At 40.5% G+C, this 119,515-nt stretch overlaps 3 protein-coding genes across 4 annotated transcripts; 2 read left to right on the top strand and 1 right to left on the bottom strand.

Annotated features, from left to right (window-relative positions):
- Window positions 1–7,432: 7,432 nt before the first annotated feature.
- Window positions 7,433–78,852, top strand: clybl (citrate lyase beta like). Of its 2 annotated transcripts, none has more exons than XM_085384568.1 (8): window positions 7,433–7,592; window positions 50,179–50,392; window positions 65,052–65,240; window positions 69,787–69,888; window positions 71,246–71,339; window positions 71,981–72,148; window positions 75,979–76,103; window positions 77,281–78,852. In XM_085384568.1, the coding sequence occupies exons 1-8, from the start codon at window positions 7,549–7,551 to the stop codon at window positions 77,374–77,376; spliced, it is 1,032 nt and encodes a 343-aa protein (XP_085240694.1). In that variant the 5' UTR covers window positions 7,433–7,548; the 3' UTR covers window positions 77,377–78,852. The 2 variants fall into 2 exon arrangements, with proteins under 2 accessions (XP_085240694.1, XP_085240693.1); XM_085384567.1 differs by lacking the exon at window positions 7,433–7,592 and adding an exon at window positions 42,780–42,931.
- Window positions 78,853–91,890: 13,038 nt separating this feature from the next.
- Window positions 91,891–96,275, bottom strand: zic5 (Zic family zinc finger 5). Its single transcript, XM_085384646.1, has 2 exons — window positions 95,022–96,275; window positions 91,891–93,710 (listed from the first exon to the last, which is right to left on the bottom strand). The coding sequence occupies exons 1-2, from the start codon at window positions 96,061–96,063 to the stop codon at window positions 93,271–93,273; spliced, it is 1,482 nt and encodes a 493-aa protein (XP_085240772.1). The 5' UTR covers window positions 96,064–96,275; the 3' UTR covers window positions 91,891–93,270.
- Window positions 96,276–100,461: 4,186 nt separating this feature from the next.
- On the top strand, window positions 100,462–104,520 carry zic2a (zic family member 2 (odd-paired homolog, Drosophila), a). Its single transcript, XM_085384906.1, has 3 exons — window positions 100,462–101,980; window positions 103,158–103,321; window positions 103,514–104,520. Exons 1-3 carry the CDS (start codon window positions 101,008–101,010, stop codon window positions 103,706–103,708), a joined length of 1,332 nt encoding a protein of 443 aa, XP_085241032.1. The 5' UTR covers window positions 100,462–101,007; the 3' UTR covers window positions 103,709–104,520.
- The last annotated feature ends 14,995 nt before the right edge of the window (window positions 104,521–119,515 follow it).

Raw genomic sequence — 119,515 nt, 5'->3', positions numbered from 1 at the left:
TGCAAGATGGCTTTGGAACATTATTTAAATCATTATTTACCCATCTTACAATTGTGACATGCAAGAAAGTCATGAGATTAGGTTTGATTAGGTGTGTATATAAAATAGAAAACTGCTAGCATGAGCTAAAATGATTTTTTGATTATTAAAAAAAATATGTTTCAATTAAAACAAACTGTTTTTGTTTAGTCATTGAAACTTTTTATTGCCTCTGTAAGAAGTAACCGTTCTGGTTATACTTTCTCACTCTTCCTGGAAGACAAGGAATGATTAAAATATGTGTGTTTTGTTATTTTATATCAGCTATCAGATTATTTGGTAAAAGCAAAAGTTGGTTAGTTTGTGAGGATTTTTTATTTTATTTATTTTTGTAATCTGGCAACCAGTGAAGTAACAGTGTCTCAAGTTCCAGCATCTAGCAGTGACTCCAGCAGGTTTTGAGTCTGCCAGATTCTACAAGTGAATGAAAGGCAGATGTGTGGTGACAGCACTATGCTCATTAGGCCGAATCAGCCTCACACTGTGACAAGTGGCCAACTTGAGGCTTCGCTCGTCACTCACTGCTTACTCCGTTCAACCAAGACCAGCTCGGACTGTCCTACACCTAATTTAAAACCTTTAACTGTTCTGGCCTTTTCTCTTTTGCCTAAAACAGAACTCTAGGTCTGACAAACTAATTCAATTTTTACCAATAATCTCCTGCTCAGGCATTTCTTTAACTCCTCAACTCATTACCCAGACCTAACCGTGATCCAAACGGCATCTCTGACTCTGACCACTGGTCAACCCCTTCTTCGCAATCCCAGCTGTGTGGTCAGTGCTGGCCCTCAGGACCTCTATCCCAGGGCTGAAGCTGTGCTATCTATTTCAGTCCACTACAGACCAGACAGCCGCCACTGTGGCTTCAGAGAATTCTCTGGCCGGCGATTGCTGATGGTCACCCTATCCTCATATGCTTTAGTATCCCCTTTGTCCAAACTGCTTAGCATCTGATGGGTCGCTCTAAGCCATTACGGCCAATCTGCAATTATAGATGTGTGGCTGCTGGACACAGAAACAGATGTGCTTTGATCTATTTATGGTGTGGGTGGATGGGCTTGGTGTGGGGTGTGTGTGTATGTGTGTGTGTGTGTGTGGGGGGGGGGGGGGGGGGGGGGGGGGTTATAACAGCTTACGTCCATGCGTGGGTCAAGTCGTGAGGGTTTTGACGTCTCTTGTCTTTACGTTCACTTGACATGCACTCGTGTTTTTCAATAAACAAGAAGTCCAATGATGAACGATCACTAAGAGAGAGCAGCAATCGCAGCTGTTGTGGTCGTGTGTGCATTTCAGCACATATTCACTAAAGTGTGAATGCTCTGCATGTGTGTATGTGTGTGTGTAGCACTAATCTCAGTATGCCAGCTGTAACCAAGCATGTGCAGAGGTGAGAACTTGTTGCATGGAAATTCAGACAAGCCTGCTACACTAAGTAAAAAGGAACCAGTTTGAGCCCCATCTGTTTAAGCACCGAAATTTACCAAAGGGCAAAATAGTTAGTGTTGCAGTGCATTTTTAACGCCTTGTCTGCTTTTTTTTTTCTCCTCAGATTGAAGTGCTTTGGGTGGTGAAAAATGGAAAACAAATGTACTGTTGACAGCTTTCCTATGCCCAGGGTGTGTGAGTATTTATATCATAAAGGTGCCAACACATCCTAGTTTTACAGGCTGACCATTGCTGCGAGGGGGGTGGGGGGCAAATGGGGAGCAGGGGGGCTATCCTGTAGCTCATTCTGGTAATTACTAGATCAGTGATGAATAGGCCTTGATAAGCCTGTGACAAATTAGCTTACAACAAAGTCTGCTGTTGCATGAAATTTTTATTCATTTTAAAAGAAGTTTGCTTTATAAAAGTGGGACATCTACAAATGGAACCTGCTGATACCACATTCACTCCCGGCGTGACTACAGTACAGTCTGGACTACATTAAGATTGGTGTAATTGCTGAAAGTGCCGTGGCTGTTTTGGTGTTTCGAGCCAGAGTTTTAAGCCTCACTAACTTCCACAGTCATTTTTCTTTCTTGTCACTTATCTTACTGTCGCCGCTATGCTTGTATTAAAAATTCACGGGTCACTTGTATGGCATTTAGTGCTTGTCTCCAGTGTTCTGCATGCCCATGCTAAGTAGTCAGTTGTGACCACTTTACACAGCAGCAGCAACGCCTTGGGCGAACTGTGATTTCATAATAATATGGTGTCAGTGGCAAGCCTGATGGGAAAATGGTAATAACTCCACTACCAATATGAATAATGAATGGACTCATATCATTTCATAAATCGGATGGGATGTACAACATATGGAAATAAGCATGCATATTTTTTTTGCCAGTGGGTTTTACTGTTAAATAAAAGCAATGCAGTTTAAAGTGCTTTTGCAGGCCAAAATACTACATCATACATAAAACAGTGGGCAGCATGCTATGGGAGCCTACTGTCTACTGTACATTTGACAGAGCGCATTTGACAGAGTGCACAGGGTGAGTCCAGCACTGACTTTGCTTTGTAAGGTGGTCTGTCCTGAGGTGAACCATGTGTACACAGCTTTAGGTCCTCTCTGATGTATGTGTTTCTCAGTCAACTGGTGTCGTGTTTCGAGGCCACTATCCCACTGTGTTTGCTCAGTGTCAGTGTACTGAGGCAAGTACCGCTGGAACACTCTTTCATAAACCTACAAGCAGTTCTTAAATTTCAAGAATTAAGAGTGCTGTGATGTTCATTTTTTGTTCGCCATCCAAATAATTTGTATCTATTTAACTTTTTTCCCCACTTGAAAGCATACTAGGAGCCTTGAAGCTCTTTTCTGAACTGAGCGGTTTCTATCATATTTAAGGCCTGAGGTGTCAAAACCAGTCATTAAGTGGGAATGTGGGAAAGTGTAACTGAAGCAGGCCCAAACATGTTTACTTATTGTGAAATTATTCGCATAATTGCTCAATCCCTCAACAAAATACCCAAGAAGTTAATATTCTGAAGTCTGGCTGAACCTGCTCATTAATTCAGTTAAATGAAGTGAAAGAGGCAGAATCAGAGTCAACCGAATGGGAAAAAAAGCCCTTAAGACCATTTCCTATGATTTGGCTAGCATGTGGTAAAGTCCGGGGGTCAGTATATGTCTTTCCCTTTCTTGTTCCTGAGTTTTTTCAGTGTATTAATCTCACATTGGTTTATGCTTAAATCGTTTCCTTTACTGTTCCTTCCCTCTCTCCTTATTCCTCTCATGATTGCTGGGTCAGTAACTTGGTGGTGGATTGGGTCAGGGGGCACACTCTGGTTTTGTCCACCAGCTCTGGGCTGTGAAGACTAATGCCTCCTGACACTCTCAGCTCCATCAGTCCTGGCAGCATCATTTTTGTAATGCAGAAGTCATCAGGGCCTAGGATTGCGTGAGGGCTCTCATCTGGAAACCCAAACAACCTTAACCTCATTGAATTCCTGTTGATGCATACAAAAATTAATGACTGGTTTAAGTTGCTACTTTGTCTCCTGGGATTACACCATATTCCAAGGGATTGCTTTTCAGGAAATCTCTCTAAGGTTAAATAACCGATCTGGTTTTGAGGATTAAATAGGAAAGATTTTAAAACCCCTGATCATGTGTATGAGTTGAGGGTTTTTTTTGTTTTTTTTTAATGATTTCAGTTAAAAGGCCAAAGTTTAATCTGAATTGCATGGCCTCTTTAACTGGTGTGCTGGTCGTTTCCAACCACACTCCACTTCCTTTATGGGCACTCAAATGAATTGTTGCTTAACCTGCGCAGTGACCCTGCCACATGCTATCTGCACCCCTCTACGCAAGATCCACCACTACACTATTTCCCTTCTGGGCAAGGGTTTTGCTCAGTGTCAACCAGAGCCACACACTTGTGAAGGGAAATCCATAAACCTTGTGTTAGTGCGGAGAAAAAAAAGCCAGCACCAGTGCTTACTCATCTGTTAAAAACGGAGTGATCTGCAAAGTTTGTATGAGAGGGTTTTTGACGGTGCCCTGCTGCTTTGTCAGTGCAGCACATGCTGCAGGCACTGGCATCCCCTATTGCCTTCCAGGTCATTGGCCAGGCTCAGCGGGAGGTGGGCTTCTAGCCCCATGACACGTCCCTGATTCACAGCTGGATCCGTAACAAGGTATCATAGCAAATGAGTCGGTAAAACATCACTGGTTTGAAGAGCATGGAAAATTGTCATGATATCATTTGTAATTCCTGATCTGGACTGCCGTTGGTAGAAGAGAGAGAAAGAGAGTGTAAGAGAGATCTGATAATAAAGGGATTTTATTCCCCCGTATCATCACCACCACCACCAACACCACCAGTATCGCCCTCTTCTTCCACACACCACTCCAGAACCTGACCTCCAAACTGATGCCTCAGGGGGGAGATTCAAGCTAATGTAAGGAGGCAACAATTAAACATCTCATGATTCTCAGCCAAGTGGCTTATAGGTGTTTCCCTTGTAACATGAGAGCTTCATGACACATTGTCCACATCCTGAATATGGTTTTTGCTCCTCATTACAAACGACTCATGAGTGGTCGTGATGTGTCAGACCAGGCCAACCCTGGTGTGTTGTAATGCTAGAAGTGATTTTAGGAGATTTTATCTAGGTTAAATCAGTAGCAAATATGGCTAAATATTAGAAGAATTTCAACAAATTGACCGATATTCAGATTTTTTTTACTCAATAAATATTATAGTTTCAAAATTTTGTGCAGCGAAAAAAATATATATAATTGAAGTATATGTTTTACAGATCACTGGTAATGCTGCAAACAAAATGAATCATTTCAAAAGAAAAATAATATATATCTTATTTATATTTTATTTTATATAATTACAATAAATTGTCTCTTAGCCAAATCGTGACATTAATAATAATGAAAATCTTGGCACAGACTACCTTGATCATTTCTTCCCTACATCATCAAAACAAAACAAAAACTTGCTGTATTAAAAACAGTTTGCCGTAACACTGGATATGTAAACCTTTATGATCTTTAACCTTTCTATGCTTAGAGTACAGTTGGCTGTGAGGCTGTGTGCGGGTTTGATGGATGCAAAGAATGGACAAACATCAGCTCCCTCTAAAACCACAATGGAGACCTTGGATCTAAATGTCATGGTTTCATAACGGATACACTGACATTTGTGTGATGGGATTTAGCCATGGGTTAATATAGCCATTGCTGGCACACCGCATTGATGTCCATCTCACTTGGGCTGTGAAGTCTATCTCACCATTTTCTCTTTCTGGTGCACTCGCAGAGGTTTCTTTCAAAGGGATGAATTGGATTCTATGCTGGTTTAAACCAATTATTTTATCAGAAAAAAACTGTTTGATATGTAGGTTTGTTTTATATGATGTTAATGTGCCTCAGGAGCTGTTCAGATCATTTTTTTTTTTGGGTGAGTGTTGGGCTTGGGGAGGGGAGGGTGCTACTGGGGGAAGGCAGGCGATCAGCATTAAAATCAGAGCCATGTAAATCTAATCAATTATACAGTTTTTCAGATAAAATGTTGGTAAATCAAAACACATTTTCCAAAAGTCACAGTATAATGAGAAATTTAAATTGGAAACAGAAACCATTTGTTTATTATAAATGCCAGGGTGAGGTGGTGACTTGCCATCCATAAATTTTGTTATCCTTTCATATTCCTTTTATCTATGACTACAGCTTTGGCACTCGTTCAAGATTTTAATGAACCCAGACTTCTGAGGCATCAAGGCCTAGTGATGCATTGTCCATTTGGATGGGGGGGAGGGGGGTACAGAGCGGGACAAAGGCAAAAAGCTTTCTCCTTTGACATAATATTTTATATTCTGTTGCCTTACAGGGGGGTCATTAGGTGATTGCAACATTCAACAACATAACAGATTGACAAGAATAAACACATATTCTGCATATATCTGGAATTAATACCAGACTGATGAGCTTGTGCATGTGTGTGTGTGTGTGTGTGTGTGTGTGTGTGTGTGTGTGTGTGTGTGTGTGTGTGTGTGGAAAAGGGTGACTTGAATCAAAAAATAATTTTCTGTGCTTCATGAGGACACGGAGAACCCTCCTGCTCTGGCGCGACCTGTTGTCGGCTGCTTTCTTGGGCTCAGAGGTTCCTAGGGGAGACCAGAATGGAAGTTGAGCATCTTGCTGTGATCCAAAGAAAGTGTGCCAAATGCTATCAAAACTGGATTAGTAGACAACAATTGTGTTCGATGAACAGAAGGGGGAGGGAAAGAAGTAGTTTCCAAGTAACCCATGGATGGAATTTTCCAACTCCATCGCAGTTTTATCACATGTAGAAATGACCTTTCTTTGTTTAGTTGCATGTTTTTAAAAATGTACGTTAGCCTATCTAAAAAAGATTTCAGATTTTTCAAGTGACAAAGAGGAACCAAACTTATTTTTTTGTCACGTTTTCCATGTATTATTAGTCTATGACAAAGATAAAGTAAATAATGGCAATCCATTCCTTCAGTTGTCCCTGGCGTTTTTGGCTTTTTAGTCTTGAAGGTGATGCAGTGTCTATACTTTAACCCCGTGTCAAGGGTGTAGTGTACTGTATATTTAATAATAAAAAAAAGAAATTCAAAATGTAAAAAAAAATGAAGAAATAATGCAGAATAAAAAATACATTAAGTAAAAAGTACTTTAACTTGGACTTTCTACTTTATGTAAAACTGGGGCAATTATCTTATCTTATTATGAGGAGAAAATAAAATATTTTGTTTGGTATGATCTGTAGTGGATAGATTTCTTTCTTTCATTTCTTACATTTCAAAAAGCAAGATAAAAAAAAGAAACAAATCATGAACTTGAGACGTTTTCTCGACTTTTTCTCAAGTTAAGCTAACAGATACATTTGGCTCTATAGCCCTCATGAAGTAAGCTCTACAATAAATCCAGCAGCACATTCACATTTAAATTCAAACACAGCCCAAAGGCTGTCCTCTGAATGCTGACATTTGGAGCAAATCTCCTGCTGACTTAATCATGGCAAATACTATGTGTCATTTGTGCACCACACTTGGACCTGGCTGATGGTAGCTGTAGTAATTCACCACTGCTGCGAGAGACAACTCCTGGGGTGACGTGCCTCGTGCTCAAATCTCACTTTCACTTTGTTTCCCCCATTTCCTTCCATTTGAAGCTCCGGGCAGTCTGTGCCTTCAAAGAGCAGACAGTTCATGTGAGGACCAGTTCAGAGAGACAGTACTCTGAGATGATGTGTAATCCACAGAAACTTTGACTTTAGTTTTTATGCAGCTGCTCTTATTTTGTTGAATTACTCTTTATTTCTGCTACTTTATCACAACTGTTGGACTGGAAACATATTTCATCCGCTGCACTTTATCCTCGACAGCAGTCTCAGCCAGTTACTCTCTGTTTACCACTCCATGTGCTAACAGCACTCCAGATACGCCCCTTCCCAGGCTGTGGCCAATCACATGATTCAAGCTGCACACACGCGCCGCTAGTGAAGCCAATCGCCGCTTGCTCTTGTAGCGTCATCGGAAAACATGGCGGCGCACATTACTAGAGCTGTGAAACAACTTGTCCCACAGTAAGTCAATTTATTTTCAGTTTATCTCGATTGAAAATGATGATTTGACCTGTCGGCTGAGGAGGAAAAAAACAAAACACACTGTAAATATTTAGGCGCTAATTTTTATGAATAGGTTTTCCTGCTCATAGCGTGCAGCTAGCAGCTGCTGGTCAAATGTCACTTGTTTTGTAGGCGGTGGAGAAGCAGCTGTGTTTGTAGCAACATGTTTTTACAGCCTTGCGTTTTCCAAAATAACGGAATACACAGTTTTTGTTTATTTTTATTGTAGCAACGTGGTTGTTGAACGACTTTAGTAATGTAGTGTAAGAATGTGTGACTCATTCTGCCCAGGGTCGCAGTTTTACAGCACATCTAATGTGAGGTGGGAAACGAAGTAAAAATGTTACTGGGGCCAAGAGGTAGTGTGTAATTTGATAACTAAGTAAAACATTAAACACAGACCGTGTGCTATGCAGGTTTGGCTTTTGTGAGGGACATTTGCTTTTTTTTTAATGCAACTTTTCCGACGACTTAGCAAAGAAAATATAATAACATAAAAGTTTGACAGTTATTTTCTTGCATTGCGGTAGTCGTCCTCCACTCCACTATTGCCCCTTTTCTTTCCCGTAACTTTTAAAGAAAAAGTTATTTTACTGCTGTTCTCTCTAGTGATCATCTTTGGATGAATTCCCATCAAAATCCAAATATATCACCACACCTCTTTTTTATGTTTTTGTTTTTCTAAGACACATATTTCTTATGTTTGTGTCACATTTACAAGATTAGATCACAGGGTTGCATTCTGCTCCTTGAAAATAACCTGGGGAAAAGTTGCCTTCCTTTGGCAACTTTATAAGTTTCTACCTTGGCTTTGCTGTAGCTGCATTTCATTTTCTTTGCTGTACTTTCGGTCATAAATTGTGACTTCACGGTGAATCGCAATTTTCTCCATAGGCAGCAGAAGATGGTGACAGGTCAACCTTTGCTCTAAATGTGCACTGTTTGATAGACATTTAACACAGTCCCATAATGACAACGTTCCCCCCTTTCTCCTTAGACAGTGGATAAAAGCCCGGTCTAGAAACGCATTCGTCCTGCAGTGCTCACTTTAGAAATGCTGGAGCCAGTTGAAATGCTGGATATCAAATGCTGTACACTTACGCATAACATGGGATACTCTATCACTTTACACTGTTGCAGACTTCTTTGATATGCTGTGGTTGAGTGATGAATAAAAGATGCATATTCATATGAAAATCAAACCAAAACCACATCATAATTGGAGGAAAAGTAAATGATCCTCACTGTTAAAGGAGCTCTGTGCAACCTCGGAGAGCCATTCTTATTAATGATACTCAAATGAGGCTAGTGTACTAATCTTCACCTGCTCACTGACACAAGCAAAATTCTAGGTGAACTCACATCAGTGACATACTCTAAGTGCTCAGAAGCCTTACTTTGATTATAGGAATATAACCAGAATACAAGCAGTTGGCAACCAGTTGAATTGAGTCTCCTCTTCCAAAGAGGTGTCCTGCAGGTGAGTTGTGCTCAGCTTGTGTGCTGATGCTGTTTCACGTTCAGTTAATGGGCAGTTTGTGAGTAAATGTTACAAAAAATTCAGTGCAGTCATCGTGCAACCACTGATTTTTTTCTCCCTTCCTAGTTGCAAGGAAGTTGCCAGTTTCCAGTTATGCTGCTGTGATAAATGCAAATGCTAATGACTTTTGCGACATATAATCAAATCAGTGGAACAATATACCAGCCCTGCAATAAACTGGACTTTCTTCAAGGGTAGGGATGGGTATCGAAAACCGGTTCTTGTTGAGAACCGGTTCCCACTGTTTCAATTCCTTGGAATTGTTTGCCATTTTTGCAAACGATTCCCTTATCGATTCCAGTTGCCCCGAATGACGTCATCACGTTGCGGAGCGTCATTTACCTGGCACTACGAGTATGCAAAAGCATTTGCTCACAAAACACGCGATGACCTTAAATGAATGTCGTGTTTTTAATTCCGCTCCGGACTCGTGAAGCTCAACCCAGCAGCAGCGGTAACGTTTGCACGTCCTCTCCCGTTAATGCGGCAGGTAAATAACAGTGCATATTATGTTAGCGCGATCTGCCTTATTACAAAACCTGCCATTACTGTGCATTTAGGTGACCATGATGAGAGAGACAGACAGAGTCTGGCTCAGATGCTGGCAGCTCTCGCTGCAGTCTACCGGTAGCGTCTCCTTTCAGGCCAGGATAGATGAATGACACCAAGCAGTGACTAAGTTTGTGGTAAAAGGCTTGAACCCATTTGCCACAGCAGATGCCCCCGATTTCACTTTGGTAAGTGAATGTGTTTAATTGTAGGCAGGGACATTACTGGATATTCTTGTGTAATTGCCACAGAACAATTTATGTTATACTTTGTTATTGCTACTGAAGAATATTTATTTTATTATTTTACATTTACAATTTTTTTTCCTGGGGACCCTGTGACACCCCATTGAAGAGCCGTAGGCTGGATCTCTTTAAGATCTCACTGCTGGGTTTGTAAGGCCATGTTACTCCTAAATTTCTATCTTGTTCAAAGAGAAGATATAAAACAAAGTTCTAAGCCAGGGGTGTCAAACTCAAACACACAGTGGGCCAAAATTCAAAACTGGAACAAAGTTGCGGGCTAACGTTAATATTTATTGAAATATATTTATTGCTCCAGATATAAGAATGAATCTTTTCTTATGGACTCAAACACGTTTTGCTGAAAAACTGAATATGGAACAAGCAAAGCTTAATACTAAACAATATATATATATTAGCTGTATAATACCAGTAGGCCAGCTCTGATAGTAATTTGGTATGGCTTCGCGGGCCAAATGTGATTAGGCTGCGGGCCAGAGTTTGACACCTATGTTCTAAGCTAATCGACCTTAGTGTTCTCCTTTTTTAAAGAGAATCGATAAGAGAATCGATAAAGAATCGAATCGTTAAACAGAATCGAAAATGGAATCGGAATCGTGAAAATCTTATCAATACCCATCCCTATTCAAGGGTTAACTCAGGTTTTTAGGTGTGGTACTTTGTGGTGATGCTGAGTGGAGGTGTTTCTTTTAATTTAACCTCTAAATGTGGAAAATGTGTGCTGAATTGATATTAGTATCTGGAATACTGGTAGACCAATACAGTGCACATAAACTGGTCATTACAGTCATAAAACTACATTTATGGAATTGCGCCTGATTGAATAAAGTGCCTGTTACATTTTACAGTTAGTCTTTTGTTATTATCTTTAGACACTTTTTTGCCATCAGAACTACCTTCATTCTTTGTGACGCATATTCAACTAGGTATTGGAAACAGTCTTCAGAGATTTTGGTCCATATTGACATCACAGCATCACGCAGTTGCTGCAGATTTGTCACCTGTGCATCTGTGATGCATGTCTCCCATTCCACTACATCCCAAAAGTGCTAAATTGTGATCTAGCGACTGTGAAGACCATCTGAGTACAGTGAACTCATTGTCATGTTCAAGAAACAAGTTTGAGATGCTTTGTCACAATGTGTGATATCTTGTTGGAAGCACCCTTCAGAAGATGGGTACACTGTGGCCATAAAAGGATGGACATAGCCAGCAACAATACCGGGGTAGGCTGTGGTGTTTTAATGATGTTCATTTGGTACCAAAGTGTACCAAGAAAATATCCCCAGACTATTAGACCATCAGTATTCTGAATAGAGCAGGGCGATATGGCCAAAAATATTTATCACGATATATATTTGAAAATTTGCGATAACGATATAACCGACGATATAATTGATGCGAGACAAAATACAACTCCACAACATTACTAGCGCAAAAAGACAACCTTCCATTTATTTTCACTTAAACAAGAAGCTGGTTTTTATGTACATTAAAGCTTTATAAAAATGTAACAGTGCAAATGCAAATTCCTTGCTGAAAGTTTAACCAAAAGGCATTTCCAGTAGAAATGGGCTGACATATCCTGAGCATAACCATGTATAATATCCACTGAAGTTAAAAAAAGGTGCTTTGCAACATTAAACTGCAGTGTGCAGTACGCATTTTTCGGACCATAAGGTGCACGGGATTATAAGGCACATTAAGCGAAACAAAGCAGTCAGATAAATCAAACTTTATTAAACTCATTCTTCTTGCTTCCTCCACTTCTGTACCATTGATTCATTAATGTTGAATTCTCTGGCAGCTGCTCTATTCCCATGTTGTTGCAGTATAGTAATGACTAACCTCGTATTGTGGATGGATTATCTCAGTTGTTCTCCTGACTGAAGTTTGGTCCGTTTACAGCATCCTGCCATGCGATTGCATTTGTTTCTAACCATGAAGAACCTTCACGTTAACTTTTATAAGTGGAAAAGTGTTAGTGTTCGTCCTCCAGCTTCACTGTTTATGTTATGCTAACATAGCTGTGTCGCTAGCGATCACGTAGCACATCATTATATACCAGCTAGCCCAACTTCAGTAACCCTACAAACGTCACTGCTGTTTAGTTTCCTGTCTTCATTTATGTTGGAAGTGATAGCAGAGCTGTACGTTTGATTTTTTTCAGAAATCTCTCAGTCAGAACATGCAATATCATGCTTAGGTAACTAGCGAAACTAGCGAGCTAACTTCCGCTAGCTTCCTGCTAACTTCTAACTCCGTTAAATGTAATAACTTTTGTTTTCATGGATGCCTGGAAGTTAAACTTTATAGTTACACCTGGTAAAGCAGCAATGCTGATCGTTTTATTAAAGATGAAAGAATTTAGACAGTTTTTAACTCTAAGTGATGCTGCAGTGTTGTTTGACCTGAAGTATACGGAGTTTAGGACCCAGATTACTCCCAGATTTAAGAGCATCTTAGTCCGACAAATACGACAATAACAACGGCCGCTTGCATGTTCTGCAAAAAAATGTGCTTTGTTGTGTATCTGACGGACAAACACCAAACCAGTTCCACATCACGGAAGTTGCACCATTTTTACAAACCAATTCTGGTTCATCTGTTTCACTCAACAATCGGCCATGTGCGTATGAAAACAAAGGCACTGCGCATGCGCGTTTTACTCCCATTCTATCGCGATATTTCATTTTCCTATCGTTGCCTAACATTATACCGGTATTACCGTGAACGGTATAATATGGCCCAGCCCTAATTCTGAACCGTTGATACAATTCAAGATGGATCCATGCTTTCATGTTGTTTACACCAAAATCTCCCCCTACCATCTGAATGTCACAGCAGAAATGGAGACTCGCCAGATCAACTAATATTTTTTACAATCTTTGCTATGTTTTTAGTGTGAAAGTTCACTAAAGTAAACTGCAGGGGGAAACTGAAAATGTTCCTTACAACAAACCTAATGAGACTCTTATATATGGTCATTTTAAAGGAGCTAACACAGGAAAAGTGGCTAAAGACAAAGCTAACCAGAGACCAGAGTATGTTAGAAGGCAGCAGGCTCAATAAGAGCAAATGATCAAAGGAGTTATGGGAAAATTATGGAGATGAGTGAAAAAGAGAAATGGTTGACGTCCGTTTATCTGCTGAAGCTATAAACATACTAGAAAATGATGGAAGTACCTGAAATTTGTTTTGTTATATAATTCTGGGGAACTTGCTGTTGCTTGCTAAGTAAAACCTGTCATGTAAACGTGGGTGTACAGCAGCTCATTTTATCAGTATGTCTTTTCAGTAGAAGAGCACTTTATTATCAGTTGTTTACTTGATATACATTTGGAGAGATCGTGAAGTTTAATAATCTCTTTAAGTTGACTATATATGCAACGGTATTGCCAGGTCACACTTACCGAAAAATCAGAAATTGGAATTAGTCAAATAAATTGAAATCAGTGCATCTCTACACTGGTATCAACAAGGAATTTTCACCCAGAGAACTGCCACTCTCTGGATAGTTTCTCTTTTTGGATCGTTCTCTGGAAACCCATGGATTGGTGTGAAAATTGCAGTACATCAGCTTTTTTTTTTTTTTTTTTTAATATCTAGGCAAGCCAATGTGGCACCAACAACCATAAATCACCTTTCGTCTTCACTCTGGTACTTGATTTGCTCTTCAGCACATCATCTTGACCATGTTTAAGTGCCTAAAATGTTTTTGTTTGCTGCCATGTGATTGACTGACTAACAAGTAGTTGAACAGCTGTACCTAATGAAGTGGCAGGTGTGTGTACCTGAACAACAGGCACAGCACAGAGTAGGAAATGACAACAACCAACTTTACCCAAATGTTTGAGAAGAGGAAATGTCCAGACTACAAATAGTAGAATAAAAGCAGGTAATTTCTTTTTGGTGACCAGTGATCTGTTGAAAATTACTTTAATAATGACTTTGTGTTTAAGAATGACAATTTTCAGTCTGTAATTTAGCAACTTAAATACTTTTAAAGTGTTTCATCATATAAAAGCATATAAAATTCTAAATCAAGATTGGAATTTGTCTAGAAGTTTGACAACACATTAGTGTACTTACATTCTTACAGAGACAGTACTCTTGTTAGGCAGGTATGTTTTTCTTTTTCGCTTCTTAATATTGTCTACTAGCATGATATTATTGCCAAATTAACAGGAGGCGAAAACCAGTTAAGCTAATGGGTATGCCTTTATGGGTTTGTAATTGGTATTCATTAAATTAGGAAATAATACAAGATTCACTCATATAGCTTTTTCAGCTCAGTTGTTTGTTACCAAATAATAATAACAATGGAGTCTCTTCTTCCTGTGTGGCACCTGTCAGGCTTGTGGTACTACAGAGAAGATGATGTCCCAAGTCACTAGGCTTCATCCTCTGCAACAATAAATGTCTTTTTTTTTTTCGATCTTTTCATTTTCTTTTTGCTCTTTTTTGCTTTTTGTTTTTGTTATTTCCCATTTTGTTCTCTTTTTTAACATTAAACCAGTGGAAAACTGGAACAACTAATAAACACTGGCCACTGACATAGTTGTATGCCAGTATCGGCCAGTATCAGCTGATACTGATATTTGGCCAATGCAAATGGACTAGGAATAGTCGTAATTTTCATAAATAACAATTATTAAGTTATTTAAAACAAAATAAACAAACAGTATATGTGACTATTTTGTGTTAAATATTTTGCATCTTATTACATGTAAAGTGTGTGTGACACTGAGATTAGATGTGACTATATAAACAGGAGAACTCCTGTGTGGAATTCCTGCCAAAATAAATGAAAATGAAGTCGATGTGTAAACTGCCAGGTATGTGTAGTCATTTGAGAGCAGTTTGGTGAAGAATAGTTGACTGAAAATCTCTCTCCTGCGAGCTAGCACAGCAAAACATGCCAATATTGCTGTAAACCATGGCACACAAGGGCAATGTTATAAGATAGTCATGGGATAGTTAAGAGGGGTATAATGATTCCAAAATCAAGACAGAAATGTAAGCAATATTTCCATCTCCACGTATCATGATACCCATGTGTAGATGTTAATACTCAGTCAGATTTTTCAGCTAACAAATGAACTGCGGATCTGTCATAGTAATGGATTTAAATGTTTGTTTATGATGTGTTAAAAATGTAGCTAATTCAATTTTGCTGTCATTTATCCCCACTAAAGAAAAAGGGGAGCAATAGTTTTTGTTAATTTCTGTAGGAAAACATAAGGATGAACAAATTTAAATGTAAACTGTCATAAAACAAACAAACAAAAAAAGACCGGTGCTGCCTTCCAATCTGCTCTTTTGATTTTAATCCTTTTTCTTGCTTATGACTTATAAGTTCATAGAATTCAAATATTATATTGCTGGGATACTGCTGCTACACTTGAGTGTGTTTTTGTTAGATGGTTCACGAGATCCATTGACAGGTGGTTAACAGTCAGAGCTGCTTATTGCTTTCCTACATTTGTAAATTGTCATGCATGTCTCTTAAGAGGTATAATGAGACACTTCAAACAGTTTGCATGTTTGTCACAAAGAACTTTTAGTGAGTTTAATATTCTATTAATGTGTCTGTTCAGGTCAACAACATCGTGACATGTGGCTCTAATTCAAGGCATATGAATTTCCAGAGGCACAAAGCTGATGATCCTGCCACATTAGAGTGTGAAGTGACTGTCACGCCAGTCTGGTGTGTGTGTCTGTCTTCTTTCGCTTGTGGGGATAGCATGAAAAAGTTTGAAAGAAAATAGTTTCTTTCCTAATCTTACCTAATATTTGCTTAGCATGTCATGTTTTTAATACCACTTTGATAAGAGAAACTGTTTTAGTGGATCATTTAGAAATTGTTTTTCTCATCTGTGCTGATATGAACTGCAGAGGCGTATTAAAAAGTCCACATTCTTAATAGGTTTCATAGTGAATTTGCACTGGTGTCTCTGGGAAGCAGTACCTGAATGGTTAAATGGAGCCCTCTCAGATGGCTGGAGCTAGGAGAGGAATGTGTGTGCTTGTTTTATGGACAGCCTAGAGCCCTCGCCCTGGCATTGGCGGCAGACTGCTCTTTGTCACAAACACCCTCGTGTCAAAGATGCAACAGCATCCTGGAGGAAACATTGATTGCTGCTATGAAGTCGACAAGTGATGAAAGTAGCCTAGAGGTTGTCAATTAAGAGAGCCAAGGCCTGGACCTTATAAGTTAATGGGCAGTTTCCCCTCTCAGGGCCTGCTAGGGCTTTATAGCACAGCTTATAAAATCCTTAAGTGTAATGCACCCCTATAATGTTTTCAATTAAGAGAAAGGGTATAAAGCAGCGCAGACACTTGGCAGTCGTGCTAGAATGTTTATAAAGTGGAATTTGGCATAAATTGTGAGGGGAATTTTCAATTGCCCCAGTTGTTTTAAGCAGCAGCTACTGTGCAGAATTTTATTTTGATGGCACTTCATGCTGACTGGAAGCATTACAGACTTCCTGTTGTCTTCCCATTACCAGTTCTTTTAGCTTGGTCATATGGATGCACAGCCAGGAGTTTAAAAGCTTCGTATTCCAAGTTATAAAAGAGATTAGAAACATGCAGAATTTGAATATACATGTCTAATATTATAATGTCTTAATTGTAGCGCAAAGTGCTATTCAGTCTGAATACATTAGTAATTTCACACTAAATTCGGCTAATTTAATTTCAAAACTATATAATGCCACAGGAATTTTCATGCAAAGCAATTAAGGAAAATAAAATAAAAACCAACATTTTATTAACTGAAAAAGCAATTAGCAGTTGCACGCCACAGAAAGCCGTGTTTGTAATGCTCTTAGAAGTATACAGTTATATGCAATAATTCTAAATGGCTAACGAAAATCCCTCTGCTCATCTGGTGTCCTCTGTGGCTGAGCTTTCTTTGGCTTCCGGTAGGAAAATAAATGAGTGTTAAATAAACACCAGAGTGTTGACACTTCATTTCCTCATTGATTGGTGGTGGAAGCTGAGCTTAAGGTGTGTGGCCGTAATCCAATCAAGCAAGAAAACAACCGTGGGGACCTTGAGTGAGCAGGTTGGTCAAGTAACATCAAACCCTTCCTTTCTTTATCTGTTTTTTTTTTCTAAATCTAACCTTTTTTTTTTCTTTACTGTTCATGTTATATGTCAGCTGAGCTGGTGTTTTATCAAGCTGAATTATGCAACACCCCCAAAATACAGGATATGATTTAAATATACCAACTATACTGATACAGCATTAGTGTCTATATTTAAAAGTGACTATCAAGTAGGGGCTTTTCACTTTAGCCTCAGAATCAATAAATTGCTCTATTACCTGTTGTTGACCCAGCTAAGCTCGCCTTTGAAATCTGTTACAGAGCATTAACACATGTTGCTGTGTGAAAACAAAGCTCTGACGACTGGCGTGGGGACCAGCTGAGTAAACAGGGATGAGAGAGAAGAGCTGGCAGAGTAGAGAGGCCTACACTTGTCCCTTAACTGACCAAGGTGGATCCATACGGCCAACAGATGGATATGTTAACCTGTATCTACAGAGGGGGAGGGAAAAAAAATCCAATCAAAACAAGTATCTCTGCTCTAGCGCTTAAGCCTTTGATCAATAGCACATCTTCGGCTCCAGAGTAGGACTTCTTACGACCTCGGTGCGCACATGGAATTGCATCTGTATAAACACGACCAGGGAGGAATGTGTGAACAATGCAACAAAAGAATTTTGTTCTAGAGACATGCGGTGGACTTGGCTAGCGGGTGGTTTATGTGGTTAAGAATTTGAGCGTGGTGGTCGAATTGAATGAGAAGCTGGGGAAATATTCTGTTATTAATGAAAACAAAAGTGGGGAAACTTGTGTTTTTGCTTTTTAGAGATGTGAGCCAATCCAAGTGCTGTGATGAAAGTATAACGTACAGGTATTTTAGTTCTAACCGCTGAAAATGGATGTAATGCATACATTATATAGGTTTCAAGTGGCATAGTGGAAGCTGTTAAAAACTAAATGTATCAGTAAATCATGATCAGCATGTTTTTGATTGATTAAAAGCCAAATTATAGGTCATTTCAATCTCTTTTGATTGCCATGACTCGTTTTAACCTACTTACAACTGATTTAACTCTACCGAAGCATATATTGTACAGATGACTGACAGTTTCTCACACAGACTCTGTTTGGTTCTTGCTGTTTAGCCCATGTACCATTAATTGGGTAGCAGTCAAAGTTGTGTGTGGGCAGGATATTACTTCCAGGTTTGGAGTTAGCTCCTCTGTCAAAAGGCCAGAGTTTTTTGGAGGCCTGTTAAATTCATAGAGATTTGGATTCAGTTAACAACTCAGAAACCTGTAGGAGTAGATTTGTGTCACTGGGACTGAGCGGTTATTAACAGGGAATGATATATCTTGTCTCATCACGTCTTCCTCTGCCACGATCACGTTTAGGTCTTCTCACGGCACCAAGGTTGGCTCATTGCCATGGTGATGGTCGGCTAGTTCCAGCGCGATGAGGTGTAATTTACCCAGCATTTCCTGTCTGATACACAGCAAACTAATGAGTAAGAGGCCTGCTTTTATAGCAAAGTGTTGCTAACTGGGCACAGCAGGGGGGGATTGAGTGTGTGTGGTGTATGTGTTAGCGCTGTTCCCTGTATCATTTTGCGCTAGGAAGCTTATGTGTATGTATGCCTATATGTGAAAGTATCTGTAAGGGTCAGTGTTGTGGCCACATGGCTGCAGTTCTTTGATTAACCCCTCGGTGTCAGTGTTGACAGTGGGTCTTCTTATGAGAAAGTCTTTTAGAGAAGCTTCTGAGTTTTAGTCTATTAGAAGGTGAAGCTTTATCTCATGAATTTCCCTCATTAAATAGTCACACACTGTCACTAAGTGACTGCCCAGAAAACCTGATTTTCTGCATTGTGGCATCAAATACCTTTAGATGTCTGATATTTTGCTCTACGTCACAAACTAATTATTGAGTTTTGGTATAAAAATGTTTAGTAGCATCACGGTGAGCTTTGACCACACGTTTTTAATCTGATCATAAGTTTGTCGAGTTTGAACCTTTTTTTCTATCATATGTAATGAAGTTTACTCTGGTATTCCTGAGTGTATTCTCAAGAAGGTGTGCCACTCTATATGATTCATAGAAAATTTAAAATTTAACGACACTTAAAGCTAAGCCTTCGGGTGAAAGGAGTAGATAACTTATTCTTCTTTCACCCGAATTTTAAAAAATAAGGAAAGAAAAATATGATTTATTTGGGTGGGAAGCAAAGAGTTTTTGGTATTTTGCAGAATTTCAAACTTGGAAATTTTGGTTTTATAACTTCTCATCAAATCCCTGGCACCAGCACTGGTTGCAGACAGGCAGCCTCCTGTTAGCACTACACTTCATTAGAACCAGGTTTCAGTGGTACCACACACGTTCAAACAGCAGGACCATCTCCCCAGCATCAAAGGATATTTTATACAAAGGCTTGTCTCTGTGTCTGTCTTCCTATCACTGTCTGCTAATGATGCATGCTGCACACATTTAAACATTGATACCTTCCCTTTTTACACTCTCAAACTCTTAAAGCCAGATTTCACTTCTCTTTCTCTCTCTTTTTGGCTCGCTTTTTCTCTCTTGGTGTCTTTCTCTCTCTCGCTCTCTGCCGTTCGTGGTGTTTGTTTGGCTGCTGGGTTTTGTTTGTTTATTGTTTCCAGATGGCAGACGCAGACTTCATTTGTGTGGCTTTCAAGTTCCCAGAGAGCTTTTTACTGCCTTGGCTCAAGCGCTTATCCTGTTTCCTCTAGCCAGGCTTTATGATGGGCCCTTTTATATGTAGCAACTGGAAACAACTGTCACTACCAGTCTACGTCGTTGGAGATGGGGAGAAAGCCTGGAGAAACTTTCTTGCTTATCATGGGAACATCTTCATTACCCGGAGAACAATGGAACGTCAGATGAGGACAATGTTTTGGCTTTTTTCTGAGAGGGCTAAATTTTCTAGTGTCATAAAATTAGAAAGAGTACACTTGATGTTGTTAAGATACAGTGCACAAAATGAGAGTAGGGCAGCATGCTTATAATAGTGATGAAGCTGGTAGTGTTTTTTTTTTTCTTTTTTCCTTTTTCCAGGACCTCGCTGAGTCTAGTCTGGGCATCATTAAGCGCTGTGACATCACTTATTTACAGGAACCCAGGAGGGCAACTTGCCCAGTAAATGTGGGGGAGGACCAGTGCATGTCTTTACTCATCGGATGCGGTTTTAAGACGGGGCAGTAATCAAAGCTCTCGGCTATATAAAACCCACCCCTTCTCCTTAAGGAGGCCTTTTCTTCTGGCTGCTGCTGAATGGGTGATTACCTTGGCATACCAACCTGCCTAATCCCATTTCTAGTAGTGATTTAACAGAGTATAAATGGACAAAGCATTGTGTTTACTCACCTACCCCACAAAAGCTTGTCTCTGCGAGGAAATATAAAAATCTTTGGCCTGTTATTGATTTGGGCTATTGTCAAGAAAGTCGGGCAAGCAGTCATGTTTCCTGAAATAAACACCATTATTTGGCAGATTCTGGGAAGCCAGCTGTTTTGCTGTTCCATTCTTCACCCACTAAAAGTGGTAGCACGTGTCTCTGATGATGTAATCGCTAATCGCAGGATAAGTCTTCCGTTTGTTTACGATCAGCAAAGTCCACGGTGGCTGCCAAGGTAGAAGTCGCGTTGACATATACTGTAGGTTGCAAATGGCAGCACAGTCATTTTACTGACCCACTTGTGACCCTGCACAAGGGGATCTGAGCTAAAGTGTGAGGGGATCAGACTTTAATGTTCACATAATCAGTGGTGTTTGTGTTTTACCACCACTGAGCGCCTGGCTGGCCAGCTAATCTCATCAGGGTTTGGGCTGTGGTGCTGGGGTTAGGGAGAGGACAGTCTAGCACGACCCATATCTCTGTGCCAGGAAGGCTACAACACTCCGGCTCTACTGTGCTGTACCATCAGAATTTACTATGAGGCCCTTTGCCAGAGGGTTTACTACTGAACTGTCTGGCTCAACAAGATAATGCCTCTACTAATGCCCTCTAAAGACACAGACACTCTCACATAGGGTTTGCTTTACAGCACACCAGAACCCTTACTATTAGCACATGCTCATGTTGTGGAGCAAAAACAAACATTGCGGGCAAAACAATTATACAAATAAACAATGTTTAAAAAGTCAGAAGAGACACTTTTACCTTTTGATTTGACAAGGTTGGAACAGTCTTATCACACTGGCAGTGGCAGTGTTTTCCATTTAAGATGTCCTAATTGAGTGAATAATATCCATCCATCCCTTTTCTTCCACTTATCCATTTAAAGGGCGCGGGGCAGCTATTCAAACCTATGATCAAACTATCTCGGCTGCTGTAAATGGAAGCTACTAAGAAGAAAACAAACTGTTGGATCAAATAAATAAAGTGATGGCTTTTTGCATCAGAATAATGCACCAACATGTAAAGAGTGCTGATTTTTTGTTTTCTTTTGTTAGCAGGATTTTTAAAAATTCCTGTTATGGAGGGATTTTTATGAAAATTTTACCAGAATCATCAACTGGCTTTTATTTATTTATTTTTTAAATTTTCTGGTTTATTCTGAAAACCATGTGCTTTGTTATTTAAAGTTCAGCAGCTCCTTAGAAAGCCTTATTGCATGTTCTCATCTGTTTAGCCTTCGGCTGTCTATAAAAATACTTTCTCTCGAAATCTCCGACCTACTTGCACGCAGCTTTTTACCATTTTAGTTTTCCATATGCTGACATTTGATTACATAACAGGTGAGACTAAGTTAACAGTGACATCATTTGAGTACGCTTTATATAAAACAACCCAGGATAATGGCATCTCTGACTATTGCTATAAAAAGTCATCGTGACTAAACACGTACCAGGTGACCTGCCCTCAGGCTGGGCATAAGGGTAGGGTTTGGTTGAAGTCCACTCTTTTTTTTTTTAAAGAATTTTTGGAAAGCGCAAATAGAAAATCTATGTTGCTTCTTGCTAAAACAGTAATCGGCCACAACCTGAGACGAGGCACAACTAATCTGATGGATGACAGGAAAAAAAGTAGGTCATTTCACCTAAGTTCACCTAATAAACAAGTATCTTGTGGTATAACACACTTGTCACAGATTAAATGTGGAGTATCAACAATGCCCCTCTCATTTAAGAGAAAATAAGCATTTCTTCTTGATGTTCTTGATTATAAAAGATGAGTGGGAGGACCCTGCCTTGTGGAATTGTCCTTAAAAATGACTTGTAATAGTTTACTGTTTAGACATAAAAATTCCAGTTTTAGACCCTTCTTAATATTGTCGCATAAGACTAAAAGGTCTTACAGTATGTATTAAAGTTTGCTTGAAATGGCCTATTGCACACATTGTTGTTTTAGTCAACTGACTCCGTTGCAATCACTTTTCTGCACCCGTGAGAGGTCAGAAACCTGCTCGGTCCTCTCCCTCAGTGCACCATCCAACCACAACATACACACATCCACACTCCAACATGTGCACGCGCACACACAGGAAACAAATCAGCAGCTGGCTGTTTGATGGTCTAATTTAAACCAGTAGTTATTTTTGAGTCAGCTTCAATCCTCTGACATCTCTGCAATTGTGTGGATTGACACAAGGGCATAATAAAGGTAGTTCCTTTATGCGAGGCATGGATAGGTTTCCTGTTTTGATGTTAAGACATATTTCTAAATATTTAGTTTTCCATTTTATTGCAGGGCTAGTTATTGATGTAGCGGCCAGAAATAGCAGCACCACCCCTTTGCGAGCACCTCTCCATCCACACTTCACGTTTACGAACGTTTCATCTGCCTCGCTCAGCTCCAAGTAAAGTTCACAGCTAGTATCAATTCACACCAAAGCTAAACCTACCACAGTGATTAAAAACATAAGAGAAAATCTGCACACCCACCTATGCTTACTTACAAAACTATCTTACAGTAAGACATGTGGGTTCAAAAGAAATATTTGTTTTTCACCCCGTAGTGAGGAGAACTGCATACTGAGGCATCAGCATCATCCATCTTTGAACAGGCTGGATAATACTTCAATTTACAATAATTAATGCAGGATACTCAGACATCCATCTGAGAACACGTGTTCAGATCAAACAAACCATTTAGGCGAGTTAAAATTCTCGCCCAGCCTAATTATCACCTAATAGTTGATGTGACAACAAACAAGTAATTATCTCTTCTTCTGTTAGTCTAACCCAGAAAAGGAGGTACCTCTGTGTATGGCAATAAAGGGTTAATGTGTATGAAATTTAATCCTGGGTGCTAAATGCTTTAAATAGATTTTAGCATAACTCTGCCCTCAAACTCACAATTTTAGTTGACAGACAGCCTCGTTTCTGATCAGTCGATCAGTTATTCAATCAGTCGATCAGTCAGTCGAGTTTTTTTTTTTTTAAACAAAAGACAAAGCAAAAAAAAAAAAAAAAAAAAAACGCTCCTTGATGTGAAATGGTAAAGACTTGAATGCAGACTTGCACACACAGACACACAAACACAAGCAGCATGGTATATTAGCTTAGCTTTGAAGTGCATGGATTGACAAAGAGACTCCCTCCAATCAAAGGATTACAAACTCCAGTGGAAAAAAAAACAAAAAAAACGTGATGCACAAAAGGTGGCCTATGTTCTGTCTGTTTGTGTTTGTCTAAAAGAAAGTCTGTTATGAATTTGTAGTTTGTGTATCTACTTTTGATCTAAATGTACCACATGATGCCTGTTCTTTAAATAACAGAGTTTGTTAAAGATGTCCTACCAGCTTAAGCTCTGGTGTACAAAAGAAGTGTTTGCTGTTGGGCTATATTTTGCATGAATGGTGGATGATGCACCGAATTAAATGGCAGTATAGGCCAGACCACGAGCAAATTGCCATGCCTTTTAGTCCCATCTTCGCTGATGCGGTACTTCCTCAGGCTTTTGTCTTCAGTTTGGGGCACAGCTGTCAGGCTAGGTGCTATCCACGCTCCCCTCCCAAAAACCTCAGTCCACGCGCCACTGCACCCCAAACGCTAAATAGGAGCATTAGACACACCATGTTAAGGGCTGCTGGTGTTTGAGCTGTGGCTTTGGGTGCTTGTCTTGTCCCACGGCCAGAGACATGTGCATTATCACACAGGCACACTCACAGCTGCACACCACACTGCAAAAGTTATCCTTTGCTCCAGATCCCACCATAAAATAATAGATTTATTCAGTTGTGTTAAATGTCCATTGTCCTGTTGCTGACTTCTGTTGTGTCTGTGTGTTGGCCATTGACTGCACTCTGTCCTTTACTTTTTCCCACCCAGCTACAGATCTGCACAGTGAAAACACCCACAAGGCCTATCTACCAATGTGTAGTGTTGCAGATTTTGATTATGCACCACTGGCATCACACCTCAGCAGGATATATCCAAACATGAAAATTAATTCACAGCTAAATGCTACTATATGCAGTCCGAGAGGGAGGGGAAAAGGAGAAATCAAACACAGGTTTACACAAGTGAACAGCCCAGCATTAAAGAGCCAGCATTAAGGAGCCTAAAGGCAGGCAGAGAATGCAGTGTTCATTAATGTGCAAAGCAAACGAAACCTTACTCCCCCACCCGTCACCACACAAAACAACACATGCATGCAAACATGGATACACGCACATGCGATGGTTGTTTCGGAAGAGGGAAGAGCTGTTTAATTTGGGGGAATTTCAACTTGTGTGAAACACTGACCTAAATAAAACAAATGTAAAATACTTCTCCAGCTGCTTAAAAATCAGGTTAATGAAGAAGAAGAATAAAATCAGCATAATGAGCTGAAATTGTAAACAGAGTCTCACTCACAGGAGAGCTCCATTGATCAGTGTAAAATGAGAAAGTTTGGAGAAGCTGCGTGCTGTGTTTATATTGCAAACTTTTGGGGATTTCAAATACCAAGCAAATGTTTTAACTTATAACATTTATTTAAAAGTCACACCGCTCTCACATTCATGCATTTTACTTGGCTGAAGGTATTCTATCGGGATGACTTTAAGCTGCACCTATAACTTCCATTCAGGCTGTCTGTTATGAACTTAAGCATGAAAGTACTTGTGCATGACTTTGTCTCAGAGCAATGCAAATGGAATTGCCCCCTGATGGTTTGGAATGCACCCAGCTGGCCTTTAAAAGGTGATAATTGGAAAATACAGGATGAAGCCACAGTCAAAGTAGGGACCTTGTGTTGGACTGGGTTAGCCACTGCAAAGATGGAGAAGAAAGGAACAAAAGAGATGTACAAGGAAATATAAATGGGAAGAAATATATTAATTTGGTTTTATTCTTTGGATTGTGAAGCCAGAATGCACTTTAAAGTGGAGGAATACTTGCTGTTCCTTCTTTAGGAGGCCTTGTTAAATACTATATTTGCTGTAGTATTTAACACACAGTATTTGAAGTGAATTCTCTGTTCCACAACTAGGAGGTGTGAACTAAAGATGTCACTGATATTTGTTACTATGCTAATGACTAAAATGCTACATTTTGAAAAGGAAGAATATAACCTCTGACTTGGCTTTGTTTTTGGATGAGGACGATAGGCATTTGTCATTTGCACATTTTCTTACTGAATCTGCCATAGTGAAGATTTGGCATAGAATATGATTTTAATATGGAATTCCACCAACAGGGCCCTGTTTCAGGAAGCCGGTTTAGAAAACTCAGAGTGAAAAACGATACGCAGGGTTGAGTAACCCCGAACTGTCCAACTCGGAATATTCGGTTTCAGAAAGGCTGATAACAAGTAGTTCAGTCAACGCGGAGTTGCTTTAACCCCAAGTGAAGCGCGCGGACGAGGATACATAAAGCCCTGATCAGTGGAGCACAGATTAAGTGAGTCACCATGGAGACGGAGGGAAAGAAGGCGCGGTCAATGTATTTTACAGCGCTTGAGGCCGAAATTCTGATGGCAGCATATGCCGATAACATGCAGGAAAAAAGTAACACAGCGACAGCTGCAAAAGAAAGTGAGCATGCATGGCAAAACATAGCCGACAGAGTCAATGCGTGAGTGTTAATTTAAACATTGATCTAGGGATTTCCACCCATTTAACACGTTATTTTATCATATGTTATTTTATTTGTTATTTTATACATTTTATTTTGTGACGTGATGTGAGCGCAGGTGCAACCCAACAGGCCCCAAACGTTCCTGGCAGCAAGTAAAAATGAAATATAAAAATATAGTCCAAACAGGTAAGGTGTAATTGTATTATGAGCCATAGTGCTTGGTCTGTTTGTCCCATGTAAATCAATTGCAGTTAGAGGCTACATTAATTTTCTGTCTGTAAGCACTTATTGAAATTATCTGAGCACATTACAAGTACATATTTGCTTACTCTGTATGCTCAAATGTGGCCCGTTATAGCCAACAGAAAAAAAGCGGAGGCCCGAAAAACAGGTGGGGGTCCTCCACCACCACCACCACTCACAGAGGCTGAGCAGTTGGCCCTCAGCCAAAACAGTGGGCGCCCTGTGGCCGAAGGCATCTCTGCGGGGACATCCTCTGAGTCAATAACCCCGCAAGACACAAGTGCCTACATAGGGGGTAAATTCAAAATAATACATGATGTGCATACATCCTTTCTTCACAGTCACCTTTGCAGTGCTACTCATTCATTTGATAAACTCTTTACCATAATGGATTATTTTGTAGTGAAGTTATTTTCCTACTGATTTTGCCTTCCCTCAGTCTTGGTTGTCTTTGAGAGCATAATGACAATGAAGTGTAAGGTGATTGGTATGTTTGTTAATTGCCATTTGGTCCCTTGTAAGTTATAAGTGACCTGTATAAACCTCATATTCTATCAGTTGATGGTGATGGTGTACTGCATCTGGTGCAGCCTCCTGTTGAGCCAGACCAACATGCAGTTGTGAGTAATACTCCACAGATTATATGAGTTTACAGTAGAACAGCAATGTTGTTTATTTCTTTACTACAGGAAAATAATGAAGAAACATTGACAGCTGTTACAGAGGAGGAAGCAACAGAGACACTTTATGAGGTTTACATCTTTTAATACTTTGTGTACAGGAAACACAGGTGACCAATAAAGCCAGTTGAACAAAAAATCTGTTTATTCTTCTTTCAACATGTTGAGGTGATGGGTCAAAAGAAATGATTGTGACATATGGTGTCTCTGACTGCTCTTCCATCTTGTATGTCCGTGGGAGGGTCAGGATGTTCATGGTTTGGATCACTGCTGTTTGGTTCAGAAGGACAGTGTTCTCCTCTAATTGTGGCAATGTTGTGAAGAATCACACATGCCACAATAATGTCACATGCCCTTTCTGGGGTGACCCTGAGTCTTTGCAGGCACTGGAACCGGGCCTTAAGCATTCCGATAGTCATTTCAACTCTGGCTCTTGTCCTGCAATTAGCCAGATTATATCGCTGCTGTGGGCCCGGTTCAGGGTCAGAGTAAGGGGTAAGCAAATAGGGTAAACATGGATACCCCCTATCACCAAGCAAGTAGCCAGTGAACTCTCCTAAGACAGAAGGATACACTTCAGTTCAAATGTCCCTGAAGCAATTGGTCTTTATATATTTTAAAGTATTTTCAACTCACCATGTCCAAATTTTGTGCTCAGTGTACATTCACGGAATATTTGTGAGTCATGGACAGAGCCTGGCCACTTGGCTTCCACATTTGTGATAATGTTGGCAGCATCACATATGATCTTCACAGTGCAGAGAACACAAATTAGCATCCATTACTATGATGAAATAATTTGTTAGTTTGAAATGCTACAGGGAACTATGTACCTGTACATTAATGCTGTGGAAAGACTTCCTGTTCACATAGTCTCCTTCATTTACTGAAGGAGCAATGATTGGAATGTGAGTACCATCTATACAGCCAATCACGCCTGGGAACCCTGAAAATAAATGTAAAATTTAAGTAGTAGTTCAAGTATCACCACATCATAAATTAAGTTTTGGTCATCCTGATACCTGCAATTTTGTGGCATCCCTCTTTGATGAATCTTGTGGGTCTATGACCGGGGAACACCACAAACGTGTACAGGAGACGTTTCAGTGCAACTGTAACATTCCTGACTGCCCGACAGACGGTAGCCTTGGAAACGTGCTCAGCGTCACCAATATTATACAGAAAGCTCCCGTTTGCAAAAAACCGAAGTGCAATACAAATAATATGTACAGAACTGAGAGCATGTCCGCGATGTGTCACATGCGTAATATATGGCCTGAGGATGTTATCCAAATAAATTATAGATTGTGCTGAGAAACGGTAACGTTCGCACAGACAATCATCAGGAAATGATAAAATGTCCAAACGCGCTCTGATCACTCTCTCCCGGCGGAGAGCTCTGCGGAGAATTTGGGCTTCACGATCTACTGGCTCTTCAAGGAAGGGACACGCCATGTCTGACACTTCCTACTGTCAGGTTTCCGACAAAGGGGCGGAGACAGTCAGGGTTAGTTGTAGTAAACCTGCTAGGGGGCAGGTTAGCTTCACGGCGTGTGTCGTCATAGTGACTCACTCAGGCTTCAGCTGAACTCGCTTTGTGAAACCGAAAACCCAGAGTTTTCGTTAACTCAGGGTATACTTACTCAGTTTTTCCACTAAACCGGCTTCCTGAAACAGGGCCCAGGATTTAGAAAGATTGATCACAAACCTGCTGAATGATATTGTTCTAGTTCCTGGGGAAGACAGAAACTATTGAAACCCAGGCCACCAAGTTTCTCAGGTGGAAGCGGCAGTACCACAAGTGGTGGTGACGTGTCATTTTGCAGTGTTACTTAAAAGGAAAAAAATCAATTGCCCTAAACATTTTAAATTCACGGAGGTTTATCTTGCTGTAATACATTAAATCTCTGAGATCATCAGGATGGCAGTAACAAAATTTGTTACACAGGTACATCATAAGCTGCAAACACACTGGAGAGGTTTAGTCATTGCACTTGGTTTTGAAGCTGATGGCTGATCAATTTAATATATTCCAGCTGCCTGGAATATCTAAAATTTAAGACAAGAATAATGAATGAGTCAAGCTGTGTGTCATCATGCTGAAATGAGTCATCATTTCTGCCAGAAGCTCTGGTTGGGTGAAATATGGCTACCTGGTTATATGTCAGTCAACGGTATTTCTGACTCTCATTGGTAGTTACTTCAGTCTTTTGCCTCGAAGTTGAGAAAAGCGTTTCTTATCCACGTCCATCGCCAGCAGTTATTGTGCACATAGTTGCTTGAATTCATGGACCTTCTGTTTTGTCTTTTCACCAGTTGCTGCAAATCACCTCCAAGTTTATGGTGTAGCTTTAGCCCCCCTGAAGGTTGTCTGTATCACTGTTAGATGGTATAATGTTACCTAGCAACCAATGACCAACATAGTGTTTTTGCAACTACAACAACTTCTAAAAGTATTGTATTATTTTAATTTGGCAACAATGGCATCACATTTTTATCCACAAATCATGACTTATGAATGATGCTTTATGATCATCATGTTGCCTAGCAACCATCTAATGCACTAAAATGACAGACTAAACAATACTGTAGCATGGCTATGTAGTAGTAAAAGTAAAACTGTTAATGCACATAGGACCCACCTGTTTGTGATTTAAATAGGCCACACCATGAAAACCATGAAAATGGAGGAGAAATGGGAGAAATTTGTCTTTCTGGCAGAAAACCTTTCACAAGTGCTAAAAGTTGTGAAACCCAAACCATGAAATTTTACTAAACCTAGTAAATTTAACCATACCAAAGAAACAAAACCATGTGTTTACCACCTCTGCCACCAACCAAAACCCCACTGCACTTGCAAAAAGACACCACATATCACTAACCACTTTGTTTTACGCTTTCATTTTCTAAATACCATGATGTCTTTCTGTTGATGTATTTTGTTATTTATTTATGACAAAGTATTGCATAGGACAGAAGTTTTTATCCACTTTGACAAAATGACCGTAGAGCATTTTTGAAAAGTCACTTTTATTGTTTGGCTTCTTTTTAATCTTCATTTATTGATCTGTTTTAATATTTTCAGTTATTTATTTGTTGGCAATTTAAATACACAGTACCGGTTTATGAGCACTGTTTTTGTGATTTTTTTCATGTAGTAAAATCAACTCATGGAACACGCTCAGGTTTCACACTTTTCTGTAGATGCTCAAAGTGTATGTGAAGAAAAGCTTTATTTCTCAGCAGTGCACAAAGTCTTACATGGTGTGGGATCTTAGTCTGATTTAAAACTGCTGTAGTATAGAACCCATCGCCCAATGCAAGCAAACATTCAAAAATGTTGCCTATAATAGTTGTCTAAAGAAGGCTTCAGTTAACTCATTAAATTTAATATGCCATTTTTCCATTACATTTTTGTTATTTGTAATCAATTCACAGGAACATGCGGGAATTAATTGTGGAATCTGCTATGGGGAAGTTAAAATACACGTCTTTACTAATTCATAAAACCTGACACAGCATTCTTTTACTTCTCAGGAAGGAAGTGGAGTGGGAAGGTCAGGGGGGCGATACAGGAGCTCTTCCTTTTTCAAAGCATCATTCAAAGCATTTCTTCACTCCTCGTTATGTTAGCCTAACCTAGTGTAAGCTTGTACATCCGGTCTCCATTACTGTGTTCTTTTCTAAGAGAATGACGGTGATAAGGCTCTTTTGAAATCCTGTTTTACTGGGACCCAAAGGAAGGAAAAAGCCTGAAACCAATACCGAAGTGAATACTTGGCCAGGTTTTTTTTTTTTTTTTTTTTTTCAGATTTCTGAGCTTAAAGTAGAATTTTTCATAAGTCAGAATTTCCATTAAAATATTTTTGTATCTTTGAAATACATTTCTGAATCTTAACTTCACCAGGAATTGGATAAATAATAAGAGTTAACTCGGCCTTGTGAAATGACCATATATCTGTGGATTTATAAAGATTTCCATATCATAACATTTGTGGAACACTTTGATCTTTAGGCAGCAGTCCAGTCAAAACAGCACGTCAGTCCTCATGCCCTGTGTCAATCAACAGACATTTCCAGTAACAACATGCCAACACCCATTCTGCACTGATCAGGAAACTTTTGCTAACTCCAAATGGAATCTTCTTAATGGCTTCCTGTACCTGACGCCTGCTATTGCTCGATTTCAGCATTGGATCAGTTTTACTATGCTCACAACTTTCAAGCTTGGCATTACATTTCTTTTGTGTTCAGAAATCACCAATAATAATACTGTCACTGAAGCACTGGGTCCCAGATTTGCTTTCATAGTCAGAACGTCATTCTTAGACTGGATTTAACCAGGATAGTCATTGATATCCTAAGATTATATCATGATGCATTGCAGCTATTATGTACTAGTTATGAGAAAAGTCCTAATTATGTGATTTTTTTTCTTTCGGCATCTTATATTAATATGTTTGGCATTACTTCTTCTAATTGCAAAAGTAAATTAAATCCCTAATATATATCCCTTTTAGGCACATTCATATGTTACAGCTGGGTAAAAGCAGAAGCGACTTTTGGGTGTTGAGCATTCATCAAAGTTACTGGGATACCACCACTACTTCTGTCCTAAACATTGCATGTATTTCGGCAGTTTGTTTTCTCAATAATTCAGTGACTAAAATACATTTTGATTTGTAAAACAAACTCTAAAAACCCAACAGTAATTGTAAGTGTAGAATTTATAAAATGAAGCAGCTAAAGAATATTAGTTTTTTCATTAGGTTGCCCTGGGTAAGGTCTATTGAATTTCCTAAAAATAACTGGAAGACGTGAGCTTTTTTTGAAACCTTTCAATTAAATATGTTGTTATGGTCACACCAAATAAATTGGAATGAGATGTTGATTGGTCCTGGGACTTGTTACTGTGCTAATAGACATTAGCATCATGTGGTTAAAGTACAGCTTTTTGGCCACATGCAGTTTTGATTATTGCAGTAGCAGTATTAGTCAAATTGTACATTTTTGTGTTGTTGAAATAGGATCTCATTTCCTTGTTGGATTTCTCTCATTTCAGTTGTTTGAGAGTGATTCAAGTCAAAAATCCATCTGATGGCCTTTGTGAGCCACACTCAGAGATAAACTTCGAAATATGAGGGAAAAAATTATGGCCTTTAGCAGAAAATGAAAAAACATTTTTTTCAATGACATGAAGTTTGGCAGAAACCTTTATTTTCTTGTGATTATCATTAGCAAGATACGTAACATGATTTTGACCTCATGTGATGTGATCACACGATATTTGTATTTGTTAAATTATGATAGGATATTTGCATGGAAGTTTTCTCTTTTTTTCTTTCTGCAATCCACACATGGCAGATTAGCACGCAATCACTTCAGCATCAATTACAAACGTGGATGTTTTTGTCACTGCTTTTGACACATTGGCTTATATGAAACTGGGCAGCAGTGACTGGTGACTCGTCCAACTTGTCCAGCTTCAAAAGTGTCACTGGTCATGGTCCTTGCTGCAAATAAAGGCTGTTTTAAAACTAAAACTTACTGTACAGTGTGAATTAACACACAGCCATGTTTTTAGAAGCTAGCCTTTCTAGTATGATAAATCTGATCAACCAACTTAACACCAAGAACAATAAATGCATGTACTATTAGTAACAATATAGTTTAAACCTGAAGTCCTCAACTCAGTTAAAAGGGGATACCCACGTGCTACCAGCTCTGTTATATACTGTTCTAATATACTTTTTTCCCTGAGTAAAAAAATGATCACTTTTATATTAAAATGCCTAAAAGACCTGATTTAATATTTTAAGTGAGTTTATAACCTGTATAATATTTAATGTGGTCCTGACACAAGTTGATGATAAACAAAGTGAAAATGTAACTCAGAGTTTAGTTTCCATGATCCTCCCAGTAAGGGAAGGAAGGGGCACTGGTTATTTCCCACCCTCCCTCACACCACACCCTTAATGGAGAAATAGTCCAAGGCTGGGTCTTGATGTTTCCCTGTGACCTTTAACATTGAAACTGGGCTTATGTTAATGTTTTTTTTTTTTTCAAAGCATTGCATCTACTAACACATTATTACTGCTTCAGTTATTGCAAGTATAACAATAGTCTTAGTCCACATTTAGACATATGTCTTTATTCTCTTAAAGAACATTCACAGTATGCTACACTAGGTCTGGGCGATATGGCCTAAAATTCATATTGCGATATAATTTGAAGCATGTGCGGTAACGATATATATCGCGATATATTCTTTTCTTCTGTATAATGTATTTTCCACACTATAAGGCACACCTAAAATCCTTTAATTTTCTCAAAAATCGAGAGTGTGCCTTATGTGTGAATTCTGGTTGTGCTTACTGACCTCGAACCGATTTTGGCGTGCAGAAATCTGTTAAAAAATGTTTTAGTACAACTTTGGCAAGCCGCACTGCTTGATGGATTGTCAGAGCATTACGGCTGCTGTAGTGAGGACCTTCGCGGAGTAATCTGGGTCCAAAACTCCGTCCGCTTCAGGTCCCAAAGTCAAACGAACACTGAGAGTTAAAAACAGTCTAAATTCTTTCATCTTTAATAAAATCATCAGCGTTGCTGCTTTACCAGGTGTAACAATTAAGTTTAACACCCAGGCATCCATGAAAACAGAATTTATTAAATTTAACGGAGTTAGAAGTTAACGGGAAGTTGGCTCACTAGTTTCCACCTAAACATGACATACCATGTTCTGACTGAGAGATTTTTGAAACTAATTAAAACGTACAGCTCTGCTACCACTTCCAAAATAATGAAGACAGAAAACTAAACAGCAGTGGGGTTTGCAGGGTTACTGAAGTTGGACTACCTGGTATATAATGTTGTGCTACGTGATTGCTAGCAACACAGCTATGTTAGCCAGAGATGGGCAGTAAGGCGTTACTGTAATCTGATTACTTTTTTCAAGTAACGAGTAAAGTAAAGGATTACTATTGCAAAAACGGTAATTAGATTACCGTTACTTTCCCGTAGTAACGCTGCGTTACTGCGTTACTAAAACCGTGATTTTTTGCGAGAATGTCTCACGACAGTGACGTAAGCGAGTGCGCCGTTAGTGACAACAGCTGTGTGCAGATCAACAATGGATCACATATCGATTGTGGGAGAGAGTATGAGCGTGCAGCGTTTAAAGCGTGGAAGTACTGACCTTACTTTGAGTTTGATTCCATAAAAAGTGACAAAAACATTAGCGTCCATCGTGCGTGGGAAGAAAACTTCTTTTTACAGCGAAAAAACCCCCTAAACTTCCAAGCAAGCACCGAGTGCGCAACGACGTAATGGGAAACTCACAGAGAAACTCGCGGATTCTTCAACTGACCGCGGCACACCTGCACCAGGGTAAACCTCCGCCTACCGCAGTCCTGCTTTACAGGTGAAAATAGAGCAACAGGACCGCTGAGTCTTTGACTTTATTTATTTTCTGCTGTGTTTTACTTGCATCTATTTGAAAGAGTGAGTGAAAACACACACAAAAAAATATTTTATGTGCTGGAATGTCCAGAAAATAGGTTTCAATGTTAAACTAATTTATTCAAGTCAGAGAATGTTGCATATAATTAAATTTTTGCTTGATGCATAAAGTTAAAAGATTAAAACTGATAAAACAAGTTTAAAAAAAGAGACTTTTCCATTTGATTACATTTTGTATGATGGATTATGTAGAAAAAGTAGAATTGCGCTGAAAGATCTATCGCTTTATCACCTCTTCAGGTTGTAAATCGTGTTTTTAAAAAGTAACTAAGTAATTAATTACTTTTGAAAATAAGTAATCAGTAAAGTAACGAGATTACTTTTTGGGGGAAGTAATCAGTAAACAGTAGTTACTGATTACTTTTTTCAAGTAACTTGACCAACACTGATGTTAGCATAACATTAGCACAGTGAAGCTGGAGGATGAACGCCAACTTTTTTCCACTCGATAAAAGTTAACGCGAGGGATTCTGGTGGTTGGGGACAAATGCAATCGTATAGCAGGATACTATACACGGGCCAAACTTCAGTCAGGAGAACAACTGAGATCATTCATCCACAATACAAGGTTAGTTATTAATATACTGCAACATAGAGCAGCTGCGAGAGAATTCAACATTAATGAATCAATGTTACGGAAGTGGAGGAAGCGCAGTTTTCGGCTTTCCCCATATTTCAAAAGTGCTTCATCTCTTTGCTATGACTCTCAGCATAATTTGCAGATGATAATTGTTGTAGCCACTGCGATGCTTTCGACCAAAACAGGCGCAGCTTGATGACATCATCAACATGCGCTATCGCGATAGAGCGGTATAGTCAAAATCTCTATTGTTGGCCAAATTTATATTTTTTCCATCATAATTCGTTTATATCGCCCACCCCTATGCTATACTGTGACAATTCTATTCATGCTGTGTGTCTACAGTGTGATTTCTTAAATAAGATTACACTGTCTAATACAAATCTTAATTGTAACTTATACACATATCAAAAAGTATGCATCTTGGCAGTAACCATTAGCAAAATAAATGTAAAATATTTACATCAATATGCAAAACAGTTACAGACATTAAAGGTTCAGCAGGTAGAATAAGGAGTAATATATACAAACAGGCCTCAAGCTAGCAGGCTAACCAGCACTCAACGTGCTGGTAATGTATAATAACAGATTTGGTGAGTTTCAGAACTCCTATGGTTTCTTTATCTTACAAACTGCTGTTTGACATGTAGAGAGTGAAGTGAGTAAAAAGTAATGTCTTTGTTATTAGGTACTGATAGACAATATATATTGCCAATTATAGTGTATCAGTTTTCTTAGGTTTTTTTAATTTTTTAATTTTTTATTTTGTGGAACCAGTTGATGTGATTGCTAACAAAGTTAGATCTTTCACTAGGTTATTCCCCCAAATGAGTTGAAGATTTTAGAATATCACTCCACCATGAAACGTACATTAAAACACCAAACCAACACTATAATTTAGGGAACCAAGCATGGTACAAAGCAGGAGCACACACAGTGAATGCCGCAGTATAAACGGTGCATTACAAACACAATGCAAAAATCGAAATCAAAGACTTTGTCGGGAAAATCCAAAAAATATGATAAAATAATAATGAAGTATAAGCTGCATCGGTTCTGGGTATGTGGAAAAGAAGTGTGTATATGACTCCTAGTGTTTGCCATAGTTCCCAGGTGATTTAAGGTCTGCACAGCGTGGAATAAATGACTCCCCATATTTTCCACAAGATCGAGACTACCTGCAGAGCCAGCGATAGGTGCTAAGCTAACGGGTGCACTGAGAGCAAAGGGAGACCTACTCTGCCACTTCTTTATAAGGAAGCTGCCATTTTGGCTTTTAGCAGTGCCACATTTAGAAAGAGTAGGGAATCCCCATGGTAAATAGGAAGATTAGATGTAGGTGTGAGCTGAACACTCATTTAAAGATTAAAAAAGGAGAAGAAAAACAAAAACGCAGTTTGGCGTCAGATCACCACAATATGTAAATAGCGAACAAACCCAATTGTGGTACACAGGGAAATGTGTGTTAATCGCTACCTACTGTGTTTTATGAAAGCAAAACACAGACTTAAATAGACATGCGGAAGGTCCTCAGGTGGAGAGTGTCCTTGATTCATCAGTCCCATCCTCACATCTATGTTGTAGGAATTTTCATGAGGCTCTGTCAGACAGTAGAAGGTTAAAGGAGTTCATCTGGACTACATTCAGCAAAGAAAAAAATTGGATATAAGATGTAATTGGTTTTTTTTTATAACCTTATTTACATTTTCATCCTTTTGTCAACTAGACATTTTAGTATTGTGCTTTATTTATTTTTGTTTTTTAATCTGCATATAATCTACTTTATTTGTAAAATTTACATTATCAAACAGTTCTGGTGTGGGGGAATATGGGAACACCATGAAATGAAGGCAGCGTTTGTAGAGCTCTTGCACTTTCATGGGGTTTACTGACTCATCAGTGGCTGTGTTGCGGTGAAAGCCGGTACAAGAATTCTCTCCATGTGGTGCGCAACACCTGCCGAACACAGAGCTCTGACAATCTTACTACCCAGCTTCCTATTTGCATCACAGCTTTTGCTACAGGAAATGTGTTGTTGATTTAATGATGTGGTGGTGTTTTTAGGTCTGTTGTTCAGGAGAAACTGCTGGAATTCACAAGGTTATAAATGAATGTGTGTATTAAATTCGGATACAACTTGCTTTATATTAGCAAATAATTTCATAATAGTTTTGTAGCTAATTTGCAATCTCAAGTTTGATATCCAGTGAAAACAATACTTAAGAAAAATGATTGAAAGAAGTGTATTTCTGGCCCCTGTTTACTTTGTTTCTTGTTTTTATACTTGCCAAAAACTCTAATCACTTACTTAGACAAGCGAGAATCCAGATGTTGTCGTTCAGGGCTGATGCAAAATGTACAGGCATACCTTATTAATGCAGGGTCCCACTGGACCAACTAGAAGGGCTTTCAGCTTACAGTCCTTTTTATGTGGCATGTAGGGAGGGGCTCTGGGATGCTTTGGGGGGTTGTGGCCTATATAATACTTCCATGGTTTTGGCAGTAAGATTTTCAAGAAACTTCCTGGTGTGTCAGGATCAATCAGGCCTAAGCCAGTCTTAATTAAAGGCTCGGGGCTGGGCAGAAGTCGAGGGCAAAAGGCATCCCCGTTGGTTAAAAGAATGAATTGTCTGTCATTACAACACTATGGGGAGTATCAGCTTTATTACTTAAAATTCCTCTTTAAAGAGACTGACCATTCAGGCTTTGACGTGGACAAATTATAATATAGTAGTGCCTCATAAATAGCACAGTCAGATATCATTCTGCCATCTTGTGACTTGATGAAATTGACAGGTTGAACCAATTTCATGTATACAAGAGGGATGTCCTGTATGCATATCGTGTGATTTTGGCTTTGGACATTTGACTATGAGAGAATACCAATGTTCACTCTGTTATGAGAAATCTTCATTCAACTCTGGTTACTGCTTACCGTTTCTGTCACAGTGAGAAGTACTTTATAGTGCACCATCTAAAAGCCCTTCATGTGTAGTCCTTTTTCTCAGTGCTTTTTGAAGTATACATATGTTAGGATCTTGAATCTAAAGGTCAAATTTATAGTAAAAGATGTCTTGTTTGCTGAAGCAGATTTATTTATAATAATAATAATAAAAAGATGCAGTTATTATATTAGACCACTTGGGGGCACAGGCAACTTACAGGGATGGAGCTTGAAGATGGGGTGTGAATGTTGTACATGGGGGGGTTCATTAATTAAATGGAATATGATCCAAAAGACTCAATGCTCTCTCATAACACATCATATCCCACAAGAGAGAAAATAAGGCAAATACCACAGATGTCCCCTTTTTTCCCTTTCCTGTTTTTCTGTGGTTATAGTTTCCTCCAAATCCAAACGTCAGACAGACAACGCCTTAGTATGTTTTGGTCTCCTGAGTGGATCTTTCCAGTACACCCATCTGTCAGACTTTTTTTTTTTTTTTTTTGAGGTCTGAGGAGGGGTATGGGGGTGTAGTTGTGTCTGGGCTCGAGCGGGTAAATGGGTGGGGGCAAGGAACCAGACGCACATATCACATCACAGGCCAAATATCCTAATGCTCTGATCTACCTTCTGATCTACTGTCCCAGTCATATCCATATCCAGGTTCATATCCACCCAGACACACCCCAGCCTAAGAGCTTGTATAGTAGGTCTGTTGCTACCATGCTTTCTTTTTAAAGCTAACCCATATAAGTGCTTTCCTGCGTTATTCACTCTGTTCTGCAGCAAAATTAACCAATGCTTTTCCACCTGTAAAGTCGACCAGGTATCATGTCATCAACTTCATCTTCAAATTGTGCGGTTTTATTTTGAAGTTAATTTGAGGTGCTAGTGTTGCTGAGCAGGGACAAGTGTTCTCACCTGCAGAATTGATACCCTTAATGCATTCATATAATGGACGATTATGTAACACTGTTAGCTAAGATGGAAAGTATAGCCACCTTGCCCGCATTAATGCATTCAGGCTCCACGGTGTCACGTGGCTCCAGTGATCCACAGGGCTCAAGATGGCAATGCTGTTTAGCAGTCAGGATATGTGTGTCTGTGTGCTGGTTAGAATATGTGTCTGTGTGCTGCAGTGTTTGTTAGATTAGCTCAGATATGTGTGTCCATATGGTTTGGCGGTGACACATTTGAATCCTTCTGGCCAGGTGCCAAATATGATGCCAAAGATGATGCTGTGCAGTGTGTGGATGTGTTTGTGTGTATATGTGCCACTGTCTTTACGCTGAACCTTTTACCTCACCTTGCCTTGTGGCGTTTGCTTCCAGATAGGCCTATTTAGGTCTTGTGAGATCATATAGCCACAGCATCTATCATGCAGCCAAACGAGGTGGGAGGTGGATTAATTTGGCCCATGAGATGCTGTCATGGGAAGATGATGTCGTGCATGCTAGCTTCCTTGGTTTCCCATTGGTTGAGAGGCAGCGAAAAAGTAAATGCCAATCAGTGCTACCTTTCCCCATATCTCTCTTTTCTTCCTGTGCTACTGTGACACAAACCTAGTGACATGAGTTGCGGAGAAGGCTCCCCACCTCTCCTCCGCCTCTTTTCTTCCGAGCACTGTAATCCTGACACTAAAAAAACGCCCCTCAGAGAACAAGTGTCAGCCTCAGAATAGAGTGTGCTGTCAGCTCCCCCTTTTCCCCCTTCTGGTTCGCATGTTAGAAAGTGTTAATGTTGATCGAGGTGACAATTAACTATGGAGTGATCACAAGTAATGCCGCTCACTCTTAGTGCTGATCACTAAAACGTTAAGTAATTGATCTCGATATGACTGTGACTGGGAAGATGACATAATGAGGCAGTCACTTTGGTGAGTGTCGTGTAAGCTTGTCCACCAGATGTACTTCAAGCCTTTGCATATGCATATTTGAATTACTAATATCAGCAGAGCATCTATAGTTTTGCCTTTGCTTTGAACCTTAATATATACACATATCTATCATATATCTACATGGAATGATTTTCTTGAAAGGAACTAAATTTCCTTTTGAAGCAAACCGTTATACTGGGAAGCACACCTATCTACTGTTGCTTCTACTGAGATGGACCTCTGATGGCTGATTCTGAAGAAAAGAAGAAATATTTTGGGGACACGGCACGAGATACCGATTGCATTTTAGCCCTCGCTGTCAAGTTGTGAAACAGCCTTTAGATATTTGCATTAAATAAATGAGAATGTCTCTCATATCCAGCCCTGTGTGGCCAAAGGTTTACTGTCGCAGATGCATGCTCCATCTGGCCCTCTCCTTATCTTCATTCTTTAACTGTTCAGGTACACAACCATGGTTGGTGATTATTTTGCATAACATTTGTTAGATGCTTAAAATGGAATATTTCTACTTTAGTATTAGAGTGAAAAAAGATACATTAAAGAAGTCCTGTTAGATGGAGCTGTCACAACATTTCCAAATTGAGTCATACCTCTTTGTTTGTCTAGCTTGGGATTTTGGGTAATACAGGGTTGAAAGGGGTCAAGTGTTCCCCCTATCCCAAGCAAACATGGACATGGTGACAGCCGATGCGACAACAAATCTCCACGAGAACTATGCTGTCCTGCCAACATTGTCCCCGCCTCTCCGCTACCAGCACAAACCCCTCACCCCTCAGCCTAGGGCTGTGATCCTGCATAGCCAGTATAATGAAGCCATATAAGCCTGTTATTTGCTGCTTTACGGCTTGTTTTATGAAGGTGAGCTGACAAGCAGCTCCCAGAATGGTTCCTGCCACTTTAACAGACAGCATTACCAAGAGAAAAGGAGCTGTGAGGAGGGAGGGCAGGGCTCACCGGAGAATGTGCTGGGGACCTTTATGTTAGCCCTGCCAGGGCTTTTGATGGGTAGAGGTCTGGCTGCAGGCTATCACTGGTAAATTTTACGTCTTCCATCTTTTGTCAGGGGGACATTATTGACGTTTGACCTATGTTACTATTCCCACCTCCTCTTCACTAATCAATTACCACATCGATCCATTAATCAGACAGGGTGATGGCCAGTGAAAGGGCCCATGGGTATGTGTGAAGAATTGTGGGATAGGCCTCAGGCTATCGTGGAGGAGGGCCTTCATTTGTGGAGTACAGTGTTTAGAGTTTGGCTTAACAAGTAGTGCCAACCGTTGATTTAAAAGAATAAATGTGACTTAATACAGAAGATTTCTTATTCAAATGATGAAATGTCAATGTTTATACATTTGAAAGCTATTTAATAATTTATGCAAACTTGAGCAGATTATGAAAATTGCATTCATTTTGCACTAATCATGGTTTTTATTTTAAATTGAGCTAACCCATTGTCTCACACAAATACATGCACACATGGCTTTTTTGTGTTTCATCATATTGATGGAAGAAAAGTATTTCATGTACTGGGAAAAACACAGCTTTTTTTCAGCTTAGATGTATTCAGGCTCAAAAGCATCATCTAGCTTTGTTATTAACGAAGCATTATTTAGTATGACTTGTGAAATGCTGGGCCAAATATCAGCCATTACACTGTTGCTCTAAAAACAAGGATCCTTTTGAGCGCAAGCAAACATTTGTGTCCGTCTGACTGTTTCCATGGAGGTTGGGCAGTAGCATAATTGTGTTTAGGACACAAACAGAAACAGATCAGACACACAGACAGCCAACAGATCAAAACGGAAGCTGTGGGAGAGGAATCCACCACGCTTTGATTTGGTTTGGTTTCGGTTTGGTGTGTACAGACTAAAGCCGTCACCCCAGTCTGTCTCTGCCCTTGCCAAGTTGTTTGCCAAAACAGGAAAAGATTTGGGAAAGAAAGTTAGAGAAAAGCCATGGGCTGTTTCACCCCCCCCCCCCCCCCCCCCCCCCCCTCCTCAGCACACACACACACACACACACACACACACTCAGTCTGACCAAGGTCCAGCCAACTCACCCAGCTCTTGTGGGTTTAGTGAATTGAGAAGACACTTCTTGTGTGGATTTTTCAATTCTTCAACATGTCATTTGGCTGGGAGTGCTATTGTCCCCTGCCCCTTTTCTCCCTGCTCCTTCTGCTGAGACGAGTCGTGTCATCCCCTCGTGATCAGCACTTTTGTTGCTTTTGTTTTTGGCCCTACCTCAGAAGTCCATCTTGTCTTTTATGTCACTGCCTTTCATGCATAAGGGAACAGTTGTGGCCTGTTGTGGGGCTGTTCCACTGCATTTCCACCAGTGGGGTTTCCTTTCATTCTCTTCAAAGTACTACAATGGGGCTCTGAAGGCCTGAATGGCCAATGCAGAGTGCACAATCCTACAGAGCCCGCTCATTTTGTTTTGTCAGAGTCAATAAAAATGCTAAGTTAAAAGCTAACCCCCTTATGCCCTCCTCCAATAGACCGACTTGTTTGACCTTTAAGTCCCCCTCTCAATTAACTTTTAATAATAAATTCATTGATTTAGTTTTTTGTCTTAACACTCATTTCAAGTGGATTATTCTGCATGTGTTTAATGTTGTGTTTTCTTTTACATTCTGTATAACTAATTAATCAAACTCATAGTGTGCATACAGCATGACATTGTTGAATACTGTCTTGAGATTTGAGTCTTTGACAGACAAAGACAATGCGGGGAAGCTGGAGTGATATCTGCCAATCATCACGTAACATTGCAAGCGACTGCAAAATATAAGACCTGTGTCCTTTGCATCGTGGCTTTTTGCTGTCCTGAGATCTAGATTAAGATGTATCTATTCAACCAGTTTTATGTGGAAGGATAAAAAAAAAGAAGAAGAAAAAAGGCTGCTGTCGTCTGTGAGCATTACGATGGAGGCCTTGCATAAAAGCATTGTGGGCCAATTTGTGAGCTGGAAGAAAGCCGGGGACTTTGAGAAGGATTACAGGTAGGCAGACATTGGCTGCTGAAGATAACTGCCATGACTTTGTCCTCATTCTGTAGATTAAGGCATAAAACCCAAACTAATGAGATTGGAAAGGGGAGAAGATGTGAACGGGAGGATGTGTAAGGTGAGGGACATTGTTACTGGAAATAGCTTTTAAAAGAAAAGCAAGAAAGATGTAGCATGAGCAATGTTATAATCTGACATTTTCAATTTCTGCTGCAAACACATGAAGGTTTCTTTAGTTGAATGAGTGAAGACTTGGGTTAAAGAAGTTTTTTTTTTTTTAGATGTAAAATTAAATAATCTTTATGATGGCAGTGGAACAGCACATGATTCTATTGAGGGGATGTGGATTATTCAGAGCAAAATGAATAAAACAAATCCTATCCCTTGCAAAGTACAGTCAATACAGACGTCAGCAACAAAATGCTAGCGTGGCCAGTAAGCCATTGTCTCTCCTGCTTCTCTTGGTAAAAGAGAGACTAGCCCCCAGTAAATTCTGAAACCCCCAGCTGATCTATACTGGAGGGGAACGGATTGCTCATCCTGAGCTCCAACTTGCTAGAGGGCAAGCAAAGAAAGCAGGGGGCACAAAAGTAGTAGAAAAGTGTTTGATTCTTTCCTCTCCCTGTCTTGGGTGTCTCTGGTTAATTTTTCAACATTTCTCTGCCATCCAGTTGTGTCCTCAGTCCTGAGGCAGTGTGAAAAACAGAAAACAAAAAACCATGCACATACAGCATCATGCTGAGAGGAGGACCATGTGCGGGGAATGCTTCAGCTCTTTCATTCTGAAAAAACAAAAAGTGTCAGACAGGCAGGTGGACATGAAGGTAGGTAAATATTGATGACTTTTTGACCATTTTATTTCCCACCCGCAGACAGCTTTCTGCAGACAGAGGGCTTGTTGATGCTTCAGTAACATTGATTTCCTCCCTACTCTTTATTCATCTTTAGTTTCACCAAATTTAATCTTGAATCTTAAACGCCACAGACCTCGGAATGTAGTTTGCATATTAAAAAGTAGCTGATTATTGTGGGGTAGAAACACAGATCTTTAATTTTGTGCATTTTAGACACAGCTTCTGCCTGCACCACCATGCTGGAGATAATTGTAGAAATCTACATATTGAGAGGGAGGCTGTCACTGGCGTCTGTTTTGGAGTGGGCCTCTTGTTATCTCCTGTAATTCATGCAGTTGGATGAATATGACCACCTGAATTAGGCTATTATGCTGCCATGTGGAGGGCAGTAGAGTTACAAGAAACTGTGATCATCATGTCATGATAATGAAGCAATTACTACAGAGTATCCGGAATACAATATTGAATGCCAGAGTACAATAAACAGTGCTTTGAAACTGTTATGTCACACACATATCTTATGACAAATTGATTATTAATCATGGTCTACAGTAGTATGCAGTTAAACCAGCAAGAACATAAAGTAAAAAATTGTAATGATAAAGTTAAAGAACACTGTTGTGTCCCAAGTTTGACCAACCCCCACAAACACACACACTCAGATACAAAAAGGTTAAAGAAAAATTAGATTAAATGAAATTAAAATACTGGATTTTTAGTATTGTTAAAAACAAATGTATTCATTGTAAATACCATAAAGACTAACATAAGGTGTCTAAGCGTTGAGATTTTTGATCTCAATGACTCGAAAACCTGTGTATTTGTGTATATTTTTTTCATACATGTACAAGTTTCATTGCAATAGTGCATCCCCATACCACTACAGATACACTGATAAAAGTCCATCTCGTCTTTAGCCCACCTTTCAAAAAGCAATTCCACATTTTGTTTTATTCAATAAGCCTATATTATCCAAGAAACAACATTTCTCCCAGAAACACTTCATTTGTTGTCTGTCAGACTTACAAATGTTTGCTCATCGGTGGACTTTTGTCCATTCTAAAGAACAAGCAGGGAGGATATTTGTGGAAAGCTGTTCTTACAATGTTTGTGGTTTATTGTATTCATATTTTACACAATTCTTTCCAACTTTTTTGGGGGAAAATGTTTTATAGAATTGAAAGATAATTTTTTTTAAATTTAAAATATAAATTATGTAGCAATAAGCTCGTCTATAACAAACAAGGCCTTTCCTGCTCAGTGAAACTATTAGTAACTACTACTAGTAGTATAGCTTGAGATTGCCATCTTTGACAGTAGGGTCTACACTTTCCCAACCTCAGCAGATGTTTGTATCCATATCTTGACTGCTTCTCTCTCCTCTGAGTAACTGTGATCATTCCCACAGCAGCAGGCTTTGTCACTTAAACATGCAATACCACCCAAAGCTGTGGTGAACTTTCATGTGTTCACAGGACCCCCAAATGCCAGAAGCAGAATCTGAAACAGAACACAAACTCCTCAACGGTCTAAACAAGTTGGCGGAAGTGTGAAATCGTTACAAAGTTTGACATTTCTTAGTGACATGCCTGTTACCTTGAGAGATTGAGAGACACATTGATGCACCTGCCTGGATTAAATAACAGGGGATTTCAGAGATAAGGACATGAATATGGTGAACGTGTACAGTAGTCAGAGTGGGGTAGATAAGATGTGTAGTTCAAGGATTTGTGGTTCAAGGTGGATTTATTGTAGTTGGAGTCTACAAAGATTCTGACAGTGAGTGTCACATCATCAGAGGCTAGTCTGTTTGAGTTGAAGATCAGTTGGTTGTTCTGTACTTGTGAACAGCTTTGTCCAAGACACTGTCTGGTGTTGACGAAAGACACAAATCTGCATGTAAAATACTAATTGACAAGTTACTGTTAGATTGCTGGTCCAAACATAGTATACCATAGTCGGGGTTTGTACCCATGTACAGTCTGACACTGAGCTTACCACCCTTTTTACTGCATTCTACCCACCACCCCCACCTCTTTTAGTGCCGCCAGGCCTGCGTCTGTTGCTGCCTCTCTAATAAGAAACATTCGCACCCAGCACCATATAACCCACTAACATATCGCTACCTCTGATCTAAGACCAGTAAACACAGTCAATGAGGCAAGCCTCAACCACTTTACAGCTGCTATATGGTCACATAGCCCTGAGTTGTCATAACCCCTCATGTAAAAAGCCAGAAAGTAAAAAAGGAGTACAGGGGAAAACAGCACTCTAGGGACTCTTTAAATATGTAGAATGCAAATATATCATGCATTGATCTAATAATGTGGAAATATCAAACAGATGTTGTATGATGTAAACAGAAATCTAGAAGTTATGTGTGTATTTGGTTAGGATGTTCAGATTCCCATTTGTCGGAGCTCTCCTTCATTCGCTGTTGTGGTTGCTTGACTATATAAGCAGTGTCTTTAGGTTTTCATGAAAACTTTAATGCAAGTTAAATGCATGTTTAATGCAAACAACCACACTCACCATCTTTAATCCCAATGCCAAAACAGCAAATTAAATTAAGTTCACCATTTTCCGTCAATGACCAGTTACAATGTGAAAAATTAACTTTTTGGTTGTAACTGAGCAGAAAGTTAATCTTTATATGTTACTGAATTTACCTGCTGCTTCTGTCTTCTCCTACATCATCTATAAACACTGGTGACCTGATGCCACTGGAAGCTATTGACGCTCATGCCATTGCACTGGCTCCACTATGTTTTACAGATGATGTTATATTCTTCAATGATGAGCTTTTACAGATCTTCTGTATGCGTTTTCTTCTTCCCATCATTCTGGTACATTTTGAATTTAGGGTAAAGATGGAGAATGTTTTTCACCTGGCTGGAAGTCAGTCCTGCCAGTTACTGACCAAAAAGCTCCCAGGAGTGGTCGATACTAGCAGCTAGTATCGACCACTCCTGGGAGCTTTTTGGTCAATTTTATCAAGAACATCTTATAATAGGATCACTATAAGTGCAACGTTTGTGAACATTCAGACTACACCCATTATGAAAATATTATTTTTAAACTCCATATGTATCATATCAAATCATACGGAGAGTTATGAGCACATTAAAATTTAACAGAAGCGTAAATACCCTGTCTAATCAATGAGTCAGGGCAGAGCTATGGATGTAGCTGCACTAGTCACTGTCTTCCACATGTAGATTTTCCTTTGCACCTGGGCGTCCTTCTTATTCTTAATCATATAAACTACAACACCTGTAGGTGTATGCTGCCCACTTCAGCACTGGAGGAATTGCAGACCGGGTACATATGTGGCCTAAGGTATCCACTGTAATGAAAAAGTACAGTAGCGAATTCAGAAAGAGTATTTTTCTCTATGTCAGACTGCACCTAACTTTAATCTTGACTTTCAGTTTGATTAAAACTAAATGAATTTAAAGTTTCTAGACTGTAATTATCATGACTGTGTCATTAATGTGTTGGTAAAATGCAGTGCTTAACAAATTTGTCATGAATAACAAGAAAACACAAATAATTTATAAATCTGTCAAAAACCTGTTTACAGATTTAAAAAAATACAGTTATTTATTGGTCAAATAAACTAAATTCACAGTTTTGTATCCAAATTTGAGCTGTTACAGTGAGAAGTCAGAAATTAATCAAGCATGACATCCAGCCAAAGTATTTTTTCTGATCAGGAAATGAACTGTAGTTTGGCCACTTAATCAAAAAATAATAATTTATCATTTTTTTGTCTTTTTTTTGTCTTTTTTCAGTAAATTGATTGGATATCTACTGTAATTATACCTTAGCATTTAAAATATTTTGATTAAAGGGTTACACACATTATAAAAACAAACACAAACATTTGTTAGTTACCAATATTGTTAATTTAGGGCGGCTGTGTCATAAACCTTACTCTGGGTGGTGGTCTAATAAATTAGTTATGCACTGTGTATCCTGTGAGAATCAGCTTTGTGGCAGTTCCCACTTTGGTATGTGTCTCCAGAGCCACATTTTGGCATTACAAAGCCAGCCACTCAAGTGTTGCAATGCAAAATGACCTCAAATTTGATTTTATTGTGCAAGGTGCTATTTCTGCTTGCTGAGTGTCAGTACATGCCACATATAAATATAAGAACTTTTCACATTCATGGCATTTCACACAGTCTTTTTCAGCGTGTATATTGCTCATGTTCCCATCATGATGCCGATGAAAAAGTGATTTATCGATTGGTACTTAGTATAGCGTTGTAACAGTTCCCCTGGTGCAGTGTGCATAGAATAGAATAGACTCATTTCATTTTGAGACTCGCCTGGATTCTTGGACCCGCTGTCTTTCTTTCTAGTTTCAGTGCTGCTGTTTTTCATCTCTTTCTCACCAGTTTTTGGTCCTTTAGATTTAAGTTCCTAAACGTATTGTGAGCTGTACCCATTTTAACGGGTCTACAATTTGCATGGGGTTGGCCGTAGTTCTCCCTTCAAACTTTGTCCCCAAGCCTTTTGTAAACACACTCAATGCCTGGAAGCACTAAAATGCTGGAAGCATTTTAAATTGGTTTTAACTGCCTGCTACAACTGCAACATCTCAGTGTAGATTAGGCCTTATTGGGACTGGAGGGCATGTGGAAGCGTAGTTGACAGGATTAAGTGGCTATTGAAGTCACTTTAGCTCCTTTAGAGAGCGAGAAACATGAAAAGAGAATAACTCAGCCCCTCTTTACAGAAGGGATATCCCCTCACTTGCTTTCTTTCTTTCTTTTGCCCTCCTCAGGCAAAGAAAGACACCAATCTACCAATAGGATCCTCAGACTTCTGATACCCAGAAAGAGTACAGCAATGTTAAAAGGTGTTTTCAGGAACCTTTCCATAGTTGCAGGAGCTGATGAATGTAGTACCCTATTATTTCTGTGTCTGCGCAGCAGATTCTAGGTCCTATTGTAGTTTTTAGAACTCTGTTTTTGGAGCTCCTGCTGTCAGTGTCTCATAAGAGCTATAAGAGGAACTTTTAGTGACATAGGCTTTCGTGATGGGTACAGATATAAATACAGCATTGGCAACTACAATTAAAAACAGTGTAAACAACTTCTTTCTCAACAGAGAAATGAACTGACAGTGACTCCCAGGCTTTGAGCCTGTGTGCACACAATTACTTTTGGGTTTTCATTCACACAGAATCGATTTATTTGAATATCACATTATCTCCACAAGAGGGCAAACCATATTAATGAGAGACATAAATATTTATTTATACAGAATGGACATCCGGTGCCCTGAGAGAACTCTGCTGTAAGAAAACATGAAACAACAATTGTTTTCATTAATGCAAAATGAGCAATACTCAGGAAGTGCTCAAATCCTCATGGATCTGTGCTTCATGAAGTTTCCCCCCAAGCTTCTCATAAGGTTTAATAAATATCTATTCAGTCAGCACATATCAGGTTCCAGAGTTGCGACCATATACCGTCAGTCTTTCTGGAGCTCAGCTGGGTTTTGAACTCTCTGCTGTCATTACAACACGATTGTTGTTAAAATGTTCCAGACCTGAAGTGACCCCACCTTCTTTGAGCAAAGGATCAGCAGGTATCGGGGAATTTCCTTCTCTGTTTTTTTTTTAAATATTTTTTTGGCTCGATACCAAATGTTAGCTGACTATAATATCTATAATTTACTTACTACTACCACTGACAATGCAATTTGTGACTTCGTAACATGGCATACTTGCAATTTAATTTTAAATTGCATTATCTTTATGTATACTTAGTCATTTGGGAATTATGTGACTAAAAGAAAACATTATTATGTAAAATTGATTTTTACCTTCAGAGCTCATGGTAGGAATAAAGATCCGCACTTTTAAGACAAGTTTTTCTGTGACTCAGCACTAAACAACAGTGACTCTGATACTCATTCACTTTCTGCCGTGCCTAGATATTCAGCAGCGTGGCAATAATTAGCATATGAGTGGCTCGGTGTTTGGGTGAGTTTGTTCTCACAAAGACTGCCAAAGCACAGGTCAGCGTCTCTCATTCACTTCAATGAAAAGCTGAAGGGCAAACAGAACTCCCAAAATGAAATGCATCCAGACTTTCACTCAAGTCTGAGTGAGTCCTCCTCACTGGATCTCCATGAGTGTTATAAACACTACATATATTATGAATGCAGCAACAGCCTTTAATTATTCATGGCCCTTAGCTACTTATTGATACTGTGTGTGCTCATGAGTAATATATGCACCAGAGACATGAATTAGTGCATTCATAGTACACCTGCCTGCCATTTCTATGTATGTACTCTGTGCACCAAAGCATGTATGTTTATGTCCTTACATCATCATGTCCTTATGTATGTGTATGTTGTTGTTGACAGAAAGGGCGGGTGGCTCCGGGCCGCAGTCTGGCAGTTGTATGCTGAAGCATGGCGTCATCACTATCACTCTGCAGGCTCCTCTCTGCACTACATACCCCGCAGGGCAGTTCTCTACTGCCCTGGCAACGATGAGCGAAAATTGAAGAAACTAGCCTCACTGGATGTCGACTGTGCTGTGCTGGACTGTGAAGATGGAGTAGCCCTCAGCAAAAAGGTACATAAGTACTAAGATGCATGCTTGTAAATGAAATTCAGCTTGGTATTAATAGGATAGCGGGGAAGCCACAAACACTCCCATAGCTGTCTGATCTTGGATATATTTTAATTCCCATATCTCTCTATCAGACAGGTGCTTGGTCTTAATCACTCAAAGGAAAACTACCTAAGTGAGATGTTTATAACAAGCACATTTCACCCCATTATGATAGTATAAAGACAGCGCTCCCCCCCTCAACCGCATTAGAGTCATTTAAAACAAGGTGACCATGTCCCACTGGGATAGCAGTGGGAAAGCACCAGATGCAGCAGGTTAAAAGCATTCTCCTCCTGCCCACGCTACCTCCTCATTGGCCCTGCTGGACTTCCCATGAAATTGTGATTGGAGAGTGGGATAAAGAAGGGGCCCGGGCAAAAAGTTAACTAACAAAGGTTTTTAAGTCATGATAATAAAGATGATTGATATGGCTGGAGGCTGTTCCTGTAGTAGACAAAGACAATAAGATGATGGCCTGTGTGACTGACAGCTAAAACTGTGACCCTGCGATGGTGTTGGTGGGATGTAAGAGCTTCTGTCTTTATTGTGTGATAAAGGAGAATGTGGAGAGGAATGCAGCACTGAAGGAGCCATTCAGGCTTCAGATGCTGGACTGTTGCACTGTCAGCAGGTCCATGTCCCCATCTTCCTTGTGTTTAAGCAGAAGTGTTTTGCTCCAGCATATTTTTTACACCAACATATTCATTTCACCTGAAACATGAACATTTTGGGGGGCTGAATTTGTAGGCAACAATTGCAAATTCAGAATTTTGTTTTTCTCATTTTCAAAAGGTCTCCTCTGTGTTAGCTACTGCTGGGTTGTGCCTATAGCCCCAGTATGTGCTTTTACAAATAAAGTGAAAATGTACATAGCTACAGGATATACCCATTTATTCAAACTGCAGAGTAATGTCCCTCAGCAGGCATACCACTCTACCTTCCACTACTACTTCTCTGAGTAATTCACATAAAAATACCAATACATTAAATTCTGGAAAATAAAAGCAGAACATAGCGTCAGAACAGATTTGAGCTTTTGACACTTTTTGACATGTTGGCTTTCAGCACAGTGTGCAAAAAGTCTTGTAGCCTATTATGTGTTTGCTAGGTCGTGCTGTGTAATATAAAAATTAGTAATATACTCAATAACAAAATGCACATTCCCTACTGGCACCCTTTCTTCACTTTCCACACTCTTGGCGTCTTTCTCCACTGTGGCAATTGGAAATCCATGGGGGATGTTGTGTAGTTGTACCTTCCCTTAAGATGATATTTTTTCCTTTTTGATGAACAGTTCTTTGTGTGAATGTGTGTGTGTGTGTTTCTGTGTGTGTGTGTGTTTGTGGGTTTCTGGGAATACCACAAACATTTGTTTTGGATTTATAAATTTCTATGTGGAAATGAGTTGACTGAAATAATTGTTTTACTTTTCACTGTGTGTTTAAAAAAAAAAACTTTTTCAAATTATTTTCATTACATAGCCTGGGGGGGGTATTTATCGCGATTTTTTTTTTTTGACCCCTTTAAACCATCAAAGCCAGACTGACAAAATATTGTGTCTTAAGTCTGGCATTATTTTCAGCGGTTCTTGTGGAGAGAAGCAAAACACGTGAGGAAACAGGTGCTGATACAAATTTTTACATTTATTGTTTTTGAGAAATTAAACAACTAGTTAAAGGAGGTGAAAAATCTTGTCAAAAGGTGTTACATGCTTCAGAGGTGATGCACTTCTAATGATGCACTTCTAATTGATGCCTGCTGCCTACAGAGGCTGTGTAATGGCTCATATTTGATGCTTTATGGTTATATCTACACCCAAAGCATACTTTTATGCTTTTATGATTATTTTATTCAGTTATGCACGCATAAATCCAATAATTGTTTATTAGGCTCTCAGTGCTGCTAAAACACAGACGAATTACCTGACAGCTCTGTACATAAACACACCTGGAGTCAGTGAAAGAGAACTGATGCTGCTCTTTTGACGGACGTTGTGTAATGTGCGCACACAGGTTGGTTGAGAGACTATTTACAGTTTATTGACATGAAAACTCAACACACCACTAAAAATATTATTAAATATCTTCAAAGGAACTTTTCGTTTAGTGCCAAAAAAACGTTGCCTGTTACTTTTTTCTTCCACGTCTTCCTGTTTTTATGTGCTTTCTCTTGCGGCTCGTGGCTCACAGTAAGTTTAGTCAAGTACCTACATTAAAATTTTTGCCAATTTTTGATGCGTTTTGGCTCCTGCTTAGTTTTAGGTTTGGATGTGTTTGTTGGAAGTCGCTGTGCCAAAAGCATCTGCAGAGTAAATGTAACTTTATGCAAATCAGATGCAGATGCTGCTGCTGGACACGCATGCATCTTACTGCCCAAGTAAATACCAAGCTCGATTGAATAATGCACTGACACAGTTGTGTGTACCTAGTGAATGGTAATTTGCAGGAAGCGTTGGAAGCATACCCCGTAATTGCTTGTCAAAAATATTACCCTTACCCTGTCTTTTATTAACTCAGTTTGAGCTGTGCGTTGGGACCAACTGATCTATAAATGGATGAGAGTTAGCTATTACAATGTGGGTGTGTGTCTGCTGACAATTTCAACACCGTATAGCCTAGAAACGATTATCTTCACCATGACAACTGCACAGTCTGCACTGTGGGTTTGGCAAGGCATGCCAGGCTTCAACAATGTCCTAAAGTCTCATAATGCATATCTAATGGGAGCAAAGCAATGACCCAGCTTGCTAAATGCCATTCTGAACCACTGTTTTGGTGAATATAACAATGGCGAGATGGCGAAATGTTGAGTGCAGTTACTGAGTATGCATGAGTAGGCCTTAAATGGGGCTACTGCCCACCACCACACTCCTATTATGTGTTCATTAATGTATTCTTTTCATTATCTTTCACCTTCACCTTAAAACAGGAAAGGATGTTCATGACAAAAAGGTACGTGGTGAAGGTCACTCTGGCCCCCCCTCCCCTTTTAAATTGAAATCCAGGAATGCTGGCTTTAATTGCCTGCCACTTTGACTCTAAAAATGTCTGCACTCCATCTTGGCAGTAATGCTGGCAGCTTAAGAGGTAGGGAGAAAAGAAAGGGAGTAAAGGGTAGGAGCCACCCAGAGCTTGCTAACTGTCGCCACGGACCCAGAGGGGAAAGAAGGAGGTGGTGAGAGGGGAGGGAAGACAAGGCTGACTGCTCTAACACTCTTACACATATCATCATATCTGTATGATCAGTGGGGTGGAGGAAAAGGGAGGGCAGGTTGAAACCCCAGAGCGGAACTGACGGCTACACCTGTCCTCTCTCCTCCTCACTCCCTCGTCGTCTTGTTCTTTACCGTCCCCCTCTCTCGCTCGTCTCCCCTCTCTAGGGTCCGCAGGGTTAAGATTGTTTATGTCTCTCTCCCCCCATGTTCTGTCTCCGTCTCTTGGTGCCCTTTGGTCCAGTATTCCTCCTGGTGTTTCTCTTTCTGCCTCTCTTTTCCCCACATGGGTCCCTCCATCCTCCATGACTCCCCCCTGCCTCCCTGCCGCAGAGATTCTCTCCTAATCCCTGGAAGTTTGGAACTAATGAACTAACTGCTGAGCCGCTGCCACGGAGCTTGGTCCCAAACTATACTGTACTTCACACTCGATTTCCTCTCCAGATGGCATAGTGGCGCGGCCGGCACAACGGGGAGCACCTCTCACACACCCGCACGCGCCTGTAAATGCACACAAGACCAGCAGAATACAAACATGCACACATGCATGAGTGTGTACGTGTAGTCACATACGGACATTCGCACACAAGTACACACAGATAAACACATACACAGATTGTTACAGTTGGTATCCCACTGTACATCAGTGTCCTGCATTCATTTCAGTATGTTACTGAACTAGGAACAGTTGTTAGGGCTTGAAAGGAGGTAATTCACTTTAAAGTGTAGGTAGTATATACAACTAAATAGAAAGTCGGTGAATAAATGGAGTAATCAGAGCCCAAAGTAGTGTTTAAAGTGCTAATATGAACAGAAATCGGTCAGTAGTAGACTGTAAGATTAAATAAACAGAAGGTTGTGATTACAGCCATACACTGTACCTTTGGTTTTGCATTATTAAATCTCATTTATATATAATACTCTTACATTGGATGCACAAAGTCTTCAGGCCTCCATAGAATAAAATGCAAGGCAAACTAAAGCATTAACACATGAACAGAATATTGAATGTGACACTTTTACGACAAAAATAAACAAATAAACAAAAGTCTTGTTTGTTAGAGGGCAGTTGTCTATAGGTGGATAATAATGTCATGCGCCCCCTGTAGTCTAAGAAAATATGATTTTTTTTGACCAAATTGACCATATTTCACATTTTCAAAATGAGTAATCAAATTATATTTACAGCACTTTACATTGACTTTACTTTGTGCTCTACTTAGTGACTTAGGAAGTGATGGTTAAGTGTACATGACAGCATCTAATTCGTAATGCATAGTGTTAAGCCAGACATTTCTCTCTCTTTGTCTTTTCTCTGTAATTCTGTTTTTACAGTAACACTAATATCCACTGGTCTTGGTACTTTCAGTTGAATGACACATTGTGGAGTGGATGTCATCATTATAGTTGTATATTAACTTTATCTCATTGTCAGTCAATGCATGAGCTATGGTCTATGCATGAACTGTGTCTGACACCAGAGAATTGCAACTTAACATAAATTATGCAGCCAACTGTCAACTGATACGTGACCTCAGTTCACTGCTCATTGTGTTGTTTCAGAGGACACTCAAAGGCCCGCTCCCTGTTTAAGTGGATTCAAATGAATAAACTCTTGACAGAAAGTGCTCCTGGGGAATAATGGTAACCGGTAGAATTATGAATGCTAAACATTTCTACTTATTGTGTATTATACAGGATGGGACTGCACACGTATTTACATCCTTGTACGTGTGCTTGTGCATGTGCTCTACACCTCAGAAGACCCCAGAGACTCCAGAGAAACTCCCAGTCTGTCTGCCAAAACTCACAACTGAGATGTAATGCACTCCGCCAGAAAGTAGACCCTGTCCTGGCCATACGAGAAATACCATCCAGTCCAAACCTTACTGTTTAGAGTGCGTGCGTGTTTTAAGTGTCATTTGTCAGGAATCAATTGGTCTGTTTGTTGAGAGTACCATGGGTAGAGTAACCAAGTGGTCAGGGTGTACAAGGGAGGGATAACAGTCCTGTGATTAGCATCCTTTGTGATGAAATGTTGATGTATTTGTTGATTTTTTTTTTTAATTTATAAATTTTTTAGCAGCAGTACTTTTGTGTGTCTGTTTTTTTTTCAGTTTCAGAAGTTGTACACTTGCTATTAACAGCTTTTTTTCGGCCCCTCTGGTTGCGTTTTGAAACTCATTTGTGCTACAGCTTCAGTGGACTGAGTGCGAGGAATGAACCTGAGCAAGGCAGTGGAAAATGCCGAGATGGAGAACAGAGAGGTCCTCTCTGCCTCTCATTATCCTGTTACACTCTTGTGTTTTCACTGGCCAGCACCACTCTGTGCTACGTGGCTTGCGAAACCCACCCAGTGCTTAGAAAGTAACCCAGTATGAGTAGTGTTGATGGAGAGGAGTACAAGGCGATGAAAACATTAAAGAATGGGAGGAAGAGAGGGGATGGAGCAGATGGGAGGATGAGATGGGAATATACTTTAGCTCTTATTTCACAAGAGATGTAAATATAAAATTTAATATTGTGTTTAAGTATTGGTGGGCATTAAGGGAACAAGAACTTGAATTACTAGTTAGCGCTATAAATAACATACACTAAAACCTATGAAAAAGTTTCTTGCTCTAAATCATAATCACTTGAAAATAACATTTGTATATATAACAGTGAAAAATGGCAATATAAGTTGAATATGTCTGTTTTTTGCACATCTTAAATGTATGTCTTATTTTTTTTAAATATATCGTTCACCAGTTCTTGTTTTCTTTTATTTTCTTTTTGCTTATTTGTCCTTTAATTGTTTCATCTATTTTGGGGCAGATACTAAATTGTAGTAGAGGTAAATGAAAATCCACTAGAAAAAGAGAGCATATTTCTCCTTTACTGGCTTCTCTTCATTGGCTCCCTGTTAAATCCAGAAATGAATTTAAAATCTTTGTCATCATATACGAGGTCTTGAATATTTAGGCCCAATCTTTTTCTAAAGACCTTATAGTACCATATCAACACAATAGAGCACTTCGCTCTCAGACTGCAGGCTTACTCGTGGTTCCTAGGATATTTAAAAGTAGAATGGGAAGCAGAGCCTTCAGCTTTCAGGCCCCTCGTATGTGGAAGCAGCTCCCAGTTTGGATTTGGGAGACAGACACTATCTCTACTTTTAGGATTAGGCTTAAAACTTTGCTTTTTGACAAAGCATATAGCTAAAGCTTGATCAGGTGACCCTGAATTCTCCCTTAAGTTAAACTGCAATAGGTTGTTGGGAGCTTCCCACGATGTGCTTCTTCTTCATTCACCTTTTTCACTCAATGTCTTTATACAACACTCTGCATTTAATTCCACAGCATGTCTTTGTCCTGTCTTCCTCCCCTCACTCCCAATCAGTCATGGCAGAAGGCCATCCCTCCCTATCCAGTTTCTGCCGGAGGTTTCTTCCTGTTAAAAGGGAGTTTTTCCTTTCCACTGCCTCCAAATCACTTTCTCATAGATTGTTGGATTTTTCTCTGTTTTATTGAACTGAGCTGTAGTTAAACTGCAAATGAGCTTTAGTGAACCTGTATATCAATAGCATGAAGGTAAATTAACATGTTTTAATTGGGATTGTGCTCATTTGGTCAGTAACTATATAGTGCAGCCTTCAAGAGTGCCTACTTTAAAACAGAACCCTAAAATGATTGTGTTTAAGTCTGATTCATGGTTGAATCTCAGCAGGAAATTAATTATAGTTCTGTGGAAATGTTCAGAGAATCTGTACAGCACACAAATTTCACCTTCATGCATTTAATATACCTTCCACATTTTCTTACCTTGTTTTTTCCTGATATCTCTAATTTTAACTGTGTATGCGTCCATTCCATTTTTTTAAACTGCTTAGTCAATTCAGAGTTGCGAGAGGGAGAAATGTGGGACGAAATACAGTCATTCACGTTCACATTCTCATCTATGGTCAATTTAGACCAAGGGAGACACTAATGAACCTAACCTGCATGTCGTTGGACTGTGGGAGGAAACCAGAGTAGCTGGAAAGAAAGAAGCCACACAAGCACTGGGAGAACATGCAAACTGCACATAGAAAGGCCCTACTGGCAAGGGGATTCAAACCCGAAACCTTCTTGCTTTGCTTTTAAATGCACTTTGGGAGAGAGCTTTAGCAAGTGAGGGCACACTTGGAGAAATCCCAGGTATATTGCTTGGTTCTGTATAAGTGGGTGGTTTTAAGGGGTGCAGTCTCTAGTAAAGGGTGTGGCTGTGAAGACTGGTGAGGTACGAGGTGCTTTAGGGTGGAGTTTGAGTGATTATAATAAATTTGAATCAAATGCATTGTGACAGGGACTCATTAAAGGTTCGGGAAGACTGGGGCTTACTGAGGATTTTGGATGATACACAATGAATATGATAATGTCAAAATTGAGTCTAGATGTAATGAATGCATGGATGAGAGGTTTAAGTCTTTAAATCAGCTGAGAAGCAGTAAAATGGTCAGACTTCATTGGTGGGCAGATGGTGAGAAGACAAAAAGCATCACTCAAAAAGGTTGTAAATGCAGCAAATGTTATATAAATATATGTATGGTGAATAGGGATGGATACCGGTACCCATCTGACAAAAACGGTAGTAACCAGACTGAAAAGCAGCGCACATTTCGGTGCTTTATTTCGGTGCTTTTTTTTCTCCCTGAGATGCCCTACACTTTGGATTCTAGCCAATCATTTTACCTTTCTATCTAAACAACATTGACTGGAGGTTAGTCCTGTGCAGAGTGTGAACCAAAGAATCATCTGCGGTACAGGAACAGAAATCTCATAGGTGACTGGGGATGGGTACCAGTATCCGGTGCCATTATTGCACAGGTCCTGACATAAACGGTAGTAACCAGACCAAAAAGCAACGCACATTTCGGTGCCTTTTTTAATTTGAGATGTCATACACTTTGGATTCTAGCCAATCATTTTACCTTTCCAAGGATAGTAGGTGGGCCCGGGTACGTACGTTCTTTTAGAGCAGAGCTACGGGTTGAAAATGCCCAAGGCGATGCGGTCAAAAGTCTGGCTGTACTTCACAGCAAAAGATGCAAACTCAGCAGCCTGCAACAAGTGCTTTAAGGTGATACTGTGCAAAGGAGGTAAACACCTCGAATCTGATGAAGCACCTGGCGACGCATAGCGTTTTTTTTTTTTAAAGCCGAGAAATGCACCGTATTTGATAGCTTGTTGCAAGACCTCACACCGACCACATCTACTGTGGGTGTGTAACTATGACGGTGTTTGCTAGTTCACCTTACGTGCATTAAGGTGAACGTGGTTAGCCTACTTAACATAAATTACACACAAAAAACATTAAGCTACTCACCCAGAGAAGAACGGCTGCTGTTGCCATCATCATTCGTCATCATTTCTGCTACACTGGCAGGGCTAGGGGCCAGGACTCTCCTCTTCGGATTCTTGGGGGATGTTGCTAACTCTGGGTCCGATAACAGGCACCACACCTGCAGTAGATGTGGTCGGTGTGAGGTCTTGCAGCAAGCTATCAAATACGGTGCATTTCTCAGCTTTTAAAAAAATTGCTATGCATCGCCAGGTGCTTCATCAGATTCGAGGTGTTTACCTCCTTTGCACAGTATCAGCTTAAAGCACTTGTTGCAGGCTGCTGAGTTTGCATCTTTTGCTGTGAAGTACAGCAAGACTTTTGACCGCATCGCCTTGGGCATTTTTAACCTGTAGCTCTGCTCTAAAAGAACGTACGTACCCGGGCCCACCTACTATCCTTGGAAAGGTAAAATGATTGGCTAGAATCCAAAGTGTATGACATCTCAAATTAAAATTCGGTCTGGTTACTACCGTTTGTCAGGACCTGTGCAATAATGGCACCGGATACCGGTACCCATCCTCAGTCACCTATGAGATTTCTGTTCCTGTACCGCAGATGATTCTTTGGTCCACACTCTGCACAGGACTAACCTCCAGTCAATGTTGTTTAGATAGAAAGGACACATACCAATAGAACTAAACACACACATACACACAATTCTGATATTATAGAGCAGTAATCAAACTATAGTGGGTTTGTTTTGGTTTTATTTGTTTATACATGTTGTTATTTGGTTATTCGTCAAATGGCACTGTTTGATGTTCTTAGTATCTGCCAACATAGTGGAGTTACTTTTTATAATCAACAGACATTGATCCAAAGCTCACAAAGAACTGCCAGCATTGCTGAGAGTTTTTGTCAGAAAAAGATGCTGGTTTAGGAGGAAGGTCTTTGAATGAGCTGGGTTCTTCTGTAGTTGCAACAAGCACTGAAGTTGTTGTGATCACCATGAATTTGGCAGTCTCCCAACTCAACATGACAGCATTCCAGGAAATACAGACGAAATGCGTCTGGGATGTATGAAATGGAACTACATTTGTGACTTATTGAGGAGCTGCCCACGCTTTTCAGAAGTCTCTGTCCTACTGCTTGTCTTGTGTAAACTTACTAAACTCATTGGCTTGGCCTATGGTATTGATCAGAGAATAGTCACAATGTTGCATCAATCCAAGACAAAAGTAAATATATTGTATAGCCACCCTCAACCCCCAAAACAACTCCCTGTTACAGAGTCATGTAATAGGGGCCCTAATACAACCCTAATACGGAGTCAGATATATATATATATATATATATATATATATATTGTATTGGCCATAAACTCAGAAAAATGTGTTTTGAGGTATCAAATCAAATTGTAAACAATTAGACCAGAGAACTCTGCTTTGGTTTTAGAGGCCCAAAAGCTATCCTGGAATAAATAAAGATTTTTAAAACTACAAATATGAAATGATAAAAAACCTGCAGTATCCAAAAGATCAATAGTTTGGCACTAGTTTGGAGAAGACTGGTGGAATCTGAATTTTTCTTATTTTACAGAATGTAAAATAAAAATGTAAACTGTATTTTTTTTTCATGGATCGATATGGTATCATGGATTTCAGCTTGTAATGAACTGTAACCAAAGATTTTTAATGAGCTCCTTTCATGGCTAATTAAAGTGTGTAATAACTAGCTGTTTTTTGCCTCATGCTGTCAGCTTTGACCATCAATGACAGGCAGGTTTCATGATTTACAAATTTCTCCTCCTCTTTCCTGCTAGTTATGTCTTGTTGTCTGCACTGACAGTGTAACAGATAACACAGAGCGCCTCCGACTGACAGAGTGAAGGCCTGAATCTCCTCCTGCTACGTCTCAGTTATCTGCGTAGCCTGAATTAGTCAGTCATCTCACTCCCACTTTATAGAGTGCAGCATGTCACTTGTCAAAACGCATCCACGATAACTTGAAGCCTACAAAAACACACACACATGCACACAATCTGGCACACACTAACAAAGACAGATGAACAAGTGCGGACAGTTACACTTGAGGCTGGCAGCCTTCACCTGCGAGAGTCTACAGCTCATTGTAAATGGCATCACGAGTTACACAGCAGGGTGCAAAACACCCGATCTTAAAAGGTATTAAAAAAAGGAAAAACAACTACACGCATTGTGACTCATGATCTTGCACTCCTTAGACATGAAACCCTATATCCACTTTCAGGCTAAAGATACAGCACTCTACTGTTTGAAGGCACAATGGAAATGATAAAAGTGGGATGAACATATAAGCTGTTCTTGTGAATGCAGGTGCACAGATGTGAGTAATTTTTTTTTAGAATGACATTGACTTTTTAATGTTGTAAATAATGCTAATTTATGAAATCTTAATGTTTTTGCTATTTACTATAACTATAACAATATTATAACAATATTGTATGAGAAAAAAATAAGTCTAGCCCAAATTATGCCCTTTAAAAAAAAGTCACATATCCTCTGTATATCCACCATAATCATGCCTCTACTGAAAAAACAATTCAAGCTGAATGAAGGGACAGACTGTGTGTACACGTATACATGTATAGACTATCCAGAGGGGGTGTTTGACATTCCCTGTTTCAAGCAACATGGCAGAAGGGCTATAAGTCCATGATCTGATGCTAAAGAGGAATTTGGTCCTGCTGTGGACTGCACATATACCAGTTTGGATGCTGTAGTCTGATTTGGTGTCTACAAGGCGGTAGCCATGCTGTGTCACATATATACAGCACTCTGTAGGATTCTGAGTGTCAGAGCTCAGGCTGTGTGTTAAGAAGCTGCCCTCGCTCTCCTGGAAGGTCAGCCTCTCTGCACTTGAAAAGCTTCTCATGTGCATCTATGCGTTCGACGGCCCTGCCTGCCTGGGTGACTGCTTGCAAGCTTGCCTGCCTGTGTGTCAGCCTCTAATGATGAGGATGATGGAGGGAATCAAAGAGGGGATGGCACTGACGTTGGGGCGAGCTCTCCATAGGACACCAGGTGATTGGGGAGGGAGCTTTGAAGCAACTTGTTGGATGGCTGTCCATTAATGTAAAATATCTTCTTTTCAAAGAGCTTTATTCAAGCTCAGAGTAGCGGAGCCCATAGGGGTCAAGGTGTCTGGCAGAATAATCTCTCTCTCACTTTAGGCGGAAAAGAAGATAAAAGTAAGGATAGTGAATAGTGACCTGGGGCCTCATTTATAAAAATGTTCTATGTTTGAACTTAGTCTCAAGATCGTGTGTTCAGATGTCTAGATCGCGTGCTTACAATCGATTCATGAAAGATGCTGAGGACTAAATAAAGGTGCTTAGACAGGCTCTGAGAATGTCATTTTCTGTTTCAGATCACAAAACAACTTAAACTGACCGCACCTGCCTTGTAGCTTCCCATTTTATAATGTTTAGTGGATAACAAAAACAGAGAGATGCTATTTTGGAAGGCAAGGCAATTATGTGCAAATAAAGTCTGTCAAATCTGCAAACTAACTTTTCACTGTCCTTCCATAACTCAAGGACAAGAAAGCCTTCGGTGTGACAAACAATTCCTGTCACCTTTCACTAACATATCTTATTGTTATGTTCATAAAAGGCAGCACAGTGGCCTTCAGTGTGGAGTTCGCATGTTCTCCCAGTGTTCGAGTGGTTCTCTCCTTCCGTGTACTCTGGCTTCCTTCCACGGTCCAAAGAAATGCACTTAGTGGGTAAATTGGCCATAGTTGTGAATGTCAGTGCAAGTGGTTGTCTATTTCTTTGTGCTAGCCTGCATCAGGCTGGCCACCTCCAGCCCTCCCACGACTCTGACAATGACTTGCCGAAGAACCACAGGCCTGAGTGTCTCTACGTAAACAGCAGAATAATCACTTTTTCAAAATTAACATTTTCTTGGTGCAAAATAACTCACTGTTATAGTGTTCTATGTTTTCCATCTTTAAGGATTCTTAAAGGATTCTTAAGTGCCGACGTAGGACAGTTTTTCCAATTTCATTGTACTACTGTACTATGTATGACTGTGCAATGACAATAAAGAGTTATCTTATCTTAAGATGAAAATTGATTGTAAGAGTTTTTTATATGAGACCCCAGCCCGTCTCCTTGACCACTTCTGCTGCCGTGGCCTTGGAAAAGAGAAGAAAAGACATCTGTCCTTTTCATGAGTGATTTCTGCTTACATAAGAAGAATTTTATACACGCGGGTCACCAGTATATCAGGTTGAGCCTTGAGAAAGATATTGGGAGCGTTCCCGTCTCTGATCTGAGGACGTTATAAGCACGCTTTTTGATCGTTTCTGGGTATCTATTTATTTAATTTGGTCAGGGATCAATGTGACTCCTGGCACATAAAACAGCCAGCAGTTCTCACGGATCAATTTTCTCTAGTCACCATGAACTACGCAGGGACAGACAGAATTTTATCCACCAAGTAGCAGGTTTATGAATAGTGAGTTATGGTTGCGTAAATCGTCTCCGTCCGTTTCAAGTTACTGCAATCGAGTTGCGGGTCTGTGTTGGCTTATGGGAGCGGCATTGAGAAAGGAGGAGAGAGCAAAATTTGAGTAAGAGTCAAAGATCACAGTGCCCTCATCATATGGTGTGACAATCCCTCTTGTCTCTTTCAGTGAGGCAAAAAGGAGACAAAGATGACACACAGCAGCTCAGCCTGTTCATGAACCCTATTAAATCCAAGGAAATCTTTGATATGTACTCTGATACCGCATTTTATTGATGCTGGGAGGGTGTTTACAATATCACATACAGTTCTGCATTCCAGGAGATCAGAGCTAGGACTGGTTTAGTCCTTGTGACCCTTGAGAAGTACCCCCTAAACTCATACAACTGAACCAAGGTTGACTCTTGTCCGCTTGAGTTTTTACAAGCGTTTGTGATATATGGGCTCAATATGTTATGTCTGTCTATATGTTCTCTTTTATGCACACACTTATTTTAGTTGTCAGTCTGCTGATTATCACCCTGTTTAGATGCACTACTATATGCTCTGCGTGATCCAGGGAGTTACATCACATGGCATCGTGCCACATTTGCCAGCATTTTTCGGTGCAATATTTGAATTACTTGAAATTTATTTCACGAGTTATCGGAACATTTTTGTGGTTCACCCAGCAATTGGCATCAGGTTGAGTGTACATTTCTTAACATTTTGTTAGTGGTAGTCTTTGAATCAGGAGAAAAATCCCAGTATGAGAATTCCCAAACACACACACATTTATACACAAGCACTCAAAGGCTCCAGCTTCTGATCTGAGCTGACAACTCCTAAGCCACCGTTTCCTCATGCTGCTTAACTCAGACCACATTTCTCCCACTGAGCCTCTCTGCTCTCCCTAGTCTGACTTCTCTCCCCATTCCATCCATCTTTCTCTCCGTTCCTGTAGCCAGCATCTGGTTTGAATATTGCAGTGCGTGCTACTGTGTTACCGATAGAAGTAGGGAGTGTAGGCTTCTCTTTGATTTTTCATCATCTCTCTTCCTGCTCAGATCCTACAATGCCTACGTTGAGAGAACAAAGCTGAGTGTGCAGCTTCTGTTCTGACAAACTGGATATAGATGCACTACAGAGGAAAAAAGAGTGCAGATCTATGTTATGTTATTTTGGTTTTGTATTTTCATGCACGTTTAATGTTTCATTTTGAGGTCATTCATTTCGTATTTGTGTGCTTTGTCGGCCGCTCATTTTGATCACACAGTTTGTGTTCATAATGCGAGGTTTATTTTCATGCTCATCTCAGTGTCCAAATTCACTTTTGTAGTTTCCTTGATGAAAACTGAACTTTTCCAATGATTTTGCAAATTTTAAGAACTTGCATTTTGTATATGTTGAATCAAAGTAGGTAGTTTTCAGCACCAGAGAGATTTTTGTCCTTTTTAAGCATTTTGTTTTAGTAGATAACTACTATAGCAATGATGAAATCTAACTGTACGTGCTTTCACCATGCAGAGTTTTTAATCTAACAATGTCACACACTTTCATTTTTTATTTTAAAACAACTATATGCTGCATATTCAAATCATGGTTTCTTTCACAGACAGAAGCCAGAGAAACTATTCCGAGGATGCTAGCAGAATTGGACCTGGGCCGTACAGAAAAGTGTGTGAGAGTGAACTCGGTGTCTAGTGGCTTGGCTGAGGCGGACCTGGAGGTAATTTTGAAGGCCAAGGTTCTCCCTCGTGCCATCATGTTGCCCAAAGTGGAGGACACACAGGAAGTGCAATGGGTGAGTGAAAAATCATCATCGTCATGTATAAATAACTGTTGTTTTTCAAAATCAAAATAAGCTCAAAGTGACAAGTTGAGTTTTTTTCTGAGCCTATAAAAAATGTATGAAAAAGTAAATAAATAAAGAAACAACAGCAAAAAAACAGCTGCACTTAAAGTTCCCATTGCATTTCTTTCTTTGAACTCTGACAGTCTTTTAAAAAGCACTGGTGATCTTGCACAAACTCATGAAGTAAGAAGAAACCTCGAGAATCTTCAAAGCAGTCATAACAAGCTTTCCCGTTTCCAAGTAAAAGAGGGAATCGATCCCTGTCAGGGACAGACAGAGTGTTTTTCTTGGCTGCTGCTCAAGAAACAGATGACATTTCTTCGGTTTAACTTCAGAAGCCTGATAACTTTCTGTAAGAGCGCAATGGTGCCTTCTGCCTCTGGTGAACTCACGGAGGACTGCTGTGAACAGTGTCCTGTTGTGTCTAAGAACTGATTTAATCAAATGTAATACCCGATAGCCAAACCAGAATGCTTCAGATTCATTACTTTCTCTTATTCTTATACACCTTTAAATATAGCATGTTGCAAATGTTTACGCATGTGCAAACTTGCAAAAAAAGCCTAACCACGACTGCACTGCCTATCAAAAACTGAAGCCAGATATTAAAAAGGTTGATTCTCTGAAAAAGGTCGCTAAACTGAATTGATAAATCTAATATGAAGCAATAGTGTTAGATGTTTTCCTGGTATTGGCCCTACCTCTGCTTTCTATAGATTAAAGGTAGGGCCAATACCAGGAAAACAAACCAAGATGGCCAAGACCAGGAAAACAGATGTAGAGAAGTCAAGCCCAAAAAGTCAGCAGACATTGACATCATTAATGCAGACCTGTATGATCAGCTCCAGTCACATGCCAGGGTAAGCAAGATTTATTCCCAGTCTACTTACTGTTTGCATCGACATCATTTGCTGGCCTTCATTTTCATAAAAAAGGCACGGTGCTCGAACTACGTCTAAATGATTTTCTTGCTGTCACTTTGCATTGAGTACCCCAAGCAAGCAATGCAAAGTGGGGGATATAGCTTTTAAAGTAACATTTTTTTGGTCTCTACTATATCAAGCTGCATGTATTCAGAACAGTTACAGTTGATTAAACAACTGCGACACGTTGTGAAGGTGTATGTCTAGTCTGCTTCTTTTTTTTTTTTCTTTTTGCCTCTGTGTTATTACATACATGCACACACGCACACATTTATGCTCATACTTGGTCTGAGGGAAGGAGCAGGAAGTTTTTAACTAGTGGCTTTAATTATAACGTCTATTTCCTGCTGCCCTTTCTTTCTTGCAAGTATAATTGCTGACAGGTGTTCACTAATTCTCTCCCCTAGCTCCTTTCTCCCTTGGCTGCTTTTATTCACTTAAGAAAGTCTTTTTTTTTTTTACTTTAAAAAAAATCCACTTGTGTTGTTATGCTGTGACTCAGCCAACTTAGAAAGCTTTAAGTTGTGGATAACTGTCTGTTTATGTTATGTGGTGGGTTTTTTTTAATATTAATAAAAAAACTTAAGTTAGCCATTTATATTGTTACTGTACCCCTTAAGAGAAAAAGCCTGTAGGTAGCTTGCTTGTTTTAAGCATTTGATTTATTTGCCAGTATGATTTTTGCATCAGTTGGTGCATATGTACCCTTAGACAAAGTGAACTTGGTGGCACTCGATGAGGACCTGAGTCTTATCTTTATCCCATCCCTCCCAACTTTTTCAGTCTCTAGCGCTTTGTACTTTTTTTGTGCGTCTGTGTGCGCATTCATGTTCCTTGTGTTGTAAACAAGTGTCTGATTTTCTCCACTCTTGTAAGGCAGTGCAGTAAATCCCCTCACTTGTTTATTTTCCTCCCTTTTTATTGATATTAGCTCAGGAACCTCCAGACTGATTTGTCGCTAAAAGATGGACTTGCTTGTTTCTCTTTGTGTGGAAATCTTTTCCTCTGTCTTTCTCCTCTCCTCCGGCCCTTGTGTGACTGACAGGCCTTATTGGGCTGTAACAGGCGTAACTCCCTCCTTTGTTTGAATACAATTCTCACAAAGATTTCGGAGCCGTGTGCATTCTTTGCCCACCACACTATTTGGTGTGCACTGGGACCAAAAGAATCGCACCCTGTCCCGCTCCTCCTCCTCTGCTCCTCCTCCTGTCCCCTCCCCTCATCCCTTTCTCCGCTTCCCCTCTGTGAAATGAACACTTCAGCTGGCCGGAAACATTTAATCTGGCCCCCTTTTGAAGAAAATTAATTGAAACTTGTCCCACTATAGCCTCCTTTCTCTAGCTCTATCTCCCCCTCCTTCTCTTTTCATGATTGGGTGGCGAAATTATCAGAGGCCTTGTTTGCAGCGTGGCTTTGAATGAAGAGAAGAGGTGTTATTTCTTCTTTTAACGTTACTTCTTTTTTCCCTTTTTGGGCGGAATAACATTTTAAACAGGACCTAGTTTTAAGAGCCATTGATAGCTAATGGTTGCTGCACCCATCTGAGTACCAGTGAACAAGGACTGTGGTACCTCTTGTATGCAGTGTAAATCAGACCCTTAAAGTGTATAATAGCTGAGGAGGAGAATACAGCAGAAGGACATAAACATGTAATCAGAAAGCCTCGGAGGCTTTTCAGCCGGCGGTACTGCGTGGAGCTGTCATTTGTTTCCCTTTGGTGGAAACCAAACAGTCCACTCAGCCTTGTTAGGGTTTGCATGGCGCAGCGTTTTGGTGGTAATCTCCGTGTGTAATATCAGATAGGTTTCCCCACAACAGGCCATATCTATCTAGTTTCCTCTGTCACAGAAATAGGTTTATCTACACCCTCTTTTCACACTCCCTCTCGGACCCCCGCACCCCTTCCTGTGTTTGTGAAGGAGGGGGGGGGGGATATTATGCTAAGCCCCCAGCGTTAGTTTTTATGTTGCCATAGCAACCTTGCTCCCACAGGGTTGTGACCTCAGATGATTACAGTACAAAGCCTATTGGGTCTTGAAAACCTCTTTGAAGATGAAAAGACTTTGATGGTTTGTATTTATGCAAATCTCTCAGATATGATTTATCCAACTGAGATTGAATGGAGAGATGATTAAAATTGCCCCTATTTTTTGAAATCCTTCAATGGAGGCCCACTCTTTCAGTTTTGAGAACAAGAGTGGTGAGTGTGAGCGTGGGGGTTATTTTGCTCTTCGTTTAGAAAAATAGTAGCACCGTACCTGAGGTTATTTATAACCGTCCTTTCTTTTTTTTCCCCCCAGTGTGTCAAAGAGGAAGAAAACGGCATGGGGGGAGGGTGGGGGGGACATGGAGGTAGACATTTCTACTCTGAGCTTTTGCACTCTCTTCTTTTTTGTCTTTTTTTTTTGTCTGGCTTTGAAAGGAAATATCTGACGGAGGGGGCTTTTGTGTGTTTCCAGATGATAGATTTAGGAATTTGGGCTACCCCACTGGCAGTCCAGGGCTAGCTGTGAACTGGTCTGTTGGAAAAAATTGGAATGCTTTGGTCTTCAAAGAATTAAACTTGGTTTTAAAGGCCTACTTAGGTGAGCTTGCATATTAGCAGGAGTCGTGCAGGATAAAGGCCTCACCAAAATGTCACATCACACTCTGATTGTTGCTCCAGTCTCCCTGTTCCCTGCCACGGAGGAGGGACGCAAAACAGAATAATGTCACAGTAAAACACACTCAAAGACATCCTAAATCTTGTTTCTTCTCCCCTTTTCCGTATTTTGTTTCTTCTTTGGTTTTGCTGTGTGTGAGTGTGTGTGCATGTGCTGGGGCGTGCGTGTGCACATTTACATGTGTGCACACTGTCTCGGGGGAGCACATTCTGTAGTTGTGCAGAGCCTCTGAAAGAAGGTAGAGCAGAAGACTTCAGACGAAGGGGGGAACCCTGGTGATAATGTAAAATATTTCATTTCACTTGCTTTTGTTGCCGCTCTCCTGTGCTTGCTCTCTGCGCTATTTGAACCCTCATAGATGTGCCTCTGAATAAGGACCGAAATGGGAACAGTGCAAGTAATAAAGGTGTCAAGATTTGTATCAAAAGTGAGTTTTTGCACATTAAGATTTTTTTTCTCTCCACCTTCTCTGTCTTATCCCACAGTGACTTTTGAAAGATGTGTCAAATCATTTACAATTGTTACTGCTGAATATTTTTTTTCCTTCCAGTTTTTAAAATCACACACACAACCACACAATCGCTCTGTGCCTCAGATTTCTCTTTCTGTTGCGTTTTCTCATTTGCTTAACTAATAGTGCGCTGATAAGTCCACTGAGGGTTGCAGCAGAGTAGATGCACAAATTATCCAAGAAATTGTAACTGGGTTTAAGATGATTATACATATGGAAATTCAATATTCCTATGGTAAGTGTTAAGACATGTATCGAATGCTCCAAATAAGCACAAATATCCTGTGTATTATCTTGTACAGGGTAGCGAGAGCAAATGAGTTTATTGCATTCGCTTCACAGAAACAGTGGGTTTTGTTAATGAGTGCACGAGCATGAAATGGTCCCCGTGTGCTTAGTTTGTTGACAGGTTTCAGCACCACTTGAAAGGATGGGCACTGACAGAACCCATTCGCCTCATCACCTTTGTGGAAACCGCTGTGGGCCTGCTCAATTTTAAGGTAAATTACAAACAACATCTCCCCCCTCCACACACAAAAAAAAAAAAGGAAAAAAAAACTGCATGCGTAAGACATTTTTCTGTTTGTCCATTGTTCACTTTAGATTAAAGACTGCATCAGTGAGCAGAGAACTCCACATGTCTAAAATAAAAGGGATTCAAAGCTTTCAGACTGTCCCCCTCAAAACGAGCCTTTTGAGGCTTTTTTTTTCTACCTCTCCGTCGCGTGTCCCTCTCTCTGACTGTCCTCTTCAGACATGCTGACATTTTTTAATTAGAACCATTTTAATATCGTCACAGTGCAAAAGTTCTTAATGATATTTCAGATAGCATCAAAGTGATTTTTTTTTTTTTGGTAATAGTACATCACGACCTTCAGCTACACGAGAAAAGAGGGCACGGTTTGGGGCATTTAGGGAGAAACCAGCTGTCATTGCTTCTTCTGATTTGTCTTTTAGTTCTTCAGCCTAATTCTGGGGCTGTGGTTGGAAGTATATGTGTTTTGGTGGCAGGGGGTGGCTCTGTGTGCTGTCTTGAGAACACCCTGTAATTTTTTTTTTTTTTTGCCCAGACTGAACCCAGGGTTACAAGCATGAAAAAAAGACTCGCTGTGGCACAGCTAGTGGTGAAATTAATTTGGAGGCCAACAAAAGCAGGAAACATGTTCATATTGTTTCACAGCCTTCGCCACAGACAATCGCATTCAAAAGGGTTTCTTTCTTTTTTAAAGTTTTACTTTCCCCTGTAATAATTGGAGCCATTAGTCTTTGCTTTTGTTGTTGTTGTTTGATTTTTTTTTTCAAATCTTTTTTGAAGAGCAATGAAATATAATTTGAAAAACTTTTTGTTTTCCTTTAGTAAAATAAAGCAGCTCCACGATGTGTTAGTGATTCGTGTTTTCTTAACACAAACTACTGTTCTGTTATATGCAAAAATGTAAACATTTAATCATTTAAATAAAAAAAAACAGGAAACATTTAAGATTACCTTACAGGTTTTAAAAACTTTACTGCTTCAGTCTTAACAAATTAAACCTTGTGTAAAATAGCAGGGAGGCTTGATATGCAACTTTTCCTTAAGAGCCGCGAGCCAGGTGTCTGTTTACATACCTGCAGGTGGCACCTTTAGTGGGCTGGTATAATAATATGAGTCATTGAGGAAAGAAAGCTTGGAGTGTAATTGGGAGAGATAAATGATGTGTGTTATTATATTACCTTTATGTTAAAGATTTCAGAAAGAGTAATTAGGATAGTTTTGTGGTGACGAGTGTAAAATTAGGAGCATTTGTTACAGTTTAGCCTGTTTTCGTCTGTTTTACTTTAACCCATCTCAATCGGGCTGGTGTTTGTTCTTTCCAGGCGGTGTGTGAGGAAATTCGCTCGCTTGGTCCTAAGGTTGGTCTGCACCATGATGGCGTGGTGTTTGGCTCTGATGACTTCTGTGCAAGCATAGGTAGCTATTTCACATTCTGACACTGCTGACCCCAAATTCTCTTATTCTCCTCCTGGATTCATGGCAGAGAAGTTCAAATTGTGTAAATGCACAAGCTTAGTTGCTAGTCTTTAAATATAATGCATGTCACATGTTCTCAATTTTGAACACACAATTGCAGAACTGCAGGAAAAGGGAAGACATTTTTTTCCAGTCGAAATAAGGGATGATTTACAGACGTGGGATACCTAAGTGATAAATGTAAATGTGCTGGAACTCAAAGATCTAATTCACTGAATCAGGTCACATGAGTAAAAAAGGACATTGTGTCTAGATGATTATTCTTTGGTTTTTGTTTCTTATCATTAAACCCAATGAGTAGGTTTGTTTTAAAGGACAGAGTTAATGGGTAATGAAGCACAGAGACCAGTGGTTAATAATCCCAATCGACTGTTTGGCAGCAAGAATCGGAAATGACAGAATAAACCTTGATTTATTTATTTTTTATTACATAAAAGGATGTGTCAGTGTACTTTATGTAATACCTGCTGCTCATCGCCCATCACAGTTTCATCTAACCTACACCTACTTACAGATCAACAGCGTCTCTTTGAGATCTTGTCTGGCAAACTGTGCATGTGTCCTTGGACTTTTTTCATAAGGTGCCACACGGACCAAGGATGCCAGAGAGCTCCTTTATGCAAGGCAGAGGGTGGTTGTGACTGCCAAAGCCTTTGGGCTACAGGCTATTGACCTGGTCTACATCGACTACAAAGATGTGGAGGGGCTGAGGCAGCAGGCCAGAGAAGGCGCTCTCATGGGCTTCACAGGTAAAGTTTCTTGTTTCTTTATCTGAAATCTGCCCTTGTTCCTTCAAGTCATGACTTGAGACATCACGTCTGTCACTGTGATTTACCTCTGATTTCTGCATTTGCTTCACATTGTTCTCATCTGTTGCTCTTACTTTATCTTCCTGAAGATAGCATGCCAACGGGCATCCCTTACTTCCTGTTGCAAGCGGCATACAGGCAGTTCAGCTTTCACTCCCTCTGCCCTCTGTTACATGTGGGGGTTTTTTTGTTTTGTTTTTTTCTCCAAATGAGAATGGGGAATGAACCAGCTGATAAATGCTTTAAAATGTTACATGAAACACTCTGGGAGGTGACAGAGCATCCTTTGGCTTTTCATTTGTTATTTATATACTTGTATTGCACACTGCAATGAAGATCTCACATTTCTTTTGTGCCTGTATGAATGGGTGTGTGTGCACTTGAGTATGTATAATTAAAAGGAGTTATTAGTGTGTGATAGTGTGTCTATAGCCAGGTCATGCTTTTTGTGTGTGCGTGTGTCTGTGTGTGTATGTGTGTGTAGCCCTGCAGACTGCCTGCAACAGACCACAGAAGGCAGGACAACCTGTTCCCACAGTGTGTTTTTGCAGGCACTGTTCTTGCAATCCTGCAAATAATTCTTTGATATTTTTGTACCATTTTTTAGATTTTAAAATCCAAAATATATGTAGCTTTTCCCCCCGTGTGGTGTAGATCCACATAAACTAAGGCAACACATGACTGAATTTCATGGATTTGTAATGGCTAGGATTTTTTATTTTTTATTTTTTGCCCCAGTTTCAGATCATTTTAGCAGAACAGCATCGGACATTAGTCGCCAATCACACTGGGAAAAGATGGAGAAAAAAGAAGCACTGGCACAAAAAGCGTAAATCCCTTTGTACACTCTTCTGAACATCTACTCGACACACACGTTACCTTGCACTTAAAATCAACAAATCAGTCTGGAGTTGAGCTTCTTTTGTTGCTTTTGATTTTTTGGTTTTGGTTGTCTCATACAGAAACCCTTCCAGGTGACCTCATTTGCCACCTCTATTCTCCGGTGCAGCATGTTTGTGTGCATTCTTTTGATTGTGTTTATCTCAGAATTACTCTATATTGCACTATAGCCAAGTGCCTTTTATTTTTATTTTTATTTTACATTTTTCTTGTTTGTTTGTTTGTTTTAATTATGCTGCTATTTTACTCAGAATGTATATTATGTTTAGTACAGGGGTTCCTCACATTAATGCCATTATTAGACGTGTAATATACTGTTTTTGTTTAGTTGTTGGACTCGGCGTGATTCCAAGCAAAAAGAGAATCAAAAGAAATCTGAAGTGTGGTTTACATGAAGCAAACGTTTTAAAAACGAATTAACAGAAACGGTCATTTGAAGAAATAAATGCTTTTGATTTGATATGGAGCAGAACTGTTTAAAGCAGTGGATTAGTGGCTTTCAAGCCATGGGCACTCTGTATAATCTTAGTTAGTAGCTATTACTGGCCCGAGTGTGCTTAAGCAATAATGCGGTGCAGCCAAAAGCTTCTACCTGTGCAGTAATTGACCTTGGCACTAACTAAGCCGCATACAGCACCCATTAGTGCTGAGCACAGAACACACTGTTCAAACCTAAACACTCGCTGCTGTTTACTGGTTAGCAGAAATTAAGCCAAACTCCTATGCAAATATATGTTGGGGAGGAATATCATCCGTTGAGTTCTTTATCAGTTCACTCTTTACTTCGTTAGCACTTTTTTTTAATGCGCTATAAATCAGGTTCCTGTTAAGGCTCAGTGATCCCTGTGAAAATGTTTGCTGCTCAGAAACAGCACTGTTCCACAAATTCTCTGCTCTTAGGGACCACATTTCACTTCCATCCCTGGGACCCTGCCCATCATTCGCTTGAGAGCACTTTGCTAAATAGCAATCCTCCAATGAGATGCCAGCACCACATGGCAGGCCGGGATTGGCTGGAGGGCATGATTGATGTATTTTAGGAGAACCAATGGGTTGTAACTGAGGGCACCTGAGTCACCCTTGTCTGCTTCTTCGCTCTGTCATTCTCCCCTTGTCCTAAACAACCACACACACCCTCACACAGACGCAAATAGACACCCTCTTTCCATATTATAAACCTGGTGGTTTTCTGTGTGGAAACATGCCCCCGTCTTCTGCCCAGAAGTAAAACAGGTGGCAGAGAAGGGTACACACACACACACACACACACACACTCGTCCTCTCTCACTTCTGATTAAACATACAGGCACAATGTTCCACTGAAAAATTATCACATAATATTTGCTTTCTACCTTTTTTTTTTATGTTGAAATGAATCAGACTAACTGTTGCAGTGGCATATGCGCAAACACATGCACACATGCACAAGCCTGCAGACATACAAGTACACATTCATACACAACTCCAGAGTGGCCTGGGGAGTCCTCGGGCTGTTTGTTCAACAGAAAATGTGCTGTCACAATCTCTGCTTCACACACTGAACCCCCATCAGCAGTCACTGGCAGTTCGCAAATACACACACACACACAAACACACAGAATGGGTTTTTGAACATATTTTGTCATATGCACACTTTCCTAAAAGGTGTCTATTTATTACAAATGGCGGTTTATGAATTATGTGGGCTCATAAGTAATTGTTCGAGCCTTTAACGATGGCGTGTTGATTGTGCGAGCGCTGCGGGTTTGTCTAGGGTTAACCAGGGTGAGTGGAGCAGGATGAAGAGAGGGTTTCTCTCTCTCGCCTCGTCTCCCCTCCTTGCCTTTCCTCCTCTCTCCTGGGCCGAATTCCTCCCCCCCTTTTTTTTTTCTTCTTTTTTTTTAGCCCGTGCAGCACGCCCGCCCGCTCAGCCACCTTGAAGGATTTGTTGTTGGCGACAGTGCTAAGCCCTAAAGTGTCGAGTTCCTGCTGGCTGCCTCAGAGCTGCCGTTCTCACCCAGACGTTTCATAACCTTAACTTATCACTACAAGTTTGATCTGCAAATGTACATGGGATTATGTCTGTGCCGTTCACCCACATTTAAGTGAGAGGAAGTGGGAGCGGGAAGGTGGGGGGATTGTGGCAGATGGAGCTGGAAAATCCATGTTGGGATTCTGTTTAAGATCAGTGTCATTGTGAAGGCAGGGTTGCTGATCATATGGCATCCTAAAATTAAATATAGAAAAATGATACGTGTCAATTCAGACATTGGATTATTAACTGTTTCACTGTGGTTATAAAATTAACACTTCATATACATTGCACTGTCTTATTTAGCCTTGTTTTTCCTTGTCAATTTCCAGTGATTTACTTACCTGTGTATGCCCACAAACTGTTCTTTCACAAACTGTTCCTTCATCAGTAAGTGTGTTTTTTTTAGATGACTTCTGTCACATAATGAAGTCTTACTAAGCATTTAGTGACATTTCTGCTTAACAGCAGGGCTGCAAGCAGAGCGGAGACACGTTTTATCTGTCATAATGCATAGCATCGTCTGGCCCCGTTCAGCTTCCTGACTATCGTCATTCTGAAACTTATACAATCCTCTCTTGCTTCTCCTCTCTCATTGCCTCTCGGCCTCAGTCCTTCCTAATTCTCAGCCTGCTTTTCTTTTTCTATCATCTTTGTGCAGCAGTTCACATGAAAATAAGCAGTTTATCTGGTTTTAGTCGTGCACGAATTGTATTACTTCTATATCAACAAGTAAAAGCATTGTTTTTAGAACACATTCTTCTTCTTCTTCTTTTTTTGGTTTCGTTTGAAGGCACTGAAACCCCGCTGTTATAATTAGCACAGTTAATTTTCTTTTTGTGTGTGTGTTTCTCCGTAGGTAAGCAGGTTATCCACCCAGGGCAGGTCCAAGCTGTGCAAGAAGAGTTCTCCCCCAGCAAGGAGAGGGTCCAGTGGGCCAAAGAGCTCATTGCTGCTTTTGACCAACATCAGAAGGAGGGAAAGGTAATGTTAACATCCTTTGAGAAAAGTAAAACTGCATTTTTTTTCAGACTTTGAAAAGTCAGTGGAGTTTCTCTGTGATGGCAGTGTTTTGGTCTAAAATGTCTTAACATTTTTTCTCGTAGCTGATAAAATGTAAGTGTGAAGGTGATCTTATTAATTTGTTATAATTCATCAGCTCCATAGATGGGTGTGTCATTTGCCTTAAATGTCAATTTTTTTTTAACCCAAAATGTGACTCTGTATATTCTTTTTGGTTATCAGTTTGTTAGTATTGGCTCTTAATCGATTTTTTTAGCAATTGTATTCAAGCTGCAGCGACAATTGAATTCCATTTTTATTCTTTTATACAGTAATATTTTTTTGTGAATCATTCAGAAGATGCACTGACTGAAAACCTTTTTTATAAATGATGTAAGAGTATTTCAAGTGATCCCTCCCCCTTAAATGGTCGTGTCCAGGACAGTAAAATATGTGTCGACTGTCTGTTGACAGGTCCGAGGTCTTTCTCTGCTCTATCACTCAGACCGATCTTTTGTGATACACAATTTTTGTGATACACACCTCTGTAGTTCCAGAGAATACGTACTGTACACCCCTGGGTGACTCTCAGAGACAACATAGGAGGGTGGAGGGGTGGGGGGAGCTGGGCCAATTAAGTGTACAATATTATTGTTCCTAATTTAGTGCATGGTTGGATCCTGTGTGCTGAGCTCTGTGGTCTATCTGCTGAGGTAATACACAATCTGCCTACACCTCTCTCACTGCCAGGGCTGCTCCTACTAAGCATCGCCCGAGGGATTCATATCTTACCCATCCCTCTGCTGTGTATGCATGTGTACGTGTCTTTCTGTGTGTGAGAGGGGAGTGCGTACGTAATGGTTTGAATGGTGAGCAGGATTTGTCCCTTTGTCTTACAATGTGACAGGTGCTTGCCTTTCATAATCTTTACCTCCAGCCACTGACAACAATTTTGACTAAAGGGTTTTTTTTCTGCAGATTTTTTGTTTTGACTAATATGTCTGCTGCTAACTGTCAGTTTAAATAACACTTGAGGGTTATATTGTACGGCAGACATTCCGAGCATTCGTCATGCAAATCAGGATCAAATGCGTTTTATTGGGCACGTCTGATCTTATGTTTCTCTCTGTGTTCTCCCTTGTGTTGCAAACCTGTTCAGGGTGCGTTCACCTTCCTCGGCAGCATGATAGACATGCCCTCGCTGAAGCAGGCTCAGAACATAATAACACTCTCTGCCGCGGTGCCAAGGAAATAACACAACTGGTGAGAAGAAATGGCAGGAACCACACGACTAATCTGGGACGTGGAGGTCAAAGGAAACTGGAAAGGCTGCTGATCTCGTGGCTAAAGTGACATTTCAAAAACTTTTCAGCCATCGTCTCATTGCTTCACAAAAATGCAGTGTGGAAACTGTGGATTTCATTTGTGATTTTTGGTTTTATTAAGGTTGATTTATGTAGCTTTTTTCCCTTTTAAAAAAAAAACAAAACTGTTGTTAATTTTGCTGCTGAGGTCCAATTCACATTGTTTTCAGCAATACCAACTCTGCAACTATCATGTGTCGACAGTATTTGCCTCTTAAAACTCACTTACAAGGACTATTGCCCTTGCAGCTTTCTTGGCATGCTCTGCAGTGTGTGTGTGTGTGTCTGTGTGTGTGTGTGTGTCTGTGTGTGTGACCATGCCTCCTCTTTCTCCTAGGTCATGATAAATGCTCTCCCATCTCCACGGTCCAGGCAGCTGGGCAAAAGGGTAAACAAACACAACAAGCCACTGTTGTGGATCTATTCATTGGGCCCCAGACTTCAAGTCAGGCCTCAGCCCCCTGCGCAGGGTCTGACTCACAAACATCAAAGTCCTGCTTGCTTTTTAAAAAAAGAAAAGAAAAGAAAAACCCAGATGGAAGCAAATAAACTCACAATTTAGCTTTTTTTTTGGTATCATTCTCCTTAGTAATGGCATGCAGCTCTTTCTGTGACAGCTGTGAGCCTGTGGTTGATTGTGTGTTGATGGAGAAGGCGTGTGGCGTCAGGCTCACCATTAACTTCGACGAAAAAAGTACACAAGCTGGTAGCAGTAGTCTTTATATGAATCATTTATCTTGAGATTAAGGTGATCCGATATTAAATTGGCATCTAAGGAACTTTAATCTTATAAACAGCGAAACATAAAGATGAACTCGTTAGCGAGCGAGGCAGAGAAGTTTGTCTCATCACAAACAGAAGCATAAAGGGGCTTTGTGAAGTGCTTGTCCGTGTCTGACTTGCACAGACAGTGAAGTGGGTGTGATGTTAGAATGAGACAGATTAGTGGCCATGTTGCTCCAGCAGACCAGGACTGGGGCTTTGTCTCTCTCTGACTGTGGATAGGAGGATAATTGGGGGGGTGTTGAATGGTTAATAGTGCCATTGGTGACCATGGTAATGAAAGGCGCCATACCTCCTCTACCCCACCTCATCCACTTTCTGTCTCTCCATCTCTCTTTCTCTATCTCTATCTCTTACTGTATGATCTATTGTGTCTGGGGCAGGGTTGGTGTCTGTGCCAGGCCAGGCCCAGACAAAAAGATCGAAGCCACTCCTGGGTCCAGCCAAAGACCCTAACAGTAAGCTGTCTCTTTGGCATTTGGCCACATAATTTTTTTTCCCCACCCCTTCAGCTTGTGTGTGTGTGTGTGTGTGTGTGTGTGTGTGTGTGTGTGTGTGTGTGTGTGTGTGTGTGTGTGTTTGTTTGTTTGTTTGTTTGTTGTCAGCCAAATTATACCCTGAATTTGGTGGAAAACACTGCTGCTGTTTGACTTCCACTAAATAAACCTCCTCCTCAAAATATTACTTAGGTAGAGTTATTTTGCGAGGCTTTGTAGGTCATTCCATTCAGAACAGATCTCGGGCATCTTTATGCTCATCCTTGTGACAAAAACTGTAGTAATTAAAAGAGATGAGTTCTTTTACCTCTGGGTTGCATTATGAGCTTTGATTATGGTGTAACTTTGTTTCAAAATCACTCAGTGGAGACTTTCATCAAACTTTGAAGTACTTTACTTTAACTTTTTAACTTTTAGGTGTTTTGTTATTGATGCATTTTTGATCTGAGTGAGAATTTTTTAAAAAGTTGCAGAAATAAAGATAAAGCAAATGAATAAAATGATTGACTGTCTAGACAGCGTCAGTCCCCACTTTATATAATGCTGAGTCTTAAATATTCCCTCCATCTGTATACTTTATCTTATGTATTCAGCAAACACACCTTGCTTTTAATGTGAAAGTATGCAGATGGATGAAATATTTAGTATACTTTAAATACATACATTGATTATTTTGATTAGTCAAGTTTTAGTTAGTTTTTTTTGTAGCATTGCCGCCATTAATAAAATAACTGTTTAGAGCGCAGTAGAATGAGAGTCCAGCAATGACAGCGCGACCAGTCTGATGAGACAAGCTGGCTTTTCCAAGTTGCTCTGTGCCAACAGGTGTCCCCACAGACAGGAAGGCAGATTTCAGAGTGAGGAAGCAGCACATGGCATCATGCAGCGACAAAGCAAAAAGGGCAGCTCGTCTGTGGCTGATCAGGAAATGATTTGGTCACTTTATGTTTTGAAAAAAAAAAAAAAAGAGCACAACACCCTCTGAAGGTTAATGAGCCACATATAATATCATGTTTACCTTCCGCCCAATGATCTTGTTATTATTGGGTATTTCTTAATCCCCCCCCCCCCCCCCCCCCCCCCCCCCCTTTCCTGGTATCTTTGCACTTACTTAGACGACTTTCCAATTCCGTAACATTTGGAAATGGGGGGCAGGCAAAGTGAACGATGTAGGTGACATCTCTGTAGATTAGAGGAATGCATCCCTGTCTGCCTGTGTAATTCTACATGACATTTCTATTATGTGTGGAACTGATAAAATCTTCCCAGCTCGCTCGACTGTTGTATTTAAATACATCTCTCCGGTATTCCCAGAGAGATTAAATTACAATTAACACGATTATAACCTCACAAAATTGTGACGGGAATCAATTAGGCTGCAAGCAGTATTTCATAGCCCGGTAATGTGTTGGTCGAGATTGCTTTCATAAATAATGAGGGACAGCGCAGGCGGAGAAAATGCATGTATGCAAAACACTGTCAGAAGAAAATTAAAACGAAATGTTTTACATATTTTTCCATTAATCTAAATGGGACCCGTGTGGCAAAGATAGTTTTATTCTAATTCCCCAGCCCGGGGATGCCCAAATAATGACTTGATGTTTTAATAGACTTGTAATGACAATATATGACAAACTAATTGCAGCAGAAGATTATTCTAAAGCAATAAAATACCTCGTTATTGCGCTTGGCGCACAGTTTGAGAAGTGTAAAGCTATTAGCAAAAACGGCTTAAAAATAAGATGTGCACAGCTGCTCAATATAGAAACATTTCGTTTACGATAATTAACTCTGTTTCAATATTTAGTAATATTGTTTTAAATAAATGAGGACATTTTCAAAGTGACTGCGATGGGCCGTGTTTCTACGAAACTGTGACGGCACTGTTACAGTCGCTTCTTAATTTTCATTATATCACTGCCCTCAGGCGCACAACCCCGCAAAAATGTTATCCCTTACCACGGACTGCTTATACAAAAAATAAATTATATATATATATTTTTAAAAGGGCTTTAAATAAAAAGAAATTACTTTCTTTTTAGGTATCATCATGGCCTTGCAGAAATACAATTTTCAGGTGTTTTTTTCTTTTCTTTTTTAAGAGTAAAAATGTGGCACGTGTATTTGAACTGCAGGTTGTGTCAAGTCACACAGAAATGCTCTACCTTTACTTTGATTTAGGGTCTTTTTTCTTTTAATATCAGCTGCTGTATTCTGAATGGTCTGCCTGCTTGGCAGCGTCCACACAATCTTCACTAACTCGTTCTTGGCGGAACCTTTTAAATTTCTCCCACTGATGGCAGGGGCATGTCCACTCTTCTTCGTCTGCTCCCCCCCCCCCCCCCCCCCCCCAATAAAACAAACAAAAACATTGCGTTTGGATGATATGAAATGAAATTCATCGCGGCCCTGTCTGTGCTGCGTGATTCATCTGGCACATGTGGACCATTACTAACTTCATTTGAGGAGACCTTTTGTCTGAGTGTCCCCATCACCGAGTGAAGTCCGAGAGGATGGGACGGCGTGGGAGGAAATCAGGAGAGATATCAAACCCCAAGTCTCCTCTCACTTTTAAATTGTGCCATAAATCTTTTCTTTTAAAAAATGCAGTGTGTCTAAAACTATTCCATAAATTATATAATTTTCATGACCTTTTTTTCTTCCCAATGCAAGCCGAATAATGACGACGCTTCATTCTCCTCACGGGTATAAATATTGTTCTAGTTTCTATCCACCTGCTAAAGACCCATCCTGACGATGATGGGCGGGATTTAACTGTATCTATTGAGCTGAAGCCCCCAAAGCCGCGCAGGCCTCTGAAGGCCCTCTTGGTTCTTTTGGATGTCCGGGGTGTGTCCGTTTAATGTCATCTGCATTTAGTGAAAGAAGATAGTGCAGTTTATTAACAGATGTCAGGCTGGTGAGATCTAACCTTTGGACGGGTTAGAGCTTGCTTTTGCCTTCAGAGCAAATTAGGAATGATGCCCTCAAAAGTTAAATTATGGTCAGATTTTATTATTTTTAAAGGTAAGCTTTTTTTTTAAAAAAGAAATCTAGGTGACTTTACCTTCCTCCAGGCTTTGTCTTGTTCGAACTTCCCCCTCGATTCACTTCTTTTTAACGGGCTCAGATCAAAGGGGCTGCCCGCCCCGACGGAGACCAGTAAAATCGGCCCGCTTTGTCTGCTGTTGCCAGGAGTAAGGACGGGTGTCCGGGAGGAGGAGAGGGAAGAGGGGTGGCATGGTAATGAGCCTCCTTATAGAGGCTCAAAAGTCTCAAAAAGTTATTTCCCCCTCCTCTCAAATGTCCATCTGTCGTCACATTTTAGTATCTCTATTTTTATTTCGTCTATTGACTTTACTGAATAATGAGTTTCAATAGCTCCTTATTTTGTAGTCGACTTCATTTCCGATGAATTACAAAAAGCAGTTTTAGAGCAAGCGTACAAACAGGAGGCTGTCGTGTGCTGTCAGAATGTATATATGTATTTCTTCATATCCCATCTGTGAGCTTAATGAGACATCACCTCCATATTTGACTATTTTACCTGAATAAACTATGAAACCGATTCTGCTTAGTTTTGAGGGGGAAAAAGCCACTCGGTTTTTGTTTGTTTTATTGCAATGTCCCTGAATGCATCAGCAAGATGGAAAGTTTACGCGATTGGGGCTGTGTGTGTGTGTGTGTGTATGGTCTTTAAAGAGGAGGGCCAGACATCAAATATCACACCTGCCTCTAAGAGTCGGTATCATCTCCAAATGTGTGATGGATTATATATTTATGACTTGACAGCGATTAAAAAAAAGTTGAAAACAAACTTATTTATAGAAAGATTTACGGCTTCCTCACAACCTTGCAACTTTTTAAAAAAAATCTTTTCTTTCTTTCTTTTTTCCTGGCAAAATATCTGCTGTGGTTGGGCACTGATGCGCACCCTGTGATCCTGCTCTCTACACGCCGTCCCTTTGTTCGGTTTACCTGAGCAATATCAATATCTGCTCATCCTCTATAAAAACGCCTTCACACTGGCTTCATTTGTCGAGTCACACATGACGGTTTGAAGCAGAACAGACAAACACAAACGCACAACAACAACAAAAATGACAGTCGGACCTGTTAAAAATGGAGCATAACTGACGAATAAGAGGCTGTAACAACTTTATCCTTCCGAGATAAAAGTTTAAAGGCGCGTTAAAAGGGTTGTGTTTCTCTGCTGCGCTCACAATTTGCATGGGAGAACAATACAAGGGTTTTGCCTTGTTAAAAAAAAAAAAATCACTGAACTGTTATAAAAGCGTCATAAAAGCAAAACGCAACGACGTGAATTCGGCATTATTTGCACTATTTTTATTTATTTATTTTTACAATCTCGACAAAAACAGAAAATGAGGAGGAAGGGGGAAAGCACGCACTGATGTGGACCTTCCTCCCACTCCTCTCTCCTCTTTGAGCAGGTGGAGGCCTCGCACCTGCACCTGCGCACACAGCTGCGCGCACCTTGTTATTGCTGCCGCTGCTTGACGCATAGATGAGCACAGCGCAAACCCGACAACACAGTCCCGACAATATAAACCTCTCCAGCGCCACAGTTCTTAGCCTCAGCATGTTTCACTTCATTTTATAGAGAGACGCCAAAACATGCTCTCTTTTCAGGAACTGGATACGTATAAGCAATTTTCTATCCAAATAAGAAAGCAAATAAAATGCCTTCACCAAATTATCCGCCTCCTCCTTTTTAAAATTAAAAACAACAACAACAAAAAAAACTGTTAAGTGGGAATAATGCTGTATTTATCCCGGTCGTGTTGCCGTCTATCTCTTGTTTGTCATGCTCCGGACTTCAACATGACACCATCTAATCCAATTAAACACGATAACCCTGGACTCACTATTATTCTCCTCTTTTTTTCCCCTTCGAGTTGCTGACAAGCACTCTTGGTTTTGTGTGAAAGAGAGAGTCAAGAGCCCTCTCTTAATCCCGGGCACGACTAGAAGTGATTGAAAAGTGAAAGAAACCCCTTATTGGTCCTCGAGCTGGATGGTGTGTTCTTTGTCCGGTCCTGTGGCTTTTTGTTCGGTACGGTCATCATGCATAGCAGCCCTTTAATTTAGGTCTTTAAAGGGAAATCACGTTTATTGAGTCGGTGGCAGTTATTCGTCTGCGTCAGCGAAGAATAGTTTATTGAAACAAAATGAATAAATCTCCAAACATCTAGAGTCTCTTTATTATCTCGCTAAATGGGGAAAAACTTGTAATCCAAACAGCCCGCTAATTGGGATTTAGGAAACATTAATCGACGTCTAAAGTGTGCCTAATTTGCCCTTTTTTGTTTAAGCAGATTAGGCCTGTGTCTGTTATGAAAAAACAACTAGATAACATTCAGCCCTGGCTTTTCGTCACCGCCTCCAACCCCTTAAACCTCAAACACAAATAAACGACTGGTTTTACGGCACCTTCTGGAATTAATTACTTTTCCCCCAGTATTCATTAAGCCACGTCTGGAGTAGAAACTTCCACCGATTCTTAACAAAAATACAATAAATAATCATAAAAATTGAAAACTCAGATGAACGAAATCAAAGTTTCAAAATGAACTGAACTCGCCACAAATTAAATGCGTTCTTTTAAAAGTCGCGGGAATGCATTGCTGAGGATTTTATTCGGAGCTTCGTCTAAGCAGGCCGGTATAACATATTGTGGATGTGGCAAAAATGACAGGTAATTGACATTAATCCGCTCGCTCTGAGACTCAGGGGGGATCTAAAGTAAATGGGGATACGGTTAATGAAGCACCACTTGCCCTTTGGATCTCGGTCACAGTGTGCGGCGGGGAAGTTTGAAGAAACTTCATTTGTTTAACTTTTCCGACGTGCGTCATAAATAAAATGACGCAGGAGAGGGCTGGTGTGGGACTGCGCTGCAAATTAACAAATGAGAAACATTTCGGAGTGTCATTTGAGCACATTCTGTTGCAGAAGAAGAAAAAAGCCACCAGCGACTCGGTGCAGCTTACTCTTTAAGTGATTACTCAGCGCATTGCGCCGCTTTAAATGACATCTCAGACGGCGTCGCGAAATTGGCGCTTGCCTAACCAACTCCAACCGTCCAGCAACCTGCATGGTCGTCATTATGCTTATTATCATTCATATTGGGAGCTCTCCCCATTGGAAGTGTGACGAGACAGACAGAGGCCAGGTGAGAGCGGTAGGTTTTCAGAGTGAGGAGTCGGACCTCGCCTCTTCACGCCGCTCGGTGCTACAGGGGCCTGCTTAATGAGGGCGCCTATGGGGGCCCTCCTGGATGGAGAAAAGTGTCTTAACCTCGTCACGGCCGGTCAGAATTGAAGCACCGACACCTGCGCGTCACCCTCCACCTCCTCCTGCTCCTCCCCTCTAGCTCCCCCCCGGCAGGGTCTGCCACAGCCCCGCATCCCCGAGAGTTCATACTCTGTGTACAACTTTTGACAACGATAATGACGCGCATGGTGATGCTGAAAATCTAAGGAGGGGCTGTAGTAGGGAAATAAGAACTGTAGTAGTAGTATGTGTAGGGGAGGGGGTGATTCTGGCTTTGCATTTCTCCTCAGGACCAACACACTCCTGATAGAAAAGCACCACTCTGCAGCCTCCCCACTGAAGTGATGAATACATAATTTGCAGGCTGGTCTTCTCACAATCTGATTCCGTTCAAATGCCTATGAAATGTGCGAGTGCTGGAGCTGTTAGAAGTGAACAGTGCACCTGCATAATTACCTCACGTTATGTGATAAATATTCCCCAGGTGAGAGTTACAGGTTATGTTTTACTTCTTTTTTTCCTTTTGGTGAACTATCAGTCATGTTAATAAAATATCACCATCTCTCAAGGCCTGTGTCACTAAGATGGATAAGCGTTGATGGTTTGTGAGCTATACTGTCATTTACAATGGCAAATGTCTGTGAAGGGCCAGAAAGGTCCCCGTCCCCAGTGGAGCTGGCCTAATTATACAATTAGTCTTGTGATTGGGACAGTCCCGCGCTAAGTGTCCTGTGGGACAAGCAGACACATTATGGCTGTCATCAGTGTCTTCACAGCAAGTAAAAGAGTGCTGTTTATGTCCTTAGATGGAGGTGGAGCGTTGTGATTTCTAGCCAGCGTTAAAACCAAACTTGCCCTTAAGTACAAAGTGTAAGGGAAATGTATGGCGGATGGAAATCTGTCAGGACACCATTACTGCCATAGGTCATCTTGGCATTCAATCGTTCATGTCTTAAGCCTCATCTGGGGCCTCAGCAGACCCAAACCACATCTCTTTGAATCCCCAGGTCACATTGAGACCCCCATATCTCAATCTTATTGCCCATCCAGCGATATTTCCTTTCTGGCTTATCCCTGGCCAGTTGGAAACATCAAGACTCCACATTTTCTTCTGCTCATTCAGAGCCATATCGGTCACCGCCAAACCCAAGTATGTTTAAAAGAAGGGAATGGGTTTTCAGGCTGCTTATGATGTTTGGGATCCACGCAGACATCTCCATGAAGTCAGAGGGAGGTATTGGCACTGCATGGTTGAGGAAGCAGTGGCGCCTCCATACTCGAAGCTTTACTGCTAGCACACTGCCTTATCACATTGGATTAGAGCTCCTGCAGTGACCTCGAAGCTAAGGATGATTGGTAGCCAACTTCACCAGTTTGCCCATGATGAACATATAGTGCTTCAGCGATGTAAAGACAGCAAGATGTTCGCAGGCAGAGCGCCAGTCACACTCTTATCTGGTGTTGGCACAAATAGCTCCTTGTCTTTTCTTTATTGACAGGACTGTGTCTTGAGCTCTCTTTGCTCCTCCTTATCTGGACATAACCCTCTTTTGTTTTTTTGTCCTTTCCAAGTATGCCCCGTCCTCCCTCTCCCCAGCTGCGACAGAGTGATTTTCACTCTCTAAATGCTGACCTTTTCTGCAATAAACCAGATGCATCCAGGGGCCGTCTTTCTGATGTTGCAAGCATGATAGTTCTCCACAAATCTGGTTCTGATATCAATCACTACAAGCAAAAGAGAGGCTTTCATTGCCTTTTTATTTTATTTTATAAAAGGCAATGAAATAAACTGGTGGACTGGCACTATGCTTCTGAAATTATTCTTAGCAATCAAAGATGGGTTTTAAGATATGTAAAGTGAGAAAAGGAAGGGTATTATATGGACTTGAATTTGATAAGCAGGGATTCAGGTGGTGAACGTAAATCCTATTTTATGGAGAGGCCTCCTTCATGTACTTGACCCAGGTCAGTGCATGAATATAAACTGGCTATATTATGGAGCTTGTGTCATGCCTTTTCTCTTTTTTTACTTTTTTTCTTTGGAGCTCAAATCAAAACATTTTTAATTTGATTGTGCTTTTATATCTGAAAGCAACCCTCATTTATGTGCCAGATATGAATCTGTTTCTTTTAGATATACCTAGTACCCTGTAAGCAGTTCCATCCCTGGGCACGAATCAAAATATCCTTGACTTAAAAAGTCCATCTGCTTCGCTTTGATTGAGCATATAGTTCACTGTTTCCCTCCACCCCTCTCATCCCTAGTTTCCAAGTACGATGAAGCCTACATCCTGCATTTAGAGGCTTTTAGGAAAGCCCTGTCATTCAATAAGAGACTACTGGGGCAGCATGCTCACGCTTATCTGCACTTTAGTTTCTACTTTCTGGCCGGTGGGCAATATAAGGGCCAGGTAGCAGGGCCTGGCTCATGCGGTTGTCCGTGGACGACCTTGCTCTCCTCACCTACTGCCTTGGAGTGGCTCCCAGTCCTGGGATGGGGGCTTTGGACCAGCACCAAGTCTCTACCCCCACAGATGTTACTGAGCCACCAGATATTATGTCAGTTTCTGAGTGATGTATCACACTCTTCTGAGTAGCAGTGCACCTGCAAAGTACCCATGATACATGTGACAACATAGGAAATCAGTTAAGTAACCCAGTCCCTAAAAGACTTAGTTAAAATGTTATAATTATGCCTCTACCAGTGACGCACTGATCGTTCATCCCAGAGATTATCTACCTCCTAAAGGACAAGGTAAAGAACAAAGTGTTTATCATCAGGGATGACTAACGTAGAGCTTACATTTAAAACAAAACAATACACAAATGTTTCTTGTTTAAGCATTAGAATAAAAAAAAATATTTATTTGGCTTGAAAATATGCCACATGTAATTGTTTCAATTCATTCACATAGAATTATATTAGCTCTTCAAATTTAATTTCACAGTGCTAACATTACAAATATCCACATGTGTATTGTGTTTCAAAGATGCCTGGCACTTGTTAGAAATGTGTTCTGTGAGCAGGTTTTTACACTTCATTTGTGCTTTTTTTGCTTGAGTTTCTTTTTCTTGTGCCCCTCCAGAATATTTTTTAGGCTGAAAGCACAATAATTAGTCTTAATTCGATTAGTGTAATATATATAAAATATAGTCCTTATGAGGGACATTTTTTGGATATGTTTTGACCCAAAAAAGCATTTAAAATTAAGTCATGGAAAGCTTTTAAAAATGACTTTGAAACAGAAGAGCAAGCTCTTGTGTACACTCTGCCTGTATTAGTGGTACCACTTAACAAAAAGTTAGTCTAAATGTCAGAGCAAGAATAATTTTCCTCATCACTCAGGTTCTGTTTATATAAAATGATAAAAGCGCCCAAACCTGCAAAGCTCCTACATGTCTTTGTAGAACAGGCAAAATATTATAATGGGGAGAAAAAAACACCAACATATTTTTGCTATTAACGCTATAAACATGATGATGTGCTCACAGTAATTGATTTAATGAAGTTCCTATGAAACTAAAACCAAGTAGGCTACAGGTCAGTAGAGTAACCCCCCCTGCGTGCCCACTGTCAGATGTTTAAAGTCCCGGACTCCTTTGGGAAAGACATCAGGGCTAATAGGTGAAACCACAGCTGTTGATGTCGGGCTGAAGAGGAGCGACATGCAGAAGTCCGAGAGCACCGAGTGTAAAAGCAGACGAAGAATTTTCACTTCTCCAAGCGTTCCCAATCCATGTTTCTGGAAAAAGATTCATTTCCCCTCCTCAACAAAAAAAGAAGAAAAAGAAAAAAAACGCAGATGTTTTAAATCGCATCCTTTAACTTGGAATTCTAATTTTTTCCTGCAGGTTGGAGTGCAAAGTGTAAAACTTAATGGCTGCAGAGCAAACTGAAAAAGGGGCACTTTGATTCTGCTGGAGGAAAAAGAAGAGAAAAAAAAGGAGGGGGTGGGGGGTATCGGCTCTAAAGGCAGCCTTGGAGTTGCGAATGTGGAAGTTAAGCGGGAGCCGTGCAACTGAAACTGAGCTGCCTTGTTTTCTGACATGCTCATGAAACTTAAACTAGCTAGTAACCAGATAGGGAGCTTTGAAAAATGGCAAAATGCCTGCACTGCAAATATGAAGCCAGTAAAAACAAAGTTCCCACTCACAAAGTTATGCGCACAAACAGGTGGAATCCTGTGGCAAGACGCTCTTTAAAGCTGTAAGTGCAGAGAAAATGAACTTGCTCGTAATTTACCACCATCATTCAGAAACATCAGTCTCCATTAACATTTGGCTCCACAGCAAGAACTGGCAGATAATGTAACGCTATTATCACTGTCTTTTTACTGGCTGCTAGTTTATAAGGTTGATTCTCTTACTGATAGGAAATATTTAAAGAAAATAAATAAAAACTATTTCCACCCATCAGGACGTTTGTTTGAGCTGAGTAGGTGAACTGTGCACTTACTTTAATAAACTGGTATCCATTTGACGTGAAATACCTGCAGAATCTCGACATGTCAGATTTATTTAGCCATATTCCGTGTCTTATTTACAGGAGTGGTGGCTTACGATTATCACCCTCGTCTTCATTCTCATATTGAGGAAACGGGGGAAGTGTGATTTATTTATTTTTAGGTGAGATGGTAAAACGGGCCAGAGGTATCACAAGGTGTTGCTGTTCTGCTGTATGTGAATTCTGGGAGGTGAGAGGGGGTTAGTGTGAAGAGGTGCCGTTTGCGTCTCCGCACCTGATTTCTGCTTCCCCAAAACTAAAAGTAAAGTTAATCAAAAAATATTTTTTTAAACCCAACTTCTTTATCCTCCCTCTTCTGTCTCTCCTTCTTCTTGTACTTTATTCCCCCCAAACCCAAGAGCACTTTTCTGTTGCCGTAAAGGTGATCCATGCGCACTGCAGTTTCTGGCGCAGGTACTCGGATCAAATCTCTTGCAGTCTTGAGTCGAGACTCTTAACTTTTGTGACCAAAAAAAAAAAAGATCACTTCACATGCAATTTTGGCGAGCATTGTGCCGGTAGTATTCAGGAGATGGATAATGCTTGTAAACTCTGACAAGACGGCGTTTGTTTTGCCTCCACGCTCGTCTGAGAAATTATCGTTCAACCCCCTTTTAAAGGGGCGCGATTGAGAAGCAGCGGCGCTCTCACTGCGACTTCTTGCTTTGTCCTCTCCCAAGTGGCGTCTGCATGTCTGACTCTGCCGGTTACTGATTTGCAGGCAGTATGTTAAGGTGGCCCATGTAAGTGATTTCCACGGACATCCCTCTTAAGGAGAACAAATCGTTGACAAAGGAGTGCCTTTCCAATTCAACAGCGTCGTTAGGACAACCAAAAAAGTATTTCTCAGATAATAAGTTCTACTTCAAAGCGTTTCTCACTGAAGGGTGACCGCTTCACTCCTTTTTTAAATGAACTCTCCCTCCTTTTAATGTCTCTGGTTATTTTTCATCGTGTTTATTTTGTAACATTCATTGAGCATTTGTTTCCAAACAGGACATACAAGAGCACGCTACTCTCTTGGCCCCTACCCCTTCTATATATATAAAAAAGAAAAAAGTCGAGGCACAAAACAAGAAGAGGCCCACAAGTGCGTATAGTTTGAATGAAGCGGCAGATAAAGTGTTCTCTTTTCTCCCCCCATTTTTCTTTCTTTTTTTTCCTTGAGAAGGCAGCTGTAAAATTGATCAAGCTTGTGTAATACAAACTTGCTCTTGTATTAAAGCTTTGCGGTGCTGCTGTGATTATTATTATTATTATTTCCTCTTTGGCTGTAAAATTAGGTTCATTTAATGTTGTTTTACGCGCCGGTGACGATTCCCTTGTGCGCCTTTTATTGCCTCAGTCCCCAAATCCTCCCAGGCTGATCCAAGTCAGGTGTATTATCAGTTAAATCTCATAATCATTTCTCATTGTTCTTTTTTTTTTTATATGCGAGTGTTAGTTGATAACAATTTTTCTTGTTGTGATCACAGGAATCTAGTTGCACACATACGCTCACAGACTGGCTGGAATTTAGGTGCCAACCTGCCAAAGGTATATTTGTGACAGCACACACATTTCTGGAGAGGGTACATCCTATGCTTTGATTATAATTCATTTAGTGGCAGTTAGCATTTTTTTTCTCCCCTTTTAAACGGACATATTCAAATGCGAGCGTTTCACTACCCAATTGCCATAGAAATCCTAACGCACCATGAAGACTGTCAAAGCAGCCAGCCTTCCTCTCAGAGGCTGCAGCCTTTGAAGTGGTGCAGAACTGGCGTTGGTCAATTTTAATTCTATAGACTGGACAGGCAACTCTTTGAAAGTGAGATTTCGCGTTTTAATGGAGGAAATAAGAGGGGGAGCTTGTTTTATACACTCTATACAAGGCTCTGCTTATTGTCGGATATCTTTTTATCTTTTATTTTTCCCATGAATGATTCATGCCTCGGCTGCTTTGTGCCGTCGCGCCTTTCAGAGGTAGCGCCATCAGGGGGCTATAAGTTTTCCCATTAGCTCAGTGATTAGTTTGTACCAGCCTCCTTGGCCCGTTAGGCCTGTTTCTGAGAAGAGCTGGATATTTTATAGAAACGTCAGTAAGGCAGGTGAAGAGAGCTGCTTCAGCTTTTTCACTCGAGGTGAGACTGATGTTGATGTTTTGCAGTCACTGTGTGTAGTCCACGTTAGAAAGACGTCTGCTAAATCACATAGCGTAAAATAATAATAATAACAAGAAGAAGTACAGGCACAGTCCTCCTATAAAAACTTCTAAGGCCAAAACAAATGACCCCTTATAATCAAACTCACCCTTAAATCATGTTAATGATATAATGTGACACTTATTTACTGTATATGTCCTGTTTTTATTATTAAATTTTAGCATGATTTTTTTTTAATATTGTAAATTAATTCTTGAACATCAAAGGTCTGCACAATCATAGCTGATTCATCTCTCTCTCTTTTTCTCCATCCATTATTATCCAATGGCACCATGCACCTCAATATGAAAGACAGATCACTACAAAAGGCATGCGGGGGGAGAGGGACTTTTCACATTACACAGCCTATTCAAGTAAATGTTTCTTCTTTTACAGAGCACAAATAAAAAATATAAACTCAAAAAGTTAAAAGGTGAATCTGAAAAAAACAAACAAACAACAAAAACAAAAAAACAAAAACCATCAGCAGGGTACTATGCATCACCAAAACTGATATTATTATTCTTTGGTGTTTCTGTAATTCCAGTACAACATTGAAACCAGCAAATAAATTACAATGTACAAAACAACATTTTTTTCCTTGTAATTAAAAACTACACAACATTCACAAGCATCAGCACAATTACATATGTACAAATCCTACAGGATCAAAGCCTGTCAGTGTAGACATTTAGGGTCTCAAGGGACTTACTGGACTCTTTAACAAGTGTTAAACTTGTGTATTTTGCATAAAATATAGTCTTAAATAGTTCTTAAATATTACAAAATTCAATCCAAACACATGTATAAATCTGATAAGGTAAATGCGAACCCTTAAGACACTCAGATGTTTGCCTCCTCTCCTGTTTTTTTTTTCTTATTAGTTTTTTCAAAGTTTGTACCACATTTTAAAGAGATTAGCTGAAATAGAAAAAAGGCCTCCTCTCTAGCCTCTAGATTTTTTTAAAATTCATTATTTCTACTTGTGGAGCTACAAGCAGTACCTTCTCTTTAATGTGACACTGATTGATTGCAGTGAAGTTATTAACTGCAAGAGGATGTGAAAGATGTCATTTCAGCACACCAGTGGAGTCTTGAGTTATGCAGTTAATTAAATCCTGCATTCATCTCGTGGAAAAAAATACACACACATTAATCTAGTTCTAGTCCGACCTGATTCAAAGAAAAAAAAATTTTTTTTGGTTCTTTCAAATTGGAAGCAAATTTTGTTCTTTCTTTCAATGTCAAATCTCCGTTTTAAACTGATTGTTGGACAGTTGTGATTTACATGTTAGGTTAAGGTCAGGGGTCATCTGGGTTAAAGGGGACAAAAAAATCCTTTCTTGTTTGATGAAGCTACATTGCATCCACACTGAATGTAATTTTGCTGTTTTTTAGGACAGTCAGTATCACTACTGATCAATATCTCAAGTGAACCGGGTGGGGGAACAACACAGATGCACACTTTAACGGGTCAACTAGATGACAAGTTTGAAAGTCCCCATGGATGTATACCAGGTATCAGAGCATTGTCCTCGGGTCTGAATTTCTGAAAGAGTCCTCGTCGTCTGAATCTGTAGTTGGCACGTCGCTGGAGGGGGTGTGAAGGTGGTTGGGCCCTCCGCTCCCCTGGCACACGTACCACTCGTTGAGGTTGGTGACCTGAGGGGAGAGGTTCGAGGAGCGGTTCCTGTGCGGTTCAGAAGTGGGCGAAAGAGGGTCTCCGAGAGGGTTTGTGGAGGAAATATAGGTGACATTGGTGGCAGGGGGCGGAGGGGACTTGCAGTGCACTTTCATGTGTTTCCGCAACGAGCTCGGGTGTGTGTAGGATTTGTCACAGCCGCGCACTTTGCAGTAGTAAGGCTTGTCGCTGGTGTGGACGTGAGAGTGCTTCTTCCGGTCGCTGCTGTTGGCGAATTTTCGGTCACAGCCGTCAAACTCGCACTTGAAAGGTTTCTCTCCTTGAAGAAATGAAACACACAGATACTGTTACGAGTGATAACATCACGAAGTTAAAGCTTTATGGCTTTTGTTTTTGTTGTAGTTTTTTAATAAGTCAGAATAACAACTGGAATTGAATGCTCTGTACCTATTATACCACAACTTGTCAGCATTCCACCTTAAATAAATACAAGTGTTCAGTGTAGAAGCCTGTATGCCTCCGCAGACTAAACGTCCATTACACCCACTGCTCCACACCCACTTTATATTCCCGCGTGAACACGTGTAACATGCCTTTAGGCCCCTCTAGTTTACAGGGGATGTGTGTATGTAGTTGAAAAGGGGGCAGTTCGGAAAACACCAGGAGACCTATATGTGCCGTACTGGTCTCTTTCTCCCACACACGCACACACAAAGATACATACAACCCTGTCACGCACAACAAACAAACAACAACAAATGGAATGTGAAGTCTAATGCATCCTGTATATTCATAACAATAATTGGTTAGAGTATTTCCAAAGGGTTTTCCACGTTTTTTCTTCAGTGAATTATTTATTTCCCCTGTGGATTTTACATAATTCAGTTAGGCGAAGAGGCCTATTTATACTGGTGGCAAAAAGCCAAAACTGGGCTATTTACTGGTCAAAATTTGACTTTCAGTCTATTTAAAAAACATAAACAGCTCTCATAAAGAGCACACATTACAATTTAAGGAAGTTGTTCGGCTAAAATTGACTTTCTTTATCTCTCAGCAGCTCTGCCAGACTTTAGTAGACAGAATATGAGAGCAAACTGTCTTTCTCTAAAGGCACTCTCAGAGAGGTAGTTGTAAATATTTTGCACCCCCGATAGGTTACCAATAAATCTGTCGAAGCCTAAAGCATGTGTTTTTTGTTTAAATGCCATCTGCCATGTGCATACACTCATCATCAATATATTAACCGTGCTTTTGCGTAAGGATCCTACGCCCAAAGACAATTACATTTACGCGTGTTCTGTCGCTGTGCTGTAGGTACGTAAGCACGTTTTACAAATCATATGCTCTAATCCTTTCACGCCTACTGCGAGTGTCTTGGTGAGTAAGGGAAAAAAAAGTTTATATTTAAGAAAGAAAATGGAACACGGTAACTCACCACGCGAATTCTTTAATCAATAAAAGTCTTTTTTTTTCTCGCTTCTGCGCGCAATTACGCACGATCGTTTCATACGTCCGTTTCGAGTGTGAACAGTAAAACAAGATCGCCTCAGACATAGTCTCATTCTCTGCAACCAAGCCATGTTTTTTTCAGACTGTGGTGCGTATTCTTTATTCAATTTGAAGTACTGACCTGTGTGAGTTCTCTTGTGAATTTTTAGATTCTCCGATCGCGCGAACACTTTCCCACATCCCGGGAAAGGACACGGGAAAGGCTTTTCTCCCGTGTGAACTCGGATGTGGTTTATCAGTTTGTACTTCGCTTTGAAAGCTTTTCCTTCTCGTGGACATTCCTCCCAGAAACAGACGTGGGTGCTCTGCTCCGGTCCCCCGACATGCTCCACCGTGACGTGGTTAACTAGTTCGTGCATGGTGCTGTAAGTTTTAGAGCAGGGCTTTTTTTGACTTTGCTCCTGGTCGATCCATTTGCAGATTAGCTCTTGCTTTATGGGCTGCCGCATGTATCTTAAAAACGCCCCCGCGGCTCCGTGAGGAGCAGAAGCGATGTTCACACTGAGGTTCATGGAGTTGTAGCTGTGGAGAGAAGACGGTCCATAGTGCTCTGGCCTGTGCCCGAAGTGCTCTGGCCTGCCATAGATGTCCCCCGGTATACCCAGGCGCATCTGCCCGTTGAGGGCATGGTGGTGGGCACCTGGGGACGCCTGGTCGTGAAGTCCAGTGAAAAGTGAATGGGCCCCACTTTCCGTGTGCCCATAAGCACCTGTTGGGGAGATGAACATGCCATGGTGATGAGGGGAGGAGGCGGAACTATGCTGGTCGCCAAGTGCATGCATAGCAGAGGCTGAGAGTTCTCTCCTGAGGATGAAGTCCCTGCTGCTTGAGTAGCCTGAGTGGGGGTGAGCCACGGGGAAACCAACTGTGGTCTGAGCAGAAGTGAAAGATGCCGCGGTCTGGGCTTCGGGATGGCTCTGAATGTGCTGAGATGGGCTAAGTTTGAGAGCATTTGTCTGTGCCATGTGCTCTGGTCCAAATGGAGTGAGTGCCACTCCGGGGTCGTTGCCCAGCTCCCCAGGGTGGAGGTGGGCATGGTGGGAGAGAGGGTGATGCCCCCCTAGCCCCGGGAAGCCTGTCATATTCTGATGAGGAAGGGGTTGAGTCGCTGCCAAATCCGCTAATCTTATCGCCGGATTCCTCTTGCTTAAAGGGGGTTCCATAACTACACTGACAAGTCCATCCGCACTCACCGCAACTGTTTTTTCCCCACCACACTACGCTCTCTAAAACATTAGGAAAATATGTATATAAGGGGTCTATAAGTTCTTTTGTCCGGCTTCTAACTCTGCTTGCTCCTTTTCCCACTCTGTCCTCAAGCGATTGGCAGAACATACAACAGTTGGAGGACACAGTGGGGAATACAGTTTAGAAATGGCACTGCGGGTATTGGACGGATTTCGGTGACTGGCAGTTAGGAGAACGAAGCGATTGGCTGTCGTTCAGCGCAGGGGCTCAGCAGGGTTCCGCCCCCTCACTCTCTTTATTGCTGTTGACTCCAAAAAGTTGTACTCAAAGTTACCAGCAGATCCGTTTGGGCGGCTTTGTGTTTACTGCTGCTGGTGCATGTGGATGACCAAAATAACAGTTTGTGTGACATGTCAAACCTTAGTCTACTCCGGCTTTGGTTTATCCACAGTTTTTGTTGTTTTTTTGGGTTTGTTTTTTTTTTTTTTTGGGGGGGGGGGGGGGGGGGGGGGGGGCGCTTGTGGATGCTGTGAAATATTTCAAGTATTGATATGTACAAATATTCAAATGTGAAGTGAGTTCTGTTTTTTTTTATTTTTTTTTATTCATACGTACAAAGACGTAGTATAATTTGTCACAAAATACAAGAGTGGACGCCCCACGTTCCTGATAAGTGGAAGTTATGCAAATCTTAATTTAAAGTAAAACACAAATACAATTAAACATTAATGCATAAAACTGTTTAAGTACTCAGTGTTATATACACATGACCGATTTCCCCAATATATTGATTAATATGAAATAACTTTGTGTTTACAGGCAGTCATTTAATTTTAATGTTGAAGATTAAAAAATATATATATTTATGTTCACACATCTTACTCCACCCACCACACACAAAAGATGGGAAAAAACTACAAAAACTATTATAATTATTAAAAATAAAAATTTTATAAATAGAAAATGTAAGCCAGGTTTGTTTTTTTTTTGCTTGAGGTGTTAAGGTCCAGCAGCACACTAGGACAAGAGTAGCAGAGCCTAACCTTTCGTTTTATTTTAGCGAACTGCAAAGGCAACACTTATTTTTAATGTATTTATTTTTACACCCTTCTCCTCAGTTCATTTCACCAGCTCTTTTTTTTTTTTTTTACCAGCTTTTAAAAAAAAAAAAATATTGGTTATGACTTAGGTTGGCAGACATTTCAGCTGTATTTAAGTTTACTTCATATGACAGATTATGGCGTGACGGTGTAACCCCTGCTGACAGCAGTACGTGTATCCATCACTGATATGTCTTAATTCACCTTTCCAATCGAATTGTGATGTCTCGCCTCAAACCGCAAATCAGCATGTCAGCTAGTTGTGTCAGGAGTTTTATTGTACACCTTAAACAAAAAAGAAGCCGACTTTGAAAATAGGGAGAATCTAAAATATTTATTAAGCAGTGCATTTTTCTTCCCCACGGACACTGAAGTTTTGTAATTGATTTTCATTATGTTGGAGGAAAACCTCTACACGTTATGGTCCTGTTGCACGTGCCCCCCTGCTGAACTGATTTATGAGCTTGATAATCAGCAACTGAAGGTTTTGCTTTAAGACCTTTCATACGTACAAATAGGGCGCTGCAGTGACATTAAGTATATATATATATGTGTGTGTGTGTGTGTGTGTGTGTGTGTGTGTGTGTGTGTGTGTGTGTGTGTGTGTGAGAGAGAAAGAGACTTTTCAAGATTAGCAGTTATAGGCACCCATATTATTGTCGCTTGTTGTGTCAAATGTATTTTTATGGGAATTGTAAATTCACACACACAAAAACATCCACCCACGACCACGTGTGTGTACCGACTGTGCTCTTTATTAAATAAATAAATTATTCCCTTCTCCAAAGAGAGCTTCTGGAAATCCATAAAACACAGGAGAGTAGTGAGTGCATTGTTTATGATTTCTCCAAGGGCCCCTGATTTACGCTCACCACATTAAGCAGCACATTGGGTTTAATATAATTTACACACTTAGAAATTCATAAAACAAATGTCTCACTTTGGTGGTAAAGCACTGGTTGCTAGTTGGCTATAAATATTTTGCTTTGATCGTGGCAATTTAAGGACATTACATATCCTGGTCACTGGCACGTAGTTTCCCCATTTCTAACATGAATCCTATTATAAAATGATTAAAAAGAAAATACATTTTAAAAAGTAATAAATAAATGGAGTTTGGGATTTGTTGAATCGGTGTAGGAATGGGTTAATTTTTATTTACTTATAGTTTCCAAATAACCCAAAGCTGTCGATGCCTCAGACAGAAGAGGGGGGCGTCTTACTGCTCTCTCGCTCTCTCTTATTCTCTCTCTCTCGCTCGCTCTTTCTCTCTCGCTCCCTCTAAAACAAAGACGCTTTGTCATAAACAGGGTTATTTTACCAAAAGGAGTCAAGAGGGCAACATATGTGGTCTTAACAGGTCAGAGGTCAAACATGCATGAAACACAAGGTCAAGCAAGCCACACAAGTAACCTTGCAATGTGTCAACATATTGATACTGTCAGACAACGGAGAGGAGAAATATGCCTTTGGCATCCATTATAACACACGGGCAGAGCGCCCCTTGCGCGATCGGGATTGTTGGGTTTAATGTTATAAACCTGTCAGATGGCTTTTTCTTTTCTTTTTTTTTTGTATTTTTGTCAGCTGTAACTGTAGATTGTGTGTGTAATATTTCACGTGATTTATTTGTTACGTGTGTGAGCATAGTGAGTATTGGTACTTCTAAAACCTGTTGAAATACTAGTCTGTGGGGGATTTTGAATAGGTTGGAGGCTTTTTCTTTTCCAGGCAGAAGGGAAAACCCACAGCCTCTTGATGATTGATTTTTTTTCTCAAAATTTTCTTTCTCCTTTCCCCTATCTGGGGAAGGTTTTTGTGTGTTTTTTTCTTCTTCAGAGAAATAAAGAACTTCTTATAGGGGTCGGCAGACGTGACTTTGAACTTGGATCAGCTCCTGCGTTTCCTGTGGTGCGAGTTGAAATAGACTTGGAAGAATGGCATACAACGCTCAGCCTGTCCCACTCAGAGCAAGGAGACACAATTTAAAAAAAAAGTTTTTAAAACGTTTCCCTGGTCTTCACCATTATTTGTCGTCAAGAGTGCACCGGAGAAGCTGAGACAGGCAGAAAGCTGTGTTGTGTGACGGAACCGCAGAGCTTGTGGGATTTTTTTGGGGGGTGAAAATGTAAGTAAACTTCCTTTGACTTGCATGTGAATAAGCAGCTTTGGTGCACGGCCTGTGTATTTATGTGGCTACAGATTCAGTGTGTGTTTGTTGTGGGAAGGTGTCAGTAAATAATTCACAGAAGTATTTTGGAGTATTTGACTTCTATCTGTCTGGCTGCGTGGGACACCAAAAAGGGGGAAAATGAAAGAAGAACAAGAAATCCAATGTAGACATTACTGTGCTAACGTGGGGCAAAAAAATCGACTTTTTTTCTTACAAAAACACCATATGTCACTATCAACACATCCTACTTTATGGCCGAAAATGCGTCACTGACAGTTCAACACAACCTCTACCTTATAGGTCACTAAGGGTTAACTTTCACCTTAGCCCAGTTCACCGCTGTAACATGTAACTTAATTGGTGTGGTAAAGTGAGAACCACCAACGAAGCAGAACTAGCGACATATACAACCACTAAAGAAACCGTCAGCCACCACTGACGGCTGCCCGGGTGAGACCTGGAGAACCACTAAAGGCCCAGTTGTGGTTGTACAACCAGTGGAAAACCACTGGACTCCATATGGAGCCACACATGCTTTTTCAGCTGTCATGAATTAAGTGACTCAAACTTTATTTATTTTTTTCTGGTAAGGATGGATAGATGGTTTTTTTGGCTTTACTGAGATGATATGACTGTATAGCGTTGTGGTTAATTGACAATTTATTTTTGATGTCAGTTTCTGTAAATTAAATACAACATCAGCGCTTTTTAAAAACAGGGATACAGTAAAACACAGACCACTTACGTCACATCTACAAAACTACCTAATCAATACCTTAATCCATTATGTCAACTCTTACTTTTTACAATCTTCACTATTTCTCATCAAATGCTGTGTTTGTATCCTTCATACTACAACTTCCCTCAGAATATAAACAACAAAAACAGCTCTCCTCTCTCTTGTCGTGATCCTTTCGCCCGCACACCTCCCAAATCTTCTCCTAAAAGTAGGCGGTAATTATTAGTGGAAAATGGCGTTGCGCTATTAAGTCGCCAAAGCGCTACCTGCTATTGGAGGGGCACCTGGGATTGATGAGGCGCGGCGGCCAATGAGACTGCGAGGAATGAATGAACGCTCTCCAGTTAAAGGGGGCGGAAGAGGAGGTAGAGCCAGTCCACGGAGAAACAGGGACCCTCCGCGATAAACACGGGCAAAGCCAGAGAAATAAATACGTGCGCGTTTGGGAACGGCGTTTTTTGAGATGCCCCAGCTACTGTCTCTCTGCTGTATGCAGAAGGCACCTAGTACGATAATTATTTAATTCTTCGAGTCAATTTTAACGCAAAAAAACAAAACAAAACAAAAAAACTGCCGTAGTCAAGAGAAGAGGACACGAGGAAACTCTTGGATTTTTAAGTCACAAGTAAACTAGAAGTAAATTCAGTGTTCGATAAGCCGAGATTCCCTCTTTTATTTATTTTTTATTTTTTACATTTTTCTTTTCTTTTCTTTTTTTCAACTCTTGAGCGGAGCAGCGCTTTGAAACACGCCTGATATGTTGTTTCCAAGGCTGGAAGTTCAATCGTCGCGTGCCAGCACCGAGATTTGATTTTTCCGTCTTCTTCTTTTACTAATTTGCTGTAGCTTCGAGCTCTGTGCTGGTGTTTTATATTTAAAAAAAAAAAGAAATCGCTTTGAAGACATAATGCTACTGGATGCTGGTCACCAGTTCCCAGGACTCGGAGTGGGCTCGTTTGCCAGGCATCACTCAGCCAGCGAGATGCAGGAGAGAGACTTGAGTTTGGCACAAAATAGCTTTGTTGACTCTGCACACATGGGTGCGTTTAAGCTGAACCATGATCTCTCCCCAGGACAGAGCTCTGCCTTCACCACCCAGGCGCCGGGCTACCCCGCAGCGGCTCTGGGGGCTCACGCCGCCCATGTCACCTCGTATGCAAGCTCCCCTTTCAACTCCACCAGGGACTTTCTCTTTCGTAGTCGCGGCTTCGGAGAATCCTCTCCGGCGAGTAGCCAACACACTATTTTTGGCCCCACGGCGGGATCCCTTCATCACTCCCACACAGACACTCAAGGCCACATTCTGTTCCCCGGGATCCACGACCAGCATGGGTCCCACGGATCCCCGAACGTCCTGAATGGGCAAATGAGGCTTGGACTACCCGGCGAAGTTTTCGGACGCTCCGACCAATACCACCAGGTTTCCAGTCCGAGGACCGACCCGTATTCGGCCGCGCAGCTCCACAACCAGTACGGCTCCATGAATATGAACATGGGGATGAACATGGCAGCCCACCACCACCCCGGTGCCTTTTTCCGTTACATGAGGCAACAGTGCATCAAGCAGGAGCTCATCTGCAAGTGGATCGACCCCGAGCAGCTCAGCAACCCCAAAAAGTGTTGCAATAAAACTTTTAGCACCATGCACGAGTTGGTCACTCACGTCTCAGTGGAACACGTCGGTGGTCCGGAGCAGACCAACCACATCTGCTTCTGGGAGGATTGCTCCCGGGAGAGCAAACCGTTCAAGGCAAAATACAAACTGGTCAACCACATTCGGGTGCACACTGGAGAAAAGCCTTTCCCCTGCCCCTTCCCTGGCTGCGGGAAGGTCTTCGCACGGTCGGAAAACTTGAAGATACACAAGAGGACGCATACAGGTAATTAAAATAATAATGCAAATAATAACGATCGCGCAAGCTTTATTTGATATAAAATTGTTTTATTTAAATAGTAAGCCCGGTGTGGGTGCTGTCACCGAGCGTACCCGAGGATTTATTTCGCTGTTGTAAATGCGTGTCTCGCCAAGACAAACACACATTAAGATCTAATTACCAGCGGGTATTTTAGGCTGCTAAAGTAGTATTCCAGGATCACATCCAGGGCAGAGAGGGAGAGGGGGGGGGGGAGAAGAGAGAACAAATGCGTTTAAAATGGTGGGGATACTTCATTTCTTCGTTACACGGCTACTCTGGGCCCGTTCGAACTCTTCTTCTGGTGCTTTAAAAACGCACAGAAAGCAGTTTAGTTGGCTCTCTGGGAGCTTTATTGTTCAGGCTAAACTTTAGAAATGGGTCAAAGGGAATAGAGAGAGCGCGTTGCGTGCGTCCTAGAGCAGCCAGCCTCGTAGTAAAATCACATCAGCTCATTCATGATACTCTGCGTGTATGTATGTGTGTATTTCGCGTCTCCTCAACCCCACCCACCCTTTTCCATATAGGTTTTTCTCCTTGTGTCCTTATTAAATATTTGTATTTAGCTCTGAAACGATTTGCACTTGGTGTTTGCTCGGGGGTTGTGTGTAGATTTAGCCGAGCACAGTAGCAGCAATGCTGCCAGGAATGCCTTTTGTTTTCCCATGCGCCTCTCTCATATGTGTTGAGGTGCTAGACAGGGCCATTACCAGCCTCTCACATTTTGACTTATTTTCTAGGAAATACATTACGGTGCCGTGCCATGAAATTGGCCACGTGCTAATTAGATTTTTATTGTCTCCCGGCAAATGATATGCCTTCTGCAGGCCTACTGAGGACGGCCTCGTCGTCTTTCTCCCACCCCCTTCCAATCACTATGCGCATTATTTAGGCTAAATAAGACGTTGCAGCACCCCCACTTCGTTTTAAAAGACGCTTGAAACTTTGTCACAATTGTTACGGCTAAACGTGTTGCTTTTAACCCTGCGTTTTATTTACATTTTTTTTTTAAATGGATGGCATCAGCAATACTCTGCACTCAACTTTTACAACAGACTGGTTCTGCACAAGCTCTTGTTGTTACACACTTCAGCCTGAGGCAGTCTCAAAAACATCTTTTCTTTTCTTTATTTCTTTCTTGCAGGAGAGAAACCGTTCCAGTGTGAGTTTGAGGGATGCGACAGAAGATTTGCAAACAGCAGCGACCGAAAGAAACACATGCACGTTCACACGTCGGACAAGCCATATCTCTGCAAAATGTGCGACAAGTCTTACACACATCCCAGCTCTCTACGAAAACACATGAAGGTAAGTAAGGCGTTGAGGGAAGTGTGTGTGTGTTCTTCTATTTTTTTTTAAAAATATTTTTGTACAGTCTAATACCAGGTGGTTTTTAGAATTTATGGTGTGTTATTTTTTTGTTTTTTTTGTTTAACGTGTAAATCAGAAAATAAATATGTATTTTTTCTTTTCTTTTTTCTTATTTCTTTTTTTTTTTAGGTCCACGAATCCTCTCCACCAGCGTCAGACTCATCACCAGCAGCCAGCTCTGGTTACGAATCATCCACACCTCCAGGGCTGGTGTCACCCACCACGGAGACTCAAAGCAACACCACCCTTTCCCCAGCCTCAGCTGTGCACAACACCACCAACCACAGTGGCCTGTCCTCCAATTTCAGTGAATGGTATGTTTAGGACTACGCTGAAATGAAGCAACACACACTCGTTTCACTGAGTTTTGGGACATGTGCACACAGGAGGCACACGAACACTTCTTTATTTTTTAATCTTATTATTTTGGATTTACCAGGGAAGATGATGATTACCAACAGAGGAAAAATATGTATAATATTTGAGGTGTATTTCATATAATGTAAATAATCACTAAAAGCCCAAATTCCATTTGGTTGTGATAGTTCGTCTGTCTTTGGTGTGTTGATGTTCCTTCAATGGTAGCTATTTCTCTTAACTGGACCTTTTAGTGCACACATTACAATAAAATTGTACTATAATGTTGAATATTGTGATCCTAAGGCAAATTGATTGTACTATACTAAACATCTATAAACTGGAAAGAGTGCCAAAGTTAACATTTAACTCAAACAGACCACAATATTATGCTTGTGAATGTATATTTTAGTTTGCTGGGCTTAACTTGTGATGTTTTGTGCTTTGCAAATTGGAATTGTGAAACACTATCTGGAAGATTGTGAGGACAATAAACGTTGTGCCGTTCGATTTTTTTTCTTTCCTGTAACTACACCCTTCCTTTTGTAAATATCAGCTGCCATATTTATCCATTTGTAATTAAATTATGGTATTTACTTGCTACAGATGAAACAGTATTTATAAAGAATGTTTCTTTACTATAAATATGTACAATTACGAGCTAAACATGGGCAGTTGTTTCGTTATGTGCTTTTGTTCAAAGTTTTAAGAGGTGTTTTCTTCCTTATTGTGATAAGAATTTTACTGCATACAAATATAATAAAAGGTGTTGCAAGTGCTAAATACCCTTTTGCCTTTCCTCCTTTTTACGCTGCTGGGTGCTTGGTGCAGTTTGTAGTGAGTTACACGCAGTTTGGGATTTAGTCTGGTTTGGAATGGGTCAGAGAAGTTTTATGACTTCACCAATTTTTTTTTTCTTTTTCTAAACTAGTCATTATCTCCCCTCTAAATGTCCATGCTGTCAACTCTTTTCTTTTCGGTGAGGAAAAGGCATCGTGGAAATCATGCTGTCAGGCCCTTAAGACAATGGGGCTGTGGAGATAAATAAGAAGTCCCGGAATTAAAAGTGGCCTGTGTGCGCACACAGTCTGAATTTTCTGAAAGCCAAACTATTTGAAATAATGAATTTAATTTCTAACTTTTTTAAAAAGAATGATTCAATTCGTACATTAGTTTTATTTTAATTAAAGAGGAAAACAAAGCAAACTACGCAATTTAACTTCTGCGCACGTGAACGCAACAAAATGCGTGCGAAAGCTGTTCGGTTCGCGCAGGCGTGTGGGGGGAGCAAAAGCTTTTCTTCTCCGTACATCATTGTCTTATCCCTTTTAAAAAAAATTCCCAAACCAGGTGCGGGGATTTTTATTTGAAAATAGAAACTGTAAATATAACCCACCCTCCCTCCCCCCACGCTGGACATTTCACTGGACAGGAGTTTAGTGCAGCCGTGAAGCAGCCGTGAACTTGAACTTGACACAGCTTTAGTTGTTTTCTGGGAGCTCATCTTGGTGCTCTGGTTTCAGCCTGTTCTTGGGGATGACCATGTGTTTCCCGTAGTCCTGCTATTAATATAGATGGTTTTTAGTGCTCGGATGTGAAGGTTTGTGTTGCTGCTGTTAAACTTAACGACTCAGATTAATATCAGTGTCACCTTGCAGCCTGTTTACACCCCAAGGGCTAAATGTCACCGTCTGAGGCCACGACAAGTGCTTGTCTAGTGGCGTGACGCTTTGAGAGACGCCGGCCTCTGCTGTATTGCGCATGCTTACCAGAACGAGCTGCTGTCATTATTTTTACATGAGTCGTGCTTCATGGATGTTGAGCAAAGAAAAACGCGAAGTGGGACTCGTTATCTTTTCCAGACCGCTGTAGCAGCAAGTGGCACTCTGTCTTCTTGAGCTGTTAGCAAACACTGAGTTAGTGCTCACATTTCTTGGCTCTCGGAGTGATGTGGTTAATGAAAAGATTGTGGATCCTCCGGGAAGTCAGGCTGATTACGACCAGACAATATTAACTAAAAGCTGTTAGAACCTTATAAAAATATGTTTTTATTTCTCCCCCCCCCCCCCCCCCCCTCTCTCTCTCTCTTTGTCTCTCTCACTTTTACAATTCTTTAATACATCTGAGTTTTGTTAGACTCCTTTCCGCCTCACATACTTGGATTATGTGCCAATCAAGAGCGCAAACTTGAGTTTGGTGCTGTTTTATCATTGTGGCAGAGATGGACGAAAGAATTATTAGTTGTGGATTTTTTTTCACAGTATTTAGCACTTGAAATCACCTCCTAATGGCCTTTTTAGTGGCTGGCCCGGTGACCTCCTCGCATGAGGAAGGTATGACCTGTGGGGAGTGGGAAAGGTCAGCTCCACACAGTGTGTCGATGTCGGTTCCTGTTCGGCTCCTGCTGTGCTGATATTGATCCGCAGAGAAGGAAGCGGGTTTTTTTTCCTTCTCACATCTCTTTGTAGGCTACATTGTGTTCTGTTAGGATAATACTGTAGTGTATACTGTAAAGGCACACTCGACTTGCCTCACTAGGGCCCTTACATATAGGTCTGTTAAAGTCTTGTGATGTTTCACTCCACAACGTGTTATGCGTCGTCTCGTCTCTCTTTATACTTACTGTACTGTATATAACAGAGATGACAAAAAGGTTTACTTTGACTTTGACAAAGTGTCACTTTTGCGGTCAGACTATATGCGGACAGCAGAGGTGAAACCTGTTAATATGCATTAAAAAAATGCAAAAATTAAAATAAATAAATAAAAATTGGACGACTATTTGGGGGTGATGTTTAATTTCCGAGATGGAGAATACAAATTGGATTTTAAACTGCTACTGAGACGCAATCAGCACCCTGATTGCTAGACCATCGTCGCCTTTGCGACCAACATGTCAGTAAAATAAAATCAGCTTGGAAACAACAGGTTTCACTCACATTATAGGCTACTTTAAATAATGGCTTCTTTAACAGACAGCGTATTGCGCATTTATAGAATACAGTAGATAACGAAATAGGAAAAAAAAAATGACAAGTGTATTTTTCGCCTTTATTATGCTACTTAGGATACTATTGCACCCAACTTTATTTGTCATTTCTCAGGGAGAATGGGGATAGTATTACACTCAGTTAGGGAATTGTGAATGATGTCCTCGGTCATAATTAGGGACGTGTTTACGGCAAACAACTATTAGGTACAGCGTTTGACTCGAGAATATCTAAATTCAGCTGCACCGGAGTTGCAGTTCAAGATGTGAGCTAAAAGGGAATCTGCTGACTGGAGCTGGTTTGAAGTTTGAGTAACAGAGGGAGGCAGCTCTGGATGGGACCGTGGGCCTCCTGGGAATTAAACCAAGTCGTAACGCGCGTGTCCTGAGCTGCTGTAGTTTGTTGGGTTTGCAACCACAGCAACACATGAGACGCGTCGTTCGTTGGTGATTTCAGGAGCTCTCTCTCTCTCTCTCTCTCTCTCTCTCTCTCTCTCTCTCTCTCATACACTCTAAGTGTCCACGGTTTGCTTTCAGCCAGTATAAATATGTACGTGAAGGTGCTTTATTGTAACACGTGTGGCTGTGTGTGTGTGTTTATTTCTGGTTAGAGGTCTTGTGGGGGGGGAAAAAAGAAATAAATAAAAAATTAAAGTAACAGCAGGCCCATCGGTTATTACCACAGCATAAATTATTGCTCTTTGTCATTCATAATTCATATTCATGGCACCCTTTGCTTGCTTGTTTTTTTGTTTGTTTTAGTTTAATGTCGAGCATTTTGTCCATGTAGCCTATATGTAGCGAAGGCTACGGACAGAGCTACACCTGTTTTACCTTCCCCTGATCAGACAGGCAGCCAGCGTGAGGGTAAATAAAACGGATCCGGTTTACTTTGAGATATCAAACGTCACGATGCACATTATGAACGCGGTAATGATGCGGAGCACTGAGGGGCAGTGGGTGGATTAGTGAGGTTTTTTTTTCCACACTGACCGATATATATATATATATATATATATATATATATATATATATATATATATATGCTTTTCTTTTCTTCTGCCCTGCTTCGTTACCAAATCTGTGAATTCTGCTGTTTTAGTTGGCGTTGAAAGAAATGTCATATCACGATGCAGGCAGGCTACTTCCCAAACGGGCCGTTCTCAGTAGAAATAACATGAGCGCTCTTCGGTCGGTGAGCATGTTTGGTCAGAAAAGTTTTAAAGCAAAAACGTCACATCCTTTAATTGAATTTGAACCGTTCTAATGAACGCGTCTGTTCGCCTGCGCGTGTTATTTATAGCCGCTCTGTCACTTCAAACAGTGGGCGTTCCCACCTTAAAGAGAATTTTAATACGTGTAGTAAATGTCACGTAGGATTTCCTTAAAGAAAGATCAACAATGAAAGAGAAACAGTATAGAAAACGAAAAAAAAAACTTACAGTCACAGCTCACGTTAGTTTTACTCACATGATGTAAAGAAAAAATGTTTTATTATCTTTTTATATATGAATTAAAGTTGGACTGACAAGATTAGTTTAATGCTGATATTATAATTTGCATGTAGACTTGGAGGAGGAGGTGTGACAAGGCCTTCCTGGTCTCCCCTCGTAAAAGTTAATAGGGGTGTCACTTCAGTGTGCAGACAAGTGCAGTCCACTTAATATCCAGAGCAATAAATAGCTTAAGTAGAATATAAACATTTTCACTATGTCAGATAGATAGATAGATAGAGGGCCTTGTATTATGAGAAAGTGAAAAATTTATATATACAACAGTGATAAAAATAAAGAAAAGTAAAAATGAAGTTATTTAATTATTAATTCATCTTTTATTTGCTATTCTCTGAAGCGCTGGGGAGAAAATGTCTTTCTTTCGTTCTTTCTGTCTGTCTGTCTGTCTGCCCGTCTGTCTGTCTGTCTGTGACACGGCTTCTGTTGTTTTTGTACTGAAGTCGATGCACAGTCTGCCTTCCTGTACAACGCAGCTCTCATGGCCTTTCATCTGAGTTCAGCGGCCGCCTTTCTCACACAGATGAATGTGTTTCTGTGAAAGAGCCGGAATGGCTGTCACTTCTCCTGGCACGATGGAGAAACAAACAAAACCCCCTACTCCTTTAAGGAAGCTTGGCGCAGGCACCTCCCATCAGACACAAACACTACAGAGTCAGAAGCACAAATAGCCTTAAAAGCTAAACACTCTCCCTTTCATGCAGAAAGCTTGGCATGACTGGTCCTCTTATGCACACAGAGAAACACAAAGTGGAGAGGTGCAGAGTAAATGACATACTCGAGCTGGACTGACTTATTGTTGTCTTCGTCCCCCCAGAAAAGAGTTTGAAACCCACTAATCCCTCAAAAAACTCTGCATCCTCCCCTGCTGCTGATTTTGCAGTGAAGTTCTCGAAGTGGCTCCTACACATCACTTTGCCAATTCTGTTTATTAAACAATAGATAATGTGCTGCTAATACGAGACGTTTTCAGGTAACTCCTCTTTTTTTCTTTCTCTCTGGCCAAAGCCAAGACTCTTCAAGACAGGAGCAGGTGTAGCATCAAAGACCAATTATCTGCATGCTGAAAACAAAGCTAACCAGAAATCAGATTATGTTATTGATTTTTTTCTCTCTCATGTATCCACAGTTTGCACATTTTTATACACACAGAATGTGGAACATGTGACAAGTTCATTGCAGAATGTTTTGAGAAATTTGCAAGAAGTACACTACTCCCTGTCTCTCTCTTTCTCTCTGTCTCTGACACACACACACACACACACACACACACACACACACACACACACACACACACACACACACACACACACACACACACACACACACACACACACACACACACACACACACAGAGAGAGAGAGACAAGGCCAAGGAAATTTTCAATTTCCTCACACCTGTAAACATGCTGTTTTACCTCAGCTCTTTTGATCTTCAAACAGACCAGAGCTGTGCCCTGGGGGACCCCGTGCAGAAAGGGTGACTAGGTGGTGTGTGTTTTCTGGTTTATAGGAATGCTGGCCGGTAATGGAGCATACCTCACGGCCATTTTGCATTTCATATTTTAAGCCCATGCTGTAGTGGGTTCCTAATGAGGAGCATCTCAGATGACGCTTAAGCCCGATCACCTCACAGTCAAGTCCAAGAACAAGGACTGCAGCCTGAATGCTGAAGTAAAAACTGCCACTTTAGGTCAAAATGTTTTAAATGCAACACTTTAAAATAATAGTACCTGTGCAAAAAAGAACAAAGCATTTTAAGCGAGTCAGAAAGTGAGTAGAAGGGTTTCAAAGGGAGTCATTTCACCTCTTGTGCAAATACGATCATGGTGAACAGTCTAAGCTGATCATTTATGAGGTGTTAGTCTGTATTTTTATTTAAAAAGACTGCACTGATAGCACTTGAAATGGGCAAATTGAGGATTTTTGCTTAAGCTGTAGCGAGCAGCATTTGATTTGTTTCCTCTCGACAGTGACAGCAAACTCAAAAGGTCACAGCTAAAACGTTATCGCAATATGAAAATGCAATCTGTAAGTCACTGCAAATCACGTTCACTCAGTTGATCTTCCCATTTGAACATTCACTGTGACAGATTAGAAAAGTTTCTGAGGGACCTTTTTTTATTATTTTATTTTACTTTTTTTTTTTCTTTCAGGAAAGCGATTCATGCCAGCGAAGCTAGGTGCGAGCGCAGTGCTCATGCCCCCCTCCGCTGTCACTCACATTCAGATCAAGAACGATCAGAAAACAAAAGTCACTGCTCATATTCAAATATTTTTATATGACATGACACAGGAATGAGTTGAATATGCCCCCTACTAATTCCCCCAACACACACACACACAGACACAAACGCAAGCCTACAAACCTTCTGTCAACTTGTGTGTCTTCTCATCTTTTCAGATTTTGTTTATTGATCTTCTTCTCAAATCTTACAAGACAACCCCTGACATGAGCTTAATCTAAAGGAAAGCAGCGAGGAGAGTTTGGAGTAAATCTTCGCCTCACTTTGAGATGATTTCATTTCTGATGTGTTGCGACGTGACTGTGTTGAATGCTTAATATCTTAAAGCACATCAGTGGTAAAAGGCTGTCTGACTTCCACTGGTTTAACTAATAAGAAAGAAATGAAAGTGGACAGAGATCAAACCAGTTGCGGTCGTCGCGACGCAGACTCTTATTCACAAAGTCATTATCACTCTGATCTTAACAGCATTTTCACAGTCTGCTTCTCTCCAGAGGGTTCCACTCACCAGAGGAGACAAACAAATAACACACGTGTGTAGGCTTTGTCACATGCAAATCAGCAATCCTCAACTTTTGTTTTTCCATTAAATTCACCATTTGGTCACAGGAATGATATATGGTATTGATTATATTTCTTGCATATTCTTCTTTTATTGGAAATTTGGAAGTATGACAAGTTTTCTCCAGTGCTGGGCTTTCTCAGCAGGGTACCACTCAGACATTGTCTGTTCTCTGAGACGAGGGTGAACTTGCTTACCTCTACTTCTTGAGTTTAGTGAGCTGGAAGGAGCTAATTTCATTGACTTTCACCTCCTTTTCTTTTCTCTCCCTTGTACACCACAGTCCCCTGACAGTAAGACTTTTCTGGTCAGTGAGTGTATTGACAGGCAGTCAGTTAGCACTTGACATGTCAATGTCCAGTCCAGTCTTGGTCTTGTTAAGATTCTGGGTGTTTGTGTATATTTCTCATTGGCAGAACTGATTTATCTGACAGCAGTCTGGGAGATTATGGCAGATTTAACCCCAGTGCAAAGTATCTGTACCCAGGAATAAACTTAGTTTGGGTAAGGTCACCAGGCCGAGGTCATTATTTACATCGGGACACTGGATGGCACAGTCACTGATGTTTCAACATTTTAAAAAATTTACTTTGCATTGTTTGAACAAAAAAAGTTTGCTACAATGATAATAATTATTTGATGTAGGTGTATAAATGAGTATATGCATACCTTCCGGCCCCACCAACCCTTACTTAACAATCCAAGATGGCAGCAGGAAGCATAAGTAGTATTAAAACTGCACAGCGTTTTTAAGTTAAAACAAACAAACAAACAAACAAACAAACAAACAAACAAACAAACAAACAAACAAACAAACAAACAAACAAACAAAACAGCAGTTATTAAAAATCAAACCAATCCTGTTTTTTTCTTACTTTTCCAACATTATTACTGGATTGCACTAATTCAGGAGCTACATGACTCCTGAGTTCCAACATCTGAAGTACCTGGAACGTGGCAGAAAGCCTTCCTCAAGAAGGTCTCATCTTTTCAAGCTGTTTAAGTACTTCCCCATGTATAATCTGGGAATAGCTGAAGTTCTGCACCATATTAACACCGAAATGGTGGTAAAAGCCATAATGACAGTGACTTACCGTCGACGAATATCTGTTATGTGGGTGGTGGTAGGTGCTATGCAGTGGGAAGAGGTTGTTTCTCCATTGTTTAGAGCTGCTTTGCCAAGGTTCCAACTCTCTATGCACAACAAACACAGAGCAGCGTTAATGTAGCTTTCTCTCCAAACAACCCAATGCTTCCTGGGTAGAGTCACTCAGAGATAGGATACATCACTGCGCTGTATTAAAGGAGCTTGTTTTACCAGCTACATTCCTCTGTGATGCCAACATCACAGTGATGGAAGGTGCTGTCTGGGTAACTTGGCAGCGGTGGCCATGACAACCTCACACGGTTAATAAATTTGAGAGGTGCATCACCAGCTAAAATAACACAAAGCATGGCTTGCACCAGCAGATGTGACACTGCTTTTGGTGCTTGCAAAGGTGAGAACAGGGGTCATAATGGGCCCTTTAGTTAGCGATGACTGTGGCCACCCACGGCCATTTTCTGACTAAACCCATGGGCACAGAAATACAAGGCTTTCATTTATAAATTCAACTCGCCATGATTGAATTTGGCTAAATTTTGTCAATTCTTCTAAATTATTATTATGATTATTTTACAATTGTATTAGGAGCTGGGATTTGTTTTCCCGAAGTTTTATCTGCTGGGTCATCACTGTTTGGCGTGACACAGATGCATAGTAGTTTGTGTTGTCTACACGTGTTGTCGACAGACAATCAAAAGTGTCAGGGCAGCACGTTTGTCAGTATGTTTTCGCTCCTATCAGTGTCAGGTGCATGCATATATTCTTGAGAGATCCATATTAGTCTTACAAAACATGAATATAAACATGACTCCGAAAACCACCTCACACAAGAGTCTTTTCAGAGACAGACTGACGTTTCCTCCCGCTTTTCTCGTTCACCCGCTAAGGAGGCGTTGATGGGTGTGTGGCACCCTGTTCCAGGAGCGTTGGCTAAGTTTACTTCCCACCACGAGTCTCCTGAGCCACAGGAAATGAGACTCTGCCTGCCCTTCTGGGCCCCCACCCCTCACACCCACCCCCCGAAGCGTGGTACAGGAGTGCCATGTGGGAGTCCCTGTACCGCCAACACTTAAGAAATAAATCAGACACACTGTTGACAGGTGCTTACAGTGAAGCAGGAGGATGGGGAATTACATGAAAAGAGTGGTATTCATGACATGATATTTTCGTGGCTGGAGGAAAAAAAATGATTTGGAGGGGGGGATTTTTTTTTTTTTCCGAAGGAAGTACAGTTTTCAGTTTAAACACACTCGGATTGAGTGAGAAATTCCCCCATGAATTAAATATTTGGAAAGTGTCATCGCTAGTTGTTGATAAAAGGCAATCCTATGCTGCATCACGGGGCAATGCAGATGACACACTGAGAAGCATTCTTGTTTTTGTCAGATGCACAGAAAGCTTCTCAGAAAACAGCCCATCTCCCCTCCCCTATACACATGTCTACATGTCTTCCTCACTGACTCAGATATTCCATATTTAATGGAAAGGCTATAGACAGGCTGGTGTGAAGCTAAGGGTGGAATTAGTAAAGCTTTAACACCGATACCTTTGGGACTTGGGCCTTAATCAGGTAGCTGAGGTGGCAGAGCCCATGGCAGGAGTAGAATTATGACTATTATGGCATGTTAGCACATGTCTGAGGGTGGAGTGGCCAGACAGATGAGTTCATTGGTGGCAGGATTAGCTAGCTCCCATGCTGATTAGCAGCTAACTACCGAGCAGGCCTCACTATGTCCTTTTTCACATTGGCCTCTTGATAACAGCAACAGATCAGAAGAACCTAGCAACAAATATCTGCGTAATTATTTCAAAGGCACTCAGTGAGTCATTAGTAAATGGTGTATTATTGCTGTTTAAAAAAAAATATATATATATATATATTAGATACTTTTTCATGAGCTAATACCTCTCTGGTTTCATGACTTTGCAGAATTGAGTTCTGATTATTCAGCTACAACACTTTATTATTGTATATGTGATTACACCATAGCCTTTATGGCATCTATTTGCAATACGCAATGGCGTTTTGACATTTTGAAGATCATTACAGAAGATCATTTTAAGAGAAACTAAGTCCTTGTGTCACTTGTAGTCCAGAGAGAGCACTAGCAAAGACGAAATGAGGCTCACAGCCGCTAAGTGCGCAGGAGCATGTCGAGCTGCCCTTGCAGGGTCACAATTCAAAATGCCCTTTCAACTATTGGATGTTGACTTTGCAACGGGACATTATCATTAAAAAGCATAATGCGAAGCAAATAACCTTTTGAGGGGGAGACTCTTCAACGTTGAGCTTCTCACTTGTCTTCCAACATGTGTGTGAAGACATTTCATGCTTTCTGACAGTGTATGACCCTGCATTGTCAGAGAAAAATGCACTGTAAGCTGCTAGGCATGTCAAGCCACAGTATGGGGTCCCTACTTGTGCTATAATCCCAGCCATGGCCTTTTAACCCTCTATGGCTCGCCATTCTCTCCACTGCTCTCTCCCCTCTCTGCACCTGACAGTAGAACATGGAAAAACAAATAGAGACCTTGAAAACCATAAGGCACTGCTTGTTTGCCCTCTAAGTTGTACCTTTTTTTATTATTTTTATTTTTTTGCCCAGATAGCTTCATGGTCTGTGTTTGTTTGTAGATTTACCTCTGTTTTGGTTTAGAAATATAAAGTCTTCTGCAGAGATGGCCCTTCCAAATTCACATGCAGCCCAGGGATTCTATTGATTTGCTGTGCAGAGCTTGTCTCATCTCAGATACAAGGGCTTCAGTTTTTTTTGCTTTTTTTTTATTCAGGTGAATGTTTTCCCACCTGTCAAAAAGTCTTTGCAAGATGAAATACTGTTTGACATTAAGTCTTTAGATACAGCCTTTTACAGTTATCTGACTACTTTGAAAGATACCCTAGAGCTAATTTGCAAAAACTCCACCAAAAAAATCTCCATAAAATCTGTGTTTAAGCTCAGGAGCGGTTGCCATATCGCCGGGGCGTGTTTTGTTTTGTCATTCGGAGGTCGTTTAAATGCTGTTTGTTTGTGGAACAGCCTTAGAACATTAGACACTAATATCATGATCAAATGTAAGATTTGGATTTGCCAACACATTTTGCTGCCCTCCTCCATAACAACCGCAGCTACTTTGTGAACCTGATTTCACTTTTCTCCCTTACCTCCCACCATCCCCCCTACTTTTGCTAATAAAGCCACGTTCCCTGCTGATGGAAAATTGTCGGTTTACCTCGAGCTGCAGGGGGCCTGGCAATCAGTCCTTAGAAAAGCAGTGCCAGGTTAACCTGCTGTGATAGTGGACTCCAGGGACAGTGCCCCACCTCTGCTTGACATGCAGAGGCTCTGTGCACCGATAAGAGGCACGCCTGATGCACAATGGAGTTGTTACCAGCCTCTTCAGTTTAACATTATAAACAACAATCTTCTGATAGGAACTGTGAATGCTAAAAAATTGTTTCATTATTATTTTTTTCTTAAATCATGTCTCATTCAGTTTGATTTGGACAAAGATGATGTGTTTGTTTGTTATATTTTTATATTTTCTTTTTTGTCTTTAAAAAAGAAAAATCAAAGTATTTTCTTCCACTCTCTAAGTTCATGTATAAATGCCTCACTGTTCTGATTGCCTTGCTACCTTCAAGGTAAACGTGTATGTCATACACCAGAAACACTTTTGCACATCCCCAGAGAAACTAATAGTGGGACACTACAGTATGGTTGTTTGCAAATTGAAGATTTGTATTTCTGCTCCATTTTTTTAAAAAAAACACAAGCACAGGACGAAGATCAGTATAGGTCACAATCAAGAAGTGCTTTGAACTCGTCTTGATCTGAGCCCTCCACAGCATTTGGAATGTGGATGGTTTCTGAATTATAAAAAACAAACCTTGCAAATACACACTTTACCTTTCGGATTTGCATCCACGTCATGAACAAACTTTTCTTGTGGAGCAGGAACTATTTTTGACCACGTTTAGCTGCTCTGCTATTGTTGCCAGCTCCCAATCCCACTTTCTAGAAACTGCAGCTACAGATGGAGCACCAGTTTTCCCCCACAGAAGGGGTCATTATCAATCAGGCTCCAGAACATGTAGTGTCGGGTCATTTTGCCCAGCTACAGCCACTACAAGGCTGAAGTGTGCAGTTGGCATGGTGTCAAGAATCAGGGTGTCATTTGCAAGCTAATCACATTTTTCATGCAAACCCCTTCGTATTGACTTGACCATATTTGATTTAATGAAGTGAATTAATTAGACTGAATTGAATTTAGGTACTCTTCAGATAGCAAAAGAGTCAAGCAAGCATTTAGTGACATGTCACATTATGCTTCACTTCTTGTTTCCGTCTTTGTCCTTTTCAACTACAGCCTGGCTCAGTGGATGACATTTCTAGGGTCAATACAGAGCTCATTTACCGTGGTGTGATAATTATGGTAATCCTTGAACTGATCTAAGTACAGTTACCATTCAAAATACCATATTCAGACATGAATAATATATCATTAAAAAAAAAACTGTGCAGTCGCAACAGATTGCAGGATATGCAGAAGACTGCACACAGCCTCACGTGCATCCCTTGACGAGGAAATTTACAGGAACCCGAACTTACTAGCAAATATGTAAAGGATGGTATAAAGATTAGGCTCCTAAAGCTTCCTGACTTGTGTGTCAATTGGCCATCTTGAAAGGTGTTTTAAACCCTAAAATTCATCTTGAATACAAAGGCTTACCAAAGAAGCTATGAGCAAACGCAGCAGTAGGCTTTAATGAAAGAATGGACAGATGATAAAGCTGAAGCAACAATGCCTCATTTTGTTAAATGCCACTTGCCTCCTCTCTCGCTCCCTGGGTGTCTTTTTTGCTTCCTCTGCTTGTATTTCATGTGGGAGGGACTAATGGGGGATTTATACTTCTGTGTTAAATCTATGCTGCAGGTAAATCATAACGGCCACCTCTGTTGCGCACCTCCCTAGAAAAGGAAGTACATGTCCCTGGTGATGCATCCTGCATGCTAGCAACAGCAATGATCATTTGAGTGACTACATCGTAGGCTCTACATAGATGCACTGATGAAATGTAAATTAAGCATAATGCAGATTTTATAGTATTATATTTGATTGAGTATGCAACCTAAGAAGATGTGCTTGTGTGCACTCCTCCAAAAACACCAACAGAACTTAGCTTGAAGATGTGTATTGCTGACTGGTTAAAAGGTTGGCTACAACACGGAAGAGAGTGAAACAATTGTTTTCAACGCTCATTTTAACTCTGACCTTTTTTTGTTACTTATACTTTCACTCTTCTTCATCTCTGGTTGGAGGACCAACAACAGTGCAAGCAAAAGCAGCCCAGAAACCTGTTGTTTGTGAAGCTGCCCCCTAGTGACAGGAAACAGCTACAGACAACTGTCTCCAAGGCTGTCCAAAGACTCTGCCAATCCACAACCATGAAAAGCAATAGAGGGTGTACATGACAAATGAGGAGAGAGAACATAAGCACTGGAGACACAGGGATGAGGAAGACATGAGGAGAACCGAAGGAGCACAATAGTGCCCATGGCACATACAGATTCCATACTTTATGCTGCTGCTGTCGGGGATAGGTTTCTTGGAATTATACCCCCTGCTGTTCACTTTCTCTTAATTAGCACCGCATGCTGCAGGTAAATTTGTTTGTGTTAGCATGCATATACAGCTGTGAGGAGAGTAGGCACGTGTCATTTGTTTTGTCAATTGTAATTGCCTTGTTTATTTTTATGTTTGCAGAGCCTAATGCGTGCATGAAATAGAAGATAGTATACAGAGAGTAAACGGTAGACATAGGCATGCTTTTTCATATCATAATCTTCTGGTGTCACTACCTTGGGCTTTCCCCAGACCTGTACGAGGGAGCTCTGTGGGAGAGAGCTGGTTCATTGCATTTTATTTCCAACATTTTATCATGTTGACCTAGTTTATCCAGACCTAAAAAAAAAAAAGAATGCATCTTTTAATTGCTGTACCAGTGCAAGCTGCTTTGCAACCCACCTCCATCTTTCATGATCTGTCCATTTCCATATATGACTTGGAGGTGTGTTCTCTCTGCCTTATGCTAGTCAACATGAATTGATCTGGGATCTATGCGTTGTCTCGGTCTTGAACCAGGGATCTTGCACTTGTTAGACAAATGTTTTAACTATTGCAATATGGAGCCACCCCCAAAACAGATCTATACTACTGAATACTGCTGAAAAAAATACAGTTTCAGAAATAGATCAAATCAAATTCATCCACAGAATGCAAAAATGAATTTCTTAAATACAGACAATTAAACATAAGCTAAGCCGGTAACATATTCTTCTACTTTGCCACTTCAGATAAATTAGTGTTTACCCTTTTTTTGGCCCCTGGCTTTAATTTGCGAGCAACGCTGACCTGACCCTGTGTTTGGATATTCACTGCATCCCTTTTAGTCGAATCATTTAATTATACCAATCTACCCAGGGTGCCAGTGCAGAGCAGCATCTGAATGTTGCTTCTTCAGTCTGCATGTATAAACAATGTTGGCAGCCGGGTGGAGCTACGATGACCAACACACACTTTCGGGTACATTAAATATACTTTCATGGACATCCGTGGAAAAGCAGCTGTGTTTCTTTTAGGAACGAGCTGATCCATCAGGGGAGGAAATGATGAGAGGAACCACAAACTCTGTTAATTGGGAGGAAACAGCAGTTGAGATTAGTGTGGAGAGGAGATGAGCGTGTGACCATTAAAAGGCTCCCCTCGTTCTTTTTAGATGTAGTAAAACACATTGCTTTCGCACTTATCAATGACAAGGTGTTTTTTTTCTAGTGTTTTGTGGCATATGTGAGATCACAGAGTCTTTTTTTCTCTTGCTAGACTGTGTTGCTTAAGTGTGCTTAACTACACTGAAATAAATTCTAGGGGGGAAAAACTCAAAATAGGAAATCAGCCATGACACTAATTTGTGCGAGCAGGTAGTAGGAACCCAAATGTTTGATGTGAAGCAAGGTGGCTAAGTGAGTGAAAAGGAATGAGTTCATGCTTGTCATCAAAAGTTGTTCATTTTCTGCTTGCAGGCACACATCTTGAAATGCAGTGAAACAACACAACTTTGTCATTTTAAAAAAAAGGTGACATTTATGTTCTTTATGGCTTCATTTTGACGTAAGAGTGCTTTTACAGAATCTGGATGCATTTGTAATTTCTGGCACTTAGAGTACAAGAAAAAGCTGGGAGTAGAGACACAGGAGGAGAGTGAAGGAAACTATCATGACTGCAAAGAAGACTGCTTTCTGTTCTCGAGGTCTGCATCACTGATGGGCTTTAGAACTGGCTGTCGAAGCCTTAATTAACTA

The sequence above is a fragment of the Rhamphochromis longiceps genome, linkage group LG16 (assembly GCF_057381845.1).
Source record: "Rhamphochromis longiceps isolate RC_006_pf linkage group LG16, R_longiceps_female_GT1.1, whole genome shotgun sequence".
Classification (NCBI taxonomy): domain Eukaryota; kingdom Metazoa; phylum Chordata; class Actinopteri; order Cichliformes; family Cichlidae; genus Rhamphochromis; species Rhamphochromis longiceps.
Note: the sequence above shows the minus strand (reverse complement) of the source record. Positions and strands in the feature narration are given on the sequence as shown.

What these genes read in the sequence shown, in the direction of transcription:
- clybl (XM_085384567.1), top strand. Translation starts at nt 42,795, where the DNA reads ATGTGGAAGGATAAAAAAAAAGAAGAAGAAAAAAGGCTGCTGTCGTCT. An exon ending in GACTTTGAGAAGGATTACAG is followed by an intron (nt 42,932 to 50,178) that starts GTAGGCAGACAT and finishes TGTTGTTGACAG; the next exon opens with AAAGGGCGGGTGGCTCCGGG. An exon ending in TGGGCCTGCTCAATTTTAAG is followed by an intron (nt 69,889 to 71,245) that starts GTAAATTACAAA and finishes TGTTCTTTCCAG; the next exon opens with GCGGTGTGTGAGGAAATTCG.
- zic5 (XM_085384646.1), bottom strand. Translation starts at nt 96,063, where the DNA reads ATGGAACCCCCTTTAAGCAAGAGGAATCCGGCGATAAGATTAGCGGAT. An exon ending in TCACAAGAGAACTCACACAG is followed by an intron (nt 93,711 to 95,021) that starts GTCAGTACTTCA and finishes CATTTCTTCAAG; the next exon opens with GAGAGAAACCTTTCAAGTGC.
- zic2a (XM_085384906.1), top strand. Translation starts at nt 101,008, where the DNA reads ATGCTACTGGATGCTGGTCACCAGTTCCCAGGACTCGGAGTGGGCTCG. An exon ending in ACACAAGAGGACGCATACAG is followed by an intron (nt 101,981 to 103,157) that starts GTAATTAAAATA and finishes TCTTTCTTGCAG; the next exon opens with GAGAGAAACCGTTCCAGTGT. An exon ending in CTCTACGAAAACACATGAAG is followed by an intron (nt 103,322 to 103,513) that starts GTAAGTAAGGCG and finishes TTTTTTTTTTAG; the next exon opens with GTCCACGAATCCTCTCCACC.